Source organism: Macaca nemestrina, chromosome X (genome assembly GCF_043159975.1).
Source record: "Macaca nemestrina isolate mMacNem1 chromosome X, mMacNem.hap1, whole genome shotgun sequence".
In the NCBI taxonomy this organism is placed as follows: Eukaryota; Metazoa; Chordata; class Mammalia; order Primates; family Cercopithecidae; genus Macaca; species Macaca nemestrina.
Genome location: NC_092145.1, coordinates 80,563,480 through 80,707,658, shown reverse-complemented (window position 1 = coordinate 80,707,658; position 144,179 = coordinate 80,563,480). Strand labels below are relative to the sequence as shown.

The 144,179-nt window shown below is 40.6% G+C and overlaps 1 long non-coding RNA gene and 1 pseudogene across 1 annotated transcript; one reads left to right on the top strand and one right to left on the bottom strand.

Annotated features, from left to right (window-relative positions):
- The first annotated feature begins 50,793 nt into the window (after positions 1 to 50,793).
- LOC139355367 (uncharacterized) lies at positions 50,794 to 143,670 on the top strand. The gene is made up of 3 exons (XR_011618259.1): positions 50,794 to 51,012; positions 103,082 to 103,175; positions 118,889 to 143,670. It is a non-coding gene; the product is annotated as an uncharacterized lncRNA (long non-coding RNA).
- Positions 64,335 to 71,023, bottom strand: LOC105496967 (small ribosomal subunit protein eS24-like; annotated as a pseudogene).
- Positions 143,671 to 144,179: the final 509 nt, after the last annotated feature.

Genomic DNA, 144,179 nt, shown 5'->3' with positions numbered 1-144,179 from the left:
TATAAATCATTCCACTATAAAGACACATGCACACGTATATTTATTCCAGCACTGTTCACAATAGGAAAGACTTGGAAACAACCCAAATGCCCACAGATGATAGACTGGATATAGAAAGTGTGGCACATATATGCCATGAAATACTATGCAGCATTCAAAAAGATGAGTTCATGTCCTTCGCAGGGACATGGATGAAGCTGGATACCAATATTCTCAGAAAACTAACACAGGAACAGAAAACCAAACACTGCATGTTCTCACTCATAAGTGGGAGTTGAACAATGAGAACACATGGACACAGGGAGGGGAACATCACACACCAGGTCCTGTCAGAGGGTGGGCAGCTAGGGGAGAGATAGCACTAGGAAAATTACCTAATGTAGATGACGTGTTGATGGGTGTAGCAAACCACCATGGTACATGTATACCTATGTAACAAACCTGCACGTTCTGCACATGTATCTCAGAACTTAAAATTTAAGAAAATACAATAATAATAAAACAAAATGGAATCAGGCCCGGCACTGTGGCTCACACCTGTAATCCCAGCACTTTGGGATGCCAAAGCAGGTGGATCATCTGAGGTCAGGAGTTCGAGACCAGACTGGCCAACATGGTGAAATCCTGTCTCTACTAAAAATACTAAAATTAGTTGGACACAGTGGTACACCTGTAATCCTGGCTATTCTGTAGGCTGAGGTGAGAGGATTGCTTGAACCCAGAGGCGGAGGCTGCATTGAGCCGAGATCTTGACGTTGCACTCCAGCCTGGGTGACAGAGTGAGACACCATCTTGATTAAAACATAATAATAAGAAAATAGAATGATGCCAGCCACGGTGGCTGACGCCTGTAACCTCAGCACTTTCAGAGGCCGAGACAGGCAGATCACGAGGTCAGGAATTCGAGACTAGCCTGGCCAACATAGTGAAACCCCATCTCTGCTAAAAATACAAAAATTAGGTGTGGTGGCACGTGCCTGTAGTCCCAGCTACTCTGGAGGCTGAGGAGGGAGAATTGCTTGAACCTGGGAGGCAGAGGTTGCAGTGAGCCAAGACCATGCCATTGCACTCCAACCTGAATGAGAGAGTGAGACTCGGATAGAGATATTATTACAAATACAGCAAAATGTTAATGTAAAATCTAGGAGCTGAGTTTATGGGTATTCACTATAGAGTTTTTATTGACTTTTCTGTATGTTTGACCATTTTCTAATAAATGTTGGAGGAAAATAGAAAAAAAAAAAACAAAAACATGCACCTACTGGGCACGGTGGCTCATGCCTGTAATCCTAGCACTTTGGGAGCCCAAGATGGGCGGATCACCTGAGATCGGGAGTTCAAGACCAGCCTGACCAACATGGAGAAACCCCATCTCTACTAAAAATGCAAAAAAAAAAAAAAAAAATTAGCAGGGCGTGGTGGCGCATTATTGTAATCCCAGCTACTCAGGAGGCTGAGTCAAGAGAATCACTTAAACCTGGGAGGCGGAGGTTGCAGTGAACCAAGATTGCGGCATTGCACTCCAGCCTAGGTAACAAGAGCGAAAACTCCATCAAAAAAATTTAAAAATTAAAAAAACCCAAAACACCTACACTTACATGTGTATCACAGAACCATTCACAATAGCAAAGTCATAGAACCAACCTAAGTGTCCATCAATGGCTGACTAGATAAAGAAAATGTGGTATATATATGCCATGGAATATTATGCAGCCATAAAAACAATAAATTCATGTCTTTTGCAGCAACCTTGTTATACCTGGAGGTGATTATCCTAAGTGAACTAACTCTGAAGCAGAAAATCAAATATCACAGGTACTCAGTTATAACTGAGAACTAAACAATGAATACACATGGACATAAAGATGGAAATAATAGACACTAGGGGCTCAAAAAAAGGGAGAGAGTGGAAGGGATAAAGATTGAAAGGTTACCTGTTGGATACAATGTTCAATATTTGTGTAATGAGTACACTGGAAGCCCAATTCCCACAATTATGCAATATACCCATGTAACAAATATTGACAGGTACTCACTGAATCTAAAATTTTTTAAAAGATGAAAATCAAAAAGTTTATTGAAACGAATGAAAATGGAAACACAGGCCAGGCATGGTGGCTCACACCTGTAATCCTAGCACTCTGGGAGGCTGAAGCAGGTGCATCACTTGAGGATAGGAGTTTGAGACCAGCCTGGCCAATATGGCAAAACCCCATCTCTACTAAAAATACAAAAACTAGCCGGGTGAGGTGGTGCATGCCTGTCATCCCAGCTACTTGGGAGGCTGACGCACAAGGATTGCTTGAACCCAGGAGGTGGAGGTTGCAGTGAGCCAAGCTTGCACCACTGCATTCCAGCCTGGGAAATAAAACAAGACTGTGTCAAAAAAAGAAAAAGAAAAGAAAAGAAGAAAAAGAAAGGAAAGGAGAGGAGAGGAGAGGAGAGGAGATAGAAGGAAAAAGAAAGGGGAGAAAGGAGAAAAGAGAAAAATGGCCGGACGCAGTGACTCATGTCTGTAATCCCAGCACGTTGGGAGGCCGAGGCAGGTGGGTCACCTGAGGTTGGGAGTTCAAGACCAGCCTGACCAGCATGGAGAAACGCGTCTCTACTAAAAATACAAAATTAGCCAGGCGTGTAATCCCAGCTACCCAGAAGGCTGAGGCAGGAGAATCGCTTGAACCCAGGAGGCAGAGGTTGCAGTGAGCTGAGATTGCGCCATTGCACTCCAGCCTGGCAACGAGAGCAAAACTCCATCAAAAAAAAGAAAGAAGAAAGAGAGAAGAGAGAAAGAGAGAAAGGAAAGAAAGGAAAGAAAGGAAAGAAAGAAAGAGAGAGAAAGAAAGAAAGAAAGAAAGAAAGAAAGAAAGAAAGAAAGAAAGAAAGAAAGAAAGAAAGAAAGAAAGAAAGAAAGAAAGAAAGAAAGAAAAAGAGCCGGGCGCGGTGGCTCAAGCCTGTAATCCCAGCACTTTGGGAGGCCGAGACGGGCGGATCACGAGGTCAGGAGATCGAGACCATCCTGGCTAACACGGTGAAACCCCGTCTCTACTAAAAAATACAAAAAAAAAACTAGCCGGGCGTGGTGGCGGGCGCCTGTAGTCCCAACTACTCGGGAGGCTGAGGCAGGAGAATGGTGTGAACCCGGGAGGTGGAGCTTGCAGTGAGCTGAGATCCGGCCACTGCACTCCAGCCTGGGCGGCAGAGCGAGACTCCGTCTCCAAAAAAAAAAAAAAAAAAAAAAGAAAGAAAAAGAAAGAAAGGAAGAAAAATGGAAACATGGGCCAGGCACGGTGGCTCACACCTGTAATCCCAGCACTTTGGGAGGCTGAGGCGGGTGGATCACCTGAGGTCAGAAGTTCGAGAACAGCCTAACCAACATGGAGAAACCCCATCTCTACTAAAAATACAAAATTAGCAGGATGGGGTGGCGCATGCCTGTATTCCCAGCTACTTGGGAGACTGAGGCAGGAGAATCGTTTGAACCTGGGAGGTGGAAGTTGCACTGAGCCAAGATCACGCCATTGCACTCCAGCCTGGGCAACAAGAGTGAAACTCCAAAAAGAAGGCAGGAAGGCAGGTGGGAAGGCGGGAAGGAAGGAAGGAAGGAAGGAAGGAAGGAAGGAAGGAAGGAAGGAAGGAAGGAAGGAAGGAAGGAAGGAAGGAAGATGGAAACACAAGCCTGGGCAACAAAGTGAAAACCCATCTCTATAAAAAGTTAAAAGTTAGCCAAGCATAGTGGTTTGTTCCTATAGTTCAAGCTACTTGGGAGGCTGAGGTGGGAGGATCCTTTGAGCCCTGGAGTTCAAGGTTGCAGTGAGTTATGCTTGTACCACTGTGCTCCAGCCTAGGTAAGAGAGTGAGGGACTCTGTCTGAAGAAAAATAAGTGGAAATACAACATTCTAAAATGTGTGGGATACAGCAAAAGCAGTGTTAAGAGGTAAGTTTATAGTAATAAATGCCTACGTCAAAAAAAAAGTTACAAATAAGCAATTTCACAATACATCTCAAGGAATTAGTAAAGCAAGAACAAACCAACCCAAAATTAACAGAAGAAAAAATTATAAAGAGTGGAGCAGAACTAAATAAAATATAGACTTAAAAAACACAATCCAAAGTATCAGTGAAATGAAAAATTGGTTCTTTCAAAACGTAAACAAAATTCATCAACTACTAGTTAGACAAAGCAAAAAGACGGAAGACATAAAGAAACCAAAACAGAAATGGAAAAAGAGACATTACACACAGAAATAAAGATTATCAGAGGCCGTTATGAGCAGCTATATATTAAAAAACTGGAAAGGATCAAGGAAATATATAAATTCCTGGAAACATAAATTACCAAGATTGAATCAAGAATAAAATAGAAAACCTGAACAGATGAATAATGAGTGGTGAGATTGAACCAGAAATAAAAGGTCTCCTCTAAAAACACATCAAAAAGAGATATGACAATTAAGTGACATTTGTACCAGGCATGCATGCAAATCGGTAAATGTGATACATCATATCAACAGAATGAGGCACAAAATCCATATGATCATTTCGACTGATGCTGAAAAAGCATTTGATAAAATTCAACATTCCCTCTCGATGAAAACTCTCAACAAACTAGGTATGGAAGAACCATACCTGAAAATAATAAAAACCGGCCAGGCACAGTTTTTATTATTTATTTATTACGCTCACTCCTGTAATCCCAGCACTTTGGGAGGCCGAGAAGGGCGGATCACAAGGTCAAGAGATCGAGACCATCCTGGCTAATACGGTGAAACTCCGTCTTTACTAAAAATACAAAAAAATAAGCCAGGCGTGGTAGCGGGCACCTGTGGTCCCAGCTACTCGGGAGGCTGAGGCAGGAGAATGGCGTGAACCCAGGAGACGGAGGTTGCAGTGAGCTGAGATCACGCCACTACACTCCAGCATGGGGGACAGAGAGAGACTCAGTCTCAAAAAATAAAATAAAAATAATAATAATAATAATAATAAAAACCATATATGGCAAACCCACAGCTAACATCATGTGAACAGGGAAAAGATGAAAGCCTTTCCTCTGAGAACTGGAACAAGACAAGAATGCCCACTTTCACCACCCTTATTTAATGTAATACTGGAAGTCCTAGCCAGAGCAATTAGGCAAGAGAAAGAAATAAAAGGCATCTAAATTGGAAAAGAGAAAATCGAATCTTTGCTGATGATATCTTATATCTAGAAAAACCTAATAACACTCCCAATGAAATCTTAGATTGAGAAATAAACTTAGTACATTTGCAGAATACAAAATCAATGTACAAAAATCAGTCACACGTATATACCCCAATAATTATCTAGCTGGCAAATAAATCAAGAAGGAAATCACATTTATAATAGCTAAAAATTAAATAAAATACCTAGGAAAGTATTTAATTAAGGAGGTGAAAGAGCTCTTCAAGGAAAACTACAAAACACTGATGAAAGAAATTGAAGATGACACAAGCAAATGGAAAACCATCTCATGCTCATGGATCAGAAGAATGAGCATCATTAAAATGGCCATATTGACCACAGCACCAATGGGACAGAATGAAAGTTTAGAAATAAAGCCATAAACTAACAACCTAATAATCTTTGACAAAGCCAACAAGAACTTGAATTGGAGAAAAGTCACACTCTTCAATAAATGCTGCTGGGAAAATTGAAAAGCCACAGGCAGAAGAATGAAAGTGAATTCTTATCTTTCACCATATTCAAAAATTAACTCAAAATGGATTAAATACTTTTAAAGATTAAACATAAGATTTGAAACAATAAAAATACTAGAAGAAAGCCTAGGGGGAAAAGCTACTGAACTTTTGTCTAGTCAAAGAATGTATGAGTAAGATCTCAAAAGCTCAGGCAACAAAAACAAATGTAGACAAATGGAACTTAATTAAATTAAAAGGCTTCTGCACATTAAAAGAAATAATCAACATAGTGAAGAGACAACCTGTTGAATAGGAGAAAATATGTGCAAACAATTTACGTAAGAGGAGACTAATAATGAGAATACACAGGAAACTCAAACAACTAAACAGGACAAATACAAATGATCTCATTAAAAAGTGGGCAAGGCCTGACGCGGTGGCTCACGCTTGTAATCCCAGCACTTTGGGAGGCCGAGGCGGGTGGATCACGAGGTCAGGAGTTCAAGACCCGCCTGGCCAAGATGGTGAAATCCCATCTCTACTAAAAATACAAAAAGTAACTGGGTGTGGTGGTGGGCGCCTGTAATCCCAGCTACTCGGGAGGCTGAGGCACAAGAACTGCTTGAATCCCAGAGGCAGAGGTTACAGTGAGCTGAGATAGAGCCACTGCACTCCAGCCTGGGTGACAGAGCGAGACTTAGTCTCAAGAAAAGAGAAAAAAAAAAAAGGAAAAAGACGTGAATAGACATTTCTCAAAAGAAGACACGCAATCAATGGGTATATGAAAAAATGTTTGGCCGGGTATGGTGGCTCACACTTGTAATCCCACCACTTTGGGAGGCTGAGGCAGGCCGATCACCAGGTCAGGAGTTCGAGACCAGCCTGACCAACATAGTGAAACCCCAACTCTACTAAAAATACAAAAATTAGCTGGGTGTGGTGGCGCGCACCTGTAACCCCAGCTACTCAGGAGGCTGAGGCAGGAGAATCGCTTGAACCTGGGAATCAGAGGTTGCAGTGAGCCTAGATCATGCCATTGCACTCCAGCCTGGGCTACAGAGGGAGCCTCTGAGACTCCATATCAAGAAAAAAAAAAGTTTAGCATCACTAATTATCTGAGAAGTACAAATGAAAACCACAATATGATATTATTTTATCCCATACAGAACGGCTATCATTAAAAGGACAAAAAATTTTTAAAAAGTTGATGAATATGTGGAGAAAAGAAACACTTATACAGTATTATTGGGAATGCAAACTAGTACAGCCACTGTGAAAAACAGCATGGGGATTTCTCAAAAAATAAAATTTTCATCTGATCCAGGAATCCCACTACTGGGTATTTATCCAAAGGGAAAGAAATCAGTATATCAAAGAGATACCTGCACTCACATGTTTATTGCAGCACATTATCACATTATTTCTTTCAAACCAGTAGCATGGGATATCTTTTTATTTGTGTGTGTGTGTGTGTGTGTGTGTGTGTGTGTGTGTGTGTACTCTTCAATTTCTTTCATCAGGGTTTTGTAGTTTTCATTGTAAAGTTCTTTCACCTCCATGGTTGAATTTATTCCTAGCTATTTAATTTTTTAGACCTACTGTAATGGTATTGCTTTCTTGATTTGCTTTTTGGCTAGTTTGCCATTGATGGTTACTGATATATGGAAACACTAGTGATTTTTTTTTTTTTTTTTTTTTTTTGGAGATGGAGTTTCACTCTCATTGGCCAGGCTAGAGTGCAGTGGTGTGATCTCGGCTCACTGCAACCTCTGCCTCTCGGGTTCAAGTGATTCTCCTGCCTCAGCCTCCAAGTAGCTGGGATTACAGGCGCCTATCACCACACCCAGCTATTTTTTTATATTTTTTGGTAGAGACGCATTTCACCATGTTTGTCAGGCTGGTCTTGAACTCCTGACCTCAGGTGATCTGCCCGTCTCGGCCTCCCAAAGTGCTGGGATTACAGGCGTGAGCCACCACGCCCGGCCAACACTAGTGATTTTTGTATGTTAAGTTTGTATCCTGCTCCTTTACTAAATTTTTAAAATCACTTCTAAGACATTTTTGGTGGAGTCTCTAGGTTATTCTAGATATAAGATCATGTAATCTTCAAGGAGAAACAATTTGACCTTCTTATTGCCAATTTGGATGCCCTTTATTTCTTTCTCTTATCTAGTGGCTCTGGCTAGGATTTCAAGCAGTATATTGAATAAAAGTAGTGAAAGTGGACATCCTTTTCTTCTTCCAGTTCTCAGAAGAATGACTTTCATCTTTTCCCCTTTCAGTGTGGTGTTAGCTGTGGGTTTGTCAAATACAGTCATTATTTTGAGGAATATTCTTTCTTTCTTTCTTTCTTTCTCTCTCTTTCTTTCTTTCTTTTTTTTTTTTTTTTTTGATGGAGTTTCGCTCTTGTTGCCCAGGCTGGAGTGCAATGGCGTGATCTCAGCTCACCGCAACCTCTGCCTCCTGGGTTCAAGCGTTTGTCCTGCCTCGGCCTCCCGTGTAGCTGGGATTACAGGCCTGTGCCACCACACCCGGCTAATTTTTTTTTTAGTAGAAACGGGTTTCTCCATATCGGTCAGGCTGGTCTCAAACTCCTGACCTCAGGTGATCCGCCTGCCTCGGCTTCCCAAAGTGCTGGGATTACTGGCTTGAGCCACCTCTCCCGGCCAAGGAATGTTCTTCGTATACCTAGTTTATGAAGAGATTTTATCATGAAGGAATATTGAATTTTATTAAATGCTTTTTCTGCATCAATTGAGAAAATCATATAGTTTCTGCCCTTTACTCTGTTGATGTGATGTACCACATTTATTGATTTGCTTATGTTGTACCACACAAGATTATAAATTTTGTTATGTGTATTTGTCATAATAAAAACAATTCTTTTTTTTCTTTTTTTTTTTTTTTGAGACAGAGTCTTACTCTGTCTCCCAGGCTGCAGTGCAGTGGTGGGATCTCGGTTCACTGCAACCTCTGCCTCCTGGGTTCAAGTGGTTCTCCTCCCTCAACCTCCCAAGTAGATGGGATTACAGGCACGCTCTACCACACCTGACTAATTTTTGTATTTTTGGTAGAGAGAGGGTTTCACCACGTTGGCCAGGCTGGTCTCAAGCTCCTGACCTCAGGTGATCTGCCTGCCTCGGCCTCCCAAAGTGCTGCGATTACAGGTGTGAGCCACTACACCCAGCCTAAAGACAATTTTTAAACCCCACTGTACACAGGTGAAAGAACTTTACAGTGAAAACTACAAAAGTTTGAATGAAACATATCGAAGAGAACACACACACACACACACACACACACACAAATAAATAAATAAATAAATAGACATCCACGCTCATGGTTTGAAAGAAATTTATATATATATAAATATGTATATAACATATATAATATATATTCTGTATCAGAATAGCATACATCACGAAGGTAGTCAGTATGGAATTTTACACTTTTTATGAGTTATTATCCTTATTCTGGTGTTCCTGTCTCCCACCTCCTGTAACTCCAGAGTTTGTATTTCTTTTTTTTCTTTGAGATGGAGTCTCACTCTGTTGCCCAGGCTGGAGTGCAGTGGTGTGACCTCAGCTCACCGCAACCTCCGCCTCCTGGGTTAAAGCAATTCTCCTGCCTCAGCCTCCCAAGCAACTGGAACTACAGGTGTGCACCACCATGTCCGAATAATTTTTGTATTTTTAGTAGAGACGGGGTTTCACTATGTTGGCCAGGCTGGTGTAGAACTCCTGACCTTGTGATCCATCTGTCTCAGCCTCCCAAAGTGCTGGGATTACAGGCGTGAGCCACCGTGCCAGTCAGACTTTGTATTTCATTCCAGTTACATATAGTGAATTTAAAAAGCACATCTCTATGATTGGACTCCTGATCATAGGATACTCCAGGACCCTGAAAGCTAGGTCAGGTCTAGACCTAACAGATGTTAAAGTATGCCTCCAGTGGGCCGGGCGCGGTGGCTCACGCCTGTAATCCCAGGACTTTGGGAGGCCGAGGTGGGTGGATCATGAAGTCAGGAGATCGAGACCATCCTGGCTAACATGGTGAAACCCCATCTCTACTAAAAGTACAAAAAATTAGCCGGGCATGGTGGCGGGCGCCTGTAGTCCCAGCTACTCTACTCGGGAGGCTGAGGCAGGAGAATGGCGTGAATCAGGGAGGCGGAGCTTGTAGTGAGCCAAGATTGCACCACTGCACTCCAGCCTGGACGACAGAGCAAGACTCCATCTCAAAAAAAAAAAAAAAAAAAGTATGCCTCCAGCTGATAGGCAAAATGATTCCCCATGGCTAATCAAGGTGCTCAAAGTTCAAAAAGAACCAGGCAGTTATGGCTTGGTGTGGGAGCAGTCATGCACTCTGTTCTCAGAAAGATGTTGTAAAAGTATCACAGGACCTCCCTTTCTGTAATCAAGCCAATCCAGTTCCTTTTTTGGTGCCAAGATAAACTGTGGCCAAAGCTCCTCCCCCAATCAGTAATTTGAAAAAAACATTTGATGGAGACTTCTGGTTTTGGTCTTGGAAACCATATCAGTTCATTTATGTGTTGCTATAAAGAAATACCTGAAGCTGAGTAATTTATAAAGAAAAGATGTTTGTTTAGCTCTCAGTTCTGCAGGCTGTACATAAAGCATAGTGTCATCATTTGCTCCTGCTGAGGGACTCAGGAAGCTTACAATCATGGCAAATGGTGAAAGGGAGCCAGTATCACATGGTGAAAGAGGGAGGGGATGGTGTCAGGCTCCTTTAAACAACCAACTTTCACATGAATTCAGAGTGAGAACTCATTTATTACCATGAGGACAACACCAAGCAATAAATGAGGACTCCACTCCCATGACCCCAAATATCTTCAACTAGGCCCACCTCCAACATTGGAGGTGATATGGTTTGACTCTGTGTCCCCACGCAAATATCACCTTGAATTGTAGTAATCCCCATGTGTCCCGGGAGAGACATAATGGGAGGTAATTGAATCATGGGGGCCGGTTTTTCCCATGTTGTTCTCAAGATAGTGAATAAGTCTCACAAGATCTGATGATTTTATAAAGGGGAGTTCCCCTGCACATGCTCTCTTGTCTGCCATGATGTAAGATGTGACTTTGCTCTTCATTTGCCTTCTGTCATGATTGTGAGGCCTCCCCAACCATGTGGAACTATGAGTCAATTATACCTCTTTCCTTTATAAATTACCCAATCTCAGGTATGTCTTTATTAGCAGCATGAAAATGGACTAATACAGTAAATTGGTACCAGTAGAGTGGGGTGCTGCTGTAAAGATTCCTGAAAATGTGGAAGAGACTTTGGAACTGCGTAACAGGTAAAGGCTGGAACAGTTTGGAAGGCTCAGAGGAAGACAGGAAAATGTGAGAAAGTTTGGAACTTCCTAGAGACTTGTTGAATGGTTTTGACCAAAGTTGTAACAGTGATATAGACAATAAAGTCCAGGCTGAGGTGGTCTCAGATGGAGATGAGGAATTTGTTTGGAACTCTTGCTGTGCAAAGAGACTGGCAGTATTTTGCTCTTGCCTTACAGATCTGTGGAACTTTTAACTTGAGAGAGATGATTTAGAGTATCTGTCAGGAGAAATTTCTAAGTAGCAAAGCATTCAAGAGGAAGCAGAGCATAAAAGTTTGAAAAGTTTGCAGCCTGACAATGCAATAGAAAAGAAAAACCCATTTTCTGGGGAGAAATTCAAGTCTGCTGCAGAAATTTGCATAAGTAACAAGGAGCCGAATGTTAATCATGAAGACAATAGGGAAAATGTCTCCAGAGCTTGCCAGATACATTTGCAGCAGCCCGTCCTATCACAGGCTCAGAGGCCTAGGAGAAAAAAATGGTTTCATGGACTGGACTCAGGGGCCTCCTGCTGTGTGCAGTCTAGAGACTTGATGCCCCATGTCCCAGCTGCTCCAGCCATGGCTAAAGGGGGCCAAGGTACAGCTTGGGCTGTGGCTTTGGAGGCTGCGAGCCTCAGGCCTTGGCAGCTTCCACATGGTGTTGAGCCTGTGGATGCACAGAAGTCAAGAACTGAGGTTTGGGAACCGCTGCCTAGATTTCAGAGGATGTGTGGAAATGCCTGGATGTCCAGGCAGAAGTTTGCAGCAAGGGCGGGGCCCTCATGGAGAACCTCTGCTAGGGCAGAGCAGAAGGAAAATGTGGGGTTGGAGCCCCTATACAGAGTCTCCACTGGGGAACTGCCTAGTGAGCTGTGAGAAGAGGGCCATCGTCCTTCAGACCTCAAAATGGTAGATCCACCAACAGCTTGCACCATGCATCTGGAAAAGCCACAGACACTCAACACAACCTGTGAAAGCAGCCAGGAGTGGGGCTGTACCCTGCAAAGCCACAGGAACTGAGCTGCCCAACAACATGGGAAACCACCTCTTACATCAGCATGACCTAGATATGAGACATGGAGTCACAGTAGATCATTTGGGAGCTTTAAGATTTGACCATCCCACTGGATTTCAGACTTGCATGAGGCCTGTAGCCCCTTCATTCTGGCCAATTTCTCCCATTTGGAATGGGTGTATTTATCCAATGCCATATCCCCCATTGTATCTAGGAAGTAACTAATTTGCTTTTGATTTTACAGGCTCACAGGTGGAAGGGACTTGCCTTGTACCTGATGAGACTTTAGACTTTAGACTCAAGTTAATGCTGAAATGAGTTAAGATAGGAATTCCACTAAACCTACAAATCAATTTGGGGATAATTGACACCTTTACTATGTTGAATTTTCTAATTCATGAATATTGTAAATGTTTCTAATTATTTAGATTTTTTTTTTTTTTTTTTTTTTTTTTTGAGACAGAGTCTCACTCTGTCACCCAGGCTGGAGTGCAGTGGCCGATCTCAGCTCACTGCAAGCTCTGCCTCCCGGGTTCATGCCATTCTCCTGCCTCAGCCTCTTGAGTAGCTGGGACTACAGGCGCCCGCCACTATGCCTGGCTAATATTTGTATTTTTGGTAGAGACGGAGTTTAACAGTGTTAGCCAGGATGGTCTCGACCTCCTGACCTCGTGATCTGCCCACCTCAGCCTCCCAAAGTGCTGGGATTACAGGCGTGAGCCACCATGCCTGGTCTAATTATTTAGATCTTTTAAAATTTATTTCATCTGCATTGTATAATTTTTCAACATATAGGTCCAGTACATGTTAAGTTTACATGTAAGTTTGATTTCATTTTCTTTGGAATGGTTGTAAATGTTGTGTTTTTAATTTCAGTATTTACATACTCATTGTCAGTATGTAGAAATTCAGTTCATATTTGTTGATTTTGTAGTCTGTGATATTGCTGAACTCATTAATTTTATGAAATTTTTTGGAAATTCTTTGGAATTTTTTACATAGAAAAGCATGTTGGCTGGCAGCAGTAACTCACCCCTCTAATCCTAACTTCCAGTTGCATCCATATTGCTGCAAAGGACATGGTTTTATTCTTTTATATGGCTACATAGTATTCCACGGTATATATGTGCATTTTCTTTATCCAGTCTACCATTGATGGGCACCTAGGTTGATTCCATGTCTTTGCTATTGTGAATAGTGCTGAGATAAACATATGAGTGCAGGTGTCTTTTCAGCAGATGATTTATTTCCTTTGGGTATATACCCGTTAATGGATTGCTAGCTTGAATGGTAGTCCTATTTTTTTCTACTTGGAGAAATCTCCAAAATACTTTCCACAGTGGTTAAACTAATTTACATCCCCACCAACAGTGTATAAGCATTTCCTTTCTCTACAACTTGCCAGTATCTGTTATATTTTTACTTTTTAATAATTAATAGACATTCTGATTTGTGTGAGCTGGTATTTCACTGTGGTTTTGATTTGTATCTCTCTGATGTTAGTGATGTTGAACTTTTTTTTTTTTTTTTTTTTTTCCTAGACACAGTCTTGCCCTGTCACCAGGCTGGAGTGCAGTGGTGTGATCTCGGCTCACTGCAACATTTGCCTCACGGGTTCAAGTGATTCTCCTGCCTCAGCCTCCTGAGTATTGGGACTACAGGTGTGAGCTACCACACCAGGTTAATTTTTGTATTTTTGGTAGTGATGGGGTTTCACCATGTTGGCCAGGATGGACTTGAACTCTTGACCTCGTGATTTGCCCACCTTGGTATCCCAAAATTCTAGGATTACAGGCATGAGCCACCGCACCTGGCTTGAACTTTTTAAAATATGTTTGTTGGCCACTTGAATGTATTCGTTTGAGAAGGGTCTGTTCATGTTTTTTGCCCACATTTTAATGGGGTTGTCTTTTACTTGTTGATTTAAGTTTCTTATAGATCCTGGATATTAGTCTTTTGCCAGATGCATAGTTTATTTTATCCCATTTTTTCTGTTTACTCTGTTGGTAATTTCTTTTGCTCTTTAGTTTAACTAAGTCCCACTTGTCAATTTTTGGTTTTATTGCATTTGTTTTTAAGAACCTAGTCTTTTTTTTTTTTTTTTTTTTTTTTGCCTACACCAATATCAAGGAGAGTATTTCCTAGGTTTTCTTCCAGGATTTTTATAATTTTAAATCTTATATTGAAGTATTTAATCTGTCTTAATTTTTATATATGCTGATAGATAGGGGTCCAGTTTCAATCTTCTGCATACGGTTAGCCAGTTTTCCCAACATCATTTATTGAATAGGGTGTCCTTTCCCCATTGTTTATACATGTTGAGTTTATCAAAGAGCAGTTGGTTGTAGCTGTGTGACTTTATTTCTGGGTTGTCTATTATGTTCTATTGGTCCATGTGTCTATTTTTGTACCAGTACCATTCATTTTTGGTTACTCGTAGTATTGTTTGAAGTTGGGTAGTGTGATCCCTCTGGCCTTATTCTTTCTTTCTTTTTTTTTTTTTTCTGTGAGACGGAGTCTCGCTCTGTCACCCAGGCTGCAGTGCAGTGGTGCGATCTTGGCTCACTGCAAGCTCTGCCTCCCTCCGGCTTTATTCTTTTCGCATATAATTGGCTTGGCTATTCCAGCTGTTTTTTGGTTCCATATGAATTTTAGAATAGGGTTTTCCTGAGTCTGTAAAAACGACATTGGTTATTTGATAGGAATAGTGTTGAATCTCTGTATTGCCTTGAGCAGTATGGACATTTCAATGATACTGTTTCCTCCAACCCATGAGCATGGAATATTTTTCCAGTTGTCTGTGCTGTCTGTGATTATTTTCAGCAGTGTTTTGTAGTTTTCTCATGGAGATCTTTCACCAGCTTCGTTAGGTGTATTCCTATGTATTGCCATATGTGTGTGTGTGCCTTTTGTAAATGGGATTGCATTCTTGATTTGTTTCTGAGTGTAAACGTTATTGGTATATAGAAATGCTATAGATTTTTGTACATTGATTTTGTATCCTGAGACTTTGCAGAAGTCATTTATCAGATCTAGGAGTCTTTAGGGGGAATCTTTAGGGTTTTCTAGGTATAGAATTATATCATCAGCAAAGAGATAATTTGAATTTGACTTCCTCTTTTTTTTATTTGAACACCTTTTATTTCTTTCTCTTGACTGATTCTTCTGGCTAGGACTTCCAGCACTATGTTGAATAGGTGTGGTGAGAGTGTGCACCCTTGTCTTGTTCCAGTTCTTAGAGGTAATGCTTCCAACTTTTGCCTATTCAGCATAATGTTGGCTGTGGGTTTGTCATAGATGGCTCCTATGATTTTGAGATATGGTCTTTTTTTTCTTTTTTTTTTTTTTTTTTGAGACGGAGTCTCGCTCTGTCGCCTAGGCTGGAGTGCAGTGGCCGGATCTCAGCTCACTGCAAGCTCCGCCTCCTGGGTTCACGCCATTCTCCCGCCTCAGCCTCCCGAGTAGCTGGGACCACAGGCGCCCGCCACCTCGCCCGGCTAATTTTTTGTATTTTTTAGTAGAGACGGGGTTTCACCGTGTTAGCCAGCATGGTCTCGATCTCCTGACCTCGTGATCCGCCCATCTCGGCCTCCCAAAGTGCTGGGATTACAGGCTTGAGCCACCGCGCCCGGCCGAGATATGGTCTTTTAATGACTGGTTTGTTGAGGGTTTTTATTATTAAGGAATGTTGGATTTTATCAAATGCTTTTTCTGTGTCTGTTGAAAGGATCATATGGTTTTTGTTTTAAATTTTGTTTATGTGATGAAGCGTATTTATTAATTTGCATATGCTGAACCATTCTTGCATCCAAGGAATAAAGCCCACTTGATCATGGTGAATTAACTTTTTGATTTGGTTTGGTAGTACTTTTTGAGGATTTTTGCATCTATGTTTATTGGGGATATTGGCCTGTAGTTTTCTTCTTTTGTTATGTCTTTGCCAGATTCACATCTATGCTTTTACATGCAATGTGCTCCCTTCCATTTCAATCAAAAGACCAATTGAAGTCGTACTTTCTCTTTTAGCAGTCTCTGATAACCACATCATAGGTGATTGTTCCTTTCTCTCAACTCTTCTAGCATTTTTACTACTAGGATGCTTACAATGCTGTATCTTTGAGTGCAGAAGCTATAGCTTATTCTTACATGAATATGTCATTGGCTCCAGTCCCAGTGCTTGGCACAGAGTAGGCACTCTTTAATAAAGAAATGAATTTCATTCAGCTTTTTTCCCATCTTATTTCTTACCAGAAATACAAATTATATGAGTTTCAAAAAATGGTATTTCGGTCAAAGTGGCAGGCTCACTAAAAGACAATAATGTGTTTCATTGAATAGCAGGATATATTTTTTATTTAATGACTCTTCCTCTGGCATCTACTTGTGACAGAAAATGTTAAAATTTAGTACCCAAACAGTACCCTATACAGATGCATGCATATACACACATTTATGGGAATTGAGCTGTTACCATGCTAGAGAATGATATTGGGTGGGGTTTTTTTTGGTTTTTTGCTTTTTTTTTTTTTTTCGGTATTTTTCTTTGTTTTTGAGGCAGGATCTCACTCTTTCACTCAGACTGGAGTGCAGTGGCACAATCACGGCTCATCGCAGCCTCAACCTCCTGGGCTCAAGCCATCTTCCCACCTCAGCCTCTCAAGTAGCTGGGACTACAAGTGCACGCCACCCTGCCTGGCTAATTTTTGTAATTTTTGTAGAGATGGGACTTCACCATGTTGCTCAGGCTGCTCTCAAACTCCTGGGCTCAAGCAATCCGCCCACCTTAGCTTCCCAAAGTACTGGGATTGTAGCCATGAGCCACTGTGCCTGGCTAGAGATATTAACATGCTGTCTTTTTTTTTCTTTTTTGAGACAGAGTTTCACTGTTGTTGCCCATGCTGGAGTGCAATGGTGTGATCTTGGCTCACCGCAACCTCCACCTCCCGGGTTCAAGCGATTCTCCTGCCTCAGCCTCCTGGGTAGCTGAGATTACAGGCATGTGCCGCCACACCTAGCTAATTTTGTATTTTCAGTAGAGACAAGGTTTCTCCACGTTGATCAGGCTGGTCTCGAACTCCCGATCTCAGGTGATCTGTCCTCCTCAGCCTCCCAAAATGCTGGAATTACAGGCGTGAGCCACCGTGCTTGCTTGGCCTTAACATGCTGTCTTGCACCTAGCATTCTTCTTCGTTTTATCATGAATAGCCCATAGAGTCAAACTGGGCAATGGAGGAAAGAGGTTAGGCAGAGAAAAATAGCTAAGAAACAGAAGCAAGAAAACATAACAGGAGTTGGGGAAACAGAAGACAATGTGAGCTCAGAACCATTAGAACATGACATTGAGTTGTGTACCAGTTTTGGAGAGGAGGCCACTGGGACCATCTTGAGGAAAAAAAGAGAAAATCAAACCAAATCTCAGAAGCAACGTCATATCTTGAACTTCACAAATAAATGAATAAGATGGAGAGGAGGAAAGAAAACACCTAAAGACTAAACCACAAGTAGGGTATTTCCTGATGTACTGAGCAGTAGGAGGACCCAATCCCACCTTTTCTAAGCTAAAGGCCAATGTAGTCAGATAGGGAGGCATCAGGCGGTATGAAGGGATGGATTCTTTTAGAGGGTTTTTGCTTCCATAAGGAATAACAAAAAAGACCACAAAACCACAAACTTAGAAATCAAGAAATTTAGTGACACAGGAAGAGGAGGTTTCTTTTTTTTTTTTCTTGAGACAGAGTCTTGCTCTGTGGCCCAAGCTGGAGTGCAGTGGCACAGTCTCGGCTCACTGCAGCCTCCATGTCCCAGGTTCCGGTGATTCTTCTGCCTCAGCCTCCCAGGCAGCTGGGATTACAGGTACACACCACCATGCCCAGCTAATTTTTTTCTTCTGTATTTTTTAGTAGAGATGGGGTTTCATCATATTGGCCAGGCTGATCTTGAACAGATCTTGAACTGATCTTGACCTCAGGTGATCTGCCCACCTCAGCCTCCCAAAGTGCTAGGACTACAGGCGTGAGCCACTGTGCCAGGCCGGAAAAGGAGGTTTCAAGCAAGAAATATCTTCGGCCAGGCACAGTGGCTCACACCTGTAATCCCAGCACATTTTGAGGCCAAGGAGGGCGGATAACCTAAGGTCAGGAGTTCGAGACCAGCCTGGTCAACATGGAGAAACCCCATCTCTACTAAAAATACAAAATTTAGCTGGGCGTGGTGGCAGGTGCCTGTAATCCCATCTACTCAGGAGGCTGAGGCCGGGGGAATCACTTGAACCCAGGACGAGGAGGTTACAGTGAGCCGAGATCACACCATTATACTCCATTCTGGGCGACACAGCGAGACTCTGTCAAGAAAGGAAGAAAGGAAGGAAGGGAAGGAAGGGAGGGAAGGGAGGGAAGGGAGGGAAGGGAGGAAGGGAGGAAGGGAAGAAGGGAGGAAGGAAGAAAGGAAGAAAGGAAGAAAGGAAGAAAGGAAGAAAGGAAGAAAGGAAGAAAGGAAGAAAGGAAGAAAGAAAGAAAGAAAGAAAGAAAGAAAGAAAGAAAGAAAGAAAGAAAGAAAGAAAGAAAGAAAGAAAGAAAGAAAGAAAGAAAGAAAGAAAGAAAGAAAGATCTTCTGCTCCCCATTTAGAACGTCTGGCTTTCACACTCAGTTCTCAGTTTTAGTATTGAGGTGTCTGGACCTCTATATGTGACTTTGAACTACCATCACACTTCTTGTAGTTTTAGAACCAGTTGTTCTTCCATGGCCTGGTTTATTAAATTCCTAGGGAATCCATGAGAAGAGTTACATAGGGAAGGGCCCCCTTCCAAGGTTGTGACTGAGAAAGCCCTCTCTCTCCTCATAAATGGAGAAAATCTGTCCATAGTAAAACAGCAGTCTGAAGCTCTGTGAGGTAATTATGGCCTCCAGGGCTCTACCAAGTAAAGAAAGCTGTGGATTTCGTACTAGCAGGGATCAAGATTCACTGAATCACATATGTCACTGCCAGTGTGTCATTTCCCATGTAGGCCTAGCTCTTAGTTGTTAGGAAGTCTTGCTGTTGCACCAGTTGCCTATGTGATGGTTTGCCTAACCCCATTCTCACTCTATCAGAAGGTTTTTTCCTCTAACCTCACATCATTGGGTGGATTTGCTGGGGGAGAGAGGCTCATGGAGATTTGGAGAAATTGCTCCTTCCTTAGAAGGTTCAGGGTTGGATGGCTCACCTCTTTTAATGCTGTGACCCAATCGGAAGGACAGATGCAAAGACTGGAAGAAAAGAACAGGAATAAATTGGAGGTATTCCAGGATGGGAAGTGGGGAGAGGGTAGAGGAAAAGCTTAAGGGAGTTTTTATTTCTCCACGTAGGATCTGTTTCCTCCTTTCTTTTTAGATGAAGTCTTGCTCTGTCACCAAGCTGGAGTATAGTGGCACGATCTTGGCTCACTGCAACCTCCACCTCCAAGGTTCAATCGATTCCCCTGCCTCAGCCTCCTGAGTAGCTGGTATTACAGGCGCGTGCCACCACACCCAGTTAATTGTTGTATTTTTTAGTAGAGACGGGGTTTCACCATGTTGACCAGATGGTCTCGACCTCTTGACCTCATGATCCGCCTGCCTAGGCCTCCCAAAGTGCTGGGATTACAGGTGTGAGCCACCGTTTCCAGCCCTGTTTCCTGCTTTTTGAGGAGAGCAATGGTGTGAAGAGACTCAGCAGCTGCACTCAGCATTATTGGCCTCATATTCTTCAATGGAATGGTGGGTCTGACCACCAGACTCCTACAACAAGGCACAGACAACTTATGCCACCCTTCCCTCTCTTTGACTTCCTTCTGCGGACCTCTTGGAAAGAGGACAGTTTCTTGGGTTGAAGGATTGTCTTGTTTGACCCTAGGTTAACTTTTTTTCTTTCGCAGGACACGCAAGTCTTGGAAAATGATGGTTTTCATAAAAATTTCTTAGCTAAGGCCCAGGAGAAAGCAGAAGGAGAGGGAGGCAGGTGATGGAAGCAGTAGGGAAAGCCACACATCTCCCCTCCATGGGGAGGGGATTCCAGGTGGGTAGAGAGCATGCTGAGTTGCAGTTTTTTTTTTCCCCAGGCACCTGAGCCACCTGTTCAGTGAATTTGGGGCAGGAGAGAGAACTGCTATTCCATCTCCCAGAACTACTACCCCTTGGACCAGTTTCAACCACCTAAGTCTTCCTTTCAACCATAAGCTCCTGCCTCTCTGTGTTTTCTGCACCAATAGTCTACTCATGGGTTCTGGGACCCCACCAAGCCCTTCAACCCAACTGGCAGCATTCTTCTCAATGAAATTATTTCACCTTCTCTCTCACAGCCTCTTCCCAGTCAGAACTTCAGTCATTCACCATGGCTAATTAAGTACCCATCCACTGAGAGGCTTGCCCTTGTGGTGGGGGCAGGTGGCCCAAGATTCCACTGCCCTCTGTCCATCTCCCCCAAACACATACTCCAAAGCAATGCCTCCCTGTCATTCCTACATGGCTTCACCCAAGCACCACAACTTTGATGCTCCTACTGAGTGGGCTATCCAGGAAGGGATACTCTCTAGTAGGCACCAGAAGAAAGCTGATGGAAAACTAGGAAATGTCTGAGGTGGATATGGGCCATATGGCTACAGAAAAAAGAAGGGTAAGGGTCAAAGATCTCCCAAAGTTGCTGTTACCACCATTGCTTCTTTGTTCAAGTGTCATTTTTCCACTTTCACCTCCTGTGAATCACAGTCCCTCTCCCCTGCTTATAGCTATCAGGGATCCAGGCAGTATTTATCATCTCCTCCTGCAAAAGCAGCCATCTTCTCTGACTGATGACTGAGTTGTGATAAATTTTTTTTTTTTTTTTTGAGACAGAGTTTCACTCTTGTCCCCCAGGGTGGAATGCAATGGTGCGATCTCGGCTCACTGCAACCTCTGCCTCCCAGGTTCAAGCAATTCTCCTGCCTCAGCCTCCTGAGTAGCTGGAATTGCAGGCATGCACCACTACCATTATTGTATTTTTACTAGAGACGGGGTTTCACCATGTTGGCCAGGATGGTCTCAAACTCCTGGCCTCAAGTGATCTGCCTGCCTCGGCCTCCCAAAATGCTAGGATTATAGGCATGAGCCACCGCGCCCTGCGAGAAAAAAAAAAAAAATTTCCAGTAAAAGCTGACTACTCTGAATTTGAACCAATCCAAAGTTAAGTCAGGTTGTTCCCAGGCCCAGAAATAGGAGAGAGTTCTGGCATGGGTTACAAATAAATGCACTATTCCTATTCAAACTTTCCACCCAAAGTTTACATACAGAATGATTCCATTGAAGGCATTTAGGGATCAGAATCCAAGTCTTCTATTTTTACACTTTAAGGAAATTGAGGCTCAAAGACATGCTGTCACCTACAGGGCAGGGTATTCAGGATAGGGCACTAGGCATGTGGGAAATCAGGGACTAATCAGGTGCTAAAATCCAGTTTTCTTATCCAGTATGGTCCTCATTTCCCAGCTAGGCTACACTGTAAGTGTAACTTTGCAAAGAATAGGAGAAGGATTATGCTGGAAGGAGACCAGATTGCCAAGAAAGAGAAAAAAGAGCAATCAAATCCCTTTTTAGGGTGACCTTTTGGTAAGTGGACAAGTCTTTTGAAGTTCAGTGTACAGGCTCACTGTTGCTTTATTTTTTAAAAATAAAAATGTCATCTTATGGAGCATGCATTCTCCAGTTGCCCATAGTCTCTACAACTCCCTGTTGTCTTCTGTCTGGTAACAACTCATTTATATTATTTCCCTGACCCCTGGAAGATATTTGATTTGCCAACTAATGCTATTTGAGGGGAGGAACTAGGCCAGATTCAATACTTCTTTGTTTCCAAACAGGAAACGGTAGGGAGAAGACATTGGTCATTCCCATTCACACACCTCAGGCTAACTTTTAGTGATTGCCTTTCCCAACTTTTGAAGACTATCCTTGACCTTCAGTAAAAGTTTATTTCACCTGGATTTAAATGCATATGTATGGAGAGAGGCTGCCAGGAAAGAGAATGGAAAAGACAGAGAGTGATTTGATTATTAAGAACTGTCCTGCCGGGTGCGGTGGCTCACGCCTGCAATCCCAGCACTTTGGGAGGCCAAGGCGGGCGGATCACGAGGTCATGAGACCAAGACCATCCTGGCTAACACAGTGAAACCCGGTCTCTACTAAAAATACAAAAAATTAGCCAGGCGTGGGGCACACACCTGTAGTCCCAGCTACTCGGGAGGATGAGGCAGGAGAATCGCTTAAACCCGGGAGGCGGAGGTTGCAGTGAGCCAAGTTCATGCCTCTGCATTCCAGCCTGGGTGACAGAGAGAGACTCCATCTCAAAAAAAAAAAAAAAAAAATCTGTCCTTTCTTCGCCAGGAATTCCTCCCTGGTTTCTTGTTGTAGTGATGGTGATAGCCAAAGGTCACACCTAAAAACTGAACCACACTGTCTGGCACAATACCAATATGATATTCTAACCATGTGGTACTTTAATTTGGTATTTTACACCTTTTTTTTTTTTTTTTTTTCTTTTGAGACGGAGTTTTACTCTTGTTGCCCAGGCTGGAGTGCAATGGCGTGATCTCGGCTCACTGCAACCTCCGCCTCCCAGGTTCCAGCAATTCTCCTGTCTCAGCCTCCCGAGTAGCTGGGATTACAGGCATGCACTACCACACCTGGCTAGTGTTGTCTTTTTAGTAGAGACAGGGTTTCTCCATGTTGGTCAGGCTGGTCTCAAACTCCTGACCTCAGGTGATCCGCCTGCCTCAGCCTCCCAAAGTGCTGGGATTACAGGCGTGAGCCACCGAGCCCACCCTAGTATTTTACACTTTTACATGTGAGTAAATTCTCTAATTTATCTGAACTATTAAATAACCCTATGATTCAGGTGAAGCAGGGAGGACAAAACATGTCCAGAGAGGTTGTCGAAGATCACACGTAAGTCAATAGCCGATGGAACCTCAGCACTACTCCTAACTTCTAGTCCAATTCTTTTTTCTTTTTTTGAGACGGAGTCTCACTCTGTCGCCCGGGCTGGAGTGCAGTGGCCAGATATCAGCTCACTGCAAGCTCCACCTCCCGGGTTTACGCCATTCTCCTGCCTCAGCCTCCTGAGTAGCTGGGACTACAGGCGCCCACCACCTCGCCCGGCTAGTTTTTTGTATTTTTTAGTAGAGACGGGGTTTCACCGTGTTAGCCAGGATGGTCTTGATCTCCTGACCTCGTGATCCACCCATCTCGGCATCCCAAAGTGCTGGAATTACAGGCTTGAGCCACCCCGCCCGGCCTCCAATTCTTTTTTCTATGCTAAGCTAATTTTTTTTTGGAATTAAGTATGCCTTGTCTTCCCAATGAACTCAAGTTTCAACCACATTATTATGAACTTATGCAGGGCAGGGATCTTGTATTACTGATCTCTGTATCCCCTAAAGCAGCAACCACATCGTCTTGAATGAGGCAATAATTGTGTGTGGTTAATTGATTTCCCAAAACATATATTCTGTTTCTGCTCCTAATACTGGCCACCGTTAATCTGTAACATTGAAGTGTCTGTGTTTATTTTAATAAGCCTTTGCTGAGTATGACTATATATTTTCAGCACACAGTGCTAGGCCCTGATATGTAAATTAAAGTTATAAGTAAGATAGGGTCTCTGTACTCAGGGAGTTTAAGGTTTTGTTAGAGATTTCTAAAAGCAAGATAAATAGTGGTTAACGGGAAGGTCCTAGAACCCTGTCCTCTCTCTCTTATTTCAAGCATCAGGTTGGATCCATTTCTGCAAGTTTTTCTGATAACAGGACAAGTTTTAAATTTCTGTTAAAATTATTTTATTTTTAGGAATGAACTGCTTTAAAGCTAGGTTTTGTCCTTCCTAATGGATGGAGTTGGGGGTAAGATCAAGAGAAGACGTGGTGCAGACTCTGTGGTCTAGTTTCATTAGGACAACTCGGTCAAATTTACTATGGAAATAGGTTTATTCTTCTGAGGGAAAAATTGAACCCTGTTGTGGTTTTTCTATCCAACAGAGCTACCAAGAGTGAATATTTTGTGAGCAATGGATACATTCTTCTCTAAGAGGTCCTCAATGTCCATTACAAAGCCATTTCTCAGCAGTCTTCGCTCTCTTTCTTACTCTGATCAGGGTAATTAACCAAGCCTTAACTGAACACTGAACCAGGCTTTGTTATGGGAAATACAGGGATTGAAAAATTTAGTCTCTTAAACCTCTTCAGATGTAAGTGGGGCGAAAAGACTAAAGTGAATAAAAACAGCTTCCACACAAAGCAGTTGTATTCCAAGGGCAAACTGAATGGTACTTGTAGCAAATGTTATAGTTCAGAGAAGGGGATGATTTGTATGGTCAAGAGAGGTTCCAAGACCAGGATAGGTAAGATTTAAAGGGGTAAAGAAGAATGGGGTGGTGGGGGGGCAGAGAGACAAAGGCAGCCTAGGCAAAGGTAAAGATACGCAGAATGAGTATAGTAGGACACTGTGGGGTTTTTGGTGAAATAGAAACAGAGTGGTGAGAAATGAAGCTGAAGCAGCCACAGGCACACAGAAATGGCTTGACTTCCAGGGTAAAGAGCTTGGACCTTATCCAAGAAGCAATGGGCTGCTATTTGGTATTTGTAGCCTCAGCTGAACTTTTACTTCTATATGTTCCAGCTGTCTACTAGGTTATAAACCCTTTGAGAGCAAAAATGGTATTCTATATCTTTATAATTCCAGAGTATCTAGCAGTGTAAATGAAAGTGCAAGAAATATGAAGGAGTTCGGCAGTTAGATTATGAATTAAATTCCTGATTTTGCTTCTGGTCATATGTAAAATTCAGTGAAACAAAAATAGGCCCCATATCTACTTGAAAATTCAGAAGAAGAAAAAACAACTGAAAGCTTGAGTTGAACTTTGATCAACAGAGATTGATGAACATTCCTTTCCTTTGTATAAGATGAAGAAAGCCTCTCCAGGAAATGACGAGTGCCCTTGAGGAATTTAAGCCCTGCTCTCAAGGCCCTAACAAAAGATGATAAGAGAGGTTTTATGTCTTGTTTTCCTTGGACATTTGTGAACTGTTATGTGAAGTCACTTGTAGGGCAAGGAGACTTCCTACAGCCTCTGAAATCGTATTTTGGACGATCTCTAACTTACAAATGCTTGATTCAAAAATGATACTTCCATAAAATTAACTGCCATCTCTTGCTTTCCTCTCTCTTACTTTCCTCTCCCTTCTCAAAGGACCCCCCAGTAACACTGGCAGTTGAGCTATTCAGGAAAAAAAAAACAAAACGATTTTGTAGAAAATCTGTGGGAGAAAGGGACAAAGCTATGGTGACCAGAACAGTTTAGGAGACAGGAAGAGGGTAGGTGTATGTTTGCAAATAGGTCTTGCCTGACTATATGATGGCTTTCTGCCCCAAAATATCTTTTCTCACACAGCTTGAATTATTTTCATAACTTTTTAATTCTGCCTGAAGATATACTATATGGAAACACATTGAGATAAATAAGCACTTTCTTTTAATGTATACAAACAACATCTAGGAGGACTAGGGCAGCTACCAGACCCTTGCTTATTGGTGTTGCTTTGCCAAATGAGGGCCCACTGCTTAAAGGCAATTAATCAGCTTATTTTTCCTGATGACATAGTGAATATTAGGATATCTGAGAAACTGAGAGTTTCAGTTGTGGTAGAAAGGGTACTCCACTCTTTGGGGCTTAGCAGACTTCAATGGTGTAGTAGGCAGAATTCTAAGATGGCCCCATAAGATTATTGAGTCCCTTGTGCATACACACCTTGTTCCAGTTATTCAGTCAAATGGTAGTATAGGTACTGCTGTGAATGGATTTTTCCAGATGAAATTAAGATGCTAAATCACTTGACTATATAATTGGAAGAGTATCCATCTGGGTGGGTCTGATCTAATCACACAAACCCTTTAAAAGTAGAAAGTTTTCTCCAACTAGTAACAGATGAAGAAGTCAGAGATTTGAAGTACTAGTGGAATTTGATGCTTGAGAAACTCTCTATTGCTGGTTTGAAAATGGAGAGGGATAGGTGGAAAGGAATATGGGTAGCCTCTTGGAGATGAAAATGGCCACTAGTTGATAGCTTGCAAGAAAATGGAAACCTCAGACCTGCATATGAAAGGCATTGAATTCTGCCAACAACCTGAATGAGCTTGGAAGAAGACCCTGAGACCCAGATCAGAACTGCAACTCTGACTGACATCTTCATTTCAGCCTTGTGAGACCTCCGCAGAGGATCCAGGTAAGCTATGCCAGATTTCTGATCCATAGCAGCTGTGAGCTAATAAATGGCTGTTATTTTAAGTCATTCAGTTTGTATTCTTTTGTCATGCAACAATAGAAACTAATACAAATGTGATATCCTGGGATGAGCCTGAGGGTATTGGCATTCAAGGGTCTGGAGAGAGGGGCTCTATAAAGCAATGGGTTACAAAAAGCAAACTTAACTATTTGAATATTTTGTTGATGAAATGACTCTACCCAAGAAAGTGGAAGGTATATATATATATATATATATATATATATATATATATATATATACACACACACACACACACACACCCTTTATAGCTTTATACTCTATTAAAATGTGTGTATATAAGGCCAAGTGTGGTGGCTCATGCCTGTAATCCCAGCACAGCATTTTGGGAGGCCGACGTGGGAGGATCACCTGAGCTTGGGAGTTCGAGACCAGCCTGACCAACATGGAGAAACCCTGTCTCTACTAAAAATATAAAATTAGCTGGGCATGGTGGTGCATACCTGTAATCCCAGCTACTCAGGAGGCTGAGGCAGGAGAATCACTTGAACATGGGAGGCGGAGGTGGCGGTGAGCCGAGATCACGCCATTGCACTGCAGCCTGGGTAACAAGAGTGAAACTCCGTTTCAAAAAAAAAAAAAAAGTGTGTGTATATATGTATATATATAATGTGTATATATCTATGTACATATATGTGTGTGAGTGTGTGTGTGTATATATATACACATATACATATACATATAATTGTAGAGTTCCAGTCACCTGAGAACTGATGTTTGGGAGAATGATGGGGAGAGAAGGAACCAGTCTTTTAGCAAGATCATATAGCACAGTAGTTAATATCATGGATCTAGATCCTGGTTGCCTGTGTTTAAATTCTAGTTCTGTTACTTTCCAGTTACGTGATTTTGGGTAAACTGCTTAACCTCTCAGTGCCTACTGCTTTCCCATCTGTAAAATGGATTAATAGTACAATCTCATAGGGTTGCTGCAGAATTAAAAAGTAAATATAGGCCAGGCGCGGTGGCTCATGCCTGTAATCCCAGCACTTTGGGAGGCCGAGGAGGGCGGATCACAAGGTCAGGAGATCGAGACCATTTCTGGCTAACACGGTGAAACCCCATCTCCACTAAAAATACAAAAAATTAGCTGGGCGTGGTGGCGGGCACCTGTAGTCCCAGCTACTCGGGAGGCTGAGGCAGGAGAATGGCGTGAACCCGGGAGGCAGAGCTTGCAGTGAGCTGAGATCGCGCCACTGCACTCCAGCCTGGGCGACAGAGCGAGATTCCATCTCAAAAAAAAAAAAAAAAAAAAAAGTAAATATATGTAAAGCTCTTAAGATAATACCTGACACACTATACACACAACTTCCTTAACCCTACTAGCAAATCTAAATCTGTTCATCTCTAAAGCTTGAGTTATTTTAGCATCCAGGTATTTATAATCTTGGAATATTAGAGCCATCCTTAACCTATCATACCCAAAGTTTCTCTCATCTAAGGCCAAGTTAGGATATTTTTATCTAATATAAATCCTATCTGATTCAATAGAAGCCTGATATCTTTATTTATGGTCACCAAAGAAGAGCAATTCTGTTTGTTTCTTTAAAGTGGAAGAGTGTGTAAAGGTTAGGAGAGTGAACCTGAGGATAAGTTTTAAAATTTCAGTCTCAGGGATATGCTTATAACTTAAGTTCAGAGTGTGAAGATTATCTGATTGGGAAGCTGAATACCCAAGTGAAGTTATATGACTAAATTTAGAATTTTGCTTTTCACTCTATGGTCAAATTTAAATCCAAACCAAATCCAAATAGCATGGCTTGTTTGTGCAGTACTCTGGCATATCAAAAATGAATGGAAAGTCAGGCATGGTGGTGCATGCCTGTAGTCCCGGCTACTCAGGAGACTGTGATTGGAGGATCACTTGAGTCCAGGCGTTTGAATCCAGCATGGGCAACATATCAAGACCCCACCTCTTAAAAGAAAAAAAAAAAAAGTGGACATCCTTGACACAGATTGGCCTAGTTTTAAGAATAGAAAATGGGCTGGGTACAGTGGCTCATGCCTGTAATCCCACCACTTTGGGAGGCCAAGGCAGGAAGATCACTTGAGGTCAGGAGTTCGAGACCCCTTGGCCAACATGGTGAAACTGCGTCTCTACTAAAAATACAAAAATTAGCTGGGCATGGTGGTAGGCACCTGTAGACCCAGCTACTCGGAAGGCCGAGGCAGGAGAATCTCTTGAATCCGGGAGGTGGAGGTTGCAGTGGACTAAGATGGCGTCACTGCACTCCAGAGTGGGTGACAGCTGCACTCCAGAGTGGGTGACAGAGCAAGACTCTCTGTCTCAAAAAAAAAAAAAAAAAGAAAGAAAAAGAAAATCATGACTTAAAAGGCTACTGAAGAAAATATGTTAGTTTCTTTTGCATTGCTATAAAGGAATACCAGAGACTTGGTAATTTATAAAGAAAAGAGGTTTATTTGGGTCATGGTTCTGGGGGATGTATAAGAATCATGCCAGCATCTGCTTGGCTTCTGGTGAGGTCTCAGGAAGCTTATGATTATGGCAGAAGGCAAACGGGGAATCAGTGCATCACATTGTGAGAGGGAGCAAGAGAGAGGGGAGGAAGTTCCAGACTCTTTTAAACAACCAGATCTTACCTGAAGTCATACAGGAAGAAATCACTCATTACCATGGGGAGAGCACCAACCCATTCATAAGGGATCAACCCCCATGACCAAGACACTTCCCACTAGGCCTGCCTCCAATATTGGAGGTCACATTTCAACATGAGATTTGAACATCCAAACTATATCAGAAGGCACAAGAGACGTTGGAGCAACACATAGCTCTTTCTAGATGTTTTGATGAGTTAAATGCAAAAAATCAGAAATATATGTCTGGGATTTTCCTCAAATGACACAAATTTATAAAAATTTACACAAAGGCCAGGCATGGTGGCTCGTGCCTGTAATCCCAGCACTTCGGGAGGCTGAGGCGGATGGATCATCTGAGGTCAGCAGTTCAAGACCAGCCTGGCCAACATCGTAAAACCCCGTCTCTACTGAAAATACAAAAATTAGCCAGGTGTGGTGGCAGGTGCCTGTAATCCCAGCTACTCCGGAGGCTGAGACAGGAGAATTGCTTGAACCTGGAAGGCAGAGGTTGCAGTGAGCTGAGATCCTGCCACTGCACTCCAGCCTGGGCGACAGAGCGAGAGTCTGTCTCAAAAAAACAAAAAATTTACATAAAACTGCTTGAGGCAGAATATTTTAACAAGCACCAAATGTTTGGGAAATAGTTTGAGACAAACCTTTATTCAAACCCATACATGTTTATGCTCGGTGTATGTGTTTTGTAGGGTATGAATGTCTTTCTGTGTGTACATGTGTATGGTAGTTGGTTGGGGTAAATTCTGTAAAATAGAATCATTGAATAATTGTTGTATAATGATCCTGAAGGCATAGAGCTCTTCAGTTCACATTTGAATAGTCTGAAGTTTCTGTTTAGGAGTGAACAAGAATACCACTTATTATTCTATTTTACTGGCAAAAATCCAGAAGCTGGCAAAAAGGAAAACAACTTGTAAAGAAGAACATTAGCACATCCCAATATAATGTGTATGAATCATTTGGCAAAGGATCTCTTTACTCATATCTCCTTCATCTTTTTCAATGTTGGCTGCATTTTGGAAATATCTAGGAAAGCAGATTTTGAGGGGTGTGAGGGAGAATATAAAATGAAATTCATCCAGTCACATCTCTTATAGCTCCAGCATTATAAGCCAAATGAGCGTAGACTGGCTCCTCTGTGTGAGGAGCTGCCGGCTGTAGTAAAAAGATCATAAAATCTAGATTCTAGTTATAACTACCATTTATTTGAGCCTCAGTCTTCTCATGTGTAAAATGACAATACCAATTTCTGTGCTGCCAAACTTAAAGAGTTGTGACAATCCAATGAAATCATGGGTGAAAAGATGCTTTGTAAATTGTATAGTGCTGTGCCAATCCCAATACCCTCCCTTCTTTGTGCAATCTGTTTTTTTAATGTATTTTTTAATTGACAAGTAAAAATTATATAAATATGTGGTATACCACATGATGTTTTGTATACACACACACACACACATACACATTATGGAATGACTAAGTCAAGCTATTTAACATATACATCACCTCATGTACATCATTATTTGAGATGCGAACACTTGAAATCGACTCTGTTGGCAATTTTTAAGTAAACAATATATTGTTATTACCCACAGTTACCATGATGTACAATAGATCTCTTAAACTTATTCCTTCTGTATAACTCAGATTTTGTGTCCTCTGACTAACATCTCCCTAGTACAAACCACCCACCTTCTGGGTAGTTATCACCACCATGCTATACTATATCTGTTTCTATGAGTTTGACTTTTTAGATTTCACATAAACAATATCATGCACTATTTGTCTTTCTGTGCTCGGCTTATTTCACTTAACATGTCTTCCAGGGTCATCCATGTTATGACAAATGACAGCATTTCCTTCTTTTTAAGGCTGAATAGTATACCATTGTGTATATATGCCACATTTTCTTTATCCATTCATCCATTGATGGGTACTTAGGTTGATTTCTTATCTTGGCTATTGTAAATAATGCTGCAATAAATATGAGAGTGCAGATGTCTCTTCAACATACTGATTTTTATATCCTTTGGATATATACTAAGTAGTGGGATTGCTGGATCATATGGTAGTTAATTTAATTTTTGAGGAACCTCCATACTGTTTTCCAAAATGGCTGCACCAGTTTACATTTCCATCAACAGTGTGCAAGGGTCCCCTTTTCTCTGCATCCTTGACAACACTTGTTCTCTTTCATCTGTTTGATAATAGCCATTCTAACAGCAGTGAGGTAATATCTCATTGTGGTTTTAATTTGCAGTTTCCTGATCATTAGTGTTTTTGAGCTTTGGGTTTTTTTTTTTGTTTTGTTTTGTTTTTTTTTTTTTTTTTTTGAGACGGAGTCTCACTCTTTTACCTAGGCTGGAGTGCAGTGGTGTGATCTTGGCTTACAGCAACCTTTGCCTCCAAGGTTCAAGCGATTCTCCTGCCTCCCGAGTAGCTGAGATTACAGGTATGCACCACCATGCCAGCCTAATTTTTGTATTTCTTTTTTTTTTTTTTTTTTTTTTTAAGTAGAGATGGGATTTCACCATATTGACCAGGCTGGTCTCTAACTCCTGACCTCAAGTGATCCGCCTGCCTTGGCCTCCCAATGTGCTGGGATTATAGGCATTAGCCACTGCACCTGGCCTTGAGCATTTTTTTTATATATCTGCTGACTATTTGTATGCCTTCTTTTGGGAAAGGCCTATTCATGTCCCTGGCCCATTTTTTAATCAGGTTATTTGTTTCCTTATTACTGAATTGAGTTCCTTACATATTTTGAAAATAAATCCCTTATCAGATGTATGGTCAGCAAATATTTTCTCTCATTCCATAGGATGCCTCTTCACTCTGTTGGTTTATTCCTTTGCTGTGCAAAAGCACTTGTGTAGTTTTGCTTTTGTTGCCTGTGCTTTTGGGTTCATACTCGAAAAAGAATTGCCCAGATCAATTTCATGGAACTTTTCTCCTATTTTTTCTTCTGGTAGTTTTACAGTTTCAGGTCTTATGTTTAAGTCAATCCCATTTTGAGTTTATTTCTGTATATGATGTGAGATGAAAGTCTAATTGCACTCTTCTGCATGTGGATAACCAGTTTTCAAAGGATCATTTGTTGAAGATGCTGTCCTTTCCCATTGCGTGTTCTTGTTATATTTACTGAAAATTAAAAACTGTAGGTTGGGCATGGTGGCTCACGCCTGTAATCCCAGCACTTTGGGAGGCTGAGGTGGGCAGATCACCTGAGGTCAGGAGTTCGAGTCCAGCCTGACCAACATGGTGAAACCTTGTCTCTACTAAAACTACGAAATTAGCTGGGCGTGGTGGGGCATGCCTGTAATCCCAGCTACTCAGGAGGCTGAGGCAGAAGAATGGCTTGAGCCCCGGAGGCAGAGGTTGCTGTGAGCCAAGATTGCGCTATTGCACTCCAGTCTGAGCAACAAGAGTGAAACTCCATCTTAAAAAAATAATAATAGTAATAATAACTGTAAATGCATGAATTTATTCCTGGACTCTTTCTTCTATTCCATTGGTTAATGTGTCTGTTTTTATGCCAGTACTATGTTCTTTTGATTACTATAGCTTTGCAGTCAATTTTGAGGAGAGGTAGTGTGATGTCTTCAGCTTTGTTTTTTCTTTTTTTTTAGACGGAGTTTTGCTCTTGTTGCCCAGGCTGGAGTACAATGGCACGATCTCGGCTCACCGCAACCTCCGCCTCCCGGGTTCAAGCGATTCTCCTGCCTCAGCCTCCCGAGTAGCTGGGATTCAAGGCATGTGCCACCACACCCGGCTAATTTTCCATTTTTAGTAGAGATGGGGTTTCTCCATGTTGGTCAGGCTAGACTCGAACTCCCGACCTCAGGTGATCCGTTCACCTTGGCCTCCCAAAGTGTTGAGATTACAGGTGTGAGCCACTGCGTCTGGCCCAGCTTTGTTCTTTTAGTTCAAGATTGCTTTGTCTATCTGTGATCTTTTATAGTTCTATACACATTTTAGGATTTTTTTTTCCATTTTTGTGAAAAATGTCATTGGAATTTTGAGAGTAGTTGCATTGAATCTTGAGATTGCTTTAGGCAGTATGGACACATTAAGAATATTAACCCATCCAATTCAGAAACACAAGATTTATTTCCATTTAATTGTGCCTTCAATTTATCTCATCAATGTTTTATACTTTTCAGTATAAAAAGTTTTACTTCCTTGGTTAAACTTACTATTATTTAATTTTTGTAACTATTGTAAATAGGATTGTTTTCTTGATTTCTTTTATGGGTAATTCATTGTTAGTGTACAGAAATGCTACTAATGTTTGTTATTTTAATTTTGCATCCTGTAACTTTACTGAATTTGTTTATTAGTTCTAACAGGTCTTTGGTGGCTCTTCAAGGTTTTTCATATGTAGGATTATGTCCTCTGCTAACAGAGACAATTTAACTTTCCAATTTGGATGCCTTTTATTGCTTTCTCTTGCCTAATTGCTCCAGCAGAGTTTTACTACTACGTTAAACATAAGCAACAAGAGTGGTAATCCTTGCCTGTTTCTGATCTTAGAGGAAAAGGTTTCGACTTTTCACCATTTATTATTATGTTAGCTGTGGGCTTGTTGAATATGGCCTTTATTGTGTTGAGGTACATTTTTCCTATACCTCATTTTTTGAGACTTTTTTTGATAAAAGAAAGTTGAATTTTGGCAAATGCTTTTTCTGTATTAATATCTGTTGAGATGATTACATGGATTTTGTCTTTTATTCTGGTAGCTTAGTGTGTCACATCTTATAGTTGTAACAGGCTATTTAAAATTGGTAAAAATGGCCGGGTGCAGTAGCTGATGCCTATAATCCCAGCACTTTGGGAGGCCAAGGCAGGTGGATCATCTGAGGTCGGGAGTTCAAGACCAGCCTGACCAATATGGAGAAACCCCGTCTCTACTAAAACATTACCCAGGCTTGGTGACAGGTGACTGTAATCCCAGCTACTCAGGAGGCTGAGGCAGGAGAATCACGTGAACCCGGGAGGTGGAGGTTGCGGTGACCCAAGATCGCGCCATTGCACTCCAACCTGGGTGATAAGAGCAAAACTCCATCTCAAAAATAAATAAATAAATAAATAAAATTGATAAAAACTTACGTTTGATTACATTTAAAAAACTCAACACTTTTAGTGCCTTCCTAACATCTTATGCTTTTGATGTTATCATTTACACATTTTTCTATTGTGTATACGTTAATAAATATTTGTAGCTATTATTTTTTTAATATTGTTTGTAATAGATTTGTCTTATAACCTTCATAGTAAAGATATGAGTGATTGAAACACAACATTAAAGTATTGAAGTATTCTGAATTTAACTATGCAATTACTTTTAAAAGTTAGTTTTATGCCTTCGTGGGGTTTTTTGTGGTTTTTTTGTTTGTTTTTTGTTTTTTTGAGATGGAGTCTTGCTCTGTTGCCCGAGCTGGAGTGAAGTGACATGATCTCGGCTCACTACAACATCCGCCTCCCAGTTTCCAGGGATTCTCCTGCCTCAGCCTTCTGAGTACCTCTGATTACAGGCGTGCCCCACCATGCCTGGCTAATTTTTGTATTTCTAGTAAAGACAGGTTTTCACCATGTTGACTAGGCTGGTCTTGAGCTCCCAACCTCAGGTGATCTGCCCACCTTGGCCTCCCAAAATGCTGGCATTATAGGCGTGAGCCAGCGTGCCTGGCCCAGGTGTTTTTACGTTACTAATTAGCATCCTTTTCTTTCAGCTTGAAGAATTTTTTTTCTTTTTTCTCTTGACAGAATCTAGCTCTGTTGTTCAGGCTAGAGTGTAGTGGCATGATCTAGGCTCACTGAAACCTCCGCCTCCCAGGTTCAAGCGATTCTCCTGCCTCAGCCTCCTGAGTAGCTGGGACTACAGGCACATGCCACCATGCCTGGCTAATTTTTGTATTTTTACAGATGGGGTTTCACCATGCTGGCCAGGCTGCTCTCAAACTCATGAACTCAAGTGATCCACCCACCTCAGTCTCCCAAAGTGCTGGGATTACAGGCTTGAGCCACCGTGCCCAGCCAAATAACTTCTTTTAGCATTTCTTCTAAGACAGGTCTGGTGCTGATGAACTTCCTCAGCTTTTGTATAGTAAAGTCTTTACCTCTCCTTGTTTTCTAAAGGACAGCTTTACTGAGTAAAGTATTCTTGATTGGCAGTATTTCTTTTTCAGCACTTTGAATATATCATCCTACTGTCTCCTGGCATCTAAGGTTTCTGCTGAAGTCTGTTGCAGCACCGAGTGCGGTGGCTCCTGCCTGTAATCCCAGCACTTTGGGAGGCCAAGGCAGGTGGATTACCTGAGGCTGGGAGTTCGAGACCAGCCTGACCAACATGGAGAAACCGTGTCTCTACTAAAAATACAAAATTAGTCGGGCATGGTGGTGCATGCCTGTAATCCCAGCTACTCGGGAGACTTAGGCAGGAGAATCACTTGAACCCGGGAGGTGGAGGCTGCAGTGAGCTGAGATAGTGCCGTTGCACTTATCCTGGAAAACAAGAACGAAACTCCTTCTCAAAAAAAAAAAAAAAGAAAAGAAAAGTCTGTTGCTAGCTTTAATAGAACTCCCTTATGTTTTGTTTTGGTGGTTGGTTTTGAGACGGAGTATCACTCTTGTTACCCAGTAATGCAATGGCACGATCTCGGCTCACCGCAACCTCCACCTCCCGGGTTCAAGCAATTCTCCTGCCTCAGCCTCCCGAGTAGCTGGGATTACAGGCATGTGCCACCACGCCGGGCTAATTTTGTATTTTTAGTAGAGATGGGGTTTCTCCATGTGATCAGACTGGTCTCAAACTCCCGACCTTAGGTTATCTGCCCGGCTTAGCCTCCCAAAGTGCCTGAATTATAGGCATAAGCCACTGGGCCTGGCCATATCCCTTATGTTTTATATGCATCTTTTCCCTTGCTGCTTTCAGGATCCTCTTTTGTCCTACATTTTTGACAATGTAATTACAATGCGTCTTGGTATAGTCTTGTTTGGATTGAATCTAACTGGGGACTTTTGACCTGCTTTTACTTGGATATTTATATCTTTCCCAAGTTTTCTGTTATTGTTTCTTTTTGTTTTTTAGACAGAATCTCGCTCTGTCACCCAGGCTGGAGTGCAGTGGCTCGATCTTGGCTCACTGCAACCTCTGCCTCCTGGTTTCAAGCAATTTTCCTGCCTCAGTCTCCTGAGTAGCTGGGATTACAGGTGCCCACCACCATGCCCGGTTAATTTTTGTATTTTTAGTAGAGATGGTGTTTCACCATGTTGGCCAGGCTGATCTGGAACTCCTGACCTCAGGTGATCCACCTGCCTTGGCCTCCCAAAGTGCTGGGATTACAGGTGTGAGCCACTGAGCCTGGCCTGTTATTGTTTCTTTAAATAATATTTTGGCCTCTTTGTCTTTCCTTCTCCTTCCTAATTCCTATAATTTGAATATTTGCTCTTTTGATTGTCTCATAAATCCTGTAAGCTTTTTTTAATTCTTTTTCATGGGAATAGCTGGCTACCTTTGTTTTTTCGTGTGTATAAGGGGATGAAAGCTACTATCTCCTGCTCTGTCATCTTGGTGATGTCATCTCACATTGTGCACTTTGCATTTACACTTGTGAAGTTTTCTGTCATCCATCTGGATCAAAATGTAAGTAATGCCAGGAAAGCTCATGCTGGATAGTACCTTGGGTATTCTGTTACCTTGCGCTTCAAAACTGGGTTGGTTGTTTTTGTTATGATTTGTAGAGTTTGTGGGAAAAGCAGGTTCAGTCCTGCCTGGGACTGTTTTTCAATCTATATTGTCATAGTTGATTCATACCTGCAATCCCAGCAATTTGGGAGGCCAAGGCTGGCAGATCACCTGAGGTCAGGAGCTCGAGACCAGTCTGGCCAAAATGGTGAAACCCTCTCTCTACTAAAAATACAAAAATTAGCCAGGTGTGGTAGCACGTGCCTGTAATCCCAGCTACTCGGGGGGCTGAGGCAGGAAAGTCGCTTGAACCCAGGAGGCGGAGGTTGTAGTGAGCCGAGATCGCGCCACTGCGCTCCAGCCTGGGAGACAGAGAGAGACTCTGTCTCAAAAAGAAAGAAAACAAAATTGTCATAGTCATCTTCTGACAGAGATACTTAATGATAGTTTTGATGGAAATTTCTAAACAGTAAAATACCTTCCCAAAATAGTGACTATGGGCCAGGTGAGGTGGCTCATTCCTGTAATCCCAGCAATTTGGGAGGCCAAGGCTGGCGGATCACCTGAGGTCAGGAGTTCAAGGCCAGCCTGGCCAACGTGGCAAAACCCCATCTCTACTAAAAAATACAAAAATTAGCCAGGTATGGTAGCGGACACCTGTAATCCCAGCTACTCGGGAGGCTGAGGCAGGGAGAATTGCTTAAACCTGGGAGGCAGAGGTTGCAGTGAGCGGAGATCATGCCACTGCACTCCAGCCTGGCTGACAGAGTGAGACTCTGCCTCAAAAAAATAAATAAATAAAAATAAAAGTGGCTGTACTTTTGAAAAATGCCTTTATCTCATGCCCTTTATCACGATACTTATGCTATACAAAATCAGATCGTTACTAGTTTATCTTGCCTGACAGACTGTGAATTCATTAGAACCAGGAAACATGCCTGTCCTTTTTGTTTGTATTTTTATTTTTTTGAGACGGAGTCTCGCTCTGTTGCACAGGCTGGAGTGCAGTGGTATAATCTTGGCCCACTACAACCTCCGCCTCCTGCGTTCAAGTGATTCTCCTGCCTCAGCCTCCTAAGTAGCTGGGATTACAGGCACACATCATCACACCTGGCTAATTTTTGTATTTTTAGTAGAGACGGAGTTTTGCCATGTTGGCCAGGCTGGTCTTGAACTCCTGACCTCAGGTGATCCACCTGCCTCGGCCTCCCGACGTGCTGGGTTTACAGGCGCGAGCCACTGCATCAGGCGCCTGTTCTTTTTATTGCTATACCCCTCTATATACCCTATAACAAGACACAGAGTAAGCATTCAGTAAATGTTAGATATATCAATCATAAGAAATTCATATTTAGGCTGAGCGCGATGGTACACGCCTATAATCCCAGCACTTTGGAAGGCTGAGGCAGGCAGATCGCTTGAGCTCACGAGTTTGAAACCAACCTGGGCAACATGGCAAAACCCTACCTCTACAAAAAATTACAAAAACTACCTGAGTGTGATGGTGTGTACCTGTAGTCCCAGCTACTTGGGAGGCTGAGGTGGGAGGATAGTTTGAGTGTGGGAGGTGGAGGTTGCAGTGAGCCAAGATCATACCGCTACACTCCAGCCTGGGCAATAGAGCCAGACCTTGTCACACACAAAAAAAAGAAAAGTAAAATCATATTTAAAAGGCAGCATTGAGGCTGGGTGCAGTGGTTCACACCTGTAATCCCAGCACTCTGGAGGCCAAGGTGGGCGGATCACCTGAGGTCAGGAGTTCAAGAGCAGCCTGGCCAATATGGTGAAACCCCATCTCTACTAAAAATACAAAAATTAGCTGGGTGTGGCATCACACACCTGTAATTCCAGCTACTTGGGAGGCTGAGGCACAAGAATCACTTAAACCTAGGAAACAGAGGTTGTGGTGAGCCAAGATCACACCACTGTACTCCAGCCTGGACAATAGAGTGAGACTCTGTCTCCAAAAAAATTCAATAAATAAAATAAAATAATATTCCATTGTGTGGATATACTACATTTTGTTTATTCATTCATCAGTTGATGGACATTAGAGTTGCTTCTACTTCTTGGCTATTATAAATAATGCTGTTATGAACAAGTTTCTGTGTGGACCTATGTTTTAATTTCTCTTGGGCATATTCCTATAACTAAAACTGCTGAGTCACATGATAACTCTATGTTTAACTTTTCGAGAAACTGCCAAACTGTTCCTTATTTATGTTCTCACCAGCAGTGTATGAGGGTCTTAAATTCTCCACATTTTGCCAACACTTAATTGTCTGCCTTTTTTATTATAGACCTTCTAATGGGCGTGAAGTGGTAAATGGAATATTTTTAAAAATTTTAAATCAATTCAAAAAGTCCATGAACAAAATATCAAAATTTTAAATAAATACAGGATCTAGCAGTTCTGTGCTTAGCCACATTGGCACCTGAAGTAAAAAGAAAACTGTGTGTCCCTATGTACATTTCTATTTATTCTGAATGGTAATGAAAGAGACTAATTTTGAAAGTATGTTTTTAATATAAAACTTTATCAAGACATGTTACTATTCCTCCTGAATATGAACAGAAATAAAAAAGAAAATTAAAAATGAGAAATGTACAAATCTCCATATGAGAGCATTAATTATTAAGGAACAAGCAGATATCAAATAGAAAGTAAGAATAGTAGGCCAGGAATGGTGGCTCACACCTGTAATCTCAGCACTTTGGAAGGCCAAAGTGGGTGGATTGCTTGGGTCCAGGAATTAAAAACTAGCCTGGGCAACATGGCAAAACCCTGTCTCCACAAAAAATACAATAAATTAGCGAAGCATGGTGTCATGCACCTGTAGTCCCAGTTACTCAGGAGGTTGAAGTGGGAGGATCACCTGGGCCTGGAAGGTCGAGGCTGCAGTGAGCCAGATCATGCTATTGTACTCCAACCTGGGAGAGAGAGTGAGACACTGTCTCAAAAAAACAAAAATAAAAACAACAGAAAGTCAGAAGATTATGCAAGTCCCAATTTATGTTTGAAGTGGAACTATGACAAATAAAATACCATTAGAATTTTCATTTTTAGCCAGTAAAAAGTTATTTTCTCTAAATACTTCTGATTTCCAAAGAGTAGCCAATCAATAGCAAATACATGGAGACAACCTAGGTGCCCATCAACAGTGGATTGAATAAAGAAAATGTGGTACATATAGGCCAGGCTCGGTGGCTCACGCCTGTAATCCCAGCACTTCGGGAGACTGAAGTGGGCAGATCACTTGAGGTCAGGAGATCGAGACCATCCTGGCCAACATGGTGAAACCCCATCTCTACTAAAAACACAAAAATTAGCCGGGCATGGTGGTGCGTGCCTGTAGTCCCAGCTACTCAGGAAGCTGAAGCAGGAGAATCGCTTGAACCCAGGAGGTGGAGGTTGCAGTAAGCCAAGATTATGCCACTGCACCCCAGCCTGGGCTACAGAGCAAGACTCTGTCCCGGTGAAAAAAAAAAAAAAAAAAAAAAAAAGAAAGAAAAGAAAAAGGAAATGTGGTACATATATACCATGGAATACTCTGCAACCATAAAAATGAATGAAATCCTGTTCTTTGCAGCAACATAGATGCAGCTGGAGGCCATTATTCTAAGCAAATTAATGCTGACAGAGAAAATAAAATACTGCATGTTCTCACTTATAGGAGGGAGCTAAACCCTGGATACATACCAACATAAAGATGGGAACAATATACACTGAGGACTCCAAATGGTAGGGAAGAAAGAAGAGGCAAGAGCTGAAAAACTTTCTATTAGGTACTGTGTTCACTATCTGGTGATGGGATCAATAGAAGCCCACATCTCAGCATCACGCAATATACACACTTGTAACAAACCCACACATGTACCCTCTGAATCTAAAATTAAAATTAAAAAAGGAACCAATCGGGTTGTATGGCACAGCAGAAGAGAGTGATGAAAAGTAGAATGATGAAAGAATAAGCATATTTGCCTGTAGACTTGCTCATTTAACTTATGTGTGTTTATCCATACCTGGGACCTGGGGAAGGAGATATAGAAATGCACTAGAGGCTGTCTTGAGTGTTAGGGACATAGCATGATGAATGTAACACGTGTGTCACGGTCAGTTTTATGTCAACTGGGCCAGGCTACATTCCACAGTTATTCAATGAAATTCTAATCTAGATCTGGTTGTGAAGGTGGTTTGTTGATGTGATTAAAGGTTATAATCAATCGGTTGACTTTAAGGTAGGTTAAATAATCTGGGTAGGCTGATTCAATCAACTGGAAGCCTTAAGAGCAGAGCTGAGGCTTACTTGAAGAAGAATACATTTTCCCTGAGGATAGAACTTTAGCTCATGCCCAACAGTTCCAGACTGCCCTATGGATTTTGGACTTGCATAGCCATTTCCCTGCAATAAATCATGTAAACCAATTCCTTGTGATAAATCTCTTAATACTTAAAAATAGCAACAAACAACAATGACAACAAAATAACAAAAAGCAGTCAACTATTTGGTTCATAAATATTCTGATGATTAAAATCCTGTAAAAATATCATCCAGAATAGGTGTTTTTTTTTTTTTTTTTTTGGATGGGGGGATGGAGTTTTGCTCTTGTTGCCCAGTCTGGAGTGCAAGGGCACAATCTTGGCTCACCACAACCTTTACCTCCCAGATTCAAGCAATTCTCCTGCCTCAGCCTCCCGAGTAGCTGGGATTACAGGCATGCGCCACCACGCCTGGCTAATTTTGTATTTTTAGTAGAGACAGGGTTTCTCCATGTTGGTCAGGCTGGTCTCAACCTCCCGACCTCAGGTGATCTGCCAGCCTGGGCCTCCTAAAGTGTTGGGATTACAGGCGTGAGCCACCGTGCCTGGCCCAAACTAGGTTTTTTTTTGTTTTTTTTTTTTTGATGGAGTCTTGTTCTGTCTCACCCAGGCTGGAGTGAAGGCTGGAGTGGAGTGGCACAATAATCTCAGCTCACTGCAACCTCCGCCTCCTCGGTTCAAGTGATTCTCCTGCCTCAGCCTTCCAAGTAGCTGGGATTATAAGCACTTGCCAACATGCCTGGCTAATTTTTGTATTTTTAGTAGAGATGGGCTTTCACCATGTTGGCCAGGCTGGTCTCAAACTCCTGAGCTCAAGTCATCCACCCGCCTCAGCCTTCGAAAGTGTTGAGATTACAGGCGTGAGCCACTGCACCTGGCCCCAGAATTTCATCCAAAATAATTTTAAGTATCCTGCAAAATCAGTAATTTGTAATATAAGGTCAACATTGAGTTTGAGTATTCTAAAGCTGGTTCATAAAGTTGCTGTAGTGTAATCTTATTCAAATTTGGAAGTAGCCTTATTATATATACATATATATATATATATATATATTTTTTTTTTTTTTTTGAGATGGTGTCTCGCTCTGTCACCCAGGCTGGAGTGCAGTGGCCGGATATCAGCTCACTGCAAGCTCTGCCTCCCGAGTTTACGCCTTTCTCCTGCCTCAGCCTCCCGAGTAGCTGGGACCACAGGCGCCTGACACCTCGCCCGGCTAGTTTTTTTTTTTTTTTTTTTTTTTTTTTTTGTGTTTTTTAGTAGAGACGGGGTTTCACCGTGTTAGCCAGGATGGTCTTGATCTCTTGACCTCGTGATCCGCCCGCCTCGGCCTCCCAAAGTTCTGGGATTACAGGCTTGAGCCACCGCGCCCGGCCGATACCTTATTATATTTTTAAAACAACATCCTGTGAACGCGGTTTCCCTATGCTAAAATTAATTAAAAATTAATTTAAGATTGTTCAGTTGGTCAAGAGAAATTGCCCAACATGGATTTCTCTTACTTGACAATGAGATAAAGAAAGAAGTAACCTTTGGAATTACATTGATGAATTTGCTTCCATTAAAAATCACGAAAGCAGCAAGAGGGAGGTTATTTATGTATAAGGTATCTTCTGTAAGACAAAAGTGATTTCTCATCATGAAGGCCACAAAGAGGTCATGGAGGCCAGAAAAGTGGAGGATGACACCACTCATAGTGCTCAAAAAAAAAAAGAAAAGAAAAGAAAAGAAAAGGCTGGCCAGCTGCGGTGGCTCACACTTGTAATACCAGCACTTTGGGAGGCCAAGGCAGGCGGATCACCTGAGGTCAGGAGTTCAAGACCAGCCTGGATAACATGGTGAAATCCCGTCTCTACTAAAAATACAATTAGCTGGGCGTGGTGGTGGGTGCCTGTAACCCCAGCTACTCAGGAGGCTGAGGCAGGAGAATCACTGGAACCCAGGAGGCAGAGGTTGCAGTGAGCCGAGATCTCACCATTGCACTCCAGCCTGGGCAACAAGAGTGAAACTTCACTGTCTCAAAAAAGAAAAAAAAAAAAAAGGCAAGAATGTTTTGCTCTGACCATTCTATTCACGTTTGTGCTAGGGTTTCTGTCCAGGGCAATTAGGCAAGATAAAGAAATAAAAGACATTCAGATTGTTAAGGAAGAAGTAAAACTATATCTACTTTTGTTAAGGAAGAAGTAAAACTATATCCACTTTTACATGATATAACCTTGTGTATAGAAAATCCTAAGGAATCCACAAAAAACTACAGTAGACCCCCCCCATATCTATGGGTTTCACATCCACAAATTCAACCAATTGCGGATCAAAAATAAAGCAATATTAAAAAAATAAAAATAATATAAATAAAACAAATACCGTATGACAACTATTTACATAGCATTTACATTGTATCATGTATTATAAGTAATTTAGAGATGGTTTGAAGCATTCAGAAGGATGTATGTAGATTATATAACCCCATTTTATGTAAGAAAATTAAGCATCTGAGACTTTTGATACTTGTGAGGGGTCCTAGAATCAATTTCCCTTGGACATTGAGGGACAACTATACTAGAACTAGAACTAGAACTAACAAGACACTTTACCAACATTGTACAATACAAAACCAATGTACAACAAGCAGTTGTATTTTATAGACTTGCAATAAACAAATCTGAATAAAATTAAGCAAAAAATTCCACTTAAAATAGCATAACAATACTTGTACTTAGGAATAAATTAACAAAAGAAGTTCAAAACTTATACACAGAATATTATTGAAATTTGTACACAAAACATTATTGAAAAAAGTTTAAGAAGACCTAAGTATATTGGAAGACATCCATCACATGTTCATGAATTTAAAGACTTAATATTGTTATAATGTCAAAGGTCTCCAAATTTATCTACAGACTCAATACAATCCCTATCAAAATCCTGACTTGATTACTACAGACATCAACAAGCTGATGCTAAAACTTGTATGAGACTGCAAGGGTCCAGAATAGTGAAAACCATCCGGAATAAAGTTGGAGGTTGGAGCATTCATGTTTCTTCTTCTTTTTTTTTTTCTGTTTTGTTTTCGTTTCCAGTGGGGTCAGATACTCATGGTTTTTTATCTTAAAATTTACTTCAAAGCTACAGTAATCAAGACTGTGGGATTGGTATAAAGTTACATTTATAAATATATAAAAATCAAGGGAATAGAATTGGGAGTTTAGAAATAAACCCTTACATTTATGGTCAATTATAAACAAAGAAGCAACAGTCTAAATACATGGTGCTGGGAAAACTGGGTATCTATATGCAAAAGAAAGAAGTTAGATTACTATTGCTCATCACATACAAAAATTAACTCAAGGCCAGGCGCGGTGGCTCATGCCTATAATCCCAGCACTTTGGGAGACTGAGGTGGGCGGATCGCTTGAGTCCAGGAGTTGAGACCAGCCTGGGCAACATGGTGAAACCCCATCTCTACAAAAAAATACACACATACAGGCCGGGCGCGGTGGCTCAACCCTGTAATCCCAGCACTTTGGGAGGCCGAGGCGGGTGGATCACGAGGTCAGGAGATCGAGACCATCCTGGCTAACATGGTGAAACCCCGTCTCTACTAAAAATACAAAAAACTAGCCGGGCGTGGGGCGGGCGCCTGTAGTCCCAGCTACTTCGGAGGCTGAGGCAGGAGAATGGCGTAAACCCGGGAGGCGGAGCTTGCAGTGAGCCGAGATCGCGCCACTGCACTCCAGCCTGGGTGACACAGCGAGACTCCGTCTCAAAAAAAAAAAAAAAAAAAAAAAAAAAAAAAAAAAAAAAAAAAATACACACATACAAAAAAAATTAGCCAGACGTGGTGGCGCTGCGCCTGTTGTTCCAGCTACTTGGGAGGCGAAGGTCAGAGAATTGCTTGAGCCTGGGAGGCACAGATCGCAGTGAGCGGAGATTGCGCCATTGCACCCCAGCGGTGATGAGGGTGAAACCCTGTCTCAAAAGAAAGAAAAGAAAAGAAAGAAGGAAAGAAAGAAAGAAGGAAGGAAAGGAAGGAAGGGAGGGAGGGAGGGAGGGAGGGAGAAAGGCCGAGTGTGGTGGCTCACGCCTGTAATCCCAGCATTTTGAGAGGCTGAGGCAGGCAGATCACCTGAGGTCAGGAGTTTGAGATCAGCCTGGCTAACGTGGTGAAACCCCGTCTCTACTAAAAATACAAAAATTAGACGGGTGTGGTGGCACACACCTGTAGTCCCCAGTACTCGGGAGGCTGAGGCAGGATAATCGCTTGAACCCAGGAGGCGGAGGCTGCAGTGAGCCGAGATCTTGCCACTGCACTTCAGCCTGGGTGACACAGTGAGACCCTGTCTCAAAATAAATAAAAATACAAATAAAACAAATACATAAATAATAAAAACCAAAAAAAAAAAAACACAAAAATTAACTCAAAATGTATCAAAGACCTAAATGTAAATGCTTAAACTATAAAACTCATATAAGAAAATCTTCATGCCCCTAGGTTAGACAATGTGGCTTTTTTTTTTTTTTTAGTTACGACATTAAAAACACAACGTACAAAAGAAAAAGTAAATTGTACTTAGTGAAAATAAAAAAACTTTTGTACTTTAAGAACACATCAAGAAACTGAAAAAAACTTACAAAATAGAAGAAAATATTTGCAAATCGTATATATATCTGATAATGTAAAACTCCTACAATTCAATAAATGACCAATAACCAGATTGAAAAATAGACCAAGTATTTGAATAGACATTTATCCAAAGAGGATATATAAAAGGCCAATATGCACATAAAAAGATGCTCTACATCATTAGCTATTGGGAAAATGATCATCAAAAGCATTTGAGATACTACTTCACACCCATTAGGCTGGCTATAGTTAAAATGACAAGTACGGCAACAATGTGGAGAAATTGTAACACTCATATATTGCTGGTAGAAATGTAAAATGATGCAGTGCCTTGGAAGACCCTTTGACAATTCCTCAAAGAGTTCATCATAGAGTTACCATGTTGCCCAGCAGTTGCCCGCCTAGGTATATATCCAAGATATCTGAAAACATGGGTTGACACAAAAACTTGTGCATAAATGTTCATAGTAGCATTATTCATAATAGCCAAAAGATGGAAACAACCCAAACATATATCATTTTATGAATGGATAAACAATATGTTTCATATTTATACAATGGAATATTATTTAGTCATAAAAAGAAATGAAGCACTGATATATGCTACGACATGCATGAACCTTGAAAATATTGTGCTAAGAAGGCAGGCACAAAAGGCCGCCTGTTGATTTCATTTAAATGAAATGTCCAGAAGAAGCAAATCCGTAGAGACAAAAAAATGTTGTTTGCTAGGGGCTGATTGGGTGAAGAGTTAGTTAATGAGTAGTGACTGGTAATGGGTATGGGGTTTCTTTTTCTTTTTCTTTTTTTTTTTTGAAATGGAGTTTTGCTCTGTTGCTCAGGCTAGAGTGCAGTGGCAAAATCTCGACTCACTGCAACCTCCGCCTCCCGGGTTCAAGCGATTCTCCTGCCTCAACCTCCCGAGTAGCTGGGATTACAGGCACCCACCACCATGGCCAGCTAATTTTTGTATTTTTACTAGAGATGGGGGTTTCACCATATTGGTCAGGCTGGTCTCGAACTCCTGACCTCAGGTGATCCACTCGCCTCGCCCTCCCAAAGTGCTGGGATTACAGGTGTGAGCCAACGCACTTGGCCAGATATGGGGTTTCTTTTTGTGATGATGGAAATGTTCTGGAATTAGATAGTAGTGACAGTTACACAAGTCTGTGAATACATCAACAACCACTGAATTATACTCTTAGAAATGGTGAATTTTATGGTATTTGAATTATAGCTCAGCTTTAAAAGGAGCTTTAGGATTGGTCAACTTTATATATAGTTTAAGTGGCATGATTTTACATCTCATGATACATCCTTCATTCTAATATATTGCCCTCATTGCCTCACATTACATTTATAAATTTCCTTCTTGTTGTTTTTCCCGTTCCCTATATTACTTGGTACAGTGCTTTGCAAAATGTATAACTTTGTACATTATTTTGGGTGTTGAAATGTATTAAATACTTTTTCATCCCCTTGAGCCCCTAATAAAAAAAAATTACCCAACCTTCACATTTTATTTCTCCCTACTAGAAAATAAATTCCCTAATGCTAAGATTCACGGTAGATTCATCTCCATACCCAATTCTACCTTATTTATTTATTTATTTATTTATTTATTTAGACACAGAGTCTCTGTTTGTCACCCAGACTGGAGTGCAATGGCACAATCTTGGCTCACTGCAACCTCTGTCTCCTGGGTTTGAGCAATTCTCTTACCTCGACCTTCCGAGTTGCTGGAATTACAGGTGCACACCACGCCCGGCTAATTTTTGTATTTTTAGTAGAGATGGGGTTTCTCCACGTTGGCCAGGCCAGTCTCAGACTCCTAACCTCAAGTGATCTGCCCCCCTCAGCCTCCCAAAGTTCTGGGATTATGGGCGCAAGCCAGCGTGTCCAGCCCCAACTCTCACTTCTATTTCTGCCTTGTACCTAGCACAGTGCCTTGGATAAAGACACTTACGGTTTTTTTCTTTTTCCCCTCTCTGATTTGAATGTAATCTCCTTGAAGATTAATACTGGATTGCATTCATCACCCACTTGTATAGTCTTATTCTTTACATGTAAGTTCTTTTTTTTTTTTTTTTTTTTTTTTTTTTTTTTTTGAGACGGAGTCTCGCTCAGTTGCCCAGGCTGGAGTGCAGTGGCGCGATCTCGGCTCACTGCAAGCTCCGCCTCCCGGGTTTACGCCATTCTCCTGCTTCAGCCTCCGAAGTAGCTGGGACTACAGGCGCCCGCCACCACGCCCAGCTAATTTTTTGCATTTTTAGTAGAGACGGGGTTTCACCGTGTTAGCCAGGATGGTCTCGATCTCCTGACCTCGTGATCCGCCCGCCTCAGCCTCCCAAAGTGCTGGGATTACAGGCGTAAGCCACCGCGCCCGGCCACATGTAAGTTCTTAATGAATGAATAAATTCTGTTATATTTGTTCTCCCACGTGCCACCGCAAGTTGTACTTTTTCTTTCTTTTTTTTTTTTGAGACGGAGTTTCGCTCTTGTTCCAACTCATGTTTCAAATGAGTTTGTTCTAGTGTAACTCAGCATCTGTCATTTTAGCTATTAAGACTGTTACTCATTTGTTTGTCTTAAATTGTGAATGTACAGATAACATGAACTATTGTCTCGGGTCATTGCCTTTGTACATTTCTTTGTAAAATTTCCACAGAGAATGAAATTGGTACTGGCTAGTTCAGTAGTCCAGGAAGCTACAAAGATCAGTCTTCAAGAGGAAATATCGTAACCTGGCAACCAAACTCGGTCTCTGGTGTTTTCTGGGGCATTTTTCTTAAGTTGGAATTGAGGCAGGTAGACTAGGGGAAATGTGAGTGAGTGGAGGCAGGGGCATGAAGTTTGCACCTTGGCTGTGAATTAATATAGCTTTTCTGTCCCTAGGTCTCTGGGTCTAGCACTTTTCGATTCGAAACATTACCAAATAAAACCAGTGCCTCAATTTGTTAAAAAAAAAAAATTGGCAGCTTTACAAGCCTATTTCTCTAATAATGCTTCTTGCTGATTATTTCTTTACATGTGTATTTAAAAAATTCAGCCAGGCACGGTGGCTCATGCCTGTAATCCCAGCACTTTGGGAGGCTGAGGTGGATCACCTGAGGTCAGGAGTTCGAGACCATCCTGAATAATAGGGTGAAACCCCATCTCTACTAAAAATACAAAAATTAGTAGCCGGGTGTGGGGGCCTGCGCCTATAATCCCTGCTACTCGGGAGGCTGAGACAGGAGAATCGCTTGAACCCGAGAGGGGAGAGGCAGAGGTTGCAGTGAGCTGAGATTGCACCACTGCACTCCAGCCTGGGTGACAGAGTGAGACTCCGTCTCAAAATAAATAAATAAATAAATAAAAATAAAAAGTAATTTTTCTCCCAAACAAAGGCCCAAGAGTCATCAGAACAAAACTGCAGTAGATTTCACGTTTTTTTTTTTTTTTTTTTTTTTTGAGAGCGAGTCTTGCTCGACTGTCGCCCACGCTGGAGTGCAGTGGCGCTATCTTGGTTCACTGCAACCTCTGCCTCCTGGGTTCAAAGTGATTATCTTGCCTCAGCCTCTCGAGTAGCTGGGATTACAGGTGCCCACCGCCACACCCAGCTAATCTTTGTATTTTTAGTACAGACGGGGTTTCACCATGTTGGCCAGCCTGATCTCAAACTCCTGATCTCAGGTGATCTGCCCACCTCGGCCTCCCAAAGAGCTGGGATTACAGGCGTGAGCCACTTCGCCTGGCAGGTTTCATTTTTTTTTTTTTTTTTTTGAGAGGGAGTCTCGCTCTGTAGCCCAAGCTGGAGTGCAGTGGCGCGATCTCGGCTCACTGCAAGCTCTGCCTCCCGGGCCCATGCCATTCTCCTGCCTCAGCCTCCCGAGTAGCTGGCGCCGGCCACCACGCCCGGCTAATTTTTTTTGTATTTTTAGTAGAGACGATGTTTCACCGTGTTAGCCAGGATGGTCTCAATCTCCTGACCTTGTGATCCTCCCGCCTTGGCCTCCCAAAGTGCTGGGATTACAGGCGTAAGCCACCACGTCACTCATTTTTATCCCCCTTTGTATTTACCAGTAACTTACTGCTCATGCCTGTAATACCAGCACTTTGGGAGGCTGAGGCGGGTGGATCACTTGAGGTCAGGAGCTCAAGACCAGCCTGGCCATGATGGTGAGACCCCAGTTTCTACTCAAAATACAAAAAGTAGCTGGACATGGTGGCATATGCCTGTAATCCCAGCTACTTAGGAGGCTGAGGCGGGAGAATCTCTTGAATCCAGGAGGTGGAGGTTGCAGTGAGCCGAGATCGCGCTACGGCACTCCAGCCTGGGCGACAGAGCAAGACTCCGTCTCAAAAAAAATAAATTAAAAGTAATAATAAATAAAAGAAGAGGGAAGGACTTTTAGGCTCAAGAGCAGCATCCCAACTCTTTTTTTTTTTTTTTTTTTGAGATGGAGTCTGGCAGTGTCGCCCCAGGCTGGAATGCAGTGTGACACGATCTTGGCTCACTGCAACCTCCACCTCCTAGGTTCAAGTGATTCTCCCACCTCAGCCTCCCAAGTAGCTGGGATTACACTGAGGTTACGGGCAAGGGCCATCACACCCGGCTACCAACTCTTTTATGAAGACTCTTTTGTTTACAGAATTAAAGGAAGCACCTTGTTCTGAATCCAGTTTTGCCATTGACAGACTCATTGTATGACTAGGCTAAAACCCTCTGGCTTCAGTTTTCCCATTAGTTGATTGAAGTACATACACCCTCATCTATCTGAACACGGGGCTTAGTGAAGTGAAAAGAAGTAGGTTCTAGCTCATTCTAGCACTTAATAACTCCCGGAACTTTTGGAAAATTGGGTCACCTCTTTGGGCCTTAGTTTCCTCATCTATAAAACAGGAAAAAATCAGTCCTTAGCTTATCTGATGTTGCAATGACTTAGTGAGATAACAGAAGGGAATGACAGCTTTGTCCATCATAAAGTGCCATGCACTTGTGAGGTAAAGTTAATGAGAGTGAGAGATCTAGAAATAGGGAAGGAAGAAAGGAGTCGAGGCAAAGCTAAAAGAAATTTGGGTTGGGAAAGGAAAAAAGAAATGAAGAGAAAGAAAAAGGAAAAGGGCATTTCAAAAGAGATAAAGGCTGTGAGAGGAAGTGCAACAGGTCAGGAAAACTGGGGGAGGGTCCACGGCAACGGTTGGGGCACGTTGCCGGCGGAGGCATTTAGGTAGAGCACGGCAGCTGGGCGCCGGGCCCGTTTGGCTGTGACGCCCACCCCCGGCTTTTATCCGCCTGTGCACTAGGGCTAGTGGAAGACCTAAGATGGCGGCGTTTGTACGGGGTGCAACCGCTGCGGTTGCAAGGCGTCCGAAGTATGTGAGTCCACTAACAAAAGTCCAGAAACTCGCCAGTTAATAGTATTGTGGTGAGTGATGAGCCTCACATTGGCTAGAGAAGTGGCCGTAAGCGAGGCTAGACACTTTGGGATCGCGTGGCCTGAGTGGGGGTAGTAACCGGCCTGTATTCCATTTTTCTCTCTCGCGTCTCTTCAAAATATCGGAGAATAATTTCTCTCTCCCTGATCACCTAACTTCTACTGACGAGGCTAGGAAGTTGCAGAAGCTGGCTCCTAGGAGGGATATATGGGTCGTTCTTTCCTTTTTCCTTGTTTAAACGGGTTTTTATTGACACCATGTCTCGCCAAAATGGATTCCATCTCCTCAGAGCTCTCTTAGGAACAACCTAACCTCTTGGGCCTAACTTTATTTTTTTTTGTTCTGCCTTTAATGTCCAAACTTATTAGTTTTGATTAATTTGTTTGTAACGTATTCATTATGCACTAGATTAAACATTTTTTTTCTGTGCCCATTATACCCCAAATGTGGAGTTTTGGACAAAAACTTAACATTTGTTCTTGAAGCATCTCAGAGTTTGTGTGTGTGTACAGGTAATCTTTGGGGGACTTGCCACATTTTGTATATTTCTAGGCTGATAACTCACTAAGAAAAGAGCTAGATTTCCTGTTTTCAAATCTGTTGGCGAAATTAAATTTATGTTAAGCATAACATGTTTACTGTATATATGGGGAAGACAGTAAAGAGTGACATCTAATATGTTGTTAAATGCTTATGTGGTTAAAGTAAATTTCATGCATTTCCGCGGAGTATGAATTGCTGCAACCTTTTAGAAAATAATCTGGCAATATTTAGGGAAATAAAAAATGCAGATATCACTTGAACAAAAACTGGAATGCAAAAGTCTGACTTTTAAGAATCTGTCCTGCAGAAATAAAAGTACCAGTATATAATAACGCATGAACAAGGATACTTTTGTACAACTTTGTTCTTGTGACAACTGGAAACAACCTGTGTATCCATCAATGGGAGAATGTTTGAGTAAATTTTGGTACATAAATATTATGGAATATTTTGACTTTTGACCTAGAGGATGTCATGATGGATGGTTATGTGAGAAAAGTAAGTTGCAGAATAGTCTAGTATGATTCCTTTTTTTTTTTTTTTTTTTTTTGATGGAGGGGGTGATGAAGGAATGCAAGATTAACTTCTTTATATTTTGAGGGGGGCTTTCAATATATTATGAAATACTTAAGACATATACATATATATAAGGAATAATACAATGAACCTCTCTTCTCACCACCCAACATAAAAAAAAAATCAAACATTAACATGACAGTTGAAGTTCTCTGTGTACCCATCCCCGATTGCATCTCTCTCTTCTCTTATCCCCAGAGGTAACCATTATTTTAAAGTTAGTGATTTTTACCATGCACTTCTTAAACTTCTGTGACATAGCAACTTATAGCATGGATTATTTTTTGTGAATATTGAAGATGAATTTTTTTAAAAAGTAAATGAAAGAAGAAAGCAAGTGTCTGACTTTTTTTTTTTTTTTTTAAAGATGAAGTCTTGCTCTGTCACCCAGGCTAGAGTGTAGTGGCGCAATCTCGGCTCACTGCAACCTCCGCCACCCGAGTTCAAGCGATTCTCCTGCCTCAGCCTCCTGAGTATCTGGGATTACAGGCACCTGCCACCGTGCCCAGCTAATTTTAATTTAATTTTTATTTATTTTATATATAGAGAGAGAGAGGGAGAGAGACAGACAGACAGACATGGAGTCTCGCTCTGTCACCCAGCTAGATCTCGGCTCACTGTAACTTCCCCCTCCTGGGTTCAAGCGATTTTCATGCCTCAGCTTCCAGAGTAGCCGAGATTACAGGCACACCTTTCCACGCCTGGCTAATTTTTGTATTTTTAGTAGAGATGGGTTTCCCTGTGTTGGCCAGGCTGGTCTCAGACTCCTGACCTCAGGTAATCTGCCTGCCTTGGCCTCCCAAAGTGTTGGGATTACAGGCATGATGAGCCACTGTGCCTGTCCTTATCTGGCTATTACTCTAACAGTGGCCAATAAAAATTCCTTCCTTTCTTTTTTTTTTTTTTCCCTTGAGCCTAGAAATTTCTTAATTGTGGGGAGAATCTAGCAAGCAGTTGAGTCAAAGGGTGTAGATTATACTATAGTGGTAAAGAAAGTAAGCAGCTGGCAGTGAAAGCAATCTCAAGCAAATAATGAATGTTTCATGAACAAGATGCCTGAATTGAAAAACAGAACAAAACCAACTAACCAAATAAACAAAAAACAATCCGTGGATCCTAACTCAAATCCAAGGTGATTTGAGCCTGCGCTTGTAACTAGACAAAATCTGTGAACTTCAGTTACCTTGGAGGCATCTGAAGGAAATGAGGTTGCACGTAGATGAATCAGTTGTTTCTGGCATCATGTTAGTGTGATGACATTTAGCTGCTATGTGCAAAACATTTTAGCAATCATTTAGGTCCAGGACATGGAATTTATTAGTGGAACAACCCTGTAAACAGTGGTTAGAACATTAATAATTTTATTTTATTTATGTTTTATTTATTTTTTGGGACAGAGTTTTGCTGTTGTTGCCCAGAAGTCCAATGGCGCGATCTCGGCTCACTGCCATCTCTGCCTCCTGGATTCAAGTGATTCTCCTGCCTCAGCCTGTCGAGTAGCTGGGATTACAGGCATGTGCCACTGCACCCAGCTAATTTTGTATTTTTAGTAGAGACAGGGTTTCTCCATGTTGGTCAGGCTGCTCTCGAACTCCTAACCTCAGATGATCTGCCCACATCAGCCTCCCAAAGTGCTGGGATTACAGGCGTGAGCCACCGCGCCCAGCCAGAACATTAATAATTTTAAACTTCCTAACCTTTGAGAGAAGGCAAAACACTTGATGATATCTGCATGAAGACTAAAACATTTTACCAGTTTTGCATTGTTCATTTGAAATTGCATTGACTACTAGTATGTTAATTTTGTATATATTTTTATGAGAACAGTATTTGACATTTAATTTTTGTTAGTTTTTTTTTTAATTGATTAATGATTGGTTCATTTGCAGGAACTGACTTAGTATTCAAGGATACAAATTGTTAAGAGAATATGTTACAGAGAAAAACTTGACAAATTAGACTTAGATTTTTGTCATTAAAGATAATCATTTGTGGGATGTGATTTTTATAAGGAGTTACATTAAATAGAATGTCTTATACAGATTTAAGAGGTTAATAATTGTAAAATTAAGAGGAAGAGTTCCTATAAAATATTCTTGAGGTGTAATAAAATTATATTTGTGGAGTATATCTTTGAATAACATTTAAAAGCAAACTGATACTTTCCAGGTAAAATAATTATCAACATAACTTTTTAAAAAGAATTCATAGTACCTCAGGTTATTTATATGTTTCACACATTAGCTTAGAAGAACAAAGGAAAATGGTGATTAGTTAATGCCATACACACTGGACAGAGAAGAAACTTAGCTCTTATGGATTCCTCTCCTTATTTTGCAGCAGGGTAAATGTAACTTCTCATGTAGCTAGCTACTGTCTTCCAGTGCTGTTGATGTTTTACTGTTTTAGCAATGAAGAGATTGATATGGGCTGATTGGGGGTTAGGGAAAGTGAAGCAGTAGAACCAGAACAGAGTGAACATTTAAAGGGTGCTAATAAGTAAATGATTATGTGAAGTAGCATACTAGTCGAAATGCATAACTCAAAGATAATTGGGAAGCGTATTTTCTGAAACATAACCTAAGAAAGTATAACTGCTCCCTTGTGCCTATAATCCCAGCTACTTGGGAGGCTGAGGCAGGAGAATCACTTGAATCCGAGAGGTGGAGGTTGCAGTGAGCCGAGATCGTGCCATTGCACTCCAACCTGGGCAACAAGAATGAAACTCCATCTCAAAAAAAAAAAAAAGTATAAAAGTTCCTTAAAGGATGTTTTGAAATAATGAATAATATTAATTTCTATATTATATATTCACAAGTGTTCTTTCTAGAATAATTATTTGCTTAATGGGATGTTTAGTTGGTGAGAAATGAATTAATAGGTTAGTAATTTATTTGTATTATCTGTTATGAAAAATTTTAGACATTTAAATGAAAGTAGAATAACATAAATGTATTTCTATATATGGACCACTTAGATTTAGCAACTGTTATGATTTTGCCTTACTTGCCTTTCCCTCCAAAATACTGTAAATTATAGTCATCATGACATTTTCTTCTAAATAAGTCAATATAAACATAATAAACAAGGACTTTTTTCTATATAATCACAATGCCATCACTATACATACTAGGATTAACAGTAATTCCATAATTTTTTTTTTTTTTGAGACGAAGTCTTGCTCTTGTCACCCAGGCTGGAGTGCAATGGCACAATCTCTGCTTACTGCAACCTCCACCTCCCGGGTTCAAGTGATTCTCCTGCCTCAGCCTCCCGAGTAGCTGGGATTACAGGCGCCTGCCACCACGCCCGGCTAATTTTTGTATTTTTAGTATAGATGGGGTTTCACCGTGTTGGCCAGGCTGGTCTCGAACTCCTAATCTCAGGTGATCCGTCCGCCTCGGCCTCCCAAAGTGCCGGGATTACAGGCGTGAGCCATCGTGCCCGGCCACTCTTTAATGTTTAATGCCCAGTGCATATTCAGATTTTCCCAGTTGTCCGCAAGATGTCTTTTATAGCTGCTTTCTTCAAACCAGGATCTATTCAGAGACCACACATTGCATTTGATTTTTATGTCTTTTGAGCCTTTTAAAATTTAGAGCAGTTCCCTAGAACCCCTTCTTTTGTTTGTTTTATGAAATTGGCTTGTTGAACTTCACAAAACATGAGTTGGGGTCATGCCAACTGTACTGTTAGTGATTAGTTCACATATAGGGAAAATAATTTGTGAATTTTGATCCATTCACTCTGCCAGCTATACCATGGCAGCATTTCCAGTACCAGGAAAGCAAACTAGGGGGTCTAGAACTGAGCTTTTAAGAACTCTCCCCTATCCAGTGAAATAGATAAGAATGCCAGTTGTGAGAAAATTGAAGGGGAAACGGAGAATGTCAGTGTTCAAGATATTTGAATTTTTTTTTATCCATTTGAAAGGTATTTTTTTGGGGGGTGAACTATTTGTTTATATTCTTGATCGTTTAAAAAAAAATTGGTGTTTGAACTTTTTCTTATTGTAGACACTCTTCTTCATAAATTAAGGAAGTTTGCGTTTTTTTGTTACAATGTTGCAGACTTTTTTTTTTTTTTTTTGAGACAGCGTCTTGCTCTGTCGCCAGGCTGGAGTGCAGTGGCACGATCTTGGCTCACTGCAATCTCTGCCTCCCAGGTTCAAGCGATTCCCCTGCCTCAGCCTCCTGAGTAGCTGGGACTACAGGCATGCACCACCATGCCCGGCTAATTTTTTGTGTTTTAGTAGAGATCGGGTTTCACCATGTTGGCCAGGCTGGTCTCGATCTCCTGACCTCGTGATCTGCCTGCCTCGGCCTCCCAAAGTGCTGGGATTACAGGTATGAGCTACATGCCTGGCATGAATCACATTTCTATATACTAGCAATTTAATATGTGGAAACGGAAATTATAAACAAAGTACCATTTACAAGCACTGCAAAGAAACACAACATTTAGACATAAGTAAACACGTACAGGACTTGTATTTTGTAAATTACAAAATGTTGATGAAAGAAACTCAGGAAGTCCTATATAATTGAAAAGACTTATGTTCATGACTTGGGAAACTCAACATAGTAATGATGTCAATTCTCCACAAATTGATAGGTTTAATGGAATTTCTGTTTAAATCCTAGTATGTGTTTGTAGATATAGAAAAGCTTATTTTAAAATTTATGTGGAAAGGCACAGGCCTTAAAATAGCTAAAACCATCTAGAAAAAGAATACATTGGTAGAATCATTAACTTGACATTAGTGACTACTATATTCCTATATTAATCAAGACAGTGTTGTATTGGTGGAGGGATAGACACATAGATCAGTGTAACATAATTGAGAACTGAGAAATAGACATATACAATTATGCCCAACTGAATTTTGACAAATGTGGAATAGCAGTTCAGTAGAGAGAAAGCCTTTTTAACGATGGTGCTTGACCAATTATCCATCTATAGGCGAAAAGATGAACCTGAGTCTCATATCTAATACAAAAATTTACTCAAAATGAATTAGAGACTTAAATGTAAAACTTAAAACTATAAAACTTTTAGAAGAAAACATAGGAGGAAATCTTCAGTTTGTGCTAGGCAAAGAGTTCTTACACTTAATGTGCTTAAAAGCATGATCTGTAAAAGGAAAAATTGATGAATTAAATTTTATTGAAATTAAAAACTCTTGTTCTGCTAAAGACTCTGCTTTTTTTTTTTTTTTTTTTTTTTTTGAGACGGAGTCTCGCTCTGTCGCCCAGGCTGGAGTGCAGTGGCACGATCTTGGCTCACTGCAATCTCCGCCTCCCAGGTTCAAGCGATTCCCCTGCCTCAGCCTCCTGAGTAGCTGGGACTACAGGCACCCACCACCACGCCCAGCTAATTTTTTTTTTTTTTTTTGTATTTTTAGTAAATACGGGGTTTCACTGTGTTAGCCAGGATGGTCTCGATCTCCTGACCTCGTGATCCACCCTCCTTGGCCTCCCAAAGAAAGACTCTGTTAAGAGAATGAAGAGAAGCTACAGAGTAGGATAATTTATTTGTAAACCACATATCTTGTAAATTAATAGTATTTAAAATATATAAACTCTGGAAACTCAGTAAAAAAGCAACCAGTCCAATTAGAACATGAGCAAAAGACATGAAAAGATGATTTCATGGAAGAAGATACACAGATGGCAAATAAAATAAAAGGATGTTGAACGTTATTAACCATTTTGGAAATGCACATTAAAATCACAACAAAAATCACTGTACACCTATCAAATAGTCATAATACCAAGTATTGGTTAGGATGAAGAGAGAATCTGGATTATTTATCCACTGCTGATTGGAATATAAAATGGCATAGCCACTCTGGGAAACTGTTTGGTAGTTTTTTATTAAAATAAACCTGCAGGCTGGTTGGAGTGGCTCACTCCTGTAATCCCAGCACTTTGGGAGGCAGAGGCGGGCAGATCACCTGGAGGTCAGGAGTTCGAGACCAGCCTGACCAACATGGAGAAACTCCGTCTCTACTGAGAATACAAAAATTGGCCGGGTGCAGTGGCTCACGCCTGTAATCCCAGTACTTTGGGAGGCTGAGGTGGGGCGGATCACGAGGTCAGGAGATCAAGACCATCTTGGCTAACACGATGAAATCCCATCTCTACTGAAAATACAAAAAAATTAGCCGGGCGTGGTGGTGGGTGCTTGTAGTCCCAGCTACTCGGGAGGCTGAGGCAGGAGAATGGCGTGAACCCGGGAGGTGGAGTTTGCGGTGAGCAGAGATTGCGCCACTGCACTCCAACCTGGGCGACAGAGCGAGACTCCGTCTCAAAAACAGAAACAAAAAAACCGCAAACCTGCAACTACCATATGACCCAGCATTTTCATTCTTGAGTGTTTATCCCAGAGAAATAAAAATATATGTTCATGCAAAATTTTGTATATGAATGTTCATGGCTTCTTTGTTCATAATAGTAATAACACAGAAGTGCCCAGATGTCCTTTAATGGGTGAATGGCTAAACAAATGGTGGTGCATTCATAACATAATACCACACAGGAATGAAAAACAAAGCTGATGCACAAAACAACCTGGATGAATTCCCAGAGAATTATGCTGAATGAAAAAAGCCGGTCTCTGACATATAGTTATATACCATATTATACCATTTACATAATTTTTTTTTTTTTTGAGATGGAGTCTCACTCTGTCGCCAAGGCTGGAGCGCAGTGGCATGATCTTGGCTCACTGCAGCCTCCACTTCCTGGGTACAAGTGATTCTCTGCCTCAGCCTCCCGAGTAGCTGGGACTACAGGTGTGTGCCACCACACCCGTTTAATTTTTGTATTTTTATTAGATACGGGGTTTTACTATGTTGGCCAGGCTGGTCTTGAACTCCTGACCTTGTGATCTGCCCACCTTGGCCTCCCAAAGTGCTGGGATTACAGGTGTGAGCCACTGCACCCGGCCTGATATCTTGTTTTCTACAAGAATGTTAGGTTAACTGATAGGGAAGTTGTCATTGAGTAGACATCAGATAATGTTTTTGGGATAGGGCAATAAGCCATAAGGTTGGGGCAGGTCTAGGGAACATCTAGCTGAGGTGGTGGCCAACAGTTTTATTTTTATTTATTTTTTTAGACGAAGTCTCACTCTGTTGCCCAAGCTGGAGTGCAGTGGTGCGATCTCGGCTCACTGCAACCTCCACCTCCCGGGTTCAAGCAATTCTCCTGCCTCAGCTTCCCAAGTAGCTAGGATTACAGGCGCCTGCCACCATGCCTGGTTACTTTTTGTATTTTTAGTAGAGACGAGGTTTGACTATGTTGGCAAGGCTGGTCTTGAACTCCTGACCTCATGATCCACCTGCCTTGGCCTCCCAAAGTGCTGGGACAAGTGTGAGCCACCGCCCCCGGCCAACAGTTTTCAATATGTGAACCTTTCAAATGTGGACTTTTAAATATGTGGACCTTTCAATATGTGGACCTTTTGTAGACCCAAGGGATCTGCAAAGTGAAAGCTGTTTTTCTTAATAATTCTAAGTTGTTTTTACTGTGTCGACATCTGTACTGATGGTGTTGAAGCAGTGAAAAATAAACATTTTGCCTGAATATAAATCAAGGTAGTGGCACCAAATTGTATCAGTAGTCATTGTATTCTTCAACCCACACTTGTAGTTTCTAAAAAATAAAGTCAGTTTCTCTTAAGAATGTCTTTGATGAGGATGGGGCACTATGGCTTATGCCTGTAGTCCTCGCTACTTCGTAGGCTGAGGTGAGAGGCTGAGCCAGGAGGATTCCTTGAACCCAGGAGTTCGAGGCTAAGAGTGACCTGTGGTCATGCCGCTGCACTCCAGCCTAGGTGACAGAGTAAGACTGTCTCAAAAAATATCTTTGATGAGCAGTAAAAGTTACTAGTTTTTTTAAATATGGACCCTTGAGTATGTGTCTTCTTTTTTTTTAATTTTTAATTTTTATTTTTTTGAGATGGAATCTTGCTCTGTTGCCCAGGCTGAAGTGCAGTGGCGTTATCTGGGCTCACTGCAAGTTCTGCCTCCCAGGTTCACACCATTCTCCTGCCTCAGCCTCCTGAGTAGCTGGGACTACAGGTGCCCGCCACCACGCCCGGCTAATTTTTTTGTATTTTTTGGGTTTTGTTTTTTTTTTGTATTTTTTTAGTAGAGACGGGGTTTCACCATGTTAGCCAGGATGGTCTTGATCTCCTGACCTTGTGATCCGCCCACCTCAACCACCCAAAGCGTTGGGATTACAGGCGTGAGCCACCACGCCCAGCCGAGTACGTGTCTTCTATATAGTGTGATGAAAAGGGAAGTATGTGTGAAGCAGTGCTGCAAACTGAATTTTAAATTATCTTGAGGAAAATCACCTGTAACATTGTCAGCAAAGCTGTACTGCTCACTTTTTAAAATTTACAACATTATACTTAGAAGAATAATTAATAGACAAGCTACAGTTTTTTATACTTGGGTATTGAGCAGATATGTTTTTTTCTAAATAAAATGGGCTTATCCTTTCAAGGAAAACAACTGATAGTACTTGTTGCCTATTTTAAATTAGCTTTCAAACAGAATTTAGAATTTTTGTATGCTTGTATCTACCTCTGTGAACTTGATAGCTTCCTAATACTTAAGGACTTTTCTGTTAACATGAGATGTTAATGAAAGTGGTTTTAAAATATTGGTTAATGAAATATGTCAACATTTGAAACATCTGCATTGCTTAGTGAAACAATATTTTGTAAATGAGCCATGTAGGATGTTAGAAATCATGCATGGCTGGGCGTGGTGGCTCATGCCTGTAATCCCAGCACTTTGGGAGGCCGAGGTGGGTGAATCACCTGAGGTCAGGAGTTTGAGACCAGCCTGGCCAACGTGGTGAAACCCTGTCTCTACTAAAAATACAAACAATTAGGCAGGCGTTGTGGCGGGCGCCTATAATCGCAGCTACACGGGTGGCTGAGGCAGGAGAATCGCTTGAACCTGGGAGATGGAGGTTGCAGTGAGCCAAGATCAGGCCACTGCACTCCAGCCTGGGTGACAGAGGGAGACTCCATCTCCAAAAAAACAAAAAAAAAAACAAAAAAAAAAAAAACACGAAAAAAACCCAAGGAGTATGACTGCCAGTTCATATGGTAAGAGTATATTATTTTGTGAGAAACCACAAAACTGTCTTCCAAAACTGCTGTAGGGTTGATGGATTCCCACCAGCCCTGAATGAGAGTTCCTGTTGCTCGTCACACCCTCAACAGCATTTGGTGTTACCAGTGTTTTGGATTTTCACCATTCTAATAGGTGTGCAGTGGGACTGTTTAATTTGCAACTCCCTAATGACATACGAAGTTGAACATGTTTTCATGTGCTTATTTACCATCTGTATATGTTGTTTGGTGAGATTTCTGTTGAGATCTTTTGTCCGTTCTAAAAATTGGGTTGTTGGCCGGGCGTGGGGGCTCAAGCCTGTAATCCCAGCACTTTGGGAGGCCGAGACGGGCGGATCACGAGGTCAGGAGATCAAGACCATCCTGGCTAACATGGTGAAACGCTGTCTCTACTAAAAAATACAAAAAACTAGCCGGGGCGTGGTGGCGGGCGCCTGTAATCTCAGCTGTTCGGGAGGCTGAGGCAAGAGAATGGTGTGAACCCGGGAGGCGGAGCTTGCAGTGAGCCAAGATCGCGCCACTGCACTCCAGCCTGGGCCACAGAGCGAGACTTTGTCTCAAAAAAACAAACAAAAAAACCAAAAAAAATTAGGTTGTTTACTTATGGAGTTTTAAGCGCTGTCTGTATGTTTTAGTTAACAGTCTTTTATGAGATATGTCTTTTGCAGATATTTTCTTTGGCTTATCGTTTCTTTCTTTTTTTTTTTTTTTTTTTTTGAGACAGAGTTTCACTCTGTCATCCAGGCTGGAGTGCAGTGGTGCGATCTCAGCTCACTGCAAGCTCCACCTCCCGGGTTCACGCCATTCTCCTACTTCAGTCTCCCAGGTCACTGGGACTACAGGCGCCCACCACCGTGCCCGGCTAATTTTTTGTATTTTTAGTAGAGACACCGTGGTCTCGATCTCCTGATCTGGTGATCCGCCCACCTCGGCCTCCCAAAGTGCTGGGATTACAGGCGTGAGCCACTGCGCCCGGCTTGTTTCATACTTTAATGGTGTCTTTTGTGGAGTAATTTTTTTTTTAAATTTTAATAACATTTAGCTTGTCAATGATTTCTTTTATGGATTATGCTTCTGGTATTGTATCTAGAAAGTAATTGCCATACCCAGTGATGTCTAGATTTTCTCAAATATTGGAGTTCTATTTACAGTTGTACATTTTACATTTAAGTCTGGCATCCATTTTGAATTAATATTTGTGAAGAGTGTAAAGTTTGTGTTAGATTCATTTTTTTGCATTTGGATATTCAGCTATTCCAACACTATTTGTTGCTCCGTTGTATTGCCTTTGCTTCTTTCTCAAAGATTAGTTGACTATATTTATGTTTCTATCTGGGGTCTTTATTCTGTTCCATTGATCCATGTATCCGTTCCTTCGCCAGTTTCACACTGTCTGGATTACCGTAGCTTTTTATTAAGTCTTGAAGTCAAGCAGTGACTTTTTTTTTTTTTTTTTTTTTTTTGAGACAGAGTCTCGCTGTGTCGCCCAGGCTGGAGTGCAGTGGCGCGATCTCGGCTCACTGCAAGCTCCGCCTCCCGGGTTTGCGCCATTCTCCTGCCTCAGCCTCCCGAGTAGCTGGGACTACAGGCGCCCGCCACCTTGCCCGGCTAGTTTTTAGTAGAGACGGGGTTTCACCGTGTTAGCCAGGATGGTCTCAATCTCCTGACCTCGTGATCCGCCCGTCTCAGCCTCCCAAAGTGCTGGGATTACCGGCTTGAGCCACCGCGCCCGGCACTGCGCAGTGGCATGGATCCTGGCTCACCGCAACTTCTGCCTTCCAGGTTCAGGCGATTCTCCTGCCTCAGCCTCGCAAGTAGCTGGGATTACAGGCATACACCACCACACCCAGCTAATTTTTGTATTTTTGGTAGAGACGGGCTTTTGCCATGTTGACCAGGCTGGCCTTGAACTCCTGACCTCAAGTGATCTGCCCGTCTTGGGCTCCCAAAGTGCTGGGATTACAGGCGTGAGCTACTGTGCCTGGCACAGTGACTTTATTATTTTCCCTTCAATATTGTGATGGGCATTTTGAGTCTTTTGGCTCTCCATATAAAATTCACAAACAGTTTGCTGATATCCACAAATATGCTAGGGAGTTTGGAATTGCATGAAATCTGTAGATGAAATTGGGAAGAAGTGACATCTTGACAATATTGTCTTTGTATCCACAAACAGAATATCTCTCCATTTGTGTAATTCTTTTTTTTTCTTTCATTAGACTTTTGTAATTTTTTTTTCTTATAGATCTTGTATGTATTTTGGTAGATTTATACCTAAATATTTCATTATTGGGGCTGCTAGTGTATATGTTATTTTGTTTTTAATTCCAAATTCCACCTGTTCATTTTTGGTATATTGGGAAGCAATTTGCTACTGTATATTAACCTTGGGGTTTTTTTTTTTATTGTTTTGGAATGTCTACATAGATGATCATGTTATCTGTGAACAAAGACAGTGTGAATTCTTCCCTCCCAGTGTGTGTACCTTTTATTTCCTTTTTTTTTTTTTTGTCCTATTTCATTAGCTAGGACTTCCAGTACAATGTTGGAAAGGAGTGGTGAGAGGAAACATGCTTGCCTTGTTCTTGATCTTAATGAAAAAGTGTTCAGTTTCTTACTTTTTTTTTTTTGAGATAGAGTCTCACTCTTGTCATTCAGGCTGGAGTGCAATGGCGTGATCTTGGCTCACTGCAACCTCTGCCTTCCAGGTTCAAGTGATTCTCTTGCCTCAGCCTCCCTAGTAGCTGGGATTACAGGTGCCTGCCACCACACCCAGCTGATTTTTAAATTTTTAGTGGAGACAGGGTTTCACTGTGTTGGCCAGGCTTGTCTCAAACTCCTGACCTCAGGTGATCCGCCCACCTCTGCCTCCCAAAGTGCTGGGATTACAGGTGTGAGCCACTGTGCCCAGCCAGTTTCTTACCTTTAAGTATGATGTTAGTTGTTAAGTTCTTCTTTTTTTTTTTTTTTTTAAGTTTTTAGTTTATTCATCTTCTTGTGAAAAATCCCCAGTGGCCACAGATAACATCATTGCAGCACCTTTACTCCTTCGGCTTTTTGCCAGCACCAACATTGGCCTTTGTGGTCCCCCTGACTTTCTTCATTCTGTTCTTGCGTTCCTTTCGTTGCTTTCTTCTCATACAGGCCATGTCTTGCAAGTCTATGTTTGGGTTCATTTTTCTTTGCATAATCCAGGGAATCATAAATCATGCTGAAGCCAGTTGTCTTGCCACCACCAAAATGAGTTCTGAATCCAGATGCAAAGATGACATCCAGTGTGATCTTGTACATTTTGGCTAGTTTTTCCCGAATTTCTGTCTTAGTCACTGTTGCCTTTCCAGAGTGAAGGACATCAATGACCATTTGTTTCCTCTGAAGTAGTCGGTTGGTCATGAACTTTCTAGCGCGGATAGTTACGGTGTCGTTCGTGAAGGTGGTCTATCTTCACACAGCCAGGGAGGAAAAGCAGTTGTTAAGTTCTTTAAGTTGAGGAAGTTCCCCTCTATTCCAAGTTTGCTGAGTTATTTTTACTATAAATGGGAGTTGGGTTTTATGAAATGCTTTTTCTCCATCCGTTTAAATGACCATGTGATTTTTCTTCTTTAGCCTGTTGATATTATGGATTACATTAGTAGATTTTCAAATGTTGAACTAGTCTTGTATACCTGATATAAACCCCACTTGTTCATAGTGTATATTATTTTCTCCTTCTCTGTGAGTTTTGGCACCTTGTTTCTTTCAAGGTATTGGTCTGTTTGGTCTATTTTACCTTTTTTTGTGGTTGCCCTAGAGCTTGCAACATATATTTACAAGTCCACTTTGAAGTAACGCTGTATTACTTCATTGATAGTGCAAGTACTTTTTAATAACAAAATAGTTCTAATCCTTCTTTTTTCTCCCTTGAGTGTTTGCTGTCATTCATTTCATATATACATAAGTATAATCATTGAATATATTATTAGTATTCTTATTTTGAACAAACTGTTAACTGATTGATTAAGAGTAAAATACTAAAAGTTTTTATTTTATCTTCACTTATTCTTTTTCTGATCAAGAAGAAATTCTTCTTCCTTTCTTTATGTAGACCTGAGTTTCTAAGCTATGTAGTTTTCCTTTTCCCTGAAGAACTTTTTTTAAAAAACGTTTCTGACAGGCTAGATCTACTGACAACAAATTCCTTCAGTTTTTGTTTGTCTGAGAAGGAGTGTTTCTCCTTTAGTTTTGAAGGATGATTTTGTAGGTACAGAATTCTAGGGTTTTTTTTCTCTCTCTCTCAAAACTCTTAAGTATTTCAGTCTTCTGGGCCGGGCGCGGTGGCTCAAGCCTGTAATCCCAGCACTTTGGGAGGCCGAGACGGGCGGATCACGAGGTCAGGAGATCGAGACCATCCTGGCTAACACGGTGAAACCCCGTCTCTACTAAAAAGTACAAAAAACTAGCCGGGCGAGGTGGCGGGCACCTGTAGTCCCAGCTACTCGGGAGGCTGAGGCAGGAGAATGGCGTGAACCCGGGAGGCGGAGCTTGCAGTGAGCCGAGATCCAGCCACTGCACTCCAGCCTGGGTGACAGAGCAAGACTCCATCTCAAAAAAAAAAAAAAAAAAGTATTTCAGTCTTCTTGCTTGCATGTTTTCTGAGAAGTCAGATGTAATCTTTTTTTTCTCCACTGGGTGGTTTCTTTGAAGATTTTTTTTTCTGTATCTTTGATTTTCTGCAGGCTGAGTAGGATATGCCTAGGTGTAGTTTCGTTTGTTTGTTTTGGCATTTATTTCGTTTGGTGTTCTCTCAGCTTCCTGAATTTGTGGTTTGGTGTCTGACATTAATTTGGGGGAAAATTCTCCATCATTATTGCTTCAAATACTACTTCTTTTCAATTTTTTCTCCTCTTTCTGTTATTCCAGTTACATGTATGTTACACCTTTTATGGTTGTTGCATGGTTCTTCAATGTTCCGTTCTTTTGTTTTTGTTTTTGTTTTTTTGAGACAGGGTCTCAGTCTGTCGCCCAGGCTGGAGTATAGTGGTGCGATCTCGGCTCACTGCAACCTCTGCCTCCCAGGTTCAAGCAATTCTCTGCCTCAGCCTCCCGAGTAGCTGGGATTACAGGCACCTGCCACCACACCCGGTTAATTTTTGTATTTTTAGTAGAGGCGGGGTTTCACCATCTTGGCCAGGCTGGTGTTGAACTCCTGACCTTGTGATCCACCTGCCACGACCTCCCAAAGTGGTGGGATTACAGACTTGAGCCACTGCGCCCGGCTGGTTGTTGTTGTTGTTGTTCTTCTTCTTTTTAGTCTTATTTCTCTTTGATTTTTAGTTTTGAAAGTTTTTATTGGCCGGGCACGGTGGCTCAAGCCTGTAATCCCAGCACTTTGGGAGGCCGAGACGGGCGGATCACGAGGTCAGGAGATCGAGACCATCCTGGCTAACACGGTGAAACCCCGTCTCTACTAAAAATACAAAAAAAAAAAAACTAGCCGGGCGAGGTGGCGGGCGCCTGTAGTCCCAGCTACTCGGGAGGCTGAGGCAGGAGAATGGCGTAAACCCAGGAGGCGGAGCTTGCAGTGAGCTGAGATCCGGCCACTGCACTCCAGCCTGGGTGACAGAGCGAGACTCCATCTCAAAAAAAAAAAAAAAAAAAGAAAGTTTTTATTGACATATCCTCAAATTCAGAGGTTCTTTTCCTCAGCTGTGTGCAGTGTACAGAGTCTATCAAAGTCATTCTTCATTTCTGTTGTAGTGTTTTAGATCTTTAACATTTGTTTTTGATTCTTTCTGCATGTCTGCTTACATTACACATGTATTTTTGCATGTTGTCTACTTTTTTCCTTAGAGCCCTTAGTATCTTAATCAAATTGGAGTTACTTTAAATTCCCAGTGTGATCATTTCAGCACCTATGACATATCTGTCTGGTACTGATGCTTGCTATTTCTCTTCAAGCAATGTTTTTTACTTTTTAAAATGCCTTGTAAATTTTTTTTTTGGTAAGCCAGACATGATGTATTGAGTAAAAGGAACTTTGGTACTCAGGCCTTTAGTGATGTGGTGGTAAGATGTGTGGTAAGTGGAAATGTTCTGTATACCTGTGATTAATTCTTAGTCTTTTAGTGAGCCTATGCTCCTGGGCTGCGAACTTTGCAACTGCTTATCAGTCTCCTCTATTCCCCACTTACATGGGATATGATGGCTAGAGGGGGCTGAGTTGGGTAGTTCCTTTACCCCAAGAGAAAGGCTAGAGGGGCCGGTAATGGGTGTTTACCTTTCTCCAGGTCAGTTAGGCTCTCATTAAGTAGTTTATCTTGAGTGAAGGCTTTGATATGAACAGGATGCTGTTGTGTATTTCAGACTTGTTACTTTACGTGTATTTCAAAATGGTTGTATGTTCTTCCCCTGCTGGAAGTGAGACAGGAAAAGTTCCCTTGTTCCCCTTGCAGGGCACGCGATAGGGGTGTGGATTGCTTCTTCAGTGCCCACTGGCTCAAACCTCTAGGTGGAGCATGCAGCCCGGCAGGCTGCAGGGCTCTAACCCCATGGCAGTGTCTAGGATTGAATTTTTTTGTTTGTTTGCTTGTTTTTTGTTTTTTGAGATGGAGTCTCACTCTGTTGCCCAGGCTGGAGTGTAGTGGTGTGATCTCGGCTCATTGCAACCCCTGTCTCCTGGGTTCAGGCGATTCTCCTGCCTCATCCTCCTGAGTAGCTGGGATTACAGGCACATACCACCATGTGTGGCTAATTTTTGTATTTTTAGTTGGGATTACAGGCACATACCACCATGCCTGGCTAATTTTTGTATTTTTAGTAGAGACAGGATTTCACCATGTTGGTCAGGCTGGCCTTGAATTCCTGACCTCGTGATCCGCCTGCCCCGGACTCCCAAAGTACTGGGATTACAGGCATGAGCCACTGCACCAGCCCTCTAGGAGTGAATGTTTACAGCTGAAGCCCCAGGGGGCATGTGTTACAGCGTGCTCTTTTAGTTTAGCCTTCCGTAGGTGGCTTATGTTAGTCAGCTCAATTAAACCGCCTGCCTTATGGCAAGGACAGAGAGAACTTTCTGTATCCTGGATTTCTTGCCTTGGTGTACCAGAAGAATCAGATCACACGTGGGCTTGAATGCAAGGTTTTATTGAGTGGAAGTAGCTCTCAGCAAATGGGGATGCCAGAAGAGATACGGTTTTCCCCTGGCGTCAGGCTGCTTGGTTGCCCAGGCTCTCCTCCGACGGCCCAGGCCAAACTCCACATCATTCAACTCGTCAGTTGATGGCCTGCCAGTGTCTGTTGGTGTGCTTTTCCATTGGCATCCTCCCCTCGACGTCCTCTTGATGTCCAGCCGCTTGTGTCTTCTTCTGCTGATGTGTTCCTTTTAACATCCAGCTGCTTGTGTCTCTGCTTGCTAGGGTCTTGGGGTTTGTTTTTTTTTGTTGTTGTTTGTTTGTTTGCTTGTTTGAGATGGAGCCTTGCTCTGTCATCCAGGCTGGAGTGCAGTGGTGCGATCTCACCACAACCTCTACCTCCCGGGTTCAAGCGATTCTCCTGCCTCAGCCTCTTGAGTAGCTGGAATTACAGGCATCTGCCACTAGGCCTGGCTAATTTTTTTTTTTTTTTTTTTTTTTTGGTATTTTTAGTAGAGTCAGGGTTTCACCATGTTGGCCAGGCTGGTCTTGAACTCCTGACCTCAGATGTTCCACCTGCCTTGGCCTCCCAAAGTGCTGGGATTACAGGCGTGAGTCATTGTGCCTGGCACATTACTTCTTTAAGTGTGGTTTTCTTTAGTTCTTTGAACATGTTTATATTGGCTTCCTTGATGTCTTTGCTGTGTTTGAGATCTGTGCTTTTGCGTTGGCAAGCCCCAACACAAAGGTAGTTTCAGTGATTTGCAAGGAGGACCCACAGGACTGGCTTGTAATTGTACTCATGGATATGAGTTATTCCTGTGAAAGGATACAAAGTAAAATTAGCAAAGATGCCTGCGGCTACAGTTCGTTAGAGCCAGGTGCAAGCCTCCAAGTGTTCTCTTCCAAGTGTGGTCACACAGGACATACCTCATTTCTCCAGGAATGCATTTTGAGAACACATATGAAGTGTTGTCTACTAGGGAAACTCATTAGAGGCTCAGTGACCATAGCTTTTATTGGGGGCTGGTCATGCAGGCACCCTTTGCCTAGCACATAGCAAAATTCCATACTTGCAGAAGGAAAGCAGGTGTTCAGCACAAACCGCATTGTTTATATAGTTTAGCCACAGTGAGCCATTCTTACCAGGAAATAGTGGCAACTCTCTTGAAATCCAGGTTTTCAGATACCAGCCAAGGGTCATCCTTGAAGGCAGGCCTTTTTAAGTCTAGGCCTCAAATGTAAATTCTACACCGCCTTCTCAAGGCATTTTTCTGTTACTTGCTTTTTGGTTTCTTATATGAATCTCACATTTTTTTTTCTTAATATCTCATACTTTTTGCTGAAACCTACAAATTTTAGATAATATATTGCAGTGATTCTGGATACTTGCTACCCCCTCCTCTACTGTGGGGCTCGTTGGTATTGTTTACTTCTTTGTTATTTGCCAGAACTTATAGTGGGGGTTTTTTTTTGTTTGTTTGTTTTTGTTTTTTTTGAGATGGAGTTTTTGCCCTGTTGCTCAGGCTGGAGTGCAATGGCATGATCTCAGCTCACTGCAACCTCCGCCTCCTGGGTTCAAGCGATTCTCTGCCTCAGCCTCCCGAGTAGCTGGGATTAGAGGTGCCCACCACCACACCTGGCTAATTTTTGTATCTTTAGTAGAGATGAGGTTTCACCATGTTGGCCAGGCTGGTCTCAAACTCTTGACCTCAGGTGATCCACCGGCCTCAGTCTCCCAAAGTGCTAGGATTACATGCGTGAGCCACCGCGCCTGGCTGTGACCTGTTTTTTAACCTACGGTGTGCATCCTTTGGTGTCCCTCTTTAGTGGGACAGCTTTGGGCATAAGCTGGAATGACTGGTTTTAGCAGGGCAGTCTTTCCCAGTGTCTTTTTCTAATTTCTCTGTTAAACTGTCAGCCTCTGTTATCTCACCTAATCATTAGTTTGCACTAATTTCAGACTGATTACTCTATGGGTTTTGACCATGTCCCGGGGCATAAATTGCCTAACTATGTGATCCAAATTTTGGCCCTTTTGTAGAGATAGTATTTGAGCCCAACCTTTGAGGTTGGCTCAGATCCCAGGTAGGCTCTTGTTTGTCTTTTTCCCTGGTTTTCTCTGGCTGTCTTCTAGCTGGTGTTTCTTTAGCTTGTTGCTCTCAAGTAGTAACTAATCTTCTCTTAATAGCTTACCACCCAAATCTCTATTGTTATTGGGAACATCCTTAGGCTTTTTTTTCCCCCACTGTGTTCCAAATTAAGTCATTTATTTTGGGGATACCTTCAGAACTCTGTTATTATAGCCTGCCTTTCCCCTTGGGCAAAACCTCTGCATTGCTGCTCTGGAGCTGAGGGCAAGGAAACTGTCTCAGTTTTCCCTGTGATACAAGCAAGGGAAGATGGCCTCTTGTTTTCCTAAATGTCACCCTAAGGTTAAGTCTTCCCTTTGTGCTATGTCTCAGAGAATGTCTGTTTCCACATTATTGTTTGTTTCTCAGTAGTGGTCCTCTTGGTGTTGCTATATGACATTTTTATCCTGGTCACTAGAGAATGTCTGTTTCCACATTACCGTTTCTTTCTCAGTAGTGGTCCTCTTGGTGTTGCTATATGACATTTTTATCCTGGTCACTGGTTGGCAGGAGTGTACCCCGTTGTTTTATTAAGGCTTAGTTTTACGCACCAGTGTCCTTGGGTCTCGTGGTTGTGTTATACTCAGTACTCCTGCCTCCTCCTGCTGTAATTTTGGACCCATTGTGTATTTCTGCTCTTTCTTCATAGCTAATCCCCCCCCCCCCCCCCCCCCCCCCCCCCCCCCCCCCCGCCATTTGATTCTCCCAGGGTCAGAGTTTTTACAACTGCCCTTTTGGCCAGTGTTTGTTGCCCTTCCTCCTACTGAGTAAGGATTTTGTTTTGTAGATGGAGTAGGATCTGAATAGATTTCTTTGACCCTCCCAAAACAGATTTTGTTCCCCTCCCCAGGTGTGTACCTTGAGGGTAATTTCTCAAGATTGTCATCAGTCTTTCATGTGATCTCTTGAATGGGTTAGTGGAGAAAATATCTGAATAGTTTGCAGACCTCTCAGTTTTGTGCTGCCCCACCCTGGGCTTCACACTCACTTGCCAGTTAACACTTTCCCTTCGCCAATTGACCAGCCATTTTGGTTGATCTCTTACTGATGTCTAGTTGCATCTACTTTCACAGGTAAGCCAAGGCGTGTGTCTCATCATTCCTTTGGGGCACCTCAACTTAGATTTTGGGTGGTTGGCCCCAGTAAGACTCCTGTCTCTGGGGGATTCAAGGAAAGTTGTGAACTTCTTTCCTATCCTCCTACCCTCTTTATTTGTAAGGGTGAAAGTGATGCTCTTTCTAGCTCTCTACCTACCAGAACCAGATGATGTTTTTTAGTCTAGTCTGGCACTGTCTTTCACTTAGTATGAAGCCCTGTTATATTTACTGTGATTTTCGTCATATTGTTGGATTTATATCTCTAATTTTTAAAAAATGATTTGGTTTGGAATGGTTTTTTCATAATGCAATCCAAAGTATCATAGTCCCCATGGTTTCTTAGTCTTTTCCTGTTTCTCTTGACCTTGACAGATTTAGAAAGTGTACTGGTTAGGTATTTGGTAGAATATTTCTCAATTTGGATTTGTCTGATATAGTCTCATGATTAAACTGATATTATGGATTTTGGGGAAGAATACCACACAGACGTACCCTTCTCATAGCTTCATATCAGGATATATATATATATATGTATATATATGTGTGTGTATATATGTATATGTATGTGTGTATATATGTATATATGTGTATATTTGTATATATTTGTGCATACATATGTATAAATATGTATATATGTGTATATATACGTGTGTGTGTGTGTGTGTGTGTATATATATATGATTTTAGCGTTACTTATTACTGAGGATGTTACTCTTAATCACTTAGTTCAGGTTGCCAGGTTTCTCCACTGTAAACTTACTGTTTTTCTGTTTCCGTTCTCTGTGCGTTGGCAGTGAGTTACTAAATTTAGTCCACATTTAAGGGAAGCAGAATTAACCTCCGTATCTGGAGGGGTATCTACCTGTATGTATGTATGTATTTTTGGGAAATTTTCTCTAAGGAAGATTTTTTTTGTCTCCCTTATTTATTTGGTCATTTGTTTCTATCACTCTAGATTTGTGAATAATTATTAATTTGTTAATTATACATAATCCCACATCTTTTTTGGAGCTATTGCTTACTTTCTGGTATAAGATAGTATAGGCTTATCTTGTATTCTCCCTGTAACAGCCTTACTTTTAGCCATTTTAATAAGGAGCCCAGGTACTTTTTATTGAAAAATACATTTAGAAACCATGGTCTGAGCACTGAGTGCCCTTTTAGTTACTGAGGTAGCACTGCTTCTGTACGTCCTAAACAGAAAGCTAGAAAATGTATGTATACATTGTAATGTTGTATCTAATTATTTTTACATACATATGTATGTAGCTATCTGTGTGTCCATTAAAGTAAACATGATTGTACAGTGATATCTGACTCTCATCTGAGATTAGCTCTCATACTTGCTTATTTTATTTATATATTTATTTTTTGAAACCAAGTCTTGCTCTGTTGCCCAGGCTGGAGTGCAATGGTACGATCTCGGCTCACTGCAACCTCCGCCTCCCAGGTTCAAGTGATTCTTCTGCCTCAGCCTCCTGAGTAGCTGGGATTACAGGTGCCCACTACCACACCCAGCTAATTTTTTTTTTTTTTTTTTTTTTCAGACAGAATCTTGCTCTGTGGGCCAGGCTGGAGTGCAGTGGTGCAATCTCGGCTCACTGCAACCTCCGCCTCCTGGGTTCAAGCGATTCTCCTGCTTCAGTGTCCTGAGTAGCTGGGATTACAAGCATGTGCCACGACGCAAGAGAATCACTTGAACCCAGGAGGTAGAAGTTGCAGTGAGCCAAGATTGCACCACTGCACTACAGCCTGGGCGACTAAGCAAGACTCTGTCTCCAAAACAAAACAAAACAAAACAGGCTGGGTGCTGTGGCTCATGCCTGTAATCCCAGCACTTTGGGAGGCCGAGGCAGGCAGATCACGAGGTCAGGAGATCCTGACCAGCCTGGCCAACATGGTGAAACCTCATCTCTACTAAAAATACAAAAAATTAGCCAGGCATGGTGGTGCAAGCCTGTAATCCCAGCTACTTGAGAGGCTGAGGCAGGAGAATCGCTTGTACCCAGGAGGCGAAGGTTGCAGTGAGCAGAGATTACACCATTGCACTCCAGCCTGGGCGACAGAGCAAGACTTGGTCTCAAAAAAGCAAAACAAAACAAAAACAAAAACAAAAAAACCAAAAACTTCTTTCTCTAATATAAGAAAACTGAGTCCTGTTATCTATATTTATTTGTTTGTTCTACTTGACTATACATGTAAAGTGGTTTTATAACTGCCTAAGTTCCTGTACAAAATTTATCCACTAGCATTAATATTGTACCTTTATTACAGTTTCTAAAAATGCTCAAATGTTTTCTTACATTATTCCTTGTAGATGTCATATAGTTTATCTTTTTACCTTTAGGTCCATGATCCATTTTAATTAATATTTGAATAATGAGTGAGGTAATATGTTGTCACTTTTTTGGTATGTGGTCCTCTAGTTGTTTCAGCATGCTTTGTTAAAGAGAGGGCAGGCCGTGCGCAGTGGCTCACACCTGCAATCCCAGCACTTTGGGAGGCCGAGGCGGGTGGATCATAAGGTCAGGAGTTCGAGACCAGCTTGGCCAATGTGGTGAAACCCTGCCTCTATTAAAAATACAAAAAATTAGCCGGGTGTGGTGGCAGGCGCCTGTAGTCCCAGCTACTTGGGAGTCTGAGGCAGGAGAATTGCTTGAACCTGGGAGGTGGAGGTTGAAGTGAGTCGAGATGGTGCCACTGCACTCCAGCCTGGGCGACAGCGAGACTTCATCTCAAAAAGAGATTATCCTTTCTATATGGTATGGTTTTTGCATTTGTGTTGAAAATAACAAGGTTTGCATAGTATTTTTCTGGACTGCTTATTCTTTTCCATTGATATTTGTATTGTTTCTCCAATACCACATGGTATTACTAAATATTTAAGTCTATAAATGAGGTAGTATGAGCTTTCAACCTTTTTTATTTTTCAAGATTGTTTTCACTATTCTAATTTCTTTGCTTTTTAATTTAAATTTTTGAATAAATTTGGCAATAGCTACAAGGAGACGTTGCTGAAATTTTGGTTGGGATGTTATTGAATCTATTAGATGAAATTGGATAGCATTTGTACCTCACTGAGTCTTCTGATTCATGAACCTAGTATTTCCTATTTATCCAGATCTTTTTTCATTTATTTCATCAGTGTTTTGTAGTTTTCAGCATATAAGGCCTGCACATATTTTGTTAGATTTAAAAAATGATGTAAGAACTTCATTTTGGGGTGCTGTGATTAAAATTGTATTGTTTGTATTTTTTCATTTCAAATTCCAGTAATTTATAGCTGCTGTATGTGAACATGATTGATTTTTGTTTATTGACCTTGTGTTCTGCAACCTTGCTCAACTCACCTTTTTTGTTCTAAAAGGTTTTTTGTTTTTGTTGTTGTTGTTGTTTTGTTTTCTTTTTTTTGAGATGGAGTCTCTCCCTGTTGCCCAGGCTGGAATGCAGTGGCACGATCTCTACTCACTGCAACCTCCGCCTCCTGAGTAGCTGGGATTACAGGCGCCCGCCACCACGCCCAGCTATTTTTTTGTATTTTTAGTAGAGATGGGGTTTCACTGTGTTGGCCAGGCTGGTCTTGAACTCCTGACCTTGTGATCCGCCCCCCTCAGCCTCCCAAAGTGCTGGATTACAGGCGTGAACCACCGTGCCTGGCCTAAAAGGTTTTTATAGATACAGATTATTTGATATTTTCCAGACACACAATTGTTTTCTGCAAATGAGAGTCTTTATTTCTTCCTTTGCAATGTATGTGCCCTACAATTGTTTTTCTGGCTTTATAGGCCTTCTAATAGAATATTGAATAGGGCAGAGTGGGAGGGCATACTTTACTAGTAGTTTTCCACTCTACATGTTACCTGTAGGTCTTTCACAGAGGCCCTGTATTAGGTTAAGCACCTCCATTCTATTTTTAGTTTTCTGAGAGTTTTTATTGTAAAAATATGTTGAATTTGCCAAATGTGTTTTCCTGTATTATTGACATGATTGTGCGGTCTTCGTTAAACTACTGATACTGAATTTTTTTATTTACTTTTTTTTTTACTGAGTTTTTACATTTTTTATTTACTGAGTTTTTAAAAAATGTTGAACCTACTTTGCACTCCTTGTATGAAACCCAGCTGATTGTGATGTATTATCATTTTTTTATATTGCTGGATTTGATTCGTAAATATTTTGTTGACAAGTTTTTATTTATGCCCATTAGATTGACTTGTAGTTTCCTATTTAAAATTTTTTTAAACAGTGTGTATATTATATATTTGGGACACAGTGTGATATTTTGATATATGTTTATATTGTGGAATGATTGAATCAGCCTAATTAAAGCTGTTACCTCACATACTTACCAGTTTTTTAATGGTGAAAACAATTAAAATCTAATCTGTTAGCAATTATGAAAAATGCAGTACATTATTATTTATTATACTCACCATTGTGTGCAATAGATCACTAAAACTTATTCTTCATGTCTGACATTTTTTTGCCTTTTGATCAACATCTCCCCTTTCCCCATGCACCTCACTTTTCCAGTCACTGGTAACCACCATTCTACTCTATGTCTATGAGTTTGACTTTTTTAGATTCTACATATAAGTGAGATCTTGTGGTATTTGTCTTTTGGTGCCTGGCTTTTTTTCACTCACATGATGTCCTCCAGGTTTATTTGTGTTGTCACAACAGGATTTCCTTCTTTTTTAAGGCTGAATAGTATTCTGTTATGTACGTATATCATGTTTTCTTTATTCATTTATCTGATGATGGACATGTAGGTTGCTTCTGTATCTTAGCTATTATATAAATAATGATGTAATGAACACAAGAGTGCAGATATCTCTTTGACATACTGATTTCAATTCCTTTGGATATGTACCCAAAAGGGAGATTGCTGGATTATATGTACATTTATTTTTAGTTTTTTGAGGAAGCTGTACTGTTTTCCATAATGGCTATATTAATTGACATTCTTCACCAACTGCACAAGGATTCCCTTTTGTACACACCCTCACCAATACTTAACATCTTTTGTCTTTTTGGTAATAGCCATGCTAGCAGGTATGAGGTGGTGATACTTCATTGTGGTTTTAATTTGCAAGTGAACAGTTTTTCATGTCCATTTGCCATTTGTATGTTTTCTTTTGAGAAATGTTTGTTTAGGTTCCTTGCTCGTTTTTAAATTGGATTCTTGGTTTTCTTGCTATTGGATTGTTGGAGTTCCATATATTTTGAATATTAGCTCATTATTTCGTATGTGATTTGCAAATATTTTATCCCAGTTTGTGGGTTGTTGCTTTACTCAATCGTTTCCTTTGCTGTGTAGTTAACCTTTTAGTTTGATGCAATACTATTTTAAATTAAAATTTTTGCTTTAGTTGTCTGTGCTTTTGAGGGTCATATTTATGAAATCTTTGCACAGACCAATGTTGTAGAGCATTTCCCTGTTTTATTCTAGTAGTTTTACAGTTTCTGGTCTAATGTCTTTAATTCATTTTGAGTTCTTTTCTGTATATGGTATAAGACAAAGGTCTGATTTGATTCTTCTATATGTTGATACACAACTTTCCCAACACCATTTACTGAAGAGGCTGTCCTTTCTCCATTGTATGTTCTTGGTACCTTTGTCAAAAACCAATTTAATGTAAATGTCTGGGTTTATTTGTAATTCTCATTTGTTGTAATGTTTTTCTCTGCTTTTGTGATCAGGGTAATGCTAGCCTCGTAATTGGAATATGTTCTCTCCTCTTCTATTTAATGAACTAATTGTGTAGAATTGATATTATTTATTACTTGATTGTTTGGTAGAATCCACCATTGAAACTATGTAGGCCTACAGTTTTCATCTTTAGGAGGTTTGTAACTTTCAATTCAACTTATTTACTAGAAATAGAGCTATTCAGGTTTTCTTGGCAAATTTTGGTAGTCTGTGTCTTTCACATAATCATTCCATTTCATGTAACTTAGCAGATTCATAGGCATAGAATTGTTTATAGTATTCCTTCATTATCCTCTTTTTTTTTTTTTTTTTTTTGAGACGGAGTCTCGCTCTGCCGCCCAGGCTGGAGTGCAGTGGCCGGATCTCAGCTCACTGCAAGCTCCGCCTCCCGGGTTCACGCCATTCTCCTGCCTCAGCCTCCCGAGTAGCTGGGACTACAGGCGCCCGCCACCGCGCTCGGCTAGTTTTTTGTATTTTTTAGTAGAGACGGGGTTTCACCGTGTTAGCCAGGATGGTCTCGATCTCCTGACCTCGTGATCCGTCCGTCTCGGCCTCCCAAAGTGCTGGGATTACAGGCTTGAGCCACCGCGCCCGGCCTCATTATCCTCTTAATGTCTTTGGCATCATTTTATGGTACTGATGATTTATATCTTCGCTATTTCTGTGAGCCTGGCTAGAGGTTGTTCAGTTTTGTCAGTGTTTTCAAATAATGAGCTTTTGTTTTGTTTTGTTTTGTTTTAATTTTTTTATTTTTTGAGACGGAGTCTCGCTCTGTCGCCCAGGCTGGAGTGCAGTGGCCAGATCTCAGCTCACTGCAAGCTCCGCCTCCCGGGTTCCTGCCATTCTTCTGCCTCAGCCTCCCGAGTAGCTGGGACTACAGGCACCCGCCACCTCGCCCGGCTAGTTTTTTGTATTTTTTAGTAGAGACGGGGTTTCACCGTGTTCGCCAGGATGGTCTCGATCTCCTGACCTCGTGATCCGCCCGTCTCGGCCTCCCAAAGTGCTGGGATTACAGGCTTGAGCCACTGCGCCCGGCCGTTTTTTTGTTTTTTGAGACGGAATCTTGCTCTTGTCACCCAGGCTGGAGTACAATGGCACGATCTTGGCTCACTGCAACCTCCACTTCCTGGGTTCAAGCGATTCTCCTGCCTCAGCCTCCGGAGTAGCTGGGATTACAGGTGCCCGCCACCACGCCCGGCTAATTTTTGTATTTTTAGTAGAGGTGGGGTTTCGCCATGTTGGCCAGACTGGTCTCAAACTCCTGACCTCAGGTGATCCGCCCGCTTTGGCCTTCCAAAGTGCTGGGATTACAGGTGTGAGCCACCGTGCCCGGCCTTAGCTTTTAGTTTTATTGATTTCATTTTTTATATGTTTCTGTTTTTTCGTTTTTTGTTTTGGATGCGTGCTCTCAATGTTTATTATTCCCTTTCTTCATCTTGCTTTATATTTACTTTGCTCTTCTTTCTCTGGTTCCTTTGACACAAAATTTGGTTACTGATTTTAGATATTATTTTTTAATGTATATATAAATGCTATAAATTTCCCTGTTAACACTGCTTTGTCTGCATCCTATACGTTTTAATATATTGTATTTATATTGTTCTTTAGTTCAATCCATGTTTTAATTTCTCAGAGACTTTGTTACCTATGTGTTATTTGAGAGTTTCTTGTTTCATATCCAGTTGTTTGAGGGAATTTTCCAGATTTTGTTTTGTTTTGTTTTTCATTTCTAATTTGTATGTTCTCAGGATGCACCTTGTATTTTTTTTCTATTTTTAAAAAATTAATTGAGGTTTATTTAATAGGCCAAAACATGATCTGTCTTTGTGAATGCTACATATAATTGAGAAGAATATGTATTCTGTTGTTGCTTAAAGTGTTCTATCATTATATCAAGTTGTTTGATAGTAATGTTCAGGCCTTCCATATCATTTCTGACTTTTTACTTGTTAATTTCTTAGAGAGCAGTGTTGAAATCTCAGACTAATTTTGGATATGCCTACTTGTTTTTTCATGTCTCATTTATTGTCTTATTCATTTTGAAAACCTTTGATTAAGTGCATATACCTATAAGATTATTATGTGTTCTTGGGGAAATAACTATCTTTTCATGAGATTTCTCTTTATCCTTTGATAATCTTTCCTGTTCTGATGTCTGCTTTGTTTCATATTAATAAATATTTTCTTTTTTTTTTTTTTTTTTTTTTTTTTTTTGAGACGGAGTCTCGCTGTGTCGCCCAGGCTGGAGTGCAGTGGCCGGATCTCAGCTCACTGCAAGCTCTGCCTCCTGGGTTTTTACGCCATTCTCCTGCCTCAGCCTCCCGAGTAGCCGGGACTACAGGCGCCCGCCACCTCGCCCGGCCAGTTTTTTGTATTTTTTAGTAGAGACGGGGTTTCACCATGTTAGCCAGGATGGTCTCGAACTCCTGACCTCGTGATCCGCCCGTCTCGGCCTCCCAAAGTGCTGGGATTACAGGCTTGAGCCACCGCGCCCGGCCTAATAAATATTTTCAACCTATTTCTTTGGTTAGTGTTTTATGCTGTATGTTTCTCCACCCTTGTACTTTTAATCATTGTATGCCTTTATAGTTTGTGTATGTATGTATGTGTGTGTTTCACAGTAAGTAGGTGGGTGGTTGGGTTTTTAGGTAGGTAAGTAGGCTAAATAAATAGGTGGGTTGGCTTGTGTTTTATTCCATATGACAGTGTTCATCCTTTTACTGGTGGTATTTAGACCATTACAGTTGAAAAAAAAACTTTATTCGGGCAAAACTTATATAATTTACTCATTTTAAGGGTACAATTAAATTATTTTTAGTAAATTTAGTGAGTTCTGCAACTAACACCATTATTCCAGTTTTGTAATGTTTTTACCACCCCAGTAACATTTTTCATACCACTTTACAGTTAACCTTTGTTTCCATCCTCACCCCCAGGCAAACACTAATCTACTTTCGTCTGTGTTGATTTGCCCTTTCTGGACCTTCCATACAATTAGAATCATATAACATACAGTATTTTATGTCTCAGTTTTTTTATATGGGTTATTTTGAGGTTTGCCTATATTATTATATGTATCAGCCTTTCATTTAGTTTCTTTGTAAATAATATTCAATTGTATCAATATGTCACATTTTCTTTCTCCATTAAACATTTGATGGGAATTTAAGTTGTTTCTGTGTTTTGGCAATTATGAATTGTGCTTCTGTTGACATTCATGTGGAAATCTTTAAGCGGACATGCTTTCATTTCTTTTATGTAGGATTTTTTGGATAATATGGTAATTTGTCTTTTTAAGAAACTTGCAAACTCTTTCCTAAAATGATTGTACTACATTACATTCCTATCAGCAATATATGAGGGTTTGTGATTTTCTACATATTTGTCTACATTTATTAGTCTTTTATTAAAACCATTTTTGTGAAAGTAAAATTATCTTATTGTGATTTTATTGCATTTCCTTAATGACTAATGGAGTAGGAAATATTTCATGTTCTTATTAGCCATTCTTCTTTGGTGAAATATGTATTTAAACCTTTTGCCTAATTTTTAAATATGGCAATAGAAGTTGTCCAAATTTGTACTTTTGTCTTTTGCATTTTTATGTGAATTTTAGGATAAACTTGTTAATTTCTGAAAAAAGCCTGCTGTTATTTTGATAGAGAATATAATGAATCTATATAGATTAGTTTTGGGAGAATTACCATCTTAGCTATAATAACACATCTTTTCTTTTTTTCTTTTTTCTTCTTCTGAGATGGATTCTTGGTCTGTTACCAACCCAGGCTGGAGTACAGCGGCACAATCTCGGCTCACTGTAAACCCCACCTCCTGGGTTCAAGCAATTCTCCTCTTCAGCCTCTCGAGTAGCTGGGATTACAGGTGTCCATCACTGCGCCCAGCTCATTTTTTTGTATTTTTAGTGGAGACAGGGTTTTACCATGTTGGCCAGGCTGGTCTTGAACTCCTAACCTCATGATCCGCCCGCCTCGGCCTCCCAAAGTGCTGGGATTACAGGCATGAGCCACTGTGCCCAGCCAGTAGCTCATCTTAAACATGAAATATATATCTCTCCATTTATTTTGGCCTTTTAAAATTTTCTTCAACAACATTGTGTAGCTTTCTTTATACAAATCTTGAAGTTATTTTGTTGAATTATTCCTAAAGATTTAGTCTTTTTGGTGCTATTTTGTATGGAATTGATTTCTTAATTTCATTTTTGGATCGTTCATTGCTAGTATGTAGGAAAACAGAACAATTTATTACTTTATATAGGGGGTTTTTTTTGTTTTTTTTTTTTTTAAATGAGTTTTTGCTCTTGTTGTCCAGGCTGGAGTGCAGTGGTGGATCTCGGCTCACTGCAATCTCTGTCTTTTGAGTTTGAGCAATTCTCCTGCCTCAGCCTTCTGAGTAGCTAGGATTATAGGCGCCCACCACCACGCCTGGCTAATTTTTTTGTATTTTTAGTAGAGATGGAGTTTCATCATGTTGGCCAGGCTGGTCTTGAACTCCTGACCACCGGTGATCCACCCGCCTTGGCCTCCCAAAGTGCTGGGATTACAGGTGCGAGCCACCGTGCCCGGCCTATAGGTTTGTATTCTACAGCCAACTCTTCTCAAAGCAAGTATAGATAGATATGTATACTAACCCATGTATAGCTACATATTTATACATATTTTTATATATAACTATCGTTTTTTTTTAAAGTTAAACGTGAGTTCATACTGGTATTTCTAACTAATCCATTACCACATGGTTAATTCTAGTCATATCTCCTTCTTGGTCTCTATCCTTGCTCCCTCACTCCAATAGGAATGAGCCTGGCTCCTAACATTTACCATTCATTTACATAATTGTACTATCCCATTATACAGGTATAGCTGTTTCAAAATTGTTGATTTTTTACCCTCACTGGAAACAACTCTATCAACTGGAATATACTGCTTATGTATAGCTTCTTTTGCATTTAGTCTTACAGACTCCACTTATTAATGGTGAGAGACTGGACATTACTGCTCATATCAGGAACAATGCAAAGATGTCCTCTCTCACCACTCATACAAGAAAAAGAAATATAGACTGGAAAGGAAAAAATAAATCTTTATTTGTAGAGTATAAGATTGTCTACGTAGATGTTTTTAGAGCATCTCCAGAAACCTAGAACTAATAAATGGGAGTAAGAAGGACACAAGGTATTGTTATGCCCAGACCGTTTATTCCCCGAAGAAGACCACCAGAGTCCAGAGTCAAAGCTAAGCAGCAAGGATCTTTATTACAGGATCGAACCTGGAGCTCTCACTTGCTCGTGAAACGAGACGGGCAGGAGAGCTCCCCCACTGAGCTTCGAACAATGTTATATAGTCTAAAGAAAGTAGGCATAGAATCATTATACAAATTAGAGGTATGATTGGCTGGAGTTTGAACAAAGCGATTTGGCAAACTATGATTGGTTCCCGCCATTTCTGATATTTCAGTACAACCCTTGAGGCGGAAGAGCAGTTTTACACAAAGGCAGTTAATTATATTGCGTCAGGTTGCACAACCAGTTTATGGCTATCTTGCTTAAACACACCTTGTGACCTGGCTATCTTACTTAAACATTCCTTGTGACCTGGCCTCAGAAAGAAAAACATGTACTTACAGAACTTACGAAACCTCTGGTACGTGCAGAGATTAGAAAGCAGAACAAAGAGTTTAGCAACATCGGGGGGGGGGGAGGGAGGGTACGCATTTTTGTATCTTTGTGTCCTTTCATTTCCCCCTCCCATAAGTAACTGGATGTCCAATCTTGGATTTCCAGAGTCTTATAATGTAGCCTCACTTTCTGGGTGCAGGAGAGGCTGGTGATGGCTACGGAGGACCATTAGTTGGATGGTATCAAACCTTTCTCTGACAAATTGTAAAATTTTATTTACCACACAGGGGCCTATAGTGAATAGAAGTAGTAAAGACATTAGGGGGCCTAAAAGGGGTGCCAGAAGGGAAAACATTGAAGAGCTCCACCAATTGTTAGCGGCTGTAGTGAATTGTTGCTTTTTCATTTCTAAGCTTAGTTTGTGTAGGTGTTGGACCCTTTCCTCAACTAACCCTGTCTCATTTATATAGAAACAGCATTCTTATTTGAGGAACATACAGGTACCTCCTTTCTCAGCCGTGAGTTAGTCTAAGGCTCTGCGGTTTTGAAGGGTGACCTGTGCTAGGGAGGTGAGCTGCCGCTGAAGGGAGGCTAGGGAATAGGCGGAGTCTTCCATAGCAACAGAGAATTGTTTTTTGTTTTTTGTTTTTTTTTTTGAGACGGAGTCTCGCTCTGTCACCCAGGCTGGAGTGCAGTGGCCGGATCTCAGCTCACTGCAAGCTCCGCCTCCCGGGTTTACGCCATTCTCCGGCCTCAGCCTCCCGAGTAGCTGGGACTACAGGCGCCCGCCACCTCGCCCGGCTAGTTTTTTGTATTTCTTAATAGAGACAGGGTTTCACCGTGTTAGCCAGGATGGTCTCAATCTCCTGACCTCGTGATCCGCCCGTCTCGGCCTCCCAAAGTGCTGGGATTACAGGCTTGAGCCACCGCGCCCGGCCAGCAACAGAGAATTGTTGTAACAGCTTGTCGTTTTCTATCATGGAGTGTTGTAGGGCCCCTCCTGCTAACCCCGCTGCGATGACAGAGGTGGTTAAGGATATTCCGGCAATTAGTGGTAGAAAAACTGCTCGTCTATGTCGCGCAGTTTTAGTTGGGGCGATCCCTGCCCAGCCTATGAACTCTGCCGGGGTTAGCAGTGTCAGTCGGGGAACTAGGGTAACAGGGATACACAACTGTCCGTCAGAGATGCTTTTGGACAGAGTCTTTAACAGAGTCATATTACACCAGAAGAACACACCAGGGGGAGCATATATGGGACTATTAGGGTATGTAGCCGATTGGTTACAGAGGCTGTTGCTAAATGCCGAATAACAATAGGGGTATTTCTCTTGGTATGGGTCACGGTACAGGGCCACATCGGGTATCGTGACTATTGATGAGTTAAAACCTGTATAGTTTGTGGGAGGGGAGGATAGAGGAACAGCCATTAATGGTGGTCTTCCTAGGGTTGCACACATAAAGCAAGAGGACAGGTCACCTAAACCGGTGAGGTTGGTGAATGCTAGCCCTTCCTGTAATAGAGTTAGCCAGGAGAAGGGCTGCAAGTCTTGTGATAGCTTGGTTTCTTGCCTGTGGATTTGTGTATGGATTAAGGGTTGAATCTGGACTAGACTTCTCCACAGATATAAATGGCTACTGGGCCAGGTACTAGTTGATGAGTAATATACTCCCCCATGTTGTGGGGTTGTCCACCGAGAGTCCCATGGGTCTCTAATTATCCAAGTGTAAGTGACGGGAGACTCAGTTTGGTAAAAATACCACCCTTGTCGTTCTCTCCAGTATCGGACAGAGTGCATCTTACAGTAGCTATATGGGCAACCTGCACTCTGGTGCCACCAATAATTTTTACAATTATATTCAGTTTGATCATATTCAAAACAGATCATGGGTATTGCTGGTTGGGCAATCTGGAACCTAGTGAAATTGAGGTAAACTATAGTATTACACCCTGAGGGGGGGCAGTCTGCGCTAGCTAGCAGTTTACCCGCTTGGGGGGTTTCCCCGGGGTGAGTTTTGTTCTCATAGAGCCAGAACCTCCAGACATAGGGATTAGACGGCGCAGCAGTGAGGAGAGTCAGATGCATAAGGCATAAAAGCATAGGTAAGCTAGACATGGTTACGGCTATGGGGATGACGGCGCAGGGTTAGCTTTAAGGGATTGTTCTTAGCTTTGTCTACAGTCCATGTAACCGGTGCTCCAGACGGCCCGAGAAGGTCGGATGCTGGGTCCACTGGTTTGACGTGTGTGTAGTGGATCCACGAAGCGATGCCTTCTACCTTGAGAGCGGTGGGAGTAGTCAGGAGTACTTGCCGTGGTCCTTTCCACCTGGGTTGAAGAGTTTCTTGCCGGTGGCACTTGACTAGGACCCAGTCTCCCGGCTGGAACGGATGAGGCGTCGGCGGAGGTCCTGCCTCGTACAGTTCTCGTAGTCTGGGCCAAATTTCCTGGTGAATTTTCTGTAAGGCTTGTAAGGAGAACAAGAGCTCAGAGACATTTTCAGTTTCAGGTTTGAGTAAGTCATCTTTTAGACTGGGGGCCAGGGGTGGGGGTCTGCCATACATGATTTCATATGGTGTGAGGCCCAGTCTCTAAGGGGTATTTTGGGCCCGGAACGGAGCGTAGGGGAGAAGTACTACCCAATTAGCGCCAGTCTCCATGGTCAATTTAGTTAAGGTCTCCTTTAGAGTCCGATTCATCCTTTCTACCTGTCCTGAACTTTGGGGCCTATAAGCACAATGTAATTTCCAATTTGCCCCAAGAATGGAAGCCAAATCCTGACTTACCTTAGCAACGAAGGCTGGTCCATTGTCTGACCCTATTTGGACGGGAAAGCCATACCTGGGGAGGATTTCTTCCAAAATTTTCTTTGCTACAACCTGAGCAGTTTCTCTCTTAGTTGGGAACGCTTCTGTCCATCCTGAAAAAGTATCTACAAAGACAAGTAAGTACTGATACCCATATTTTCCAGGCTTTATCTCAGTAAAGTCTATTTCCCAATAGATACCAGGCCTAGTTCCTCTACACCTGATTCCTGCGGCGGTCTGGGTTTGGGGGCAAGCGTTGTTCAGTTGGCAGGCTTTGCAATTTGTTGTGACATTGCTGGCCAGTTCAGCTATGCGCCTGATTCTGAACTTGGCGTGCCTGATTAAGTCTATCATTCGCCAGGCACCCAGGTGGGTTGTCCGGTGGATATGTTCCAACACCTGCCGTCCTAATTTTTCTGGTAGGATGGTTTGGTCATTTATATCCGTCCACCACCCATTTTGAACCTGTTTTAGGGGAAGCGTGTCCATCCATTCACGATCCTGTTCGGTATAGTTGGGAAAACATGGTAAATTTCGCGGACCAGGATCAGGGAGCTGGAGCGCGAGGAGCTGACTGGGAGCTTTTGCTATGCTCTTTGCGGTTTGGTCGGCTAAGAAGTTGCCTCGAGCAATTGGCGTAGTTGGTTTCTGATGCCCAGGGCAATGTACAATAGCCAATTTCTTTGGTTTCCACAAAGCAGTTAATAGAGCTAGGATCTCTTGCTTGTTTTTTATTTCTTTGCCTTCAGCTGTTAATAGTCCCCTCTCTGTAGATGGCCCCATGTATGTGCGCAGTAGCGAAAGCATAGCGGCTATCCGTGTATACTGTTAGTTTTTTCTCTGCCCCTAGGATGAGGGCCTGTGTAAGGGCTATCAGCTCGGCTCTTTGGGCCGATGTCCCTGGAGGCAAGGGTTCCTCCCAGATTACCTCAGTCTCTGATGTTACAGCTGCTCCTGCATACCGCTGGCCTTGGTGGACGTAGCTGCTGCCATCAGTGAACCAGATGAGTTCTGTGTCGGGGAGCGGACGATCTTGCAGGTCCTCCTGCACCCCATGCACCTGAGCCAGTATCTCAGTGCACTCATGGGACGGGGCGTCCAAGTCTGGATTTGGCAGCAGTGAAGCAGGGTTTAAAGAGGTTGGGGGCAGAAAAGTTATTCTGAGGGGGTTTAACAGCAGTCCTTGATAGTGGGTGAGCCGGGCGTTACTCATCCATCGGTCCGGCGGCTGCCGGAGGACGCCTTCAATGGCATGCGGGGTTATAACGCGCAACTCTTGCCCCATGATAAGTTTATCAGCGTCTCGGACCATTAGGGCGGTTGCCGCGATTATCCGGAGGCAGGGTGGCCAGCCAGCAGCCACTGAATCTAATTTTTTTGACAAATAGGCAACTGGCCTCTGCCAGGGGCCTAGGTACTGTGTTAACACGGCTTTTGCAACACCCTTACTTTCATCCACGTATAAGTGGAAGGGCTTGGAGACATCAGGGAGCCCCAGCGCGGGGGCTGATAACAAGGCAGTTTTGATTTGCTGAAAGGCCAGCTCAGCCTCTTCCGTCCAATTGAAGGGCTGCCGTTCCTTTGTTGCCTGGTATAGGGGCTTGGCTAACTCAGCAAATCCGGGTATCCATAACCTACAGAACCCTGCCGACCCCAGGAATTCTCTCACTTGCCGTGTTGACTGGGGTCTAGGGATGCGTAGGACTGTTTCCTTTCGGGCTTTGGTTAGCCAGCGTTGCCCCCCTTTTAATAGGTACCCCAGATAAGTTACCTCCGACTTGCAGATCTGAGCCTTTGTTGCTGAGGCTCAGTAGCCTAGCTCCCCCAGAGTCTTCAGGAGGTCCTCAGTCCCTTGAACACAAGTTTCCGGGGACCTGGCCGCTATTAAGAGATCATCAACATATTGCAAAAGAGTTATTTCAGGGTGTTGCCGCCGGTACTCACCCAGATCTTCATGAAGGGCTTCATCGAACAGGGTTGGCGAGTTCTTGAACCCTTGTGGCAGTCTGGTCCATGTTAGCTGACCGTTGATGCCCCTCTCAGGATCCGTCCATTGAAATGCAAAGAGTTCTTGACTTTTGGGAGCCAGAGGAAGGCTGAAGAAAGCGTCTTTTAGATCAAGAACGGTATACCACTGTTTTTTGGGATGTAAGGCACTCAGAAGGGTGTATGGATTGGGCACAGTGGGATGTATGTCCATGACCCTTTTATTAACTTCTCTTAAATCCTGTACTGGCCTGTAGTCCGTACTGTTGGGTTTACGAACAGGTAACAGTGGAGTATTCCAGGATGAGTGGCAAGCCCGTAGGACTCCCTGGTCTAGGAGTCGGCGGATATGGGGCGTAATTCCTTCTCTTGCCTCCAGGGGCATAGGATATTGCCGAACCCGAACCGGGTCCGTCCCTGGCTTAACTTCCACAAATATGGCAGGTCGATGTTTAGCTAGCCCCAAGCCCCCAGTTTCTGCCCACGCTTCAGGGAAATGCTGGAGCCAAGAGTCAATTCCCTGATCGGGGGGCTTTTGCTCTTGATGGAGTCGGTACTCATCTTCTAAGGTGACAGTCAGGATAGATATTGGCCTGTTTTGGGAATCAGTTATCTTGGGCCCTTCTGGCTCAAAGTGGATTTGGGCCCCCATCTTTGTCAGCAAGTCCCTCCCTAGTAGAGGGCAGGGGCTCTCTGGGATGACTAGGAAGGAATGGGAGACTTTTCCCGTTCCTAAGTCTACAGTCCTCTGGGTTGTCCAGGGGTATTTTTTGATGCCTGTGGCCCCGTGCACCCAGGATGTTTTCTTAGACATTTTTCCAATTGGTTTGGTTAGGACTGAGCGTTCCGCCCCAGTATTGACCAAGAAGCGAACTGGGGACCCCTCCACTTGCAAAGTTACCCTGGGTTCGGGGAGGGGGTCCGAACCCCGTCCTCCCTAGTCAGAGTCCTGGGTAACGAGTACGGAGGTAGGGTTAGCTGGTCTCCGTTTCTTTGGGCAGTCTTTAATCCAGTGGCCACGTTCCTTGCAATAAGCACACTGATCTTTTTCTAATCCTTGCCTAGGGCCTTGCTTTTTCTGCTTTCTGTTTTGGCCATTTCCTGCCTGGGGGAAAGCTGCTACTAAGACTTTGGTCATTTCTTTGGTTGCCTTGAACTGTTTTTCTTCTGGAGTATCCCTATTATTAGAAACTCGCTGGGCCATCTGAAGGAGGTCCTGAATCTGCTTTCCCTCTAAACCTTCTAATTTCTGGAGTTTTCTTTTAATATCTGGTGTTGCCTGGTTTACAAAGGACATTACTACCGCTGCCTGATTTTCCGGTGCTTCCGGGTCCATAGGGGTAAACTGTCTGAAGGCTTCCATTAATCTCTCTAAATACACAGCGGGGCTTTCTGTCTTACCTTGTAACACAGAATATACTTTAGCCAAATTGGTGGGCTTGCGAGCTGCAGCCCGGAGACCCGCCATTAGAGTCTGGCGATAAATGAGCAGTCGTCCCCTACCTTCTGCCGTGTTGTAGTCCCATCTGGGCTGGGTCAAAGGGAAAGCCGCATTAATGAGGTCAGGATTTGCAGTTGGCTGGCCGTCATCTCCTGGAACCAGTTTTCTGGCCTCAACTTGGATTCTTTCCCACTCCTCCGTTGTGAACAGGATTCGGAGGAGCTGTTGACAGTCATCCCAGGTCGGCTGGTGAGTAAACATGACACTGTCTAACAACGAGGTTAGATCTTTGGGATTATCTGAGAACCGAGCATTTTGGGACTTCCAATTGTATAAATCACTGGTGGAAAAAGGCCAATACATGAGACGGGAGAGCCCGGTATCATCGAGCGATCCTATTTCTCTGAGAGGCAGGGCTACAGTGGAGTCAGGGAGTCGGGAAGCTTGGTCCCGCTGTACGCGGCCTCGTGTTCGGCTGGCCGGCCCCCCCAGGTTACTTTCGCTCTCGGCTGCTTCCGCTTCTTGGTTTCCCTCTACGGAAGCACTACCCCGGGGGACTGGGTCCTGCGGGATAAGGTGCGGATATGGTGGGGGAAATGTGGGTTCTAACGTTAGGGGGTCCTGGCTGTCTGGCAGCACAGGGGCCGAGGGAGCAGAGGGAGTCTTTTGTCTTGTAGGTCGCGTTACTAGGACTTTGCAGGGCTCAGGGATGAATGGAGTTATCCAGGGTGGTGGGTTTTCCACAAGATCCTGCCACACTAGAATATAAGGAATTTGATCAGGATGTCCTGACTGCCCTGGCAGGAAAATCTTAGTTTTTACCTTAGTAATAATAGAGAGACAGAAAGTTCCTTCGGAGGGCCACCCTACGCCAAAAGAGGGCCACTCCGAACGGCAGAAAGTAACTAGCTTTCCCTTCTTTAGTTCTACGCTTAAGTTACACCCCCGAGCCTTCACATCCTTAAAATTGGTAACAAGGAGTGAGAGCGGCGTGCTCTGGTTGTTGCCCATCTTTGGACTGCTCCTACAAAGAGAAGGAGGGACGAAAATGAGTGTGAAGCAGAGGGGAGTATCCGACAGGTCCGGTCCTGGGAGGGGAAGAAAAGGTTTTATGTTTCGTTTTGGACTCACACTTAACACTTAACAATAACGGACAGACAGTGAGAAACGATGAGCCTTCGCGAGCGCGTGTCGGACTTCCGACCTGAGTCAGACGGGGCAACCAAGGATGGAGGCCCCCAGATGGGCACTGGGGAATGTCTCCCACCAGTCCCGAGTGGCTGTCTTCTAGCGCGTCCGCCAAGACCGTGCCACTTACAGAACAGACCAATACAGATTACAGATTACGGATTTCGCGAAATTTCAGGGAGACAGACAGAGACAAAGACAGAGACAGTGACAAAGCCGGCTTACCTACAGATTAAGATCCGTTGACTTGGGGGTCTGGTGGGCTTGGGGGAAATCCCGGACGAGCCCCCATTTGTTATGCCCAGACCGTTTATTCCCCGAAGAAGACCACCAGAGTCCAGAGTCAAAGCTAAGCAGCAAGGATCTTTATTACAGGTTCGAACCTGGAGCTCTCACTTGCTCGTGAAACGAGACGGGCAGGAGAGCTCCCCCACTGAGCTTCGAACAATGTTATATAGTCTAAAGAAAGTAGGCATAGAATCATTATACAAATTAGAGGTATGATTGGCTGGAGTTTGAACAAAGCGATTTGGCAAACTATGATTGGTTCCCGCCATTTCTGATATTTCAGTACAACCCTTGAGGCGGAAGAGCAGTTTTACACAAAGGCAGTTAATTATATTGCGTCAGGTTGCACAACCAGTTTATGGCTATCTTGCTTAAACACACCTTGTGACCTGGCTATCTTACTTAAACATTCCTTGTGACCTGGCCTCAGAAAGAAAAACATGTACTTACAGAACTTACGAAACCTCTGGTACGTGCAGAGATTAGAAAGCAGAACAAAGAGTTTAGCAACATCGGGGGGGGGGGGGGGGAAGGGAGGGTACGCATTTTTGTATCTTTGTGTCCTTTCAGTATTACAGTTACTTTTCATTTTCTGTTAGTTTTGGCATCTCATATTTGAGTCTGGTTTTTAAGATTGCATTCTTTTCAGATGGTATTTTTTTTCTTTGTTTATTGTTGAGAGTCAGACATTATTTAAAGTAGTAGATACTGAGGTATATATATATTTTTTCTTTTGAGTAAGCACACCTTTCCTTCATCTAGGCTATTAGCGTGGAGGTTTAGTCAGGAGTTGGTCTGGGATTGAAGTTTGTTGTTACCATGGTTACTTTGTGTGCATCAGAAACTTCAAACCCTATAATGATACCTTGTTTTTGTGTCCTTGTTTGGCTTTGGGTTTTCACCTTTTCACTCTTCTCTAGAGAAAGCCTGTGTTTTTCAGCTCTCCCCTGTGCATTACTCTAATTTTACTTGATGTTTATTAGCCTGTGGTTGGGGCGAAAAAGAGGCATGTTCTCTAATGTTCTGATTTAAACTCAGTCTTAAGTAGGCACTGTGAATCTGGGTCTTGTGGGTGTGGCTGTCATAAGTCTTTCTTTTCCAGAGTCAATGCCTAGTATTTATTCCCATTCCTCCCCTATGGCTAAACCTTTATGTGTCCTTACTTCCATACCCAGCCCCTGTTGGCTTCCACTCCAGGGTGTCCCTGCAAATTGCTCTAAGGTTTTTGCGTCTTAGGCGAGATAGGAGACGGGCCTCTGGGGAATTTTGCTGTGCCTTATATTCCCTTACCCAGTGCTTCATGATCTTTTCTGTAAATGAAGAACATTTTTTAGTGGGGCGCGGTGGCTCATGCCTGTAATCCCAACACTTTGGGAGGCCCAGGCTGGTGGATCACCTGAGGTGGGGAGTTGGAGACCAGCCTGACCAACATGGAGAAACCCTGTCTCTACTTAAAATACAAAATTATTTGGGTGTGGTGGCGCATGCCTGTAATCCTAGCTACTAGGGAGGCTGAGGCAGGAGAATCACTTGAACCCAGGAGGCGGAGGTTGCAGTGAGCCGAAATCGCGCCATTGCACTCCAGCCCGGGCAACAAGAGTGAAACTTTTTTTTTTTTTTTTTAAAGAAAGGTAGATCTGGGCAGATTTTCAGCCATAGCTGCTACTCTTTTCCCCCAGATAGTACCAAAGGGCTCTTTCTCTGTGATCTCTGATCTTTCCTATGGCTACCTGTTGATAACAGCTGCAGGTGGCTGCAACCCCAACCCCATATTTGAAACCTGAGGGGATTCCTATTCTCAGGCTAGCCCACACTTGGCCTTTAGCAGTTTATTGTAATTTGTAGTTAAATCTTTCTACCTGCTTTTATATTGATGTTCATAGAATTTGTCCCAGTAATCAAATGCTCAGATTCTGTTTTTCCCTGCAGGTACCTACCATTTTTTTACATTTCTGCAATTTTTTTTCCCCCTGTAACCTCAGTTCTCTGATAGAGTCAAGAATATAGTAACTTTGCTTTTGTCAAGCCTTTTCTAAGTGAGGTAGTGATGTTGTTTCTAGTGCCCTATATATTTGAGATTTGTTGTCTTTATTATTTTTATTTATTTCTGTTTCTTATTTTTTTCTTCTGTATCATTTGAACATTTATTATTATTATTATTATTTTTTTTTTTGAGATGGAGTTTCGCTCTTGTTGCCCGGGCTAGAATGCAATGGCGCCATCTCAGTTCACTGCAACCTCCGCCTCCCGGGTTCAAGCGATTCTCCTGCCTCAGACTCCGGAGTAGCTGGGATTACACGTGCCCGCCACTACACCTGGCTAATTATTTTTATTTTTAGTAGGTTTCACCTAGTCTTGTCTCCAACTCCTGACCTCAGGTGGTCCACCCGCCTTGGCTTCCCAAAGTGCTGGGATTACAGGCGTGAGCTACCGCGCCCAGTCTTTAGTATTCCATTTTAATTATCTTTCTTTCTTTCTTTATTTTTGTGACAGTCTTGCTCTGTCGCTCAGGCTGGAGTGCAATGGCGCGATCTCAGCTCACTGCAACCCCCGCCTCCTGGGTTCAAGCAATTCTCCTGCCTCAGGCTCACGGCTGAGACTAACTACAGGCGCGCGCCACCACACCCAGCTAATTTTTGTATTTTCAGTAGAGGCAGGGTTTTGCTATGTTGGCCAGACTAGTCTCAACTCCTGACCTCAGGTGATCTGCCTGCCTCAGCCTCCCAAAGTGCTGGGATTTTAGGCATGAGCCACCGTGCCCGGCGTTAATTATCTTTTATACATTCAAGTTGTCTCATAAATACATACCGAACAATCATCTAACAGTTTATGTAGATTCAGTGTTTTACCACGGCAGGTAAAACATAGAAGCCTTACATCCATATAAATCTCTTTATACTCCCTCACTGATTTTTTAAATAGTTGCCATGTGTTTTACATTTGCATTGTGTTTCTGCTTTCAGGAGTCATACATATTTTAAAGAACTTAAGAGGAGAAAAATAGTCTTTTATATGTACTCAGTAATTTACCACTTTTCTTTCTTTCTTTTTTTTTTTTAAAAAAGCAGTTTTTTTGTTCTTCTCTCATTTTTAAAGATCTAAGCTTTCCCTGCTTATCATTTCCCTTCAGACTAAAGAACTCCCTTTATCATTTAATCACCACTCTGCTTGAGGTGAATTGTCTTAATTTCCCTTCATCTTAGGAATATGTTCATTTCACCTTCATTCCTGAAAGACATTTTCACTCACTGGATAGAGAATTGTTAATTGATGGGATTTTTTTCTTGTTGCTCTTTGAAGTTATTTTTCTACTACTGTCCATGGTTTCTGATAAAAAAAATTTGCTGTTGTTTGAATCATTGCTTCCTCATATGTAATGTGCTGTTTTTTTAATAGCTGCTTTCAAATTTTTTCCTTTATCTTTGGTTTTCAACAGTTTATAGTATTTCTGGGTGTGTCTTTTCAGTTTATATTGTTTGGCTTTGCTGAAGTTGTTAAATATGTAGATTTATCTTTTATCAGATTGGGAAGTTTTTGGCTGTTATTTCTACAAACTTTTTTCCTGCATGATTTTTTTTCTTATTCTGAGACTATGATAACATGTCTATTAGACATTGTGATATTGCTCCATAGTTCCTGAGGTGCTGTTTGTTCTGTTTCAATCTGTTTTTTAATTCTGTTTTTCAGATTGGGTAATTTCCGTTGCTCTCTCTTCAAATTCTGTTTCATGTTCTTGTCTGCATTCTGTTATTGAGATCTCCAGTGGATATTTTTTATTGTGAATGTTGTATGTTTTCATTAAAAAAATCTCAATTTGGTTCTTCCTTTAAGTGTTATTAAGGTATAATATCATACCATAAAATTATCTATTGTAAGTGTACAGTTCACCTAGTTTTAGTAAACTTATAGCTTGAGGCTGTCATCATAATCCAGTTTTAGAACATTTCATTATTTCCAAAAGTTTCCTCAAGTCACTTCTGCCCCCATCCCAGGCTACTGTGATATCTTCTGTCTGTAAGCTTACCCTTTCTAGACATTTCATGTAAATGAAATCGTACAATATTCTGTTGAGTCTGACCTCCTTCATTTATTAAAATGTTTCTGAGATTTATTCATGTGGTAGCATTAATAAGTATTTCATTCCTTTTTAGAGTTGAATGTTGTTCAGTTTTATTAATATATCACATTTTGTTTCTCCATGCAGCACTTGACTGAAAGTTGGATATTTCCTTTTTTGTTTTTTTTTTTGGGAGGGGGTGGTGGCTATTATGATGAATAAACATTGCTGTGAACATTAATGTAAATGTCCTAGTATATTTTCATTTCTATTCTGTAGCTTCTTTGGAATAGAATAGCTGGGTTGTACAGCAAGTATTTATTCAGCTTTTGAAGAAATGACCAAACTGATTTCCAATGTGGATAAACCAGCAGTGTATGAGTTAACATTTTCACCAGCATTTTCACACATTTTCACACATTTTCACCAGCAGTGTATGAGTTAACATTTCTCCACATCATCACTTGTTATTACCTGATTATAGCTATTCTAATTGGTGTGTAGTATCTCATTGTGATTTTGTTTTGCATTTTCTTAAACTGTAATGAGATTGAGCATCTTTTCATTTGCTTATTGGTCATTTGAATGTCTTCGATGAAATATCTATTTAAATCTTTTCTCCATTTATAGTTATTTTCTTATTGCATTGTAAGAGTTCGTTATATATATTTTGTATTCAAGTCTTTTATCAGAAATATGATTTACACATTTTTTCTCAGTCTGTAGCTTGTCTTTTTATTTTCTTAATGGTGTCATTTGAAGTGCTAAAATTTTTAATTTTCATGAAGACCATTACATCAGTTATTTTCTGTGTCTCATCTTTTATAAGTTTTATACTCTGTTGATTACTTTAGTTTTAAAGTAAGTTTTAAAGTTGGGTAGTGAAAGATCTCCTACTTTGTTGTTTTTCAAAATTATTTCAGGTGATCTGCATTCTTTGCATTTAAAATAATCTTGCAATTTGCTACAAAAAAAGCCTTCTGGGATTTTGATAGGGATTGCATTGAATTTACAGATCAATATGATGAGACTTGCCTTCATAATTATATATTGCATTGTCAAATCCATGAACAAGGATTTTCATATATTTACATCCATTTATATATCTACTTCAATTTGTCCATGCAATATTTTGCAGTTTTTAGTGTATAAATCTTTCTCTTCTTTTGTTAAATTTATTCTTAAGTATTTTACTCTTTTTGATGCTACTCAGAATAGAGTTCTCTTAATTTCAGTTTATTGCTAGTATATAGATATATAATTGATTTTAATCTTATATCCAATTATTTCCTTAAACTTTGTTATAGTAGTTTTACTATGGAATTCTTAGGTTAAGAATAAGGATTCCATAATAGAACTACAAATGGGATCATTTCATATGCAAGTAAGGACAATTTTATTTCTTTTCCAGTCTCATTGTCTTTAATTTTTTTCCCTTATTTACTGCCTGGAACTCCTAGTACAATGTTGACTAGAAGTGGTGAGAAAGCTGGCACAGTGGCTCATGCATGTAATCCCAGCGCTTTGGGAGGCCAGGGTGGGTGGATCGCTTGAGCCCAGGAGTTCAAGACTACCCTGGGCAACATGATGAAACACTGTCACTACAAAAGAAAAATATAGTAGCCAGGCATGGTGGCATGCGCCTGTAGTCCCAGCTGCCAGGGAGGCTGAGGTGCGAGGATTACTTGAGCCTGGGAAGTCAAGACTGCAGTGAGCCATGATTGTGCCACTGCACTCCAGCCTGGGCAACAGAGACCCCGTCTCAAAGAAAAACAAACAAAACCCCCCCACAAAAAAAAAAATTAGTGAGAATGGGAATCTATGTCTTATTCCCATCTTCTGGAGAAAGTAAAGCATTAAGTCTTTCTCCATTAAGTATGACCATAGTTATAGGTTTTTGTTATTGTTGTCTTATAGGTTTATTTTGTTAGATTAAGTAAATTCTTTTTCATTCTTACTTTTGGGAGAGGTTTTTTTTTTTGTTTTTTTTTTTTTGAGACGGAGTCTCACTCTGTTGCCCAGGCTGGAGTGCAGTGGCACGATCTTGGCTCACTGCAAGCTCTGCCTCCTGGGTTCACGCCATTCTCCTGCCTCAGCCTCCCGAGTAGCTGGGACTACAGGTGCCCACCACCATTCCCGGCTAATTTTTTGGTCTTTTTTAGTAGAGACAGGGTTTCACTGTGTTAGCCAGCATGGTCTCCATCTCCTGACCTCGTGATCTGCCCGCCTCGGCCTCCCAAAGTGCTGGAATTACAGGTGTGAGCCACTGCGCCCGGCCACTTTTGGGAGAGTTTTAAAGCCTTGAATTGGTTTTCAGTTTAGTCAAATGCTGTTTTTATGTCCATTGAGGTGATAATATATATTTTTAAAATGTAATGTATTGAACTGCATTGATTGAATTTTGAGTTATGAAACAGGCCTACGTTTTATGATAAACCCTACTTTCTCATGATATAATTTACACAATTTGCATATTACTGGATTAGATTTCCTAGTATTTTGTTAAGAATTGTTGCATTTGGGTCAACTTAGATAGGTACCCAAATGGTCGACTAGATAAAGAAAATGTGGTATATTTACATCATGGAATACTATACAGCCCATAAAAAATGAAACCATGTCCTTTGCAGCAACATGGATGTAGCTGGAGACCTTCATCGTAAGCATATTAATGCAGGAACAGAAAAGCAAATACCCCATGTTCTCCCTTATTTGTGAGAACTAAACATGAATATACATGGACACAAAAGTGTGAACAATAGATACCAGGGCCTACTGGAGAGAGGATGGTAGAAGGAGGGTGAGGGTCAAAACACTACCTATTGGGTACTATGCTGACTACCTGGGTGATGAAATAATTTGTGCACCAAACCCCAGTGACGCAGAATTTACCCATGTAACAAAACTGTACATGTATACCTTGAAACCAAAATAAAAGTTGAAAAACAGAAACATGGATTGTTGCATTTATCTTCATGAGGAAGAATGGAATGTAATTTCCTTTTCTTATGATGTCTTTGTGAGGTTTTAGTATCAGGGTGTTTGTGGCCACATTAAAATGAGTAGGACAGTAAGTAATACCTCTTCAGTTTTCTGGAATTTTTTTAGAATCCATATTTTATTTTTTATTTTTATTTTATTATTATTATTTTTTTGAGACAGAGTCTCGCTCTGTCGCCCAGGCTGGAGTGCAGTGGCACGATCTCAGCTCACTGCAGGCTCCGCCTCCTGGGTTCACACCATTCTCCTGCCTCAGCCTCCCGAGTAGCTGAGACCACAGGCGCCCGCCACCACACCTGGCTAATTTTTTGTATTTTTAGTAGAGACGGGGTTTCACCGTGTTAGCCAGGATGGTTTCGATCTCCCGACCTCGTGATCTGCTTGCCTCGGCCTCCTAAAGTGCTGGGATTACAGGCCTGAGCTACCGCCTCTGGCCTTATTATTATTTTTTTTTGAGATGGAGTCTTGCTTTGTTGCCCAAGCTGGAGTGCAGTGGTGTGATCTTGGCACACTGCAACCTCTGCCTCCTGTATTCAAGCGATTCTCCCTGCCTCAGTCTCCCAAGTAGCTGGGATTGCCGGTGCGCGCCACCACATCCGGCTAATTTTTTTTTGTATTTTTAGTAGAAATGAGGTTTCTCCATGTTGGCCAGGCTGGTCTCGAACTCCTGACCTCAGGTCATCCGCCTGCCTCGACCTCCCAAAGTGCTGGGATTACAGGCGTGAGCCACTGTGCCCGGCCCAGAATCCATATTTTTTAATCCTTAAATGTTTTGGTAGAATTCACTTGCGAATTTATCAGTGGAACTACTTGGTCTGTTGTTTTCCTTATGGAAGTTTTAAAATTACTAATTGTATGTCATTAATGGATATATTAATATTCAGATTTTATATATATATATGTGTATAGTGTGTGTGTGTATATTTGTTGTTTTTGTTTTGTTTTGTTTTTTGAGATGAAGTCTCATTCTTGTCCCCCAGGTCGGAGTGCAATGGTGCCATCTTGGCTCACTGCAATCTCTGCCTCCCGGGTTCAAGTGATTCTCCTGCCTCAGCCTCCCGAGTAGCTGGGATTACAGGTGCCTGCCACCATGCCCGGCTGATTTCTTTCTGTGTGGTGTTTTGGTTTTGGTTTTTTTTTTTTGAGATAGTCTCTGTTGCCCAGGCTGGAGTGCACTGTGCAATGATGTGATTGCGACTCAGTGCAACCTCCGCCTCTGGACTTCAAGCGATTCTTGAGTCTCAGCCTCCCAAGTACCTGGGACTATAGGCGCACACCACCATGCCAGGCTAATTTTTGTATTTTTAGTAGCCACAGGGTTTCACCATGTTGGCCAGGCTGGTCTCAAACTCCTGACTTCAGGTAATCAGTCCGCCTCAGCTTCCCAAAGTGCTGGGATTACAGGCCTGAGCCACTGTGCCCGGCCAGGTTATATATTTTTTGAACGAGCTTTGGTAGTTTGTATCTTTTTTTTTTTTTTTTTTTTTTTTTTTGAGACAGGGTCTCACTCTGTTGCTCAGACTGGAGTACAGTGGCGGAATCTTGGCTCACCGGCACCCTCCACCTCCCTGGCTCAAGCGATTCCCCTGCCTCAGCCTCTGGAGTACCTGGGATTACGGGCACACGCCACTACCACCCAGCTAATTTTTGTATTTTTGGTAGAGACAGGGTTGTTCACTATGTTGACCAGGCTGGTCTTGAACTCCTGACCTCAAATGATCCACCCGCCTCGGCCTCCCAAAGTGCTGGGATTACAGGTGTGAGCCACCGCACCCGGCCTCTACATTCTTTGGTAGTTTGTGTCTTTTAAGGAATTAAAAGATAAAAGGAAGATAAGAAAATATATTAAGGAAGTTATTTCATCGATTTTTGGTTTGGTGTTTATTATTTTCTTTTTTCTGCTTGCTTTTTGTTTAATTTGTTCTTCTTTTTCTAGTTTCTTAACTCCAAGTCACTGAATTGAGATTTTTCTTTTTCAAATTGGCATTTTGTGCGGTTTTTTTTCTACATACATTTTTTTGGTGTCATCCCACAAATTTTGATGTTTTCATTTTGATTCTGTTCAAAATACTTTCTGATTTCCCTCTTGATTTCTTTTTGGTCCTGAATGTGCTATTTAGTTTACATATATTTAGGGATATTCCAGAGATCTTTCTGTGATTGTTACCTATTTTAATTCTCATATGATCAAAGAATATACTTTGTATGAATTGCATTTTTAAAAAATTGGTTCAAGATTGTTTTATGGCCCAGAATATGGTATGTCTTGGTAAATGTTCAATGTGTTCTTTAAAAAATGTGTGTTCTGCCATTGTTGGCTGAAGAGTTATAAAATACCAGCCAGGTCAAGTAAGTCATTTGAGTTTTCAAGTCTTTTATATCCTTAGTGATTTTTCTATCCACTTCTATCATTTATGGAGAAAGATATATTGAAGTCTTTCAATCTAATTGTGAATTAGTCTGTTTTTCCTTGAAATTCTATTAATTCTTGCTTAATTTATTTTGAAACTCTGCATAGACTTTTAATACTGTTAAGCCTGTCTTAACTTCTTTGTCGTTATGAAATGGTCTTCATCTGTGGTAGTATTCTTTGGTCAGAAATCTGCTTTGTCTGCCCAAGGGGTCTTTGGTCTGTATGAAATTAACCCATGAAGGAAAGAAAACTTGGAAAAATAATTAAAAATGATTGTTTTTTAAACATAAATCATTTTTAAACGATTGACTCCAGGTGATTGTTTAAATTTGTTCAGGCTGTGTTAAGACTTGTATCTTTTTTTTTTTTGAGACAGAGTTTCACTCTTATTGCCCAGGCTGGAGTGCAATGGCGCAATCTCATCTCACTGCAACCTCTGCCTCCCGGGCTCAAGTGATTCTCCTGCCTCCGCCTCCTGAGTATCTGGGATTACAGGCATGTGCCACCACGCCCGGCTAATTTTGTATTTTTAGTAGAGACGGGGTTTCTCCGTGTTGGTCAGGCTGGTCTCACACTTCCGACCTCATGTGATCCACCCGCCTGGGCCTCCCAAAGTGCTAGGATTACAGATGGGAGCCACTGTGCCCGGCCATTGCATCAATTTTTTAGTAATAGATGATGTAGGAGATTGCTGAAACTGTGAAGACTTAGAACATTTTAATATTTCTGAAAATTAACTTTTTTCAATTTTGAAAATTACAGCTTCCGAATAAAGAACTGAATTTTTAAAAATAAAATTAGACTTAAATATATAAAGTTTAAAGATAAAACGTTTTATGATAAAATATGCCAGAAACAGACTTGCTTTGTGTATAAGAGGTAGGCTTGGCTGGGCATGGTGGCTCACAGGAGGCTGAGACAATCACTTGAGCTCAGGAGTTTGAGACCAGCCTGGGTAACATGGCGAAACCCCATCTCGACCAAAAATACAAAAATTAGCTGAGTGTGGTAGTGTGCGTCTGTAGTCCCAGCTACTCAGGAGACTGAGGCAGGAGGATCCCTTGAGCCCAGGAGGTGGAGGTTGTTGTGAGCTGAGATCGTGCCATTTCCAGCCTGGGAGACAGAGTAAAACCCTGCTCCAAAAAAAGGTAAAGGCTTGCTATTTATGCCATTTCAAGGAATTAGTAAGAAAAATCATAGATTAATGGGTAAAAGATAAGAATAATTAATTCAATGGCAGTGCTTATCCAATCAATAAAAGACATAAAAATGATACTGAAGGAAGTGCAAATTTGTAGTATTAGTACAATATCCTTTCTCTATTGGGATAAAATTAACTGGACACAACTACTGTTGGCGGTGATGGGGAAAGGTTACTTTTATATGTTGCTTGTGGAACTGTGAATTGTCACTTTCTTTTTTGGGTAATTAGTGCTTTGGTCTCATTCAGGGAGTTCCTGCTTTAAGTACCTCTTCATGCTTTGAGGCCACATTTGTTACTCAGACTTTACAACAGTGGCTCTGAGTTCTGCCCTGTTTCTGGTACCTGAGGAACTTCCTCTCATCCTTTTGATATTTCTTATGTATTTTTATTGTTTTGTTATGTTTTATTCAGCATTTCTACTTTCTGTTGCTTTGGGTGAGGTTTTCTATTGCACTTAAGTTCACCATAACGACTGGAGCACATCACAATTTTTTTTTTTTATAACCAGACAAATTGTCTTGTAAATATTAAGGAGACTGGCAGATGTTATCAAATATAAATTAACTATTGGAATTAGCATCTGTAAGCCCTTCTTGATCAAGGTATTTAACAGTCAATTATAGTTAACCAAGAAGTAAATGAAAATAACACTGGAATAGAAGAACTGTGACAGTGGGCTGGTGCTAATCATTGAATCCATGTAAGTATTGAACTAGAAAAGCAACTGAGGGAGTTAAGATTGCACAATAAAATGTTTTTCTGAAAGGTGTAGGAATAATTATCGAGTGGTAATCTTATTCTTCATTGTATGGTGCCAGTACTTACTCTAAAGTTACTATGTGGTAAAACATTTTATATATATATTAAATATGTATATTATATATAATTTATGTAAATATATTTTGTTCAATTATTTTATTTTATTAATTTTATTTTATATGTAAATATATATTTATATACGTAAATAAATACAAAATGTTTTACCCTACTTTTTATTAAAAAGCTTTTTCAATGATCCTTTTGTAGGTACTTATATTTCTTGTGAAATAACATTTATCTGAACATTAGTAACTCCTTCACTGTCATTTTGCTCTCATTTTCCTGTCTTTATAGGAACTAAAATAAAATGGAGTAATTTGAAATAAAGTATATAATAAATGGCATTAAAATAACCCCATTTTAAAATATTGAGGTATAATTTACATACATTAAAATGCATCATAGGTGTTCCATTTGACATAATAGATCACATTTTCTGTACTCCTGAAAGTTTCCTTGTGCTCCTTTCCAGTCAGTTCCCCTCTTCCCAGTAGCCACTTTGTGGTATAATCCCAGGTTTCCAGGTTAATGAAATTATTTCTAACTATGTTTTTAATACATTCACATTTTTCTTGCTAAATTATATGCCAAAAAGTGTCCAATAAATGTTAAATGTTTTAGGATGATGGCAGTTTGGGTAATTCATTACTTTCTTATTTATGTTTTTCTGTATTGTGTGTGTATGTGTGTGTGTGTGTGTGTTTTTTTTTTTTTTTTTTTTTGAGACAGGGTCTTGCTCTGTCATGTAGGTTGGAGTGCAGTGGCATAACCACAGCTCACTGCAGCCTCGACCTCCCAGCCTCCCAGGCTCAATAAATCTTACCACCTCAGCCTCCCAAGTAGCTGAGACTATAGGCACTTGCTATCGCATCTGGCTAATTTTGTGTTTTTTTGTAGAGAAAGGTTTTGCCATGTTTCCCAGGCTGGTCTCCAGCACTCCTGGGCTCAAGCAATCTTCCAGCGTTAGCCTGCCAAAGTGCTGGGATTACAGGTGTGAGTAATCATGTCTGGTCTTTTCTGTATTATTTGATTTTTTATTTTTGGTAGTAAGTCTTAGATTTAAAAAATCAGAACCTAATTATGAAAGGTATGTACCAGAAAAGAACAGGTTCAAAGAGAAAAAGGGTGTGAAGTGTTTCTTAGATTGGTGCTTGTCATGATTTTGAGAGATGATGATACCAGTCCCTGAAATAGAGTAAGGAAAATTGAAAAAAATAAGAGAAGAGCTTTGTAGTTATATGGAGTTGGTACCTTTCTGTTTGTTATATATGAAATATTGTAAATTTCTGGCACCACCAATCATAACATTTAAGTGTATTCCAGAGCTGAATATAAATTATTCTATTTTTCAAGTTAATATATAGTGTTGTCAGTATATGTTGAATGAAATTGCCCCTTAAGTTTTCATTTACATCTTATGTTTATCTGGTTTTACTAATTAATTTATTCTACATTTTTACTGAGTGCAGTCTCAGTAAAAACCCTAATGTGGGTAGGCACTGAAATTGTTACTTGAATAACACATCCCTGTTTGCATTGCGATATGAAGAAGGGGAACAGAGGTTCAAAAAACAGAAAGCAAATAGAAAATAAGTAAATGGGAGTCTTAAGCAACTATACTGTTAATGGGCTAAACACTTCAATTAAAAGTCAGAGATTATCAGAATGGATTAAAAAGCAAGACCTGTTTATATGCTGTCAACATGAAATTTACTTAAAATGTAAAGGTACAGGCTGGGCACGGTGGCTCATGCCTGTAATCATAGCACTTTGGGAGGCTGAGGCGGGTGGATCACCTGAGGTCAGGAATTCGAGACCAGCCTGGCCAATATGGCAAAAGCCCATCTCTACTAAAAATACAAAAAATCACCGGGCATGGTGGCGGGTGCCTGTAATCCTAGCTACTCGGGAGGCTGAAGCAGGAAAACTGTTTGAACCCGAGGGGTGGAGGTTGCAGTGAGCCAAGATTGTGCCACTTTACTCCAGCCTTGGCGAAAGAATGAAACTCTGTCTTAAAAAAAAGAAAAAAAAAAAAAACCCTCGAAGGTACAGATAAGCTAGGGGTGGGGTGGTGCTATTAATACATACAAAATAGACCATAAGACAGAGTATTATCAGAAATAAAGAGGGATTTTTTTCATAATGTTAAAAGTATCAATTCATCAGAAAGCTGTAGCAATCATAAATTTATATGACCAATGATTAAAAATATATAAAGCAGCTGGGCGCAGTGTCTCATGCCTGAAATCCCAGCACTTTGGGAGGCTGAGGTGGGCGGATCACCTGAGGTCAGAAGTTGGAGACCAGCCTGGCCAACATGGTGAAACCTGGTCTCTACTAAAAATATAAAAGTTAGCTGGGCATGGTGGCGGGTGCCTATAATCCTAGCTACTTTGGAGGCCGAGGCAGGAGAATTGCCTGAACCTGGGAGACGGAGGTTGCAGTGAGCTGAGATTGCCCCACTTCACTTCAGCCTGGGTGAAATGGTGAAACTCCATCTCAAAAAAAAAAATAAATAAATAAATAAAAATAAAAAATATATATAGCAAAAATTGACAAAATTAAGAGGTAAAAGATACTTTTACAATTAGTGCTGAAGATTTTTACCACCCTACTCTGAGCACTTGATAGAATTTCTAGCAAAAAAACAAAATTAGTAAAGACATAGATGATCTAAGGAATACTACAAACCACCTCAATATAATTGATAAGTATTGAACACTACTTCCCCAATTTGTGAAGTAGATATTCTTATCAAGTGTACATCATATATTCAACATGAACCATGAAATATGCCTTGATAAATTTTTTGTGTGTGTCTTCATAAATTTATTTATTTCTTGAGACAGAGTCTCACTCGCTCCGTCACCCAGCCTGGAGTGCAATGGCGCAATCTTGGCTTACTGGAACCTCTGCCTCCTGGGTTCAAGCTGTTCTCCGTGCCTCAGCGTCCTGAGTAGCTGAATTATAGGTGCATGCCACCATGCCTGGCTAATTTTTGTATTTTTAGTAGAGACAGGGCTTCACCATGTTGGCCAGGCTGGTCTCAAACTCCTGACCTCAGGTGATCCTCCCACTTCAGCCTCCCAAAGTGCTGGGATTACAGATGTAAGCCACCGTGCCCAGCTGATAAATTTAAAATGATTGAAATTTATATATGTTCTGTCACCACAATGGAAGTAAAATTAAAATAGAAATTATTAAAATAGGAATGTTCCAAATATTTGGAAATTAGACAACACAATGTTAAATTATCATGAGTCAAAGGGAAATCACAATTAGAAGATATTTTTAACCAAATGGTAATGACAATATGACATGTCAAAATTCATGGAATGTAGCTAAAGCAGTGCTTGGAGGGCAAATTATAGTTTAAATGCTTTTGTTATAAAGGAAGAAAAGTCTAAATGTCAGTAACCAAAGTTTCTACCTTAGGAAGCTAGAAAAAGAACAGCAAAGTAAACCTAGAGTAAGTACAAGTAAGGAAACAACAGAGTAGGAATCAATGATATGGAAAACAAACAGATAATAGAGAAACTTTAAAAAGCCAAAATCTGGTTCTTTGATAAGATCAACAACAGTAATAAACCCTTATCTTCAGTGAACAAGAAATTGACAATGCAACATGTTGTAATAGTAAAGGAATAAACTACATGGTGTGGAACACAGAGAAAGGCTAATTCTGAATTTGGTTTTCAAAGGTGGTTTCAGAGAGGTGGTCAAATTTGTGTTTGGCTTTCAAGAATTAGTGTAAATTTTTCCCGATATAGATTGGTAAAAAGGATATTCTGAGAGAAAATAAGAGCAAAATAATTTTTTTTTCAGGCTTATGGCATATTTACAACGGTATTTTTATTTTTTTGAGACAGAGTCTCACTGGAGTTCATTGGTGCAATCTCGGCTCAATGTAACCTCTACCTACCGGTTCAAGCAGTTCTGGTGCCTGAGCCTCCTGAGTAGCTGGGATTACAGGCATGTGCCACCACCAGCCCCAGCTAATTTTTTAATTTTTAGTAGAGATGTGTTTCTTCATTTTGGCCAGGCTGGTCTCAAACTCCAAGTCTCAAGCGATCCACACGCCTTGGCTCCCCAAAGTGCTAAGATTACTGGCGCGAGCCACAGCACCCAGCCTAGAATGGTATATTGACTTTGTCTGTGACATATGGGTTATGTTAGGTGGAGAGCAGTAGGTGATGCAATAGGAAAAGCAGTTTGAGTCTAGAGTGTACAGAACCCAGAGTACCTTCCTTGGTAACTTGGACTTTATTCTGTATAAAATAGCAAACTTAGCATCTAAAGTTTTTAAAGGAGTTTTTTAAATGAAATATTTCAAACAGAAAATACATAGAATGACATACCGAACACTTATTACCATTACCCTGCTTTAACAAATCTTATCCCTTACTATATTTGTTTCAGATTTTAAGAAATTAATACATCGTAGATACAATTGAATCTCTCTTTGTACCTTTCCATCTCATACCACCATGAAGTCCTATTCTGAAGTCATATATCCATGCATTTAAAAAATACTTTTACTGTATAGCTGTATACAAATAAATAACAAGGTGGCATTCTCCATGTTACTAAAGTTTAAAAAGTTTAAAGTTTAAAGTTTTAAAAAAACGCTATCTGTATTTTACTTATTTTACTTATTTATACTTACCTATATTTTACTTATTCTGCAACTTGTTTTTCTCACTATTTTTGACTTATGGAATATTCCAGTATTTTGGACTGGTGTAACCACAGTAGTTATTTACAGCCAGTGTCCTTTCTTTGTTCTTTTTTAAGTTAACCAAGGATACATTTATTAAATATATCCAGGATAAATATTCCCTAAAACAAATATTTGGTAAATATGGCAAACTGATTCTTTGGCAAATTAGCTTCTAGCACGTTGGACTGCTTTCCATCCCTATTAGAAGTATTACAAGGATTAAATGAAGTGTTACAAAAAAAAAGGTACTTAGCAAAATTCTCAGTAAACATTGGTTATAATCCCTCCAACATTCAGACTTAAGTTCTGCCCATTCTCTTTCCTCAGTATTCTTCATTCTTGTCCATATAACCATTGTCCTTTTGTAGGCCTTCACTACCTTAATGTGGACTATTGCAGTAATCACTTGATTGGTCTCTTGGCTTGTTCCCCTCTAATCTTATTTTCTACACTACTACAAGGATGATCTGTCTACCACATAAATTTTGAATTATCATCTACAGTAGTAAAACAGTTTTAATGGCATATAAGCTTCATAATTTAGTCTAGATGTTCAGCTTGATCTCTTTTCACCTCTTTTCCATTTATCTTCTAGCACCACTGAAGTGCTTGTAGTTCCTTAAATGTGCTGTTCTTTTTGAAAAAGCATCAAATCTCTGTGCAGTTGCCTTTCTAACTGGAATATCTTCCCCCTTCTTGTGTTCTCACAAAATTCTCATTCATCTTTCAAGTTCTAGCTCAAATGCCACTTCCTTGTAAAGGTTTTCCTGATTTCCTTAAGCAGATTTGGGTTATGTTTCTAGGGTTCCACTGCTCTTTGTGCATGCTTCTATTATAATGCTTATATATATTATTGTAGTTGTTTTTTTAATTTTGTCTGTCATTCTAATAGACTGTAATCTCCTTGCGGGAGGAGATCTGTCTTTTCATCATTTATATACTAGCTCTGACTATTGTACCTATAATGTAAGTCATTGACATTTATTGAATTAAAAAATTTCAGAAATCTATTTACAGCCCTCTCTACTGCCTTCCCATGACACCTCCATTTTACAGATCATTAAGCTGAAGCCCAATGAAATGAAGCTATTTAGTGAGAACTCATGCCTCCTAACTCCAGATCTATTACTTTTACTCCTACATTGTAGAGAAAATTCTGCTTGGCATCTATATACTAGTTTTTTATATTATAAGAAACAGATTGTCTTGTCAATATTCTTCCTTTCATCTCTAGGGAATAGGTAGAAGGGTATAGTGATTTTATGAGATTCGTGTTTTCTTCCTTTTTCAATCATTCAGTTGCTTTTGTTTTCTAGCAAATTCAGCAAAATTCAAGGTAAGTTATCCTTCATCTCATCCCTTTTCTTTAACCTCATAGAGCTCAGGTAGGATCGAATGTCTGATGCATTTAGTCCCGTTGTCCTCAACCAGGGGTGGTTTTGGCCCCCTAGAGGGCATTTGGCAAGATGTCTAGAGACAGTTTTTTAAATTGATACATAATATTTACCCATATTTATGGGGCACATGTGATATTTTGATACATACATACAATGCGTAATTGGTATTCCGTTACCTCAAACATTTATCATTTCTTTGTATTGGTAACATTCCACATCTTTTAGCTGTTTTGAAATATACTTTCTGTGGTTGCTTCCTAAGCACCCTTACTTATAACCTTATAACCACAGGACATTTGTCAACCTCATAAATTTACACTGATATAATACTTTTGTCTAAACTACCTTCCGTGTTTTATAAAAATGTTTTCTTAATAGCATTTTTAACCTCTTTAATACTGGATCCAGTCTAGAAGCAGGTATTAAATTCAGTTGTCATGTGTTTTTAGCCTTCTGTCATCTGTAGTGTTTCCACAGGCTTGTAAAACTGTAGTACACTATCCCAACCAGACTATTCACACTGTTACAGTCTAGATACAGAATGGTTTCATGATAAGGTAGTGAAACATTTTAAGATATATTCCCCCTGGATTTGGCATTCATTGATTACCATTTTCCTTGCTCATTCTTTACCATGGTTACTTTGCAACTCTAGTACCCCTGCTAGATTTACTAATCAGGCCTTAGCAAAATACTGTAAGCACAAGACCTCCCTTCTCCCTTATTTGTTTATTACCATGAGGGACTCGTATTCCTACCCTTTTTTTTTTTTTTGAGATGGAGTTCACTCGTTTCCCAGACTGGAATGCAATGGCATGATCTTGGGTCACTGCAACCTCCGCCTCCCTGGTTCAAGTGATTTTCCTGCCTCAGCCTGCCGAGTAGCTGGGATTATAGGCATGCGCCACCACGCCTGGCTAATTTTGTACTTTTAGTAGAGACGGGGTTTCTCCATGTTGGTCAGGCTGGTCTTGTCAGAGAAATAGACTTCACTAAAATATTATAGCCAATTAGTAAAAATAAGACAGTAAATAGTTAACACCTTGTCCTGGAATGATGGTAGCCAGTATTGCTACCATATATTACTGACAATGTTTAATTTTCAACAACAGAAATAATTGAGACATAAAGAGAATTAAGAAAATGTGACCTTATGGGGAAGAAGACTGGCAAAACATCCCACCTTTGAAGGCCTAAGATGTGTTACTAAGCAGACAAATATTTCAAATTGGCCATTATAAATATCTTAAAAGAACTAGAGGACACCATACCTCAGGAGGCAATGATATAATTACAAGAATTTTGCAACTAGAAAATATATAAATAAATAGGTAAGAATTATAGAAAAGAACTATATGGAAATACGGAGTTGTAAAGTATAGTAACAAAAATTACAGTTCATTAGAGAGGTTTAACACTAGATTTTAACTGGCAGAATGAATGATCATTGAATTTGAAGATAGATTGATAGAAATCATCCAGTTTAAAAAATACAGAATAAAGAAGTAAGTAAAATGCAGTTTCAGAGAAATGCCAGAAGTCATTGAGAATACCAACATATGTGCAATGGTAGTGCCAGAACATGAGGATAACAAGCTGAGAGAAAAAGTATTTAAAGAAATAATACCTGAAATTTTTCTATACTATGAAAAAAATTAAACATCCAAGAAGCATAAAGAATTCCAAGTATAATAATTGCAAATATATTTCCCCTTAGACACATCACAGTAAAATTATGAAAGTAAAAAAAAATCTTGGAAGCATGAAAAGAATAATGGCTGATGTACAAGGAAACTCTAATAATACAGTAAAAATCAAGGCCACAGTGGAGGTATATGACATATTAATAGTGTAGAAGAAGTAAATTCAAAATTTTACCTGAAGCACGACTGACATTCTTAAATCAAGGTAAAGATATTGCTAGATAAACAAAAACTGGGAATGTGTTCTTAGCAAACCTACCTTGTAAGAAAAGCTAATTTTTGAGAATGAAGAATACTGACCCCAAACTGTAATTGAAATTCCTATGAAAAATCAGAGTACCAGTCATAATTATGTAATAATTATAGAGGCTAGTATGAATGCATATTTTTTATGTATTAGCTGGCATATGTGCCTATACACTATATACTTATATTCATATATGTGTATCGTATGCAGTATTTCCATATTTGTGTTTGTGAGCTTACAACATAGAGAAGTGAGATCTATTTAATAATATCACAAAGGATGTGGTTAAGAACAAAACTGTTGTAATAAGGAAATGATTCTTTTTTTTTTTTTTTTTGAGACAGAGTTTCGCTCTTATTGCCCAGGCTGGAGTGCAATGGCACGATCTCGGCTCACTGCAACCTCCACCTCTCAGGTTCAAGCGATTCTCCTGCCTCAGCCTCCTGAGTAGTTGGGATTACAGGCATGAGCCACCATGCCTGGCTAATTTTTTGTATTTTTAGTAGCGACAGGGTTTCTTTATGTTGATCAGGCTGGTCTCGAACTCCCGACCTCAGGTTATCTGCCCACCTGGGCCTCCCAAAGTGCTGGGATTACAGGCGTGAGCCACCGCACCTGGCCAGGAAATAATTCTTGATGGTAACTCAGATCCACAGGGTTAATATAAAAGAACCAGAAATAATAAGAAGGATAATAAAATGCCAAAAAAAAAAAATTTCTTACGATTCTCCTCTGACCTGATTATATAAAATTATATAACTGAGTATATAATTTTGAGGATTTTATTGTATTATAGTAATGGCTCAAAAGGGAGGAGAAGTTATAGAGATATATAGAGGTAATATTTCTTTTTTTTTTTTGAGACGAAGTCTTGCTCTGTTGTCCAAGCTGGGGTGCAGTGGCGTGATCTCAGCTCACTGCAATCTCCACCTCCCGGGTTCAAGCGAGTCTCCTGTCTCAGCCTCCTGAGTAGCTGAAATTACAGGCATGCGCCACCAGGCCCAGCTAACTTTTATATTTTTAATAGAAACAGGGTTTCACCCTTTTGGCCAGACTGGTCTCGAACTCCTGACCTCAAGTGATCCACCCGCCTTAGCCCCCCAAAGTGCTGGGATTACAGGCGTGAGCTACCGTGCCCAGCCCATATAGATGTAGTATTTCTATATTATACTTATGTTAGTATAAATATGAAGTAGAGTCCTTTAGGATGTGTAAGAAAAATCCTAGAGAGATGTCAGCGACATGATAGAATTGGAGGTGCCTGTTTTGTCCCTCCTTTCATGGACACACCGAGTAAGTACATACATGTGGATCAGTTCTATCCAAGAGAAAGCCAAAATGTAATTGAAAGATGCTCACACACTGGATGATTGAGAAAATATCTACAACAAAATGTGAAGGATAAACTGAGGTATACTCATGGTTAAACCTCACCTTAAGCACAGGCTGTACAATTTGGAAAGAATCCTTAACTCCCACCCTCTTCCTGAGGAGTGATGGGTTGATAGCACACATACAGTGTCCCAGTTCTTACATTCTCTACCAGAGGGCTTGGCCCTTAAATCACGTTATATGAGGAGCACAAGGACTTGGCACTAGAGTATTTCCTTGAAGAACAGTAGAATGGGTGGGGGGTTGAACTGCAGGAGCACTGCCAACAGCTGTATCTCCTGGGATCAGCATACTCTCTAGCTTCTCACTGGAAACAGTCTGGCTGCACATTTCTAGCAGCTTCTTGTTTTTGTGTCTGCTATCATGCCTGCACCTAGGAGCTTGTGTAGGAAATGAAGAATAAACCTCCTCAAGCATTAATGGGAGGGATGGCACTCCCTACATCTTCCCTGGATTGCTCTAGTGATTAATCCTGGTCTTTAGTTTCCCTTGAAAGAGATTTGAGGCCTCAATGAGCAAAAATGGAAGGGTCAAAACTCACCATGCCTTCTTCCCAGCTTTCTCCAGATATGTATAACCTTGCAGTCTCTCCCTGGAAGGAGACTGGGAGACAAACCTCTTTTATCCCATATGCGAGGAATTCTACTTCACCTGCCTTTTTATGTACCAGTTTTGTTCCAACAATATATTGGCCTGGAGATTCTGTGTGGAGTGAGTTTGTGAGACTTCAAGAAGCCTTAAAGGGAGACGAATATTCTTTGCAATTTATTCTTCAGATTGCTCCAGCAATAAGTCCAGGCTTCCAAATCCTTACTGGCGGGAGGTTATGTGACTTCACTGTGCCTGATTGTGAGATTGGGTACTTCCCATGCTTCCCTACCTGGCTTGCTCTGGTGATAAATTCGTTTCTGCAGACTTTCCCTGGGAGTAATTTGTACACATAACTGACTGCGCCATATTTTACATCTCTTATTCAACGTGATATTTTACATCTCTCATTCAACTCCTGTATCACCCAGCTCTGGGAGTTGAAAGAGCTCTTCATTCCTGAGTCTCCTGTACCACTGAGAATAGATAGTCCTCTTCCCTCCCCTCCCCCCTCCCCTCCCCCTCCCCCTCCCCTCCCCCTCCCCCTCCCCTCCCCCTCCCCTCCCCCTCCCCCTCCCCTCCCCCTCCCCCTCCCCTCCCCCCTCCCTTCCCCCTCCCCCCTCCCTTCCCCCTCCCCCCTCCCCTCCCCCCCTTCCCTTCCCCTCCCCTCTTCCTTTCCTTTTTCCTTTTCTTTTTTTTCTTTTTTTTTTTTTTTGAGACGGAGTCTCGCTCTGTCGCCCAGGCTGGAGTGCAGTGGCGCAATCTTGGCTCACTGCAAGCTCCGCCTCCCGGGTTCACGCCATTCTCCTGCCTCAGCCTCCCGGGTAGCTGGGACTACAGGCGCCGGCCACTGCGCCTGGCTAATTTTTTTTTTTTTCTATTTTTAGTAGAGACGGGGTTTCACCATGGTCTCAATCTCCTGACCTTGTGATCCGCCCGCCTCGGCCTCCCAAAGTGCTGGGATTACAGGCGTGAGCCACCGCACCCAGCCTCCTTTTCTTTTTGACGGAGTTTCACTCTCGTTGCCCAGGCTGGAGTGCAATGGCACAGTCTCAGCTCACTGCAACCTCTGCCTCCCGGATTCAAGCGATTCTCCTGCCTCAGCCTCCTGAATAGCTGGGATTACAGGCATGCACCACCATTTTGTATTTTTACTAGAGACGGGGTTTCTCCATGTTGGTCAGGCTGGTATCGAATTCCCGACCTCAGGTGATCCACCTGCCCCAGCCTCCCAAAGTGCTGAGATTACAGGCATGAGCCACCGCGCCCGGTGAGAATAGGTCATTTTCAAACTTGGAAACATTCAGAAGTTATCTCCTCAGTTTCACATTGAGTAGTCTCAAAGAGATTACAGGCATCGACCACAAATTCTCTACTTGGTGTGGTGCAAAATCAGTATGATGTAAACTTTATCTCTCAGTTTCTTCAAAGGAAAGAAGAAACTGGAACACGCATATAACACTAACCCTTCCAGCAGCATTCTGAGGGACCAGTACCTGTCTCAAGGCAAAATTATGACTTAGTTCATCCTCACCTCTGAAGGCCAGTACTAGATCTTTCACTGGGTTATTTGGGGAGAAATACCTCCTACCCAAGGCCAGTTTAACAAGACTGGCAGAGGAGGTTATCTTATCTGATTCACAGAAATCAACACATTGAGTCAAGAAAAATGAAACAGGGAAACAGATTCTAAATAAAAGAAGTTAAGTGTTCAGAAACCAACCCTAATGAAATGAAGATAATGTGATTAACCTGACAGGAAATTAAAAAGAGCAACCATGAAGAGGGTCACTTAGGTCATGGGAGCAATGCATGAACAAACTGAGAATTTTCATAAAGAAATAAAAGATATCAAAAAGTATAAAGTTGAAGAACACAATAACTGGACTTAAAAATTTAACAGATAAGTGTCCAACAGCAGAATAGATGAAGCAGAAGAAAGCACTATCAAGCTTGTAGATAGGCCTTTGGAAATCATGTAATCTGAGGAGAAAAAGGAAAAAAGATTGAAGATAGTTTAAGAGACTTTTGAGACATCCTCAAAGGGGAATAATTTATACATTACCAGATGGAGAAGATAGAGGGAAAAGGACAGAAAACATATTTGAAGAAATAATGTCAGAAAACCTCATAATTCTGGGTAAGGAAATAGAAATTTAGATCCAGGAATTTCAAACATCAGGTAGGATGAATCCAAGGAGACCCACACCAAAACATATTGTAATTAAATAGTCAAAGGTAAAAGACAAAGAATCTTCAAAGCAGCAAGGGAATAGTCTCTTGTTACATACAAAATGATCCACAGAAGACTATCAGCAGACTTCACTAGAAAACTTTCACGCCAGAAGGCAGTCATGATATATAGAAAAAGCTGAAAGGAAAACACTGCCATCCAGGAATACTATTTCCAGCTATCCTGTGTTTCAAAAATTAAGGAGAAATATAAAGTTTCAAACAAAAGATATGGAAATTTACCACCACTAGACCTGTATGGGAAGAATCGCCAAAGGGAGTCCTTCAAACTGTAGTAAAAGAGTGCTAATTAGAAACATGAAAACATAAGTATAAAACTCACTGATAAAAGTAAGTACCTAGTTGGCTGGGTGTGGTGGCTCACGCCTGTAATCCTAGCAGTTTGGGAGGCCGAGGCAGGCACATCACCTGAGGTCAGGAGTTCGGACCAGCCTGGCCAACATAGCACAACATCGTCTTTACTAAAAATACAAAAATTAGTCAGGTGTGGTGGTATGCGCCTGTAATCCCAGCTACTCTGGAGGCCGAGGCAGGAGAATCGCTTGAACCTGGGAGGCGGAGGTTGCAGTGAGCCGAGATGGCACCACTGCACTCCAGCCTGGCTGACAGAGCGAGACTCCGTCTCAAAACAAAACAAAACAAAAAAAGTACATAGTCAAATTGAGAATATGCTAATACTGTAATGGTGTTGTGAAAACAAATTATGTATTATAAAAGTTAAAAGACAAAACTTGTAGCAACAATTATTTATTAAATTATACAAATTATAAAATGATATAAATCGTGTTATCAGGAACACAGTGTGGGGTTGGAAGTAAAAGCATAGCATTTGAGTAATTGATCTAATTTTAGTTTTATTAATTTAAAATAGTCTCATAAGTGTAAGAGACTTTGTGTAAGGTTCATGGTAACCACAACGTTTGCAAAAAACCCTTAGTAGATATGCAAAATACAAAAAGAAAGGGTTGAAAGCATACCACTTCAGAAAAACATTGAATCACATAAAAAAACAGCAAGAGAGGAAGAGAAAAGCAAAGAATTTGTAATCAACCAGAAAACAAATTGCAAAATGACAGCAGAAATTCTTTACCTAAGTGCTTTGAATGTAAATAGATTAAATTCTCTAATCAAAGTAAATAAAGTGGACGAATGGATTTTGAAAAGTCCCATCTATATGTTGCCTACAAGACAGTTCATTTTTAAGGACATATATAAATTGAAAGTGAAAGAATGGACAAAGATATGCCATGTAAATGGAAACCAACAGAGAGGAGAGGCAGATATGTTAATATTTACATCAGATGAAATAGAATTAAAGTAAAAAATTTTAAGCAGAGACAGGGTCATTATGTAATGATAAAGTGGTCTGTTCATGGGATATAAAAGTCATAAATGTATATGCACTCAACATTACAGTACCTAAATACATAAAGCCAATATTAAAAGCTTTGAAGGAAAATATAAAATGTAATACTATAATTGAGGGGACTTCAGCACACCTCTTTAAGCAATGGTGAGATCATTCAGACAGAACATCAATAAGGAGACATCAGACTTAAGCCACAATTGAAAACCAAAGTTGCCCATATGGACCTAAAAGACATTTATGCAGTCTTCCGTTCAACAGCAATGGAATACACATTTTTCAAAAGCGCACACAGAATATTCTCCAGAGTAAATCACATGTTAGGTCACAAAACAAGTCTTAAGAAATTTTAAAAGATTGAAGTCATATTGAATATCTTTTCTGAACATAATGGTATGAAACTAGAAATCAATTATAGGAAGAATTTTAGAATATTCACAAGCACATGGAAATTAAATAACATGATCAATCAGTGGTTCAAGAAAGAAATTAAAAGTTATTTTCAGAAAAACAAAAATGGAAACACAAAATACCAAAAATTATCATATGCAAGAAAAGCAATTCTAAGAGGGAAGTTTTTGCAATAAATGTCTACAAGTACAAAGAAGAAATAGTTCAAACAATTTAGTGGTATACCTAAGAGAACTAAAAGAAGAACTTAACAAAGATTATAGTATAAATAAGTGAGACTAGAAAAATAATAGAAAATACCAACAAAACTGAGGGAATATTTTGATAAACTAAAAAATAAAATTAAGCAATAATAAAGTAAAAAAATAAAAAGATTGTCCAATAGTGAGTAAGAAGGCTGAATCAATAATTAAAAGTTTCTCATAGGCCGGGCGCGGTGGCTCAAGCCTGTAATCCCAGCACTTTGGGAGGCCGAGACGGGCGGATCACGAGGTCAGGAGATCGAGACCATCCTGGCTAACACGGTAAAACCCCGTCTCTACTCAAAAAAATACAAAAAACTAGCCGGTCGAGGTGGCGGGCGCCTGTAGTACCAGCTACTCGGGAGGCTGAGGCAGGAGAATGGCGTAAACCCGGGAGACGGAGCTTGCAGTGAGCTGAGATCCGGCCACTGCACTCCAGCCTGGGCGACAAAGCCAGACTCGGTCTCAAAAAAAAAAAAAAAAAAAAAGTTTCTCATAAAAGAAAACCAGGAACTTACAGATTCCCTTCTGAATTCTACCAGACTAACCCTTTTCCTGTTTGCCGCAAACCCGCTGGCGGCCCTTGTGGCTGCAGCATTTACCCTGAGATAACTTCGCTACGAAATATCTTGCTTTCATTATTTTCGTATTGCTCTGGTATATTGACTTTGGAAGCAAAACACATCTTTCTATTTATAGCATTCTGTTTTTAGTAGTGGTGTTTCCATTTACAAAGTATAGTAATTCTCAATCACTGAAAATGTCAAATTCTAGAAAACGTAGTATTCCTGTGTATGATGTTAACATCATTCTTCAACAGTTGTTGTCCAAAGATGCATTGATTTTCTTCAGAAATAGACAATTCAGATGATTCTGATGTTAGTTCTATTTAGAAATAACTCCAAGAATAGTTTTTGCATTTTATTTTCACATTGAAAAACAGCCAGATTTGCCTCAGCCTCAAAGAGCATGTTTATGTAAAATTAAGTAAGCACTGGCAGCGAGCTGCCCTTTTTTTTTTTCCTAAATGGAAAAAGAGTTAAAGAAAAGCTAATACCAATCCTTTTCATACTCTTTATAAAAGTTGAAGAGGAGGGAATAAGTTCCAGTCACACTTTATGAGGCCAGTGTTAACCTGATACCAAAGTCAGATGAAGATACTAAAAGAATACAAATTACAGGCCAATATCCCTGATGAACATAGATGCAGAAACCCCCAACAAAATACCAGCAAACTGAATTCAGCAACAAATTTAAAATATCATTTTCCTATGATCATGTGGGGAGATAACCTTTTGCATTTAAGGATGGTTAAACATACATACATCAATAAATTTGATATATCATATTACAATGAACATCAAAAACTACATGTCTCAATACTTCCAGAAAAAGAATTGACAATATTTAACAACTTAAAAAAAATTTTTTTTGGAGACAGAGTCTTGCTCTGCCACCCATGCTGGAGTGCAATGGCGCTATCTTGGCTCACTGCAACTTCTGCCTCCCGGGTTCTCCTGCCTCAGCCTCCCCAGCAGCTGGGATTATACAGGCACCTGCCACCATGCCCAGCTAACTTTTGTATTTTTAGTTGAGACAGGGTTTCACCCTGTTGGCTAGGCTGATCTTGAACCCCTAACCTCAGGTGATTCGCCCTCCTCGACCTCCCAAAGTGCTGGGATTACAGGCGTGAGCCACTGTGCCTGGCCCAATACTTAACATCTTTGCATAATAAAACCTGAACAAGTTAGGTATAAAAGGAAGATGTCTCAACACATTAAAGGCCATATATGACAGGCCCAGAGCTGAAATCTTAACACTGAAGAGTTGAAGGCTTTTTCTCTAAGATCAGGAACAAGAAAGACATGGATGCCAGTTTTTTTCCTTCTATTCAGTGTTGTACTGGAAGTCATAGCAAGAGCGTTTAGGCAAGAGAAATAAAAGACCTCTAAGTAGGAAAAGAAGAAAAAAACTTGTCGATCCTGATTATCTTACAGCTAGAAAATGTTAAAGACTCCATTTAAAAAAAAAAAAAAAACTATAGAACTAATAAAATGAATTCCATAAAGTACCATGTACAAAATCGACAATTAAGTCTGTAGCATTTCTTTACACTAAGAACAGACTATTTCAAAAAAGTAATCAAGAAGCTAATGACATTTACACTATTTACTAGGTAAACAAACTTATGAATGAATTTAACCAAGTATGTTAAAGATCTGTATACTGAAAACATTGATGAGACGAACTGAAGATTACAAAAATAGAAATTTTTCTTTGTACATGGATTGGGAAATTTATATTGTTATAATTTTCGTACTGCCAAAAGAAACATACAGATTCTGTGTAATCAGTATTTCAATGTCTCTTTTTATTTTTTTACAGAAGTACTAAAAAATTCTAAAACTTATATGGAACTACAAAAGACATTAAATAATCAAAGTAATCTTGAGCAACAAGGACACAGCTGGAGGCATCACTCTACCTGATTTTGTAATCCATTATCATCAAAAAAACTATGGTACCAGCATATAAAAACAGATTCACTGACTAGTGGAACAGCATAGCCCAGACATAACTCATGCATTTTCATACCATTGATTTTTGACAAAAGTGGCACAAAGAATGGGGAGAGGATAGATAGATAGATAGATAGATAGATAGATAGATAGATAGATAGATAATTGTTTTGAGATATCTGTATATATGTTTGAAATTGGACCCTTTTCTCATAGCATATGGAAAAATCAAAATGGATTAAAGCCTGAAATGTTGCCTTTGAAACTGTAAAACTACTAGTAGAAAATATAGGGGAAAAGCTCTGTGATGATGTTCTGGGCAATGATTTCTTGGATACATCCTTAAAAGCATGGGTAGCAAAAACAGCCAGACAACTTGAGTTGCATCAAACTAAAAAGCATCTGCACTGCAAAGGGTACAGTTAACAGAGTGAAGACACGGGTTTTGAGAAACCATTTTCAAATCATATGTCTGATAAGGGGCTAATATCCAATATATGTAAGAAACCCAAGCTCAATAGCAAGAAACCAACTATCTTTAGAAAAGGACCTCAACTTGTATTTTTCAGAGGAAGACATGAGTGGCCGATTGATACGTGAAAAAAATGCTCAACATCTCTAATCATTAGTGAGTTGCAAATCAAAACTGCAAGATATTACCTTACACCTTTTAGAATGGCTACAGTTTAATGAAATTAGAAATAACACAGAGATAGGAACTGTACATACTTGTGCAAATTTAAAAAGTGTTATGCTGAGTGTGGTGGCTCACACCTGTAATCCCAGCACTTTGGGAGGCCAAGGAGGGTGGATCACTTGAAGTTAGGAGTTTAAGACCAGCCTGGCCAACATGGTGAAACCCTGTCTCTAATAAAAATACAGAAAATTAGCAAGGCATGGTGGTGTGTGCATGTAGTCCCAGCTACTCCGGTGGCTGAGGCATGAGAATCACTTGAGCATAGGAGGCGAGTGGCAGTGAGGTGAGATCGCACCACTGCACTCCAGCCTGGGTGACAGGAAGACTCTGTCCCCCCCCCAAAAAAAAAAAAAAAGTGATATAACCAGCAAGTCACAGGAGAATTTATAAGGAAATCAGAAAATGCTTTGAGGTGAATGAAAACAGAAACAACATATCAAATTCTGTGAGATGTGTAAAGCAGTGCTTACAGTGAAATTAATAGCTATGAACATTGTAATGAGAAGTACTTCAAATTCTAACCTAACTTTCCAACTTTAGAAAATAGAGTAAAAAAAGAGCAAATTAAAGCAGAAAGGTAATAAAGTTTAGTGTGTCAATAGAGAATTAAAAATAATTGAGAAACACAGCTAACATTTGATTATTTGGGAAGGTGAAAATATTAGGAAAAGTACATTGCGTTGACTTATTTATAAAATAAAGTCTTACAAAAATGAGAAATGTAAAATGTGATGTTCCTAATGACCTTAATCCATACAAGGGATTAATATTTTAACAAGTATCTTTCTGGAAATAGACAAATTCCTAGAAAGACACTGACTACCACAACTCGTTCAAGAACAAAGTGAAGACAATAAATTGGTAATTTAAAAGTTCTCACCCCTGCTCCGACACACACGTAAATTCCCCAGTTCAGATGAATTCTTTTGTATATTTTACCAAACACATGAAAATTACCAATTCGATAAAAACGTTTTAAAAACTTGGAAGAGCATGTAATATTTTTTACTGGTTCAATGAGGGTATTGTTATCTAGATACCAAAGTGAAACATATCATATGCAGGGAAAACTGTGATAATATCGCTTATGAGTGGATCTGCAAAATTTTCTAGTAAATTTTGGCAAACCAAATACAGTAACATATAAATAGGAATGTACACCAGTACCCAGTACAATGTATCCCTGGAATGCAACATTATTTCATCAGCTGGAAATGATTAGTGCAACAGACTGAAGGAAGAAAACAACGTGGTCATCTCAATAGATTGTGGATGGCTGGGAGTAGAAGCTCACGCTGTAATCCTAACACTCCCACCAACAGTGTGTAAGTGTTCCTTTTTCTCTGTAACCTCACCAGAATCTGTTTTTTTTGTTTGTTTGTTTTTGACTTTATAATAATAGCCATGGGCTGGGCACAGTGACTCACGCCTGTAATCCTAGCACTTTGGGAGGCTGAGGTGGGCAGATCACTTGAGGTCAGGAGTTCGAGACCAGCCTGACCAACGTGGTGAAACCCCATCTCTACTAAAAATACAAAAATTACGTGGGCATGGTGGCAGGCGCCTGTAATTCCAGCTACTCGGGAGGCTGAGGCAGTAGAATCACTTGAACCCAGGAGGTGGAGGTTGCAGTGAGCAGAGATTGTGCCACTGCACTACAGCCTGGCTGACACAGCAAGACTATGTTAAAAAAAAAAAAAAAAAGCGAAAGAAAAAAAAAATAGATTGTGGAAAAGTATTTGGTAAACTAAGAAATAAACCACAACCTAGTAAAGGGCATATTTTAAGAACTGACACCTAGAACTTGGTGCCATGGCTTTAATCCCAGCACTTGGGGAAGCCAAAGCAGGAGGATTACTTGAGGCCAGAAGTCTGAGATCAGCCTAGGCAATGTAAGGATACTCTGTATCTTAAAAAATAAAAATAAAAAAATCCAGATGTGGTGACACATGCCTGTAGGCCTAGCTACTTGGGACGCTGAGGTTCGTGGTTACAATGAGCTATGATCATGCCACTTTACTCCTGACTGAGCAACAGAGTGAGACCCTGTTGTCTCTAAAAAGAAAAGAAAAGAAAAAAAAACCCCTCAAAACTAATGTTACACTTAATATTTAAAGAATGCTTTCTCTGTAAGATGAGGAGCAAGGACAGGATAAAACAGTCTTGCCAGTTCTGTTCTACAGTGTACTGGAGGTTCTGTGACATTAATTGCATTGCATATGGAAAGAAGGAAAAATTTTTAAATAGGAAGCAGCAAAACCTTTTGCAGATGACATGATTTTGTACATACACAACCCCAGTGGATCCAATAAATTTGGATTCCAATAACATGATCACCTCAGCAAGTTTTTGTGATTTAAGATTACAATCCAAAAATTAGTTGTATTTCTATAATTATTAAAGAAGTCAAAAGTGAAATCATTGAAACATTTTTATTTACAATATTATTAAGGCAGAATAGTCTGGGATAAAGTGAAATCCAGCATGAACTGTGAATACCACAAAATAGTTGTCAGAGGAATTGAGGAATATCTAAGTATGTGGAAAGACATCTCATATTTGTGGATTAGAAGACTTAAGCATCGCTAGGTGCGGTGGCTCACGCCTGTAATCCCAGTACTTTGGGAGGCCGAGGCAGGCGGAACATAAGGTCGGGAGTTCGATACCAGCCTGGCCAATATGGCGAAACCCCGTCTCTACTAAAAATACAAAAAAATTAGCTGGACGTGGTGGTGCATGCCTGTAATCCCAATCCCTGTAGGCTGAGGCAGGAGAATTGCTTGAACCCGGGAGGCGGAGGTTGCAGTGAGTGAAGATTGCACCACTGCACTCCAGCTTGGGCAACAGAACTGGGCTCCATCTCAAAAAAAAAAAAAAAAAAAAAGATTTCAGCATCAGAAGGATAGTTCATTAATGGAAATAAATTGAAAAAGGGAAGGACATCAAAGTTTAATGCTTTTAGTTTGCGTAATACCCATAAATAGTATGAAAATACTATATTCATGGAAGATGTTTTATTTTTATTTTTTTTGATACAGTTTCGCTCTTGTTTCCCAGGCTGGAGTACAATGGCGCAATCTTGGTTCACCACGATCTTGGTTCACCGCAACATCTGCCTCCCTTGTTTAAGTGATTCTCCTGCCTCAGCCTCCCCAGTAGATGGGATTACAGGCACGTGCCACCACGACTCGCCTAATTTTTTTGTTATTTTTAGTAGAGACGGGGTTTCTGCAAGTGGGTCAGGCTGGTCTCGAACTTCCGACCTCAGGTGATCCACTCGCCTCGGCCTCCCAAAGTACTGGGATTATAGGTGTGAGCCACTGTGCCTGGCCCTTTGTTTTCAAATCTCATATCCAACTTTGGACTTATGGCTAGAATATTTACATAATTCTCAAATGACAATATTAAAAATCCAAAGCTTTAAATTAGAAAATGAGCAAAAGTCATGAAAGAACTTTATCCTGAAGATATGGAAATGTCAATAAGGACATGATGGAAATTAATACTATGATGAGACATTAAGGAAGTTTTTTTTTTTTTTTTTTTTTTTTTTGAGGCGCAGTCTGCCTCTGTCACACAGGCTGGAGTGCAGTGGTGCGATCTCGGCTCACTGCAACCTCCACCTCCCAGGTTCCAGTGATTTTCCTGCCTCAGCCTCCCTAGTAGCTGGGATTACAGGCACCCGCCACCACACCCAGCTAATTTTTTTTTGTATTTTTATAGAGAGGGGTTTCTCCATGTTGGCTAAACTGGTCTCGAGCTCCTGACCTCGGGTGATCCACCTTCTTCAGCCTCCCAAAGTGCTGGAATTACTTGTGTGAGCCACCACACCTGGCTTACAGCAGATTTATTTCAGTAGCTGAAATAGTTAAAACATCATGATTCCAAAGGCTGAGAAGCATGCAGAAAAAATTGAATCTTTATTCCTGATGGGAATATAAAACTGTATACCACACCACACTGGAAAATAATTTGGCAATTTCTTTTAAAACTAAACACACACATACAGTTAGGCTTAGCAATTACTCTCATGGGCTATTTCATAGAACTGAAAATTTATGTGTAGACCAAACCTGCACTTGACTGTTCACAGAAATTTTATTTGTAATAGAACCTGGAAACAACTCACATGTTATTCACCAGGTAAACAGTTAAAGAAGTCTGTTACTTCCATATTGTGTGATACAATTCAAAAATTAAAAGGAATAAACTATTACTATACAAATAATTCTTAGATGATTCTCAATTCTGAAGGAAAAACCCATTTCATGTTGTAATATAATGCTTATTTTTATGTATCTTAATGTGATGAAATTAAATAGTTTAGAGAACACTGTTCATAGTCATCTGTTAGGGATGGTGGAAGTTAGGGTCGTATGTGATTATAAGACTAGTGGAAGGGGTACGTTTTTAATGATGGATTAATTCTGCATTCTGATTCATGCAGTGGTTACAACAATGTATACATGTGATAAAATGTCATGTAAACATGCACATTTCACCAGTGTCAGTGTGCTGGTTGTGATATTGTACAATGTTAATGGAAAATATCACCATTGGGGAGAATTGGGTGAGTGGTATGTGTAAACTGTATTGTATTTGCAGCATTTTGTGAATTTTTATTTTAACATAATATGGAAATATGTAAAGCACCTAGAAAAATGGTTTTAATGTAATACAGGAGGGTAACAACTTATAAGCAAGAGATAGAAAAATGATAATGTGAACACTTAGCAAAGGAAGGGTGGAACAGAGAAATAAAGGACAGGGAAAATTATCTGGAATGATTCCTAAATTCCAATATTTGGATGAAACTATACAGAATTTTAATATATCTGGAAAATAAACTGAAAATATTAACGGATCCAGAAATATTGAAGACTTCACCTTTTTTCTCTCATTATTCATTAAAACGAGTGAAATGTTATAGGGAATTCTTCAAATTGAAAGAAGCAGCTCATGCATAACACAAAAACATGAATGTATAAAACTCGCTGGTAAAAGGTAAGTAAAAACTCAAATTCACAGTACTGACATACTGTAATGGTGGTGTACAAATAACGTGTATCTTTATTGTTAACGTTAATACAAAACTTTTTTAATGAGATGGCTGTTGCTATGTTGCTCAGACTGGTCTGAAACTTCTGGGCTTAAGCAGTTTTCCTTCCTCAGCCTTCTGATTCGATGGTATTATGGGCACCTGCCATGATGTCCATCTACAGAACTATTAATAATTACAACAATTCGTTTAGCCATATGTGATATAAATATATATAAGGTGTGACATCAAGAACATAATGGGTCACCAAAATCTCAGAGTAAAAACACTCTGGTTTTACTCACCCCCGTAGAACTTCAGTAATATATCCAGCACCAATATTATCACAAGTTATATCCCAGAACTGAAATCTGAGGCTGAGACATTTCCTTAGACTACAGAGAAGTGAAAAACTTGGAGCAGATGATAAAAGGCTTCTTCTGTATTTATGAGACTCCTATGTATCTGCCATAATGTGCAGAAAATTTTATCGACATTCACCAGTTCAACATGGGATAAATGTGAGATTTTGGCACACAGACAGCTTCTTCACCATCTTGATTTCTTTTGTTGAAAAGCTATTTGTAGCTTAACACATGGGAAGTATTGTGTGTGCCTGTAGAAAGAAAATCCCATGATGGCAGTGAAAGACAATTGGGCCAGTTGAGATTCACTACTCCAGCCTGAAAAATAATTATCTTTACGTCAAACAACGTAGTTGCCAAGTCAGAGTGGCTGTTCAGCAGCACTATAATGTATTAGGCAGAGTTCATAGTTCTTTGCACAAATGCCTATGCAACCTTCCTGCACGGCCAGAGGATTGACTTTGGGATCCCTATATGGGATGGGCAATGCTCCAAATGTTTGTGAGAACTGAGTCAAATCTAAAACAGGTAGCACTCACAGATTAAGTAGTCTTGACAGAGAACTACAAGTAATATCTAAGAAAACATACTCTAGGAAGACCAAAAGAAGCTAGAGAGCTGAGACTGCAATAAATATATAATTGTTCAATGTCAAACTATAGGCATACGTCTACAAGAAACAGCAGCAAGCCAATAACCATGACTACCCTGAACAGAGAAAGCATGGAGCCAGTTGCCAACCCTAATGAGATGGTAATGTTTGAACTCTCGAATCGAGAATTCATAAATGCAATTTTAAGGAAATGTAGCAAAACCCAAGATAATGCAGAAAAGAAATCCAAGAATTTATTAGAAACTTGATGAAGAGAGTGAAATAATAAAATATACCAAATATTGCAAGTGAGAAATAATTGTTTCAACTGAAATAATTATTAGAGGATGTCAATAGCAGAATGGATCAAGCATAAAAAAATAGTGATCTTAAAGATAGGGTATTGGAGAATCTGTAGAGATTAAAAAAATACAGCGAAAAGGTCTAGAGAATATCTACAGGATATAGAGAATAACGTCCAAGCAGCAAATTAAATAATCATTGTTGGTCAAGTGGTAGTTTTGGAATTTCCAGGACAGTAAAGCTTATTCAATGAAATAACAGAATACATTCCAAATGTAGAGGAAAGTACTACTATTCAGGTACAACAATGTTAAAGACCAAATAGATTGTTTAAATAAGAATACCCCAACGTATATATATAATCTCAAAAACATACTACAAAGAGAAGGGACACTGAAAACAGCAAGAGGAAAGCAAATAACATTATATACTTCCAATTGTTAACAGACCTCTGATCAGAAATTGTACATACCAGGAGGGAGTGAAGTGACATAAAATGCTAAAGGAAAAAACCAACAATACTATAACCACAGAAGATTTCTTTGAAAGACTGAGAGAACATCGTTTACAGAAAGAAAAGAGAACATGGTGAGAATTCATCACTAGACTGTCATTCAAGATATGCTAAGTTCTCTCCGGGCGCGGTGGCTCAAGCCTGTAATCCCAGCACTTTGGGAGGGTGAGACGTGTGGATCACGAGGTCAGGAGATCCAGACCATCTTGGCTAACACGGTGAAACCCCGTCTCTACTAAAAAATACAAAAAACTAGCCGGCCGAGGGGGCGGGCGCCTGTAGTCCCAGCTACTCGGGAGGCTGAGGCAGGAGAATGGCGTGAACCCGGGAGGCGGAGCTTGCAGTGAGCTGAGATCCGACCACTGCACTCCAGCCTGGGCAACAGAGCAAGACTCTGTCTCAAAAAAAAAAAATCTAACTTCTTTATCCTGAAGAAAAATGTGCTAATGTCCAAAGAGAAAGTTTGACATTACAGACCTCAGTGGCCAATGCAAAAAGATAGGCAAATTCAGAATAAATTAATACTCTTTTACTTAAGCCTCATATCCATAATACAAGGAGTAAGATGCAAGTCTATGAAAAGTAAGTACAGCAGCATCATAAAATATAGCCAATATAAAAATAGACATGAGAAAGTCAAAATGTGGGGGAATTGAAGTATAAAATTGATTGGCTGTTTATATTCCTTATGATGAAAATTATTATCTGTTTAAATATACTTTTATCTATGAGATACTACCAAATAAAGTCACTTAACCACAATGGGAGAAGGAAGAAAAATAATTTGCAAAACGACAAAAAAGTACAAATCAAAATGTCAGTAGTGATTTCTTACCTATCAATAATAATATTGCTCTAGGATCCCCAAAAAAAGAAAAGAGAGTGACTCAGTGGATATTTTAAAAATCGGCTGGGCGCAATGGCTTACGCCTGTAATCCCAGCACTTTGGGAGGCCAAGGCAGGCGGATCACCTGAGGTCAGGAGTTAGAGACTAGCCTGAGCAATGTGATGAAACCGCCTCTCTAATAAAAATACAAAAAAATTAGTCGGACTTGGTGGCATGCACATGTAATCCCAGCTACTTGGGAGATTGAGACGGGAGAATCGCTTGAACCTGGGAGGTGGAGGTTGCAGTGAGCCGAGATCAGGCCACTGCACTTCAGCATGGGCAATGAGTGAAATTCTGTCTCAAAATAATAATAATGATAATTAGTCCCAATTATATGGTGTATGTAAAAAATTAATTTATATATACATTGACTAAAAGTGAAGGGATGCAAAAAGGTTTCAAATGGAAATCAATAAATAGCATCTGTATTTGTATCAGATAACAGAAAATTTTCACTTAATATGTATTAAGTGAAAAGGTGTGAATAGAGACAAAGTATTATGTAGTAAATACTTACGAAGGGTCAGTTCAGGAAGAGGGTATAAAAATCGTAAATATACATCCTGCAGCAGAACACCAAAATATATAAAGCAAAGTGTAAGCGACCTAAAGCGACAGAAACTGCAATACAGTAATAGTAGGGGACTTGAGTAACCCTTCCTCAACTCTTGTCAACTGAGTACACAGAGGCTTATTCCTGTTGGGGGAACGAAATAGTGAGATAATTTGCCTAGTAACCCAGGCAGTTCTACCCTTGTATTCCCCAGGTCCACCGAGGCTGTGTATGTGGGAGGCCTTAAGCCTGACTCTGTTCCTGGTCCTAGGGCGCCCTCTAGTGATGAAATGGTTGCAGTGACCACATTCTTAGATAAAACACCACAATCACATTTAATTTTGGGGACGCCCTGTGAAGAAGGGCAGCTACGAAGTAGCAGTCTGCAAAGATTGGAATAAATACCTCACTCTTAAATGCCTGGACACTGGAGAAATTCCACAAGCATAAGACCATCCAGGAGACGTGGCATCTCCAAAAGGACTATGGGATCTAGTTTTGGAGTGATGTAGTTATGTTGTCTCATACAGGAAACTCAAAATAGCTAAGAACTATGATCTCACATATACAACCGAAGTAGCCACTGACCGACCGTAATGAGATGCTGATGTGTGTGATGTCAGGGTAAGAATTCAGGAGAAACGTTTTGGGAAAATAGCAAACACCATGATAATGCAGAAAAGCAATTCAGGAATTTGAAATGTAATGAATACTGAAACAATAGGTAACCAAACTGAAATACTGGAACTGAGAAATAATGATTGACTGGACAAATGCACCAGAAGGTCTCAACAGCAAAACTGATACAGCAGAACAAGAATCAATATTATTAAAGACAGGCTATATGAAAATGCACAGTGAGTGCAGAAAGAAGCAAAAAGAACAAAAAAGTATGAAGCATGCCTACAAGGTGAAGAAAATAATCTTGAAAGCACAAATCTCAGAGTTATCATTGTTTAAGAGGGAGAGTTTGGAGTTGAAAGTTTAGAGAAATAGGCCGGGCATGGTGGCTCACGCCTATAATCCCAGCACTTTGGGAGGCCGAGGTGGGTGGATCACCTGAGGTCGGGAGTTCGAGATGAGCCTGCCCAACATGGTGAAACCCCATCTCTACTAAAAATACAAAAGTTAGCTGGGTGTGGTGGCTCATGCCTGTAGTCCCAGCTACTTGGGAGGCTGAGGCACGAGAATTTCTTGAACCCGGGAGGCAGAGGTTGCAGTGAGCTATGTATGTGTATATCTAGATGTTATTACCCAGGTAGAAGACAGTAAAAAACAAAAGCAGATTCAACCAAAATAAGGCTATGTCAAGGAATGTAACAATCAAATGTTCAGAGGTAGAGAAAAATTTAAATGGTCCTAAAAGCTGCAAGAAAACAGAAGCAAATAATGTATAAAGGAGCTCTGATACATCCGATAGTGAAGAGTTTACAGGCTAGGAGGGAGTATGATGACATATTTAGTGCTGAAGGAAATAACCTGCCAAATCAGGATATGAAATCCAGCAAAATATTCTTCAAACTTGAAAAATAAACACCAGACACACAACAGCTGAGGAATTTTTGTCAACATCAGGCCTGTCTTACATGAAATGCTAAAAAGAGTAATTCATTCTGAATAAAGACATTAATCAGCAAAAAGAAAACATCTGAATGTTTACAACTCATAGAAAGAGGAGGTACACAAATATAGAATAATACTGTGATTGTGGTATGTAAACTCATTTTTAGTAGGAAGACTAAAAGGTAATTCTATTAAAATTATAACTACAAAAATATTAGAGATAGATAAACATAACAAGATAAGATCATAGCATGTAGGGTGGAGATAAAGTGTGGAGTTCTTTGGTTTTCTCTTAGTCATTCCTTGTGATTACAGATACCTTGTCATTAATTTAAAATTATTGGTTATATGATGTTTTTTGCAAGCCTCCTGACAACAACCATGCAAAAACTCTGGAAAATAAAAGCAAGGAATTAAAATATACTATCAGAAAAACATTACTTAATGGAATACAGGAAGGAAAGAAGAATGGAAGAGAGGACCAACTAAGCAAAATTTCAAAGAATGGAAAAGGAGCAAATACTTTGAGTTTCATTCTACAAGGCCAGTGTTTCCCTGATAACTAAAGGAAAAGGTCCAAAAACCCCCAAACAACAATAAACCCCAGAAGGCAAATATGTCTGATTCACACAGATGGAAAAATCCAGAAGATGCTAGTAAACTGTATTCAACACACTAAAAATATAATTCATACTTATCAAGGTGGATTAATGTTAGGAATGCATGGATTGTTCAAGCTGTGCAAATCAGTTAGTTTTATGTCATATAACAAAGTCAGTAACTATAATGTAATAGATGTCCAAAAAGTATTTTATAAATTTAATATTTTATTAAAAATTATCACAAAATTGGATATGGACTATAAGATATCTCAATAGACTGGCAGTTGAACTTACACTGTCCTTTTGAGCAAGGAAAACTGACAAGCATACTGCTAGATTTGGAAGAAGTTAAAAATGCCCATGTTCAGCACTTCAGTTCACCACATTACTGGGAGTTCTAGTTAGACCAAGTATAAAAGAGAAACAAATAAGGACATTCATATTAGAAAGAATTATAAATATCCCAATAGATACAAATAAAATACATAGGAAGAAACTTAACCAATCAAGTAAAATGTATCTACAGTGAAAACTATGAGTCATTGATAGAAATTGAATAGGACACTAATAAATGAAAAGATACTGCATGCTCATTTAGTGGGAGAAGTTATATTGTTAAAAACCCATACTACATATAGCAATCTATAGTTTCAAAATGCCAGTGTTAGTTTTTCACAGAAACAGGAACAAGACAAAGAATAGACAGTAATCCTGAGCCAAAAGAACAAAGCTGGAGTAATCACATTACCTGACTTAAAATTATATGACAATGTAACACTAACCAAAACCGAATGTGAACACCAATGCATGTATTGAAACTAAACTTGGCCTATCAGAGAGCTCCAGCAGACCAGACTCCACAGGTTGAGTGCTGCCAGCATAAATGTGTTTATAGGTGTTTGTAATCCCGCTCCTGCTCTGCCATCACCTGTGCAATTGTGTGCATGAACAACGGTAACCTCACCCCTTCTTGTTACTGGTGTGAATGGGCACCAGCAACTCCACACCTGCCATTCTGCCCCAAGTGCAAATGTGCACATGGGTGGCAACAACTAGCCTCCTCCAGGGCCTTATATCTTGCAGCCAGTGGCATGAGTTCTAGTATGGGCGATGTTAAAACCTCCTCTTCCAGTGCGCCTCCCCATCTGACACATGTACACACTTCCATGCTGTTGAGGCTGTTGGCATGAACAAGTGAGCCTGGATCCCACTGCCAACCCAGTGAAATACTATGGATGCCACCCCCTATTTGAATACTGTGAACAGTGTAACAGGAACACATCAGCCTCTCCAGTTCACCTTGTTTCTAACCTTGAGGGACCACAGAACACAGCCTCCTTTCTTGACCCTGTTTCCCCAGAGTTAGAGCATGCAGCCCAGGAATCCGGAGGTGAGCCTTGGTCCCCTAAAACCTTCCAGAAATGAAGCCAGTCAACTGAACCCACTTTACACCTCAATCAATCCCCAAGGGCATTGAAGAAGATAAAAGAAAAACATCATACAAGGCACAGCATCTTCAAAGATTGAAAGAATATTAGTCCACATACATGAGAAAGAAGTACTGCAAGAACTCTGGCAGTTTGAAAAGCCATAATGTCTTCTAACTTCCAAAGGGCCACAATAGCTCTCTGGGAGAGGTTCTTAACCAGGCTGAGATGGGTTAAATGACATAGGGTAAAGAATATGGGTATGAATGAAGATCATTGAGGTTCAGGAGAAAGTTGAAACCTAAGGAATTTAAGGAACACAATAAAACAATACAGATGTTGAAAACTGAAATGTTCATTTTAAAATCTGGTAGAGCTGAAAAGCACACTACATAATTACAAATGTAATTGGGAGTATTAACAGAGTAGATGAAGCTAAGGAGAATCTCAGAGCTCTAAGATTAGTTGAATTTGCTGTCAGACAAATACTTTTAAAAATTTAAAAACTGAACAAAATCTCTATGAAATATGGCATTCAAACCTATGAGTCACTGACATTCCTGAAAGAGGCAGAGAAAGCAAGCAACTTTCTAGTTTATTGCCCATGAATTTTTTCCACAGCCTTTCTAGAGAGACCAAAATTCTAATTCAGGAAATTCTGAGAACACTGCAAAATACCGTCCCCCAGACAGTTATCAGATTGAAATGAATGAAAATGTCCAAAACAACTATAGAGAAGGCCTGGGTAAACTACAAATGGAAGCCCGTGAGGCTAACAGCATACCTTTCAGCAGAATCCCTACAAGCCAGAAGATATGCATATCTATATTCAGCATTTTTAATACAAAGTAATTCCAACCAATAATTTCATATTCAGCCAAATTAAGCTTTATAGATGGAGAAATAAGATGCTTTACAAGCAAGGAAGTGCCAAGGCATTTCATTGCCACCAGACCTGCCTTACCAGAGATCCTTAACTGAGTTCTCAATATGGAAAGGAATGACCATTATTGGCCACCAAAAGAGCACATTTAGGTACACAGACCACTGACACTATAAACCAAATGCACAATTAACTCTGCAGAATAACGAGCAACCAACTAATAGTAATACAGAATCAAATATCCACATATCAGTGTTAAGTTTGAAATTAAATAGGCTACTGTCCTAATAGACGATAGAGGCAAGTTGGATAAAAAAGACCCAACTGTATGCTGTCTTCCTAAAACCCATTTCAGAAGTAATGGCACCCATTGACTCAAGGTAAAAGGATGGAGAAAAGTCTACCAAGCAAACAGGAAAAAGGAGGAGGGACAGATTGCTATCCTAATTTCATAGAAAATAGACTAAAACAGCAATTATCAATAAGGGCAGAGAAAGATATTTTATAATGGTAAAGGGTTCACCTCAACAAGAAGAGTTAACTATATATGCACTGAACACAGAATCATGTGTGTTCATAAAAGAAGTTCCTACAGACCTATGAAGAGACTTAGATAAGCAGACAGTAAGAGTGGGAAACTTCGCCATCCCATTGACACTATGAGATCACTGAGGCTGAAATCTAACAGATATTTTAGTCCTGTATTTGACACTTGACCAAATGGACCTATCAGACATCCATATTAATCTCCACCCGAAAACCACTGAGTACACATTCTTCTCATCTGCACACAGCACATACTCTATAGTCGACTACACAGTGGGTCATAAAACAATCCACCAAATTCAAATAACAGTAAAATCATACTAAACATATTTGGACCAGAACACAATAAAAATAGAAATCAACACAAGGAAAATTACTTAACACTATACAATTACATGGAAATTAAACAACTTGATACTTAATTATGTTGGTATAAATAATGAAGTTAAAGCAGAAATTAACAAGTTCCGTATCTCAATATAACAAGCTTATATCACAAACAGAGGAATCAGAAAACGGGTAAAGTAATTCAAAAGCTAGCAGCAGACAAGAAGTAACTAGCCAGTTTTGAAATTGAATCAGTAATAACCCTACCAACCCCACCTGGACCTGATGGATTTATGGCTGAATACAACCAGATATGTAAAACAGAGCTGGTGAAATGCCTAGTGAAGCTATTCCAAAATATCAAAGAGGAAGAACTCCTCCTTTAATCATTTTGTGAAGCCAGCATGATCCTGATACCAAAACTTGGCAGAGACAACACAAACTTCAGACGAATATCCTTGATGAGCTTAAAAGGAAAAGTTCTCAAGAAAATACTAGCAAACCTAATCCAGTTGCATATTAGAAAGCAAATTCCCCATGATTAAGGAGGCTATATTTGTGTGATGCAAGGTTGGTTCAACATACAGAACTTAGGGAAAAAAATATGATTTATCACATAAGCAGAGTTGAAACCATGATCATTTCTATAGATGCAGAAACAATTTATTTAACATTACTTCATGTTACGAACCCTCAACAAATTAGGCATTGAAGAAACATATCTCAAAATAATGACCCATGTGTTACAAACTCACAGCCAACCTCATAATCAATTGGCAAAAGTTGGAAGCATTCCTTTTATGACCAGAGCAAGTCAAGGATGTTCACTGTCACCACACCTATTCAACATACTACTACTGGAAGTTCCACCTAGGGCAATCAGCTAATAGAAAGAAAAGGCATCCAAATAGGAAAAGAAGTAAAACTAACTCTGCAGACAACATGATTTTATACATAGAAAACCTCAAAGCCCCAAAGCTCCTAGATTAGATACAACACTTCAACAAATTTTCAGTATAAAAAGTCAGTCTGTAACTTAGCATTTCCATACAGCATCAACATCAGCTCAGAATTGAATAAAAAATGCAATATTTTGTCACCACCAGGCCTGCCCTACAAGAACTCCTGAAGGAAGCACTAAACATGGAAGGGAACAACTGGTACCAGCCACTGCAAAAACATGCCAAATTATAAAGACCATCGATGCTAGGAAGAAACTGCATCAACTAACAAGCAAAATAACCAGCTAACATCATAATGACAGGATCAAATTCACACATAACAATATTAACCTTAAATGTAAATGGGCTAAATGCTCCAATTAAAAGATACAGACTGGCAAATTGGATAGAGTCAAGACCCATCAGTGTGCTGTATTCAGGAGACCCATCTCACGTGCAGAGACACACATAGACTCAAAATAAAGGGATGTAGGAAGATCTACCAAGCAAATGGAAAACAAAAAAAGGCAGATGTTGCAATCCTAGTCTCTAATAAAACAGACTTTAAAGCAACAAAGATCAAAAGAGACAAGGCCATTACATAATGGTAAAGGAATCAGTTCAACAAGAAGAGCTAACTGTCCTAAATATATATGCACCCAATACAGGAGCACCCAGATTCATAAAGCAAGTCCTTAAGAGACCCACAAAGAGACTTAGACTCCCACACACTAATAATGGGAGACTTTTACACCCCACTGTCAACATTAGACCGATCAACGAGACAGAAAGTTAACAAGGATATCCAGGAATTGAACTCAGCTGTGCACCAAGTGGACCTAATAGACATCTACAGAATTCTCCACCCCAAATCAACAGAAAATACATTCTTCTCAGCACCACATGCACTTATTCCAAAATTGACCACATAGTTGGAAGTAAAGCACTCCTCAGAAAATGTAAAAGAATAGAAATTATAACAAACTGTCTCTCAGACCACAGTGCGATCAAACTAGAACCCAGGATTAAGAAACTCAATCAAAACCGCTCAACTACATGGAGACAGAACAACCTGTTCCTGAATGACTACTGGGTACATAACGAAATGAAGGCGGAAATAAAGATGTTCTTTGAAACCAATAAGAACAAAGACACAACGTACCTGAATCTCTGGAACACATTTAAAGCAGTGTATGGGGGAAATTTGTAGCACTAAATGCCCACAGGAGAAAGCAGGAAAGACCTAAAGTTGACACCCTAACATCATAATTAAAAGAACTAGAGAAGGAAGAGCAAACACATTCAAAAGGTGGCAGAAGGCAAGAAATAACTAAGATCAAAACAGAACTGAAGGAGATAGAGACACAAAAAACACTTCAAAAAAATCAATGAATCCAGGAGCTGATTTTTTGAAAAGATCAACAAAAGACCACTAGCAAGACTAATAAAGAAGAAAAGAGAGAAGAATCAAGTAGACACAATAAAAAATGATAAAAGAGATTTCACCACCAATCCCACAGAAATACAAACTACCATCAGAGAATACTACAAACACCTCTATGCAAGTAAACTAGAAAATCTAGAAGAAATGGATAAATTCCTGGACACACACACCCTCCCAAGACTAAACCAGGAAGAAGTTGAATCCCTGAATAGACCAATAACAGGCTCAGACATTGAGGCAATAATTAATAGCCTACCAACCAAAAACAGTCCAGGACCAGATGGATTCACAGCTAAATTCTACCAGAGGTACAAGAAGGAGCTGGTACCATTCCTTCTGCAACTATTCCAATCAATAGAAAAAGAGGGAATCCTCCCTGACTCATTTTGTGAGGCCAGCATCATCCTGATACCAAAGCCTGGCAGAGACACAACAAAAAATGAGAATTTTAGACCAATATTCCTGATGAACATTGATGCAAAAATCCTCAATAAAATACTGGCAAACCAAATCCAACAGCACATCAAAAAGCTTATCCACCATGATCAAGTGGGCTTCATCCCTGGGATGCAAGGCTAGTTCAACATACGCAAAGCAATAAATGTAATCCAGCATATAAACAGAACCAAAGACGAAAATCACATGATTATCTCAATAGATGCAGAAAAGGCCTTTGACAAAATTCAATTGCCCATCATGCTAAAAACTCTCAATAAATTAAGTATTGATGGGACGTATCTCAAAATAATAAGAGCTATTTATGACAAACCCACAGCCAACGTCATACTAAATGGGCGAAAACTGGAAGCATTCCCTTTGAAAACTGGCACAAGATAGGGATGCCCTCTCTCACCACTCCTATTCAACATAGTGTTGGAAGTTCTGGCCAGGGTAATCAGGCATGAGAAAGAAAGAAAGGGTATTCAATTAGGAAAAGAGGAAGTCAAATTGTCCCTGTTTGCAGATGATATGGTTGTATAGCTAGAAAACCACCATCTCAGCCCAAAATCTCCTTAAGCTGATAAGCAACTTCAGCAAAGTCTCAGGATACAAAATCAATGTGCAAAATTCACAAACATTCTTATACAGCAATAACAGAAAAACAGCAAGCCAAATCATGAGAGAACTCCCATTCACAATAGCTTCAAAGAGAATAAAATACCTAGGAATCCAACTTGCAAGGGATGTGAAGGACCTCTTCAAGGAGAACTACAAATCACTGCTCAACAAAATAAAAGAGGACACAAATGGAAGAACATTCCATGCTCATGGATAGGAAGAATCAATATCGTGAAAATGGCCATACTGCCCAAGGTAATTTATAGATTCAATGCCATCCCCATCAAGCTACCAACGACTTCCTTCACAGAACTGGAAAAAACTACTTTAAAGTTCATATAGGACCATAAAAAAGCCTGCATTACCAAGACAATCCTAAGTCAAAAGAACAAAGCTGGAGGCATCATGCTACCTGACTTCAAACTATACTACAAGGCTATGGTAACCAAAACAGCATGGTACTGGTACCAAAACAGATATAGACCAGTGGAACAGAACAGAGCCCTCAGAAATAATACCACACATCTACCACCATCTGATCTTTGACAAACCTGACAAAAACAAGAAATGGGGAAAAGACTCCTTATGGTGCTGGGAAAACTGGCTGGCCATATGTAGAAAGCTGAAACTGGATCCCTTCCTTATACCATATACAAAAATTAATTAGAGATGGATTAGAGGCTTAAATGTTAGACCTAAAACCATAAAAACCCTAGAAGAAAACCTAGGCAACACCATTCAGGACATAAGCATGGGCAAGGACTTCATGTCTAACACTCCAAAAGCAATGGCAACAAAAGCCAGAATTGACGAATGGGATCTAATTAAATGAAAGAACTTCTGCACAGCAAAAGAAACTACCATCAGAGTGAACAGGCAACCTACAGAATGGGAGAAAATTTTTGCAATCTACTCATCTGACAAAGGGCTAATATCCAGAATCTACAAAGAACCCAAACAAATTTACAAGAAAAAAAAACCATCAAAAAGTGGGCAAAGGATATGAACAGAGACTTCTCAAAAGAAGACATTTATGTAGCCAACAGACACATGAAAAAATGCTCATCATTACTGGGCATCAGAGAAATGCAAATCAAAACCACAATGAGATACCATCTCACACCAGTTGGAATGGCAATCATTAAAAGGTCAGGAAACAACAGGTGCTGGAGAGGATGTGGAGAAATAGAAACAGTTTTACACTGTTGGTGTGACTGTAATCTAGTTTAACCATTGTGAAAGACAGTGTGGGGATTCCTCATGGATCTAGAACTAGAAATACCATGTAACCCAGCCATCCCATTACTGGGTATATACCCGAAGGATTATAAATCCTGCTGCTATAAAGACACATGCACACATGCTATAAAGACACGTTGTGGCACTATTCACAATAGCAAATACTTGAAACTAACCCAAATGTCCATCAGTGACAGACTGGCACATATACACCATGGAATACTATGCAGCCATAAAAAAGGATGCATGTCCTTTGTAGGGACATGGATGAAGCTGGAAACCATCATTCTCAGCAAGCTGTCACAAGGATGAAAAACCAAACACTGCATGTTCTTACTCATAGGTGGGAATTGAACAATGAGAATACTCGGACACAGGGTGGAGAACATCACACACCAGGGCCTGTCGTGGGGTGTGGAGAGGGAGAGGGATAGCATTGGGAGATATACCTAATGTAAACGACGAGTTAATGGGTACAGCACACCAACATGGCACATGTATACATATGTAACAAACCTGCACGTTGTACACATGTACCCTAGAACTTAAAGTATAATAAAACAAAACAAATTGTATAATTAAATATATATTATAAATGCATGTATTTTTAATGACTTTAAAACAATTTTATAAACCAGTATGTATATAATTGCATTCAGGTGACTATAAGATATAGAAATATGGGTCGGGCACGGTGGCTCATGCCTGTAATCCCAGCACTTTGGGAGGCCCAGGCGGGCAGATCACCTGAGGCCAGGAGTTCTAGACCAGCCTGACCAACATGGAAAAACCCCATCTCTACTAAACACAAAATTAACCAGGTGTGATGGCGCATGTCTGTAATCCCAGCTACTTAAGAGGCTGAGGTGGGAGAATCACTTGAACCCGGGAGGCAGAGGTTGCAGTGAGCTGAGATCATACCATTGCACTCCAGCCTGGGCACCAAGAGCAAAACTCGGTCTCAAAAAAAAAAAAAAAAAGGGAAATATGTCCAATTCCTAAAAATAGTAAACAACAGACCTGTTAGAGTTCTTTTTCTATGTAAATCAACCACTATAAAGCCCGTACCCCTCAACCATCTCTTTTATTGGTCTTTTACACTCTGGACAACTATCTAACCATCCTGATCAACCCACGACCAGGTATTAGAAAACTAGGGACAACCCTTATGCTCTAGTACCTGCTAAAACTAGCCAATCATAAGCCTGCTTACTCTTCCACACCTGTTCTTTCCCTGGGAAACCACAATAAAGGCTTTTGTTCACATTTCCCCTCCCTCTCTCTGCCTCGTGACTGGCCTCACTCCTTCCTCATATGGCCCCCCATGTTGTGGTATGCCCTTTCTTCTTAGGATCTGTATCACAAACTATCTTTTCAATGGTAATCCTCATCTGATCTGTTGGACTCACCATACCTGAATAGTGATAAAACTATATTGTAAAACATTTCATGCAGCAAGCAGGGTGGTTTGGCCTCACACTGGGATAATATGCCACTAGACTTCTCTTGGCTTACTAGTTGGTTTCACCAGATGGCATCAGAAGCCTGAAAACATACTACTACCTTCTGGCATACACTTGCACTGTGGCTGAAATTGCTATTTGTTGTATTTGCTGGGTGTTGCCATGGATTCCAGCCCTAAATTTAGAACTTGAAAGTTGAGTTCTCCCCAAGTTCTGGTCTGAGTTGAGTTACTTGCCTAGATCCCAGGAAGATGCTCCTGGGGCACCTATTTTTACATTGACTAGCTTTAATATATTAAAGGTTCTTGTGAACAGAGTAAGGTGTGACTTCCCTCCAAGGGTCATTGGACAAGCCTGATGAGTAAGGATGATCAGTTGACAGTGCAGAACTGATTGGTGGGACAAACTAAGCTACTATTTTACCATACATTTTAGCCTGCCCTGTTGAGTAGGAAGAGTGCCCTTTGGAGACCCTCGTGTTGCAAACCACACACAGTAAGTGTGAGGAGTTCCACCTCAGGGTCATGGCATGGCACCCAGCAAAAGGTGTTCTTGTGTTGTTGCTTGCCTTGCTACTGTTGCAGTTTATCTCCTGACCCAGGGGTGTGCAAGAGATCCCACCCTTGGAAACCAGAGGCATAATGCTCAATGAAAAAGGAAAGAGGGAGAGAGCACTTTATCCTTGATCTCTTTAAGACCCCTGAGAAGGTCATGCAATTGATTGAGGAATATAAAATACCTCAATAATATGCATGGACCTTCTTTGCCAGGGCTGTCTCACAGACCCTGGCCGACCAACAGATGAAATGAGTACTCAGACACAGGTATGCAGTGTAAGAGCAGTTAGGGAACTGCCTGGCTCTAGTGGCAAAAGTGCAGCAGCCCTCAGAAGCTGGAGCTGCTTGATTTTATTCAGTGCAGGCACAATACCAAAAACCTGGAGCCCACACAACCTGTAGGTAATTAACATTTATTATTCCCCTTTCATGGAACGTCATACACGTGGATGATCAAAGGTCAGCTCCTGGTCAACATAAGTAAACAAGCCTGTTTAAGATAAAGTCCCCTACACTCCCTTGTACCTACTCCTCGACCTCTGCCTCAGGGTTAGAAAACAGCTGCCTTCAGCTATTCTCCCCCAAAGCTATGCAAAGCCTTCCAACCTTTCAGAAGACCTGCTCCGTTCCCTAGTTTCTCCCACCACTCTGATCTCCTGCACTTCTTGAATGCTGTTGTATGCCAGGAGCCTTATGCTCACAAATCTGGAACCTCAAAAATACCGATAAGGCCACTGTCACTCTCCTGGACATGGACCCAGATCTCTCAGAGGTCAGTGTGGACCCTCTAAAGAGGGTGGCTGCCACTCTGTACAGGCCTGCTCAGGACCCCTAGGACTTCATTTGGTAGATGCTTAAAGGAAAAAATAAAGGCAGATGAGACCAAAGCAAAAGAAAGAGAAGGGAGGAAGGGAGGTAGGGAGGAAGGGAAATGAAAAAGAATTGACACTTCAGACAAGGAGGATAACTGTCCCAAGGAGAGACTGCTATAGCTCCATAGGTGCAAACCCCAATTCCTGGAAGGTGTATCGAAAAGCTTGGAAGTAAAGCTGCCTGAAAGTAGGCTACAGGTCCCCTTCCCTCTCTCTCTCTGTAAATACCTAAACCACACAGAGTTTTCAACAAGAGACAAAAACTAAAAATGGTGGCTTTAGGCATCTAGAAGCTCCACCTCACACACAAAAAAGTAGAGAAAGAAAAAAAAAAGCTAAAGCTAAAACTCCTAAATACAGAGGGAGAAAATAAAAGGTAATAGAAATTACATGTATAAATATGTAATACTTTGTATATTTTAATATACTTTGTATTTTTATAGTAATATGTGTGTATACATATTACTATAAAAATACAAAGTATATTAAAATATATAAAAAATTTGGATTTCATATATATATATATACACACACACATCCAGAATTTGACCCAATTAGAAATCCAAAATTTAGGTACTAAAATTTACTAAAAATTTATATAACAAATTGTATATAATAATCATGTAAACCTAAATAATAAACACTTGCTAAAATGCACCAATGAACAAAGCTCCATAGGCTTAATCAATTCCTAGGGCTCAGATTATAGTTATACCTGGAGCTCTTTATCTTCAGTCAATTGCATGACCTCGTCAGGGGTCTTAAGCAGAGCAGGGATAAAGTGCTCTCTCCCCCTTTTTTTTTCCATAAAGCATTGCACCTCTGGTTTCCAAGGTTGTGATCTCTTACACCCACTGGGTCTGGAGATGAATCGCAACAGCAGCAAGGAAACAATAAACATTATATCCTTTATAATCTTAGAAAAGTAACCAAACATAAAATAGAGGAAAAACACATATGTTTCACTTTTACTGTAGACTTGCCTACATTTTCCATGGTTATAGTACCCACTGATCTAAAATATTCAATATTGAGCATAGATGCTACAGCATAATCAATTAAAAATTAGAATTAAATTAAGTCTTTGGCACTTACACATTGACTTGATAAAATGGGACCCAACAAACCTCCAGTTAAAATAGTTAATATGTCCCTATGTAAGTTAAAACAGGACTTTCAAAGATTACAACTTATGTAAAAATTAAGCATAAAGACACACATATAGACCAATGTAATAGAGAGCTCAGAAACAAATCCTTGCATATATGGTCAAAGGATTTTTTTTCATTTTTAAATGTTTTGGGCACATAGTAGGTGTATATAAGGTACATGAGATGTTTCCATATAGACGTGCAATGTGAAATAAGCACGTCATGAATAATGGGGTATCCATCCCCTCAGGCATTTATCCTTTGGGTTACAAACAATCCAATTACACTCTTTACATTATTTTAAAATGTACAATTAAGTTATTGAATATAGACACCCTGTTCTATTTGCAACAACATCAATGGAACTGGCCAGATGGTATTTGACAAGAGTTCCAAGTTTATTTAATGGGGAAGGGATGGTCTCCTTAACAAATGGTGTTGAGAAAACTAGAAATCCACATACAAAAGAATGTATACACCATATACAAAAATTAACTCAAAATGGATCAAAGACCTAAATGTAAGAGCTAAAACTATAAACTCTTAGAGGAAGATATTGAAGAAAAGCTTCATGACATTGGATTTGGCAGTGATTTCTTGGATATAAGTAATACCAAGACACAGTCAACAAAAGTAAATGTAGGTATAAATTGGACGGAATCAAAATAAAAAACTATCAAAGGACAGTCAACAAATTGAAAAGGCAACCTACAGAATAGGAGAAAATATTTGAAAATCATGTATCTGATAATCAGCTAATATCAAGAATATATAAAGAATTTCTACAAAACAACAAAAAAACCAACCTGATTGAAAAATGGGCAATGAATTTGAAAAGACATTTCTCTAAAGAGGATATATACATGTCCAACAAGCATATGAAAAGATGTTCAACATCAGTAATCATTAGAAAAATGCAAAACAAAACCACAGTGAGATGCCACCTCACACCCATTAGGATGTCTACTCTGAAAACAAAACAAACAGAACAGAAAATAACAAGCATTGGCAAGAATGTGAAGAAATTAGAACTCTTGTGCACTACTGGTAGGAAGAATGGTATGACTGCTATGGAAAACAGTTTAGTGAATATTTATAATTTTATGTTGCCTCAGTATCCTTTTTAAGCATAAATTGGACTTTCTTAGGCCAGAAGCAGGGCTTAGCCACCCTTAACAGTTTGCAGTTTTCTATCTCCTCTTAGTTCCTCAATTTGGTTGATCCAGATAACTGCCTTATGCAACCATCTCCTGGTGACCATCTTGCTCTGGAATAGCTCAATACAACCTACTTGACTCACCCACAGACCTCCACACTCTGTACTGACTATGCAGATGCACCACAGTGACCACCTCTCAGTTACAGCGTGCCTCCATGGAGCATGTGCCTGCTTGTTTTAAAGCCACAATTAGAACTCTCCTTAGGAAACCTGCTTGGGTAACATCCTGGACCTCAATAAAGGCTTTGGCCCTTAGGTTCCTCACTCCCTCTTTCTTGCTCTTCACCCACTGTTGGAGCATACATATCTTGAAAAACTCCCCATTTCCCAATTGCCCTGTGAGGCATGCTGCCCTCTTCTCTCAGAGATCTGTAAGTAATAAAACTGCTTGTTATTTCATATATCCTTTTTGTGTGTGTGTGCTGCCTCTTCTGTGTCTCACCTGACCATCACACCTGAATCTAACTCTCCTCCTGGTTAGAGCTTTCCTAGAGAGTGACTATCTTGATAGGAATAAACTGGACAGAGATCAGAGAAGAGCCACAAGGGAATCTTCCAGTATAAACATGTTTCTTATCAAAAGGACACCTGATCATGGTCAAGTGGGTTGGACTCTTAGGCATTAGGCTGTCCTCCAGGATAAAGAGGTATCCCGTAAGAGATACATTGTAAACATTCAGGACAACCTCCCTTGCTATATAATGTAGATAGACAGACAGACAGACAGACAGACAGACAGACAGATAGATAGATAGATTAGATAGATAGATAGATAGATAGATAGATAGATAGATAGATAGATAGATAGATAGATAGATAGAGCAATTAGTGCATCAAGCAGAGTGGTCATGACCACGAGATACACAACAAAATGCCTTTAGACTGCTTTTGGCTTGTTAGCTGGCCCTCTTA